Source organism: Bicyclus anynana, chromosome 11, assembly GCF_947172395.1.
Source record: "Bicyclus anynana chromosome 11, ilBicAnyn1.1, whole genome shotgun sequence".
Lineage (NCBI taxonomy): Eukaryota > Metazoa > Arthropoda > Insecta > Lepidoptera > Nymphalidae > Bicyclus > Bicyclus anynana.
The window spans coordinates 7345128-7471882 of NC_069093.1; the positions used below are offsets into that span (position 1 = coordinate 7345128).

The window sequence follows — 126755 nt, forward strand, 5'->3', positions numbered from 1 at the left end:
ACACACAAAATGGCGGTAAATTATAAAAATCAAGTAGGTTTAATAAATTAATGATAAAACGACTAATTTTAGTACAAAATATTCTGTAAATGGTAATGATTACTAGAAGTCACTCTAGACGAGCATCGGAGAGTTTGAGCAGTGAAATATCAGAAAAAAATTTAGTACCGCCATGGTGTTCCTCAAGTTAGTACTTAGATCTAATTAATTTATTATTTGAATAATTAAAAGCAGTCTGTCTAAATACAAGGGATTCCTAGCTCGGTGATCTATATTGAAATTTCATACAATTTTGATTGTTTACTTTCGATTATTAATAAAAAAAGAGATTCGGTACCTATAGCAACTAGCATGATATAGGTATGTAGGTAGGTAAAGCAGCTGAGTAGCATTAACAAATATATTTGCTTGTATTGTTTTGCTCTAGATGTCTTATTCAGAAAATATATCTGTAACCCAAATTATAATTGCATAGGTATAGATATTTTTTTTCCTAAAACCCTTGAATAAGTTTTTTTTTTCAAACCACAAACAAGTTTTCCGGATATAAAAAGTATTCACAAAAACTTTACGGACCTCGTTGAATAAGTATTACAAAATCATTATAAAGTTTTTGGTACAATTTTTTCGAAAAGATAAACGTTGAAGGCTCTATTTTATGAGAGTTAAATTCCGCTAAACTTCGTAACTAGGTAGGTATGTATCTACTGTTGTAAATCTATTATATTAAAAAATACTACTTATTCGCTATAATAAAAATATAGCGGACAGCGGTGACTTGATAGCCCAGTGGATATGACCACTGCCTTCGATTCAGAGGGCGTAGGTTCAAATCCGGATATTCTTTCGAATATAGATATATATTGATATTGACAGGTCACGTGATCAAGTTATCGATGTGATCTGTCATTCCCATATTTTTTTGGAACGAAGTTCTTTATCGCGCGTCGCGAAAGAAGACTAGTAAAAATGAAGACCAAAAATTGTAACAACACTTTTTACCCGACTGCGTAAGAAGGAGGGTAATGTTTTTGCTATAGGTTGGGATGAGATGGGATGGTATGGGATGGGATGGGATGCGATATCGATAACGATAGCGATGATAGCTATAGCGAACTTCGTTCCATCCGGGTGTCCCTTGACACCTCTCAAGTTTTTTTTAATTTTCGAAGCGTTAGAGTTTGCAGAAAGAGACTCGAGATGCCATGTGGCTATAGGCCCAGGTTCGACCCAGGATTCGAACCCAAGACCGCGTGACCACATGCGCTAACAACTGGGCAAAACATTAATTCATTATTTATTACGGCTACACAAATCTCGTGCTTATTTTGCTGACACGCACTTGACAAGGAACTTTGAAGTACGTAGCTTACAATATATTAAATTATGAAATAATTTGGCGCCCGGTCAGCAACTGCCGAGTGCTGACCCACTCCCGTGTTTGCTAGTACTGAATAAACTAAAGCTGAGAATATTACATGAGCCGGTCGAATTCTAAACTAGATTTCGGACATATTTTATGCTCTATGGCTATGGTATCATAGTTCAGCGATTTATTTCTAAATAATGTTGTGAGAACTGTTAGTCCAGTGGATAGACTATGTGACTTCGGATGACGAAGTCCTGGATTTGAGTCCTATAGGTATCGGAAAAATGAGATACCTAAAGACTACCACAGCGGGCGATGGAACGAGTTACGCTCACAGTGATCGAGTCACAGACGAGGAGATCCGCAGTAGAACCACCGTCACCGACATAGCTCAACGAGTCGTGAAGCTGAAGTGGTCTTAAGGTGCTGGAATGGCGACCCCGCACTGGAAACACAGTGTTAGCGGACTCCCCACCAGGTGAACTGACTTCATCAAGCGAGTCATGCATTGTTATTGAAATTTTCCGCATCCAACGAATACCTGCGACTCGCTTGATGTCGTCAGTCCACCTGGTGGGAGTTCGACCAACAATGCGCTTTCTGGTGCGAGGCCGTTATTCCAGCATCTTGGGAACTCATGTCAAGTCACAAAGAAGGGTTAGGCCATGAAATTATTGATTGATTTTCCAAGAGCCTGTTTCCTGTTGGTCCAAGTCATAAAAGCTGATGATAGTTATCTAATATCTGCCTCAGATATTATCGCCCTCAGCTCGCAAATCCGCATTAGAACCTACAAGGTGGTAAATAACTGAGCTAAGCTTAAAATCCCCTCCTATTATAAGAAAGCCTTTTGCCACCTTTAAAATTTGGCTGATGATAATGATAATTAATTAATGACGGTAGCTTTCACTGTATTATATGCAAATTTATACTAATATTATAAACCTGAAGAGTTTGTTTGTTTGGTTGAACGCGCTAATCTCAGGAACTACTAGTACGATTTGTAAAAATTTTTCAGTGATAAATAGCCCATTTATCGAGAAAGGCTTCGGTCTATATATTATCCTCGAATTTCTAAGGGAACGGGAACCACACGGGTAAAACAGCGTCAGCTGGTCTTTAATATTATAGAGGTAAAGTTTGTGATAATATTGTAGGGGGTAATCTCTAGATTCACTGAATCAATTTTGAAAATTCTTTCACCACTAGAAAGCCACGTTATTTGTGAGTGTCATAGGCTATATTTTATTCCCCATATTCTCACGGGAACGGGAATTACGCGGATGAAACTAGATTAGTATCAGATATTTTGGTTTAGTACCACTGCATTGATTAGGGACATACTTGTTAATCAAGACAAGGGCTATAGGTAAATCTATACATTCTCTTACCAGTGTAGATTTATTGTGTACATCGTTTACACACATTAATATGCATTAATAATGTCTAATTAGGTACATATCCAGCTTACGTTTAGCGATCTATCTATAGAAAACTATATCTTCAATCGAATCGACGGGAATTAATAGAGCGTGTTACCTAGCTTGACTCAATTATGTGCTTGTATTAATTTATCTACTAACAAAATAGGACACTAATAAAGCATGTATCTCATTAATGAGAAGATAGGCTTTCTAGATAAATTTATTTAATTAACCCTTACATAATCAATTTTGTCGGTCTGTCGAGTTGAAATTAAAGTCCGACTTATATTTGTCTGACCGCTTATTAGTATTACCTAAATACGGGAGCTGCTTTTGGAAGTCGTCCGCTATGTTTTGCTGACGTAGGTGCTAAAAATCCTTTAAGCAATATAATTTTTTGATCGACAAAATGACTTGAGAGGTAACTCGAGATAAGACGGATGCGTGGCATTGTGGACCCTGCTGTCTGTATACGAGTAAATGGCCGTGGGTTCGATTTTTACATCTTCAAGGGGCGGTGGACCTAAGCATAAAGGCGGATTTACATTTGTCTGACGTGTCGTGTTGTGACGCATCAGAACAGAATCGGTATCAAACATTTTGTATGACAACGTTTACACTTATGTGTTGTGTCATGTCGTGATGGCTTCTGATGCGTCGCATACAAAATGTATGAAACCGATTCTGTTCTGATGCGTCACAATATGACACGTCAGACAAATGTAAATCCACCTATATACTTAGGTCTACAGTCCCTTGAAGATGTCAAAATCTAACCCATGGCCATGTATACAGACAGCCGGGTCCACTATGCCACGCATCCATCTTATCTCGGGTTACTTCCCAAGTTATTTTGTCGATCAAAAATTATATTGCTTAAAGGATTTTTGGTACCTACGTCAGCAAAACTTAGCGGACGACTTCGAAAAGCAGCTCCCGTATTTAGGTGATACTCGTATATAATGAACCTGATGATCCTATTTGGACGGGATTTTCGTTATAAATGGTTTTTATGGAAGATTTTGTATTTATACTAGTATTATAAAGCTGAAGAGTTTGTTTGTTTGTTTGAACGCGCTAATCTCAGGAGCTACAGGTCCGATTTGAAAAATTCTTTCAGTGTTAGATAGCCCATTTATCGAGGAAGGCTATAGGCTATATATTATCCCCATATTCCTACGGGAACGGGAACCACGCGAGTGAAACCGCGCGGCGTCTGCTAGTTTATGGATATAACAATAAGAAAGAATTTATAGCACCTACAGCGCTCAAACTAAACAACTAAACAGTTTAACATAGTAGTCAGTGACAATCTCAGACCAATTATAGAAGGACCTGTATCGCACTCATAGTCACAAACAAAATAGTCTGTCATTTTCTGAGGAAAACGAGCTTAAATTTGGTATATATCTTATACTGAACTAAAAGTTTTTGTCCGTTTTTTACACCATTCAACTACACAAAAAGGTATTTTTACGGAGCTCTTTAACCGATGAACACGATTACAACTATAAAACATCGATTCTATAGAGACAGCTTTTATAATCGCATTAGATCGTTGATCATATACTTTGACAGAAAAGTAACATCTAGCGAGACAGGTCCTATACAATAGTTGGTCTGAGGTGACAATGGTCTCAAATAGAAAGTTAAAGCATAAATCAGGTCGTTCGCTAGGCGTTTAAATACTTTTGATGGATATTATAGCCCAGGCCGTCCCTAATTCGAGCGACCCAAAAACCGAACAGCTTGCATAATGCAATTGGAGCGTGCCACCTGCAGTGACGGGCAAAATATTAAATGAACTCCATTGCCATGTTAAAACTGCAATGACATCATTCCTAATTAAACTAGGATGCTACGGGTTAGAATACGCTTGATTTTAGTATTTTTGACGCCGCTCCAAACTAATTTTCAAGTAAACATGATTTGAATACAAAATTTTACCCGTTTTTTTACACACAGTGAATGTTTAATTTTTCTCCTTTCTGTTGCATGTTGCCTTAAATTTATCTTTTAACGTTGTTTTACTTTTATACGAAATATAAATAGTAGTTTTTTAAACATTGCTTTCAATATTTTTATAATAATTATCATTAGCTAACCTCTTTTCTAAGCGAAGCTAAGCCTCTCTAGTGCAACGTCTGTAAGTCTAAGCTGATGATGATTATAAAATAATGATAATAATGATAATGATCATAAAATACTCTCTCCTATAAGGAGAGTCCTGGCCCTGTCATCATAATCATTGACAACACATATTCGGCTCACTGTTGAGCACGAGTCTCCTCTCAGAATCAGAGGGGTTAGGCTAATATAGTCCACTACTCTAGACCAATGCGGATATGCAGATTTCACACACGTACAAAATTCAGAAAATCTTCTCAGGTATGCAGGTTTCCTCGCGATGTTTTTCCTTCAGCGTTTGAGACACGTGATATTTAATTTCTTAAAATGCACATAACTATAAAGTTGGAGGTGCATACTGCATTCGACCGAATTCACCTACGACCGTGATCGAACCTAACGCCCTCCGAATCGAAGGCAAAGGTCATATCGACTGGGCTATCAAGTCTCTCGCCCTGTAGTATATTAAATAGGCTATTAAAATAGGCTGTTAATGATGTTGTATATTACGACGAAGGTAGTTACTAAATTATTTATAGTCTAGATTTATCTAACCGGGATAGCGTAGGTATATTAATGTAAACGGGAGCGCTATCATAAATGAACATTGTAAAGTCAACGTCTTCAGATGCTACGGTTCGGGTCTCTGAGTAACACGTCTGAGTACTAGCTGACGCCGCGCGGTTTCACTCGCGTGGTTCTCGTTCACGTAGGAATACGGGGATAATATATAGCCTATAGCCTTCCTCAATAGATGGGCTATCTAACACTAAAAAAATTTTTCAAATCATAAAGGTAGTTCCTGAGATTAGCGCGTTCAATCAAACAAACAAACTCTTCAGCTTTATAATATTAGTCAACTAGCAGAATCCCACGACTCCGTTCACGCAAAATTCTGTTTTTGACGCAAAAAAGAGGTATTATAAGTTTGACGTGTCTGTCTCTCTGTCCGTCTGTCTGAGGCTCCATAGCTCCCGAACAAAACAAACTAAATTGAAGCGATTTCAATTTAGTTTCTTTTGTATGAAAGGTGACTTATTTGCGAGTGTTCTTAGACATGTTAAATGAAAATCGGTTGAGTCGTTTAAAAGTTCTGGGGGCTGAAAGTGGCCAAGAATAACCGAATGTCTGCAAATATACTCGAGGGGGGTCTCAAATGAAAGAGCACTGAAAGAGAATATTGATGACTTGATCTACAGTGTAATTAAAAATTTCATAACCTTCGGTTTTCAAAATTTTCAATTTTATCTATTACAAATCTGATGCGGGAACTATCCATGTGAAAAAAAGAAAAACCTTTGTGTTTATCCAGGTTATATTCTATCTCTATTCCAAATATCAACCAAATCGTTTTAGTATTTGCGGCGTACATATGCAAACACACTTACATATTTACACACAATGTGTGAGTGTGTGAGTTACCCCCTGGTGACGCCGCTGAGGTCCCATTATAAGGAGCCTACGGCACTTACGCTATCGGAAAAAAAGTGTGATGGTGTGATAGGATTTTCTGCCGGGTCAGCCATGACAGACTGTTGGTATTCCTCATTTTGCGGAGAATAGCAAAAAATGTGCATTCTTCATAATAAACTTCTAAAAAAGTAACTATAAACGATTGTATAAAAATTAATTCATAACAAAGAGTGGAGCTTCAAAACATTCTCCCTTGTCTACTAGTTAAGCTCACTATGTCTTTGACGTCGAGTACGTGCTAAATAACTGGCACGAAGTTAAAACTTTCGGGCATTCATTATGCAAAATCCCACAGACGCTAAGTAAATTACAGCTCTCAGGTAAACGTAGTACATTTTGCCGAAATTTTCACAGGAAGAGTTTACGAAAGGAAAAAACCACGGAAAGTTTCGCTCTGCATGAAATCGTTCCACCCTTTACGTGAAAATATATTTGAGTTTCTCCACGATGACAAACCTGGAAACTTTTTGAAAGCGAAGGATAACAAGAAATTAAAAACAAACAAAAAAGTAAATCATTTCAAAAGCGGAAATGCTAAGTTACTTGTATTTTTGTTTCTTGCCTTAGGATTAATGGGTAAGTGAAATATGTATACAATTTTCAAACGATACTAGATTTTAAAAAAATGACGAAAAAAGATGACGTCATGCGTCGTTCCCTCACTCTAGGGTTGCCAACTTATTTTGCAAGAAATAAAGTATATTCTGGTCTATGAAAATTATTAAACAGTATTTTAGAAAAATTAACATTTTCTTTTGAAAAATGCAACCATTCCATCAGTATTTTCTTATGCCTTTGTCACGTGCAACTATCGTCAGAAAACCGTTTTTTTTTGTGTTGTTTTATTTAGCTGGGTATGACTTTGTGAAAATGTATCGAAAAGTATTTAATAAATTAACTTTATTACGATTTAACTCAAAACTACTCGACCATTAGCTATATCTTAACCGAGTACCATTAGCGTAGCTTAACTGAGTAACATAGGCTATATTTTATCCCCGTACACCCACGGGAACTTGAACTACGCGAGTGAAAACGCGGGGCTTGGATTTATAAATAAACAATCAATGTAAAAAATATTCGACATTTTGTTATTCTAACCCGTTTCGTCAACTGATAACGTACCTAACGAAAAGGTTTAGTATAATACATAATATACAAGGTTGGCTTTAGAAAGGTAGATAGTTCATTCTAAATAGGTCGAGTAGGTCAGATGGTACTCTCAATATAAAAAGATCTAGGTAGCTAGTCTGACAAATGCTTTTGGTTGAATTATAGAATAGAAATATGTGATAGCCAGACCTGATTTTAAAAAATTTAAATGAGATTTCCGAATTAGGCCCACTTTTCAGAACGATACAGAAATAAAAATGCCTCATGAGTTATCCTGATTTGTCCTAATTTATGGTAAATTTTCAGCTCCGTATCATTCGTATAATTTGGACCCAATTTTATATAAAGGAGACTGGGTTTCTCCTTTCAGATTTTATAAAATGTGGAAGATCTGGGCAACACAAACTCTTAATCCATTGGACAAAACGCGCAATTTCTGTTTATATTACTAGCAAATTTATTTTTTTTCGTAGAAACAAAACTAATATTCAAAAGTCGAGAAAACCGAATTCCACGAAGGGTAGGTCTAGGTACCTGACAAATGTGTGATATTTATTTTTGTTCTTTGTAATTCCAGTTACATATTTAACGCCACATTCTCAATTGGATTCAATAGCGAAAATTCTTCCTAAATATAACTTCATCGCTTTATGTAAGTATACTATCTATACTGTAATTCCTATGTATTAATTAGGTGATTATTTTAAATTAATTATTAAAAATATTCCTAACTATCAAACTTTTCAGTAAAATTTACTACGAGTAGATATATAGCTTTCCGCGATTCCTTGCTTAGGAGTACGATTTGAATTGGCTATAAACAATAATTTCAAATAGAGTGTAGTTGCCAAGGAGTTTCTTACAAAAACTAGTTCTGGAATTTTAATGAACCGAGTTGCAAAAAGGGTTGACCAATCCCTTGGGATTAAAGCCAAAGTCAAAGTCTTGTTACGTTTTAACACCGTCTTTATCCATGTCAATTTTTCCCTTAATAAGTTTTCCAAATTTTTCCTGTTTTACTTGCGCACAGAAAAAAATTAAATATTTATGACGAAAATTTTCTACGACAATGAACGTAAAAAGCCGTAATTTAGTTTGTACGATTGTCTTGTTGATTAGGTTCGGTTATTAATGAACATGAAATCCCGGGTTCGATTTCGGATCTCAATAAGAAAAAATACATAGGTATTACTTGTATTGCATATTATAAATTCTATGGTTCAGTTGAACAATAAACGGCGATGGATAAACACATATTTCTTTTGCCAACACCATTATCCACGCACCGCAAAAGTTAATGCACGCCATTGACGATCAATTATTCTCACGTTTCTGCAGTACCCACGACTAATAGCTGATCGTGTATTGGTCACTGCGTGCATGACGGCTCGACTTATGAAACGTCTTCGCTGCCGTTCGTGCTGCAGATACGTGAGAATAATTGACCGTCAATAGCGCTATCCTAGACAACAATAAAATGAGTGTGCTTTAAAAACATACGACTGAAGTAAAACTTCTTTAGCTGTTCCTCTTAAAGTCCGTTCGCCTCGCCCGATTACACTTTTCGTAACGCTTTTATCAGCTTACCAAAGAGCCTCAACAACACAACGGTAGGAGCGGTCGGACTCACCACCGAGGGGTGGTGGTTCGCTCCCCACCCCGTTGGTCTATTGTCGTACCCACTCCTAATATATTTCCCGTCTAGTTGGAGGAGAATGTGAATATAAATAAAAAGGCTCAAAGTCACTCAGCAGGCGATGGAGCGAGATATGCTTGGGGTTTCTCTGCGTGATCGAAACAGAAGAACCAAAGTCACTGACATAGCTCAGCGAGTCGCCAAGCTGAAGTGGCAATGGGCAGGCCACATAGTTCGAAGAGCCGATGGACGTTGGGGTCCCAAGGTGCTGGAATGGCGACCCTGCACCGGAAAGCGCAGTGTTGGACCCCCCACTAGATGGACCGAAGACATCAAGCGGGTTGCAGGAAGCAGCTGCCGGGCTAGCATGGGCAAGGGATAAAATTTTTATCCACCCATTATAACCACTGACTAAGGATATAAATCCACCCGTCATAGCATGGCCACAAGGGAAAGACAAATTAATCCCCGATTGACATTACGCGTGGAGATCTTTTCCTCGACTATGGCATATGGAGTGGATAAAATGATATACTTTGGGACTTTTGACATTTAAACGCGATAAATTTATCCCTGTGAAGTTGATGTGGGGATAAAACTTTACTTAAAAAAACAATTATGTCTCGCATGTTTTGGTCTTTAACAATTGCTTCGCAATATGGGGTGGGGTAGGGGTAGGGTAGGGGTAGGGTAGGGGTAGGGTAGGGTGGGGTAGAGGTGGGGTAGGGGTGGGGTAGGGGTTGTGTAGGGGTGGGGTAGGGGTGGGGTAGGGTAGGGGTAGGGTAGAGGTAGGGTAGGGGTGGGGTAGGGGTGGGGTAGGGGTGGGGTAGGGGTGGGGTAGTGGTGGGGTAGGGTAGGGGTAGGGGGGTAGGGTAGAGGTAGGGTAGGGGGGTAGTGGTGGGGAAGGGGGTGGGGGGAAGGGGAAGGGGGTAGGGGAAGGGGGGGTAGGGGGTAGGGGGTAGGGGTGGGGTAGGGGGGGTAGGGTAGGGGTGGGGTAGGGGTGGGGTAGTGGTGAGGTAGGGTAGGGGTAGGGTAGGGGTAGGGTAGGGCAGGGGTAGGGCAGGGGTAGGGCAGGGGTAGGGCAGGGGTAGGGCAGGGGTAGGGTAGGGGTAGAGGTAAAGAAGGGTAGAGTAGGGATAGAGAATAAGTGCACTTATGTCACAACGAAGCTTGACCGGGTCCGCTAGTATGATAGATACTATAGATACCTACTACAAACCACCGCAAAAAACAATCACCAAACAAAACAATGCCAACAGAAAACAGATAAATAATATGCACAAAATAACCAAATATTATCAAATTTACGTTTATTTCGGACTATTAATATACCTAATGCCAATTTATAAGATATATACAAATGGGTTGACAAGTCTTTCCCTCCGTTTATCCACCGGGGATATTATATCCACCGGCGTGCCCATGCGCGGTGAGTGGATAAAACGAGTGTGGGGGATAAACGTTTTATCCTCTCCCCGTGGATAAATTTCTCCCTTGCCCGTGCTAGCCCTGCTGGATGCTCGCGGCTCGAGACCGTTTTGTTTGGAAGTCCATGCAAGAGGCCTATGTCCAGCAGTGGACGTCCATCGGAAGTTTCACTTCAAATATTATTGTTAATACATACCTACATAATCATCATCATCATCATCATCATCATCATCATCATCATCATATCAGCCGATGGACATCCACTGCAGGACATAAGCCTTTTGTAGGGACTTCCAAACAACACGATACTGAGCCGCCTGCATCCAGCGAATTCCTGCTGCGACTCGCTTGATGTCGTCAGTCCACCTGGTGGGGGGTTTACCAACACTGCGCTTTGTAGTGCGGGGTCGCCATTCCAGAACCTTGAGATCCCAACGTCCATCGGCTCTTCGAACTACGTGCCCCGCCCATTGCCACTTAAGCTTCGCGACTCGTTGAGCTATGTCGGTGACTTTGGTTCTTCTGTGGATCTCCTCATTTCTGATTCGATCACGCAGAGATACTCCGAGCATAGCTCGTTCCATCGCCCGCTGTACCTACCTAATAGCTACAAAGAAAGTAACATTTAACGTTTCAGTGGGCATGGATTCACCGTCAGGGGGCGAGGAGTGCTGTCACCGCATGAGGCATTTAGCGCTGGCACTGACGCGAGCCGAGCAGGCATTGAGGTATTCAGTGGAAATAATCTTATGCACGCTTTTGTTTAGCTTCGAATAACATCAATAGGCACTTTTCCACCGTGACGCTTTCGCTACAGATGATAATGGGATTAGCACAAACCGACTCATTGATAATATGCAGGCGACGGGGGGAAAGACTGCGTGGGTGTGAAATCGTGGGTGCGGGGAAGTGAGGTGCATCAGTCGTGGGTTTTTCATTCATCGCTACACGCCCCCCGGTCCGCGCGGAACATCGGGAGTGTTACGAACGAAATTGCCAAGCTATAGATTTTATATATGCTATAAATGACTTTTTTTAATTTATTTAATTTCCTCCTCATTGGTTAATTAAAATAACCATAAGAATTGAAAAAGTAAACTCGAAAATATGTATAATTAAGTATACATATTATTAACATTCTTATTTAAAAGGTATATTGCAATTCAATGTTTTTTTTTAATCTACATAATATTATATTTCAGCAAAGCCCTGAAAATTCGGAAAAAGGTGTTTATATCACAAAACTTGGATGCAGGTTCGTAATTTTATTTTTTATTCGACTTTTTTTTTCAATATACAAATAGCTTTCATATTCATAGCCAGTTAAACAGTATTGAATCCTGTTTTCTATCAAGGAATCCAACAAAGCATGCCAAGTAACACAGCGCGTATAGAAGGCGCTAGAGCGTTCAGGGGGTCTCACACGGTCGAGTGGGGCTCGCAGGCCGCTCTGTGGGGGGTCGTGCCCCTCATGCGGACCGCTCCCCCGCCCGACATTGTCCTGTCGCTAAGAAGACCTGTGCCTTCCGACTGCTGGCCTATTAGGTACCTACATATAACGTAAATTCAATCCTTTTCACTATCAAGGAATCTAACAAAGTATGAATATTAACACACTTCCATGATATGCGGGCGACAGGGGGAAAGACTGCGCTGGTGTGATATTGTGCGTGCGGGGAAGTGAGGTGCATCAGTCGTCGGTTTTTCATTCATCGCTACACGCCCCCCTGTCCGCGCGCAACATCGGGAGTGTAACGAACAAAGTTGCCGAGCTATAAGTCACTAGCTAACCAGGACTAATGAGAGAGCAGGACTAAAAGAAGACAATGAACTAAAAGAACAATAACAAGTGAACGCATCTAATAAGCCGTACAGACTACTAGTATGTACGGCTTATTAGATGCGTTACTACTACTATACTAAAATACTATAATAGTCTGAGACTACTATAGTATTTTAGTCGAGTACGAACAATTTTTAGGCGGTAAATCCAAAAATTATTCGTACTATAATCCGAACTAGACCTAAGGCATATTTCGGTTTCAGTATTAGTGTATGGTATTACCATTACCATTATAGATTAAAGAGTAGTCTTTAATCTATGGTTCGGACTACTTTTCGATACTTGGGCGGTATATCCAAAAATTGCTCGTACTCGACTAAAATACTAAAGTAGTAGTAGTAGTAGTAGTATGAGTAGGTAGTAAGTAGTACAGCGCTGTCATAAAATATATAAATATAACACTATGTAACACAGAATAAGTATTATTTCATAAAATGAAATAAGCAATATTATTTATTTCGTAGAGGATCAAGCGGAGAAGTAATCATCGAACTACCTCGGCAACTGCAAGTGGATGTTTTAAGCTTAGAACACATCCGTCCAGACACTGCTCACAGTGCACCTAAGAACTTTACGGTTTATGTGAGTATAGATCAAAAAGAACCTCTTCCAAATAAGATAATAAACAAATAAATAAAAAATATTTTAATACTGACCTCTTTAATCCAGCTCTAACAGTAGTACCGCTGTAAAAATGGAGTAACTTCTCCCGTTTTCCCAACATTTCCCTTCACTGCTCTGCTCCTATTGATCGTAGCGTGATGAAAAGTATACTATAGCCTGCCCAGGAGTATAAAGAATAATTGTACCAAGTTTCGTTAAAATCCGTCGAGTAGTTTTTGTTTCTATAACAAACATATACATATGAAAATTTTACCGATTGCATTTTTGACATCAGTATCGATCACTAACTTACTAATCACCACCTGATAATTACTTTGGAAATATATTTCATGTACAGAATTGACCTCTCTACAGATTTAATAAATAGATTTATTTTTCTAGTCAGGCCAGGCTCTATCTTAGATTTAATTAATGCTTTATGTATATTGTGCTTTTAAAATAAAAATAAATCCTACTAATATTAAAAACGCGAAAGTTTGTATAGATGTTTGGATGTTTGTTACTCTTTAACGCCGCTACTACTGAAGCGATTTAGCTGAAATTTTAAATGGAAATAGATTTTACTCTGGATTAACACATGGGCTACTTTTATCCCGAAAAAAATCCATGGTTTCCGGAGATTTGCGAAAACTGATGATTTTGATGATATAAATGTTTGTTACTCTTTCACGCTTCGACTACTGTGAACCGAATTATCTAAAATTTGGTATTGATATATTAAAGCCTGGATTAACACATAGGCTACTTTTTATTGCGGAAAAAGCCATGGTTTCCGAGGGATTTGTGAAAAACTAAATTCCATGCTGACGAAGTCGCGGGCGTCCGCTAGTTAAAATACATATTTTATTGTAGTCGATATCCTTTGGTGACAACACTAGTGTTTCGTATTATTTTTTAGGGTATCCTGGTAAATGGTACATGGATAAAAGCTGCCGATGGAATGTATCAACATTACAAAGGGGCTAAACAATACTACCGCTTGGACCATAGAAACAGCCCATTGCATCAAGTTGTTTTCAGAATATTGTCAAACCAGGGCAACCCGAATTACACCTGTATATATAGGATACATCTTTATTATAACCTGTAATGTATAATTATTACATAAATAAAATATACGATGATGGTCTTTTAATATAATTTACTTAGGAATTTGTAGTAGGTATAGTCAAAGAAAGTTCTCCGTCTCCTATGAAAATAGTTGAGGTGTCATTCGATTCGGAATTGATAGTTTTTGAAAAAATTGGAGTCCCGATCGCAATAGTTGCAAAAGTTATAAACAATTAACTAAAATTAAAAAAATGGGTTTGGCTTTTGACTTATAATTCAAAAACTATTTAAGATATTTCTAATCTGACAAAAGATTCAAAAAGAGGTAATTTCCTAACAAAAACTGTAACCTGTGACGGCCTCCGTGGCGCAGTGGTATGCGCGGTGGATTTACAAAACGGAGGTTCTGGGTTCGATCCCGGCTGGGCAATTGAGATTTTCTTAATTGGTCCAGGTCTGGCTTTTGGGAGGCTTCAGCCGTGGCTAGTTACCACCCTACCGACGACGTACCAAGCGATTTAGCGTTCCGGTACGATGTCGTGTAGAAACCGAAAAGGGGTGTGGATTTTCATCATCTTCTTAACAAGTTAGCCCGCTTCCATCTTAGACTGCATCATCACTTACCACCAGGTGAGATAGTAGTCAAGGGCTAACTTGAAAAGAAAAAAAACTTTTTTTTGCATAAAAGGCGTACCCAGTGTTGCAAATAATAAGTCAATATAATTTTTTTAGGTATTTATTTGTTAACGATGTTAACCGATATAGGCACACGGCTTAGGAGGCGGTCCAGTCCTGCGCCGAGCCTCCCCACGAGGGTGCCGCGGCGGGGGCGGCGGGCTGCGCGGGCGTGCCCCACTCCTCTTGTACCTTATAACAAAGTGCATAACAATTAAAATTCAAGAACACCTTTTTTTATTTATTTAATAAGGACAACCAACAGCTGATACAATGTCACATGTCAATAATTTACATTAATATACTAAGTTATTGCACAGCTAATTAATTAAGTAATTTTAATGTTAATAGTATGGTTACATAAGGCCCTATCAGGGCATTGCTAATGCTGTATAATATAATGTCTATTCACACAATAAACCTTATAAAGCTTATGCATATTGAATAGCAAAGCTTACTGTAATTATAGCAATGATCAGCAGGGTTATTATGTAACTCAGTGTAACATTCAATTAATTAGTCACTATATCGTTCATCATCGTTATTTTCGTTTTAATGATCATCTAAAATTATTATAACGAAATAACCTTGACTGCACATCAAATAATTGCTTTTTAGTTTTTCGTTAAAATAACAATACTTTCAGCTACTACCACGACTCTAATGTTACTTAACGTAAAATGACGATAATTATGTCATTTCGTTGTCACAATGTTAGATGATTGCAAAAACGGAAATACGATGAAAAACGATATAGTGACTGACTGTTTGTTTGGTACACTGAGTAACATAATAACCCTGCAGAATCATCAAACAACTCTGCATTAAATGCATAAGTGGTCTTTTACTCGTAGTTGTCATAGTACCAACATTTTTGAAGTGAAAACTTTATTAGCCACTCTGGGCACTTTTTGCATTGGTGAAATCAGTGGCGTGCACTTCATACATGCAATAAAGCACAGCATACCCTAACAAATGCTTTGTTAATACTTATCCAACACACATTTTCACAGTTTGGTTAAATTGTCTTAGTAGAGCATACCCTGATTAACCACTTGTCAGGTTTTAGTCTTTCTTTGTACCAGTTTAGTAATAATTACCTGAGCAGCCCAATCTTCCTGTGCAGCAGCAGCGGGTGCGCCAAACGCGGCAGCGGGCGCGGCCGCTGGCGTATCCTCAGTCCACGTGCTGACCGGCTCCGGAGGCTCGATCCAGTCTTCGTGTACTGGTGGTGGTGGCACTTCAGCCTTAGCCGGAATAACAGCCTATAAAAAATATATGCCTATGAGATGTCATGCCGAAAATTTAACCTACATTTTGTAAATAAAATATACCCTTGAGATGTAATTCTAAACATTTAGCCTACAATTCCTAAACAAGTCTGTTTACACAGAGAACAGCTTGGGGATAAGTAGAAATCTATCTTCATAACAATGCTTGCATATTTAGTCTACATTTTGTAAATAAAATATACCCTTGAGATGTAATTCTAAACATTTAGCCTACAATTCCTAAACAAGTCCGTTTACACAGAGAACAGCTTGGGGATAAGTAGAAATCTATCTTCATAACAATGCTTGCATATTTAGTACCCAATAGTTGTCAGTTTCTGTTCATATTTGCTTGAAAGAACCTGAACTACAAAATTAACACTGTTAAATATTAAAATATTTGTAACTTATAAAAGCCATGCCTGGTAATAATGCCTGTTTTTATGCAAGGGACATTGACTAAGTCAAGACAATATGAAAACAATTTAATTTATTTTTCTGGTGGCTCCACATGGAACACTACAGCAACATGAGTTTGAGCAAGCGCAGCATTGCCTACATTAGGCTGAAATAAAGACAGAGGACAGAACAACTGTTTAACGGTGTCTCCCGTGAGACTCCGAACTCAGTTTAGAGGGCCATTCAGGAAAGGTGTCTTGAATATAACATTACTCATTATCTTAGTAGACAAAAAATGCAAAATAAAAAATGTTACCTGTTCTTTGGCTTGTTGTTCCTCCTTTTCACTCTCTTCTGGGTCTCTGTAGAAGAACAAGTCAACCACCACATCCCATCTCTGGTCGCGGGCGAGGACTCCCCTCAGACGCAGCACCTCGCGAGCCAGGAGCCACCACATGAGACCGATAGAGTGGGATGACTGCAAGGAAAAGTTAGAAATATGTTAGTCTTTATTTTTATCAGTCGTTACTTTATTATTATACAAGGTGGCCGGGGAGATGACGTTTAAAGCTAAAATTTGGAGCAAATACTCTCGAACTAGACTCGCGTAGTGACATGGCGCGCCGACGATTTAGAATATCATTGTTCTTCGTAACTCTAGCTTCATGTCTTCCAGTAAAATTGGCAGATCTTGTTCTAAAAATCTTTTATACATGTCACCATTAAGTCTAGCTGGCAGTTCAAATGGCCCAATAAGTTTACCATCCAAAATGAGCATGTGACCATGTGGCCAGTGAGGCCATTTGTAATAAAAAACTCAGGACTCAGTTATATAATTGCACTTAAATCTCATCATTTAAAATTTTAACTGTCTAAAAATCTACTGAGTTTAAAATACAATTGCAATAAAATAATTTATCTTTAATTACAGAAAATAAATGCCAGTTATCACCAGCCTTTGGGCGTGTTTTGGTGATTAGTAACCTAGAAAGTTTTTAACAATACTAACAATACTATGAATTCATAGGTAAACCCACTTTTTTTAATGATACTGATTTAACCTGTGCAAGTGTTGAGTTAGAACCGTAATTTTGACATTGAGACTAAATTAAGAAGTTCCACAATCCATAGTTAAGTCTTATTTTGTAGGGATACCACCCTTAACATTACGACTTTACTAGGCATCTAGTTCTAGGTTTCTGAGTATGGCTCTTGATTATTATAAACAAAGCCTACAAAAAGTATAATGAGAAAAAATTATAAACCAGAATTGCAGAAAATATCATACAAAAATCTCCTAAACTGAGTATAAATGTAAAATAAACATGGGGTGATTCAGATACTCCTCATTACAAGGCATCCAAATTTTAGCTTTGAACAACAACTTCATAATACTAAAAATAATTAATCTTTAACTGAAGAATATATCAAATAATTACCTTAGTGTTGCAAGGAATGGCAATGTCAACAAATCTCAGTGGTGAATCAGTATTGCAGAATGCGATAACTGGTATATTGACATATGAGGCTTCAGTGATGGGCTGGTGGTCTTGCGCAGGGTCCAAAACTATCAAGAGGCGAGGCTCTCTGAATGCAGCTTGGATCTGAAATATAATTAAAACTTTTTATAATGAATATATCCAACAATATCATAGAAATATTTTAAGTAATTAATAAATTAATGATCAGAATGTTTTGTAATCATTTCTGCATTAAATGCAGTCAGTGGTTCCTTAGTTAAATTGTCATCACTTAAAAATAATTGTACATATTTCAATAAATTAACTGACCACAGTGTGTTACATTTACATTTCCAATTTTTCCAATTGATTTCAGAATTAAGTTCAACCAACAAATTTCAGTTACAATACAACATTCTTGAAATTACAACTAACAAAACAAATAGATTTTCTGAATGTAATTAAAATAGCAATCCTAGACATTTGAACTGAGCATTGCTGCTTGGCAGCTTAATGAAATTGGTGATAATAAGACAAGATAAATAGCCTATAGCCTTCCTCAATAAATAAGCAATCTAATACTAGAAGATTTTTTCAAAACAGACCAGTAGTTGCTGAGATTAGCATGTTCAAACAAACAAACTCTTCAGATTTGTAATATTGACATTGACAATGTATTTTTCTCATCATGAGATATATAGTGGTGTGCATTTTAAGGCTTCAGAATGAATTCACAAAACTTAGCTACGATAAGTTATGATGATAATACAAACCTGATTAGTGAATGCACCGGGTGTGAAACGTCCAGCAATGGGAGTGGCGCCAGTGTGCGCTGCGAACTTGAGCACGGCGCGCTGGCCGAACGGACGCGACGAGATCACGAAGATGTCAGCCGGGTTCTCGATAGCGACCACTGCACGGGCCGCCAGCACCAGCTTCTCCCACGTGCGGCGCAAGTTGATGACGTGTGTGCCGTCCGCGCGGCGCTTGTACACGTATGTCCCCATCTGTCACCATAACCAACCTTAGAACATTCGTTGTTTGAGAAATGTTTGCTTCTAATACGAGACTTGTCAGTTGGGAGAATTGATCTTCAATGTTATCAGAACAACTTTATGGAACGGATTCTCTTATCATCATTGAGTATTACATTATAGAGTTCTTTGCAAATATGCAAAGTTGCATACTAACCTGGAAGTGTACATTCTCCGCACCAAGATGGGTTGTGGCCGCAAGCATCTTGGTCACATCTTCCTCACTGAGAGTCAATATATCTAATCCTCCCGACATCGTTGCGTTTATTAGAGTTACGACTAAACCTGAAATATAAACAGATATGTGGTTAATGTCATGTGTACAGGCCGCACATACCCGACAAAAACAAACATAGTAACGGAATATATGAACAAATAAATACATTTTTAATCGTAAACATGACCGATGCACAGATTCCATCGTCCCTAAACAATAAACTCCTATGATTATTTAGATAATTCAAGATTTTAATTTAAATTAAACTTACGCGTATAATGCCACTGGGAGACACTTCGACTTAAAAGAACTGTCAAACGTGACAGTGAGCGATAGTAAACTTTTAATTTTTTTTTTCAGTGTCAGATCTTCGGATTCTATACATTTTAAGTTAAGATCGTAGCGCCAAAAAGGACATGTCCCAAAATGGGCCTTTATTATTTATAATTTATAAGCAGGTTGATAGTATTTTTACGGATAGCAGACACAAATTGCTGTTGACAAAATAACTTTCAGAATTTTTGTCAACCCACGATATTTAGATAAATATTTCTTTTTCGTTTCGCTCCCTTGTCTACAAAGGACATGTCCCAAAATGGGCCTTTATTATTTATAATTTCTAAGCAGGTCGATAGTATTTTTTAAAGGCAGAAGATACAAATTGTTGTTGGGAAAATAATTTTCAGAATTTTTGGAACCCGCATAATTAATTTTTTTTTTGTTTCGCTCCCTTGTTCACAAATTAACATTATTTACATTAACATAGACAATACAATAAAAGTGTTAAAAACAGCCAATAAAAACACCTGAAATTTAATTCTTAACCGATGTAAGCTGTCAATGTCATGTTATATTGTCAAATGTCAAGACACAAGTTAAAAAGAAATATTAAATCGTAGACAGAGAAGCATTAAACAAAAAAATCCTTAAATTGCTTTAAAAACGCGATACACTAGCGCTACTACACGAAAATCACTGAAAATCTGACAGGGTGTGAGTTACAATTGTGAGTGGCATGTTGCCATGATAAAAATTCTTAATTAATTTTGTCAGGTAATGAAAAAAATACATTTTACTTAATTATTTTAAAACAAATACGGGATAAAATTTTGTTATTTTGGGTTTAAAGCCCTATTTTTTAGGTATATAGGTAAGTTGTTTGATAGAAACTTGAAATTGGAACGAAATGCAGCATTCTTGTATATGGAATGCGTTAATTTTATTTATTTATTTTTTATTGAGCTGCGAATTTAAAAAGCGAGATTTGAAGACATGGCTGTACGGTGTGTACCTTTGCCTAGAATAAGGAAAAATAAAATTAAAGAACGAGAATTTAAAAAACAATTGGCCTGATTAATTCATACTTGATTTTTTAAGATGTTCATTGTGAACATTGTCAACATATTTCGCAAAATTAATAATTGTTATGTCTTCGTCTAGTGAGAATGGTGACCCTAATTTGGAGATACCTAGTACAAAAAGGAAAATAAATTTAGAAATTTTCAACCTGTTACCATCAAAGTCGAGACGCATTTACTTAATTACCTACCTAAGAAAAAAATATTAGGTGGAGATAAGAACAACGAGTGGATTCACTTACGGAAGGAGGTTTTTAATGATAATCCAACGTTTACCCCACATAATCAATTTTATTAATCTTCACAGAAATCAGAAATTAAGTTGCCGGGTAAAATCATCCAAAATTGTAGCATTTTGTACATATAGTTTTTATTCAAAATGAAACGTGGAATACTGTACTTACTACTGGATTATTTTATTTTCTCGCAATCGCAGTGAAAAGTATAATGTAACATGCGGGGCTAAACCCATTATAAACTCCGTTTCTAAGTAGCGGCCCTCGCCTTACGGCTCGTGCCTATAAATACCTCATATATTTTCTTTTTTTGCCCCTTGTATAACAATCTACTATTATCTAATTAATGTGGGTTCCGAAAATTCTGAAAATAATTTTATCAACAGCTATTTTTATCTTCTATCCGTATAAAATACTATCGACCTGCTTTTATCTTATGAATAATAAAGGCCCATTTTGGGACATGTCCTTTGGAATAAAAATAGAATATTTTACTCTGGAGATTAACACATAGGCTACTTTTTATTCCGAAAAAATCCATGCATTTCCGACATTTGCGAAAACCTTATGATTTTGATGGTATGAATGTTGTTACTCTTTCACTCCTCGGCTAACGAACCGAATCACCTGGAATTTGAAGTAGAGATAGATTATATATAGTCTGGATTAACACCTTGAGGGATTTGTGAAAAACTAAATTCCACGCTGACGAAGTCGCGTTCGTCCGCTAGTAGATAAATATTTTTAAGTGAGTTTACTTCGTCCCGTACATAAAATGACAGACAATTTTGTTGGTGAAATTGAATACGATCCAGAAAAGTCCATAGGTATTTAGTCTGAGCTCTGAGTGAAATACTTACCAGGTTTAAAAAAAATGAATTTCTGACATTCATTTGAGTGTATTTTTAGGTATTTTTCGATCTATCTGTACCGATATGTAGTTTTTATTGAATGTGAAAAACATAGTACAAAATATTTTTTTATTTTTCATTCTGAACCGGTATTCATTTTAAGACTTTTTTCAGCTAGCAACATTTACATATCATTGTAAAAAAATATGGATACTGAATGACTGATGTGTACTAGCCCTAGTTTAGGATCGGATAAAATTGTATCGCATAATTGCGCTTAGCAGTTAAAATATTATATTTTAGTGTCATTAAATACATGCATTATGATTACTTTAATGCCCTGACCCCAAGTGATGTTATAAAATTGTATACTTTGTGAGTTATTTCGGTATTCAGTGACATTAGAGTGAAGTGCCTAATTTGAACATGGAGGCTATAGCAAAACACGATTTCACTGCCACTGCTGATGATGAACTCAGTTTTAAGAAGAACCAAGTTCTTAAAGTAAGTTTACAGTTCGCTTACTTCTGTATAGATGACTGTGGTTCTTGTACATGACAAGTTCCTTCTGGAATTTTTTGTTTTTCCAGATACTTAACATGGAGGACGATATGAATTGGTATAGAGCTGAATTAGACGGAAAAGAAGGACTTATTCCTAGTAATTACATTCAAATGAAAAGTCATAGGTGAGTTAAACGTCTTCCGCAAACGCCCAATGTTTGCCCATGATTGTTATTACTAAAATAAACATTGACAGAAGTTTTAAAAGTAAACTTTGTTGTAAGTAACAAAACTAAACTTAGTTCGATCATTGTTGTGATTACTGATTTGATAATTTTTTTGTTTCGATTATTAATATAATAACACTGATAAATTTAATTTGTATACTTCATATTCGCATTATACCTAGGATTTCCTCTTTAAAATGTAAATGAATAACAAAAATTATAGTTATTTTAGATGAAATTAGTAAGTATTTGGTCAGCAGAAGTTTAAAGTGATTATTTTCTTACAGTTGGTATTATGGCAGAATCACAAGAGCTGATGCCGAAAAACTGTTAGCAAATAAACCTGAAGGGGGGTTCCTTATAAGGATCAGTGAATCAAGCCCTGGGGACTTCTCATTATCAGTCAAGTAAGTATGTTTTTTCTTTGCCCAATTAGATCTAAATCTTACAGGCCTATAACTCATCTTATCATCAAGGGTGTTGATTAAACCGAGTAACAAGTATTTTCTATTATTCATTAAAAAGTAAAAAAATGTTTAGCTATAATATTTTGAGCAGATTTTTGAACATAGAGGTGTATTTATATGTTTTGTTAGGTATTCTAATAAGATATATTTCAGTGAGTGTTCTTGGGACTGTTTGATCTTGTTTACTTCACCTTTATACCATATGACTGCTAGACTAAGATAATTGGTTCCTCTTTCCTTCTGAAAAGATGTGGAAAATCTTACCAGCTTCTCTTTTCCTCACCACCTTCATATCTCACCAAGAGTAAATAAGCATCTTCTAGGCAAGAGCATTCCATAATAGGCTGCATTGTCACTTATTCATCATTATCAACCCATGTTTGTCTCACTGCTGAGCTCGATTCTCCTCTTAGAATGAGAGGGGTTAGGCCAATAGTCCACCACGCTAGCGGATTGGCAGACTTCTGACACGCAGAGAATTAAGAAAATTCTCTGGTATGCAGGTTTCCTTTCAATGTTTTATACAATTTACGTTAACAAATCTATATACAATTAACGTTAACAAATCTGATATACAATTAACATTAACCATGTAATTTTTGGCTATTACAAGCTTAATCCTATTTTGGTGATACTTACGCTTAATACCAAATTGGTGTGAATGTTATTTTAAATGTTGTTTGGTTTCATTTTGTTCTACTTTAAAAGGCATTTACCGACCGACCATTTTGGGCCCAGCATGTTACAGAAAAAAATTTAATAATAAATCAAAATCATCAAAAATAATTAGAATTGATAATATTTTTTGAAATGTGTGTGTTTTTGAAATTGTACATTTTGTAATGTAAATAATAAATGCAACTTTCAATAAAACTGAAATTTAACCAGTCTAAAACTGTTATGAAATGATACTAATTTGACCATTGTAACGGTTCATTCGTTAAGTTAATGTATGAAAAATGGTTGATTGCCGTGTTATTGTTATATACAATTGTACTTGAACAATTATTATGCTTATGGTGAAAGCAATCAGAATTCAAGAGAAACTGTTATCATAATAATTTAGCTAATAGTAACTAGTAATGACTAATTTGTGATAAACAAACACAATTTATTAATTTCTTAGAAATATGAACAATACCAAATCAAATTGTGTTTATAGTCTATAGATCTATGACTATGGGCACAATTATCCGCCCACTTTAATATACTCGCGTCATATCAAAGAGGGCGGATAATTGTGCCTCTAAGTATATTACATTCTAATATTTTTTTTTTTACACAAAGTATGAAATTATACGTAAAGAAATTTAATTATTACACATGACTTTCCATTTGCATCCTATCATAATTATTTATTACTCGTGTATATTGCTTACACTAATTCAAAAGAGGAACAGAAATATTTCCTCTTAAATATAAAACAGTATTTTTCCTTTCATGACACATTAAAAATTAGAAATGGTCATTGGTCACAAATAATAAAATGATTTGTCATTTCAGATGAAACAGTATTTTTTCTTTCATGACACATTAAAATGAAAAATTATCATGATATCAAAAATGATTTTGTCATTTCATTTGTCAATATTAAAATTATTTTGTGAAATGAGGGTTGGTTGGACTAATGATGGTCTAAAAATCGGTAGTGGTTAGATCTTCGTTGTTTAATAAAAGCTCAACGAAAAAGCTTATCAGCTTTAGGCAAATCTATACATTCATACTATAGCTAAGTACGGTAGGTACATTTATGGATACAACTTATTACACCCCCATCAATGTTCAGCATATGTGGACCTATAGCTATCTGAGCTTTTTAATAGGTCCTTGAGCAACGAAATGGTCAAGCCAAACATTGTGAAAGTGTAAGCTTTAGCTAAAGTATGAAAAACAGTAAGTTACAAAAAGTTGGGTTAACGTAGGCGTCCACAGATCCTATCGGATGTATTGCGTCGAACGGATTTTAGTATTCTTTGTATAGAAAGTCATAAAAGTGCGTCCACTGATTCGCATCGTACGAATCGCACCGAACGAATTTTATTTTCCGTAAAATTAGAAAAAGAAAGAAAAAGCTTTATAAGAGAATTATGCCACACAACAAAATTTGTTCTATTAATCGTCAGGACAATATCCTGCGATGTGCGGCATAACCCAGTAAAGGGACCGAAGTCAGCATAATGCTACATACTCTTTAAATAAAAAGAGCATGCAGTGCAGGTTTTCAGTTGGAACCGTTGACCAGATGCCGCCACAAACTCAGCACACAACAACCTTATTGACTAAAAATCCATTTGATGCAATGCATCCGATACCTACGATGCAGATATGTGGTCGCCTACCATAAAGATGCGTTGGCTCTGAACCCACCTTTCTCACAGTGCAAGTAATATGCATTTTCATTAGCATTACTTTACATAGAAATGGTTTTTTGTGGAATATTATCTTTGGGCTAATTAATGGAATGTAAGTAGGTACATAATTTGCATGGTGTCTGTCCTTCACAGTCTTTCAATCTAAAGGATGATGTCAAAATAATTATTATTAATTAATTTAGTTTGAAATGATGTACTAGGAATAAAATAATCAATTACTAAAATGATATGACTATAGTTTATAACAATGCAAGAGCATTTCGTTTTTAGTAGACCTTCACTTATAATATATGGGTGCAAATACAGACAGTCTTATGTAACTGACTATGTTCCCACGTTTTTACTTTGCTTAGCATTGTTATTTCAACTTCATAAACCATTGTATTGTTTAATACATTACCTTTATTATAAGATTTTCTCTAAAAACGCTTGATGGGTATACTTTCGCCCGAAAAATGATATAATTTTTAATTATAAATTATCATTATTTACTACTAATAAGGCAGCGATTATAATTTATACATGTCTGAATGCCTAATAACCAAAAAAATATAAAGTCGGCATATGTTTCGTCGATATTGAAGGGGAAGGGAAATCCATCCAGAATCATAAGCTGCATTCTTTTCTGAGTTGAAAACGGTGAACAGAATGCGGTCCTCATATTACGCACACTCAATTCCTCACATCGCCTAATCTAATGTGATTCATTATAATATCGAAATTATCGGACGCCCGTTTCTTCGTCCGCGTTGAAACCCTTGACAAAAGTCTACCTTAAGATATAGACACTTAAAAGATAGACATGCTGACACTGACTTTTTCTAGAACTCTTAAAGGTGAACAATTCTGTGATACATATTTTTTGCCTAATTTAAACCGTTTAAACAGCGCATGCCTCTAAATCTCTCAAAAAGATTTTTCCGTTTTAGCCACTTTTTTAGATGTTATATTCTCGTACCTAGCCTAGCTTTCCTCGATAAATAATCTAATATATTTTTTTTTTTCAATTCGATCTAGAAGTTTCAGACATTAGCGCGTTCAACCAATCAAACAAACTTATTAGCTTTATAATATTAGATTTCAAAATTTAACACAAAAAATAATTTTCTTCTTACTTTTTTTACTTATTTTTGATATTTTCTCTTCTAATTTTTAATATTACGCATCTTTCTAACACAATTTTTGTTTCTCTTTAACATCGATTCTGTTAAGCAAGCAGTTTTAATTGAACTGTCGAACGATTCAGTTAAATCGTCCGTGTGTAGTGTCCGTCAGTTTTAACTGGACTGTTTTTTTCTATTTTGATTTAAATTTCGATTAAATAAAACTGTACAGTGAAAACTAAAGGTCTGGTGTAGCCCGCATTAAGTATTAGGTATACCATACAATAAAAATCATTGGTTTTCAAGTACGATCTACCAATTACAAACTGAAAACGTAAGTATCGTGAAAATCATGGACGCTTGCAAAGCGTATACTTTACAATACAAGGGTGACTAAACTTTTTCTTCCCTCGTCATTCGCCAGCTCGCAGACAATTCTATTGGTCATTAAATTAGCGGATAAAAAGTTGACATTCGTTCCGATGTGTGAGTCACACGAATTTGCCGCAGTAGGTATTATTTCTTACTGATGATAACATCCAGAAAACATCGTAATCGAATCAACGTAAAAACGTCCATCGACGTAATTGAATGCGGCTTATTTTCCGAGTTGATACAACTAAATAATGAATAGGTTTGCCTTTCTATAATATACTTTTACAAGTAAAGCCCGGTTTTGTTCGTCAGTTTATTTACAACTTATAGAATGAGACTGGCGTCATACATGATTTTTGCATAGCTTTAAGGTCCGTTTATATCTGCAGACACAGTGCGTCACAGACAAGTAGTGGGGCAGACACCCACAGACACCATCTATTGACACTGCCCAGCAGGTAGCTATTTCAAGTCCTTTTCATGAAAGAAGTCCCCCAGACGCGGCGCTAAAGTCTTAATGGCGCTCATTGTCATTTGGCAATGGCGGTCTTATTGTCATTTGTGTAAGGCGCTGTCAATTTTAGTTCAGGTTTCTTAAAAAGGACTCAACTGACATGAACCGCACAGACAAAATATTCTTTCCACGAATACCGGGCCGGGCGCGGCTCGTGTCTGTCAACGTCTGCGCGGCCGCGTTACGATAGATATAAATACGTCAATAAACACTGTACAGAAGAATATTATTAAACGCAAGTTTTTAGTAAAGTCTTATTATAGTGTTAGTGAGTATATTAATGATAAAAAAGCTTGGTGTTAAACTGTATTATACGACTGTGTGCTTAGTTTTAAATAAGTTTGTAAAATGGTGGTAAACAAAAAAAATAAACCTTGTCTGAGTTTGTTGTGGGCTCTTCTCGGACCAAGAAGCGGTTGGAACCCTCGTAACTTTAATTTTAAGTTTTAAGTTTATTATTTTGTCTGCTAAGGCACGTGTCTGGCACGCTCAATGTCTGTAGATATAAACGGACCTTTAACCGTTTATGCCGCGCACGCAAACGGAAGCTCCCATTTTCAAGTTTTTGCCACATTTTTCTTTGATACTCCGCTCCAACTATAAAAGTGAAACGGAAATGTTAGGTGTTCAAATAAAATAGTTTGCTGAACCACGTTGCTCCCGAAAATACAGGTCCAGCTATCTGCATCTGCATGACGATCACGTACCAAAAACGTTCGATTCACCCGCGTAGTTCGTGTTCCCGAGGAAGTATAGGGATAAAATAAAGCCTATGTTACTCATTGATAACGTAGCTCTCATTTTTGAAAGAAATATCAAATTCTCGTAGCTTTCACTATAAACAAAAAACGGCCAAGTGCGTGTGGAGCCATTGTATTGTAGGGTTCTAGACTAATGAGCACTTCAAACCCTTATAATGCAAAAATACTGATCGCAATAATTCACACTCGCTAACACAATATGGGACATTATTTTACGACTTCGTCCATATTTTTAATGTTCCTACTCGTATTCAAGCTAAATTACAGCCTTCTAGTAGTAATAGTCTGCGCTAAACTAAAGATGGACGGACGGACGCACAGTCAGGCGGACATGGCGAAACTATAACGGTTCCCTGTGTACTACGGATCCCTAAAAAGATAACAGCATTATCTTTGTCAACATGACGATTGTAAATCACGACGAAAAGTCGAGATACTTTTCTGTTCAGTGAACATTACTTTATAAGAAACCTAGTTACCTCCGTCTACATGACGATCATAAATTAAAGTTTGACACGAAAGTAGTCTATCTGCAAAGTTCTCAAGTCCGCCCAAAATTCTCTATATTTACCGTCCCAAAACTTTTGTTAAAACTTGTAAACTGCAAAACTTTTAATACTCTTCAGGGCTCTTGGCGCTTTAGTTCAGTGAATCATCGTTTGCATTTTTGTGAGCAGTATTTTCTTCATACAATTTTCTCAGTACAGCGTTTAACCCGTTCCGTATCTCGCTACGTGAATCAGCCTACGTGAGAGCTGAAACCAGTTTTCGTCTATTGGTGATTCATACGTAATTTCGCTGTACCAGTATCGATTTATGTATGCTGGGGCCTTGTATTTATATTAAAAAGAGTGCCAGACGTTTTAGAAGGACAAGTTGTAGAACTAAACCGAATTAGAACAACATATGTTGAAGAATTACTTTTAATATAATTAATGTGCTTTAGTTGATCTATGTTTTATTATACAACTAGCGGACGCCCGCGACTTCGTCCGCATGGAATTCAGTTTTTCACAAATCCCGCGGTAACCGTGGATTTTTCCGGGATGAAAAGTAGCCTGTGTTAATCCAGAGTAAAATCTATTTCAATTCCAAATTCCAGCCAAATCGCCTCAGTAGCCGCAGACCAAACATACATACACACACAAACTTTCGCATTTATAATATTAGTGTGAAAGTGTGATTTGTAATTTTTTTCAACCATAAGTTTTTGTTAGTATCAATTCTTGCTTTATCATTAACTAGCCAACACCACGCGATTTCACTTGCGTAGTTTCCGTTCCCATAAGGCTTCGGGGATAAAATATAGACTATGACACTCGCACATAACGTGGCTTTCTAGTGGTAAAAGAATTTCCGAAATCGGTTCAGCCCCACAAACGTTACCTTTAAAATATTTGTATAGAGTATATACAAATATTTTAAAGGTATTTATTTGTATAGAGTATATAGAGTATATACGACAAATCCGTCATTATTTTTATAGTAATGCCTTTGCTAGTTACTTTCGCCTTTGCTACTAAGTTTTGATACCATTTATAGAACTGTTAAGGTTAATACGTCATATTCGTGTTTTAGATTGTAGGCGGAAAGGTTGTATATGTCTAAACTAATATTATAAAGATGTATAATTTTATTTTTGTTTTTTTGTTTTTTTTTTTTTAAAACTAATAGACCTTTTTGAAAATTATTTTACTTACTTTATTATATAAGAAATCGGTTGCTTCATTGAGTAACATAGTATGTTACCATATTCCCTTGCCTACGCAAGTGAGTCTGCGGGGCGTCTGCTTATAAGTTTGTTTCTTCATTTATTATATTGAAAAAAAATACGTTATTTGCATATTATTATTTATTTTGAAAATATTTCAACACGATCGTGTCGATCAGCCGTTGACCGTTTTCGAAAAGCGGTCTTTAGGCGGTGTCAGGAATCTTACTGAGCTATAAAAACACTTTTACAGTTAAGTACTTAGAAAATAAAACTTTAGAACTTTGTGTTTTTGACGTGACAACGTCTTAAAATTCGATGAAACCGGCTGCACACTCGAAAAAAGATGACGTCATGCGTCGTTCCCTCGCTCTAGGGTTGCCAACTTTTTACAAGAAATAAAGTATATTCTGGTCTATGAAGATTATTAAACAGTATTTTAAAAAAACAAACATTTTCTTTTGAAAAATGCAACCATTACTACGGTTTCTTATGACGTTGTCACGTTCAACTATCGTCAGTAAAACGACTTTACAGACAACCGATTTTTTTTTGGAACTACTTTGGTCAATATGTCAAACAAAAGGTCGTTATAATGAACAGCCAATCCGAGTAGATAAACGGAAATGAATATTGAACAATCATTCTTTGAAGACATTTTTTCGATGACTTGTACCTTTTTTGTGATTTACAAGTAGTTAACTAGTCAGCGGCGCTCATCATTATCAACCCATATTCGGCTCACTGCTGAGCTCGAGTCTCCTCTCAGAATGTGAGGGGTTAGGCCAATGGTCCACCACGCTGGCCCAATGCGGATTGGCAGATTTCACACACGCAGAGAATTATAAAAATTCTGTGGCATGCAGGTTTTCTCACGATGTTTTACATCACCGTCTGAGACACGTCATAATTAATTTCTTAAAATGCACACAACTGTAAAGTTGAAGGTGCATGCTCCGGACCGGATTCGAACCCACATCCTCCGGAATTGGAAGCAGAGCTCATATCCACTGGGTTGTGACGGCTCAAGTGTTATTATTTAACTTCTGCAGGTTATTCTGTGACGATGTTTTGTATAACTCCTATGATACTATGGAAACAGAAAGAGAGAGGTAATTTCTCTTATTAATCTTCCTAATATTATAAACGCTAAAATTTGTATGGACGTTTGTTTGGATGTACATTTGGATGTTTGTGTGAATCTTTGTTACTCCTTAACACTGCGACTACTGAAGCGATTTGGCTGAAATTTGGAATGGAAATAGATTTTACTCTGGATTAACATATAGGCTTTTTATCCCGGTAAAATCCATGGATCCCGCGGTATTTGTGAAAAACTGAATTCCGCTAGTTTAAGAATAATCTCGCACTTGCGAGTTATACAGAACATCGTTACAGAATAGCCTTCCAGCACCCAAACAAATCAAGCTGGATAATCTATTCTCGTTCAACGATCTACACATACCAAATGTCTTCAGTTAAAAACACGATGATTGTTTACTTGGTACTCTTTTTGTTTGACTCATTTTATTTGCTCCATTCGCATTTCATTAGTAACTAGTCACCGCGCGTAGTTCCCGTTCTTGTGAAAATACGGGGATAAATATATAAGGGCCTACGATAATGTGAGTTTCTAGTGGTGATAGGTTCAGTAGATCGAAAGATTTAGCCCCTACAACCACACAAACTTTCATCATCATTAACAACCCATATTCGGCTCATTGTTGAGCACGAGTCTCCTATTAGAATGAGAGGGGTTAGACCTTAGTCCACTTAGCTGGTCAAATGCGAAAAGGCAGACTTCACACACGTAGAGAATTAAGAAAATTCTCAGGTATGCCGGTTTCCTCGCGATGGTTTTCCTTTTCCGTTTGAGACACGTGATATTTAATTTCTTAAAATGCACACAACTGAAAAGTTATGCATGAAGATGCGTAGGATGTGCATGCCCGGACCGTATTTGAACTTATGTCCTCCGAATCGAAGACAGAGGTCATATCCACTAGACTGTTACGTCTCTCACAGACTTTACCTATTTATAATTGTAAAAGAATTTTCAAAATCGGTTCAGTACATCCTGAAATTACCTCGTTCAACACCTCTTTATAATATTAGTATAGATAGGGTAGGAGTGATAGAAAGTGGGATAAATAGTACATACACATAGACAGGTACCATTGGAATTGAGGAACTTTTTATTCCGTAAGCGCTTATTCGCACGAGAGATTTTTAAAGGACGTTAAAAAAGCGTTCAAAAATATTATGAAGTTAAATTAAGGTCAATTTAAATATTGTATAGAAGCAGGCGGTTCTTTGCGAAAGTTCATCATGAATATATATTGCACATTGTAGAATCAACATCTCCTGAGAATGCACCGGTTTCGGGGTGAAATGTACGTAGAGAGTATTTTGTCGGAACTGGGTGACGTTGTAGTATGGGTTCGTCGAAGGCATAGCAGAATAAATAAATTATTATATATTTAAGGTCTATTTCCCAAAATTGAAAATTTAATACTGCTCGAAAAAAAATCGTCGTGCTTTAAATACGCTTTCGTGTGAACTTGGGAATGCATTTGTCGTATTTGAACGCTTTTTTAACGTCCGTTCAAAAAAACTTTCGTGCGAATGAGGGCTAAAAGCCGTCATTCGTAATGTTGATTCCCTGTACATAGTGTAACAAGTAATAAATCTCAACTGTAGTAAAACAACGTCGAGTATGTTTTATTTTAATTCCACTTGTTACTTTGCGGTTGTGGTTACCGTAGGTAGGTACAGGGAACAAATACATCCCAGTCGCTGGACAGACAGTTTATCATTACGTTAATACTTACAACGCAGTCATATTTCTTTACTTAAGGTGTACTTATGTTTATGAACTAGCAGACGCCCGCGACTTCGTCCGCGTGAGTTTTTAAATAAAAAGTAGCCATTGCTCAATAATCTCCTCTATTTTCAATGAAAGTATTTTTAAAATTGATTCAGCTGTCCAAGAGATTAGCCCGTCTACGTACGTTTCACTCCGAAACCGGAGCATCCTCAGGAGATGATGACTCTACAACGTGTAATAGCAAAGTGTCGTTTTCGACCTTTGCTTCGCCTTATATAGACCAAAAGTCTTTTGGTATTGCACTTTGCAATAGGGATGATGACAGTTTTTTAAATTGTATATAAATTAATAGTATACTAATGGTAAATCAATTTTGTAAAAGGAACAGGGTATCTGCGATCATTACTTTCGGAGCTACAGGGATTTAAAGAGTCAGATTTGCGGCGTTGCCGCGGATCCCTGAAAAACGCCCCATACAAAATGGCTCGAAATAATAACGTCATAGGCAATGTAATGATCGTTAGATTTGTATGCGCGTTCAAACTAAATTACTAATATCTTTGTTATTTGTGCGTTTATGCTTATAGTTCATATATTAAAAAATGTCACATTTAACGTAAGGAAGCTAAAACTGTATGAATTTTCATCTAATTACGATAATATATTTTTAATAGTTTTTGAAATTTTATAATCTCATTTATTTTGCAAATATCCAGACAATCTTTGCTTTTTATGTATAAATTAGTTAACATTGACCCTATTTACCCGAATGTATCATAAAAATCAATATATTCAAACCTAGCCATCATCCCCATTACACGTTGTAGAGTTAATATCTCCCGAGGATGCTTCGATTTCGGGGTGAAACGTACGTAGGGAGTGCTTTGTCGGATCTGGGTGACGTTGTCGCATGGGTTCGTCGGATTTTCCCGGATGATATCAAAATAAATAAATTGTTATCTAAATTGAAATCGCTTCATATAAGCTATATGCCACAGGCATACAGACAGATACGTCAAACTTAAAACACCCCTTCTTTCCGTCGGGGGTTAAAAACAGCCAAAGCTGACGTTTTGGTTTTATTTACGTAGAACTACTTGTTGTCTCCAGATGCCCAGACGGCGTCCAGCACTTCAAGGTGCTCCGCGACGCGTCCAGCAAGTTCTTCCTGTGGGTGGTGAAGTTCAACTCGCTAAACGAGCTCGTGGACTACCACCGCACGGCCTCCGTCAGCCGCCTACAGGATGTCAAACTCAGAGATGTGGTGCCTGAAGAAGTAAGTTGTACCTACCTACTAGGTTATTATTCCTCATTATTATCATAAAAGAATGATCGACATAATCGTGATCATTTATTTTAAGAGATCAAATTTTTCGAATTATAAGACGTGACAACGTCTTATAAATTGATGGAGCCGGCTGCACACTCGAAAAAAGATGACGTCATGCGTCGTTCCCTCGCTCTAGAGTTGTCAACTTTTTTTACAAAAAATAAAGTATATTGTGGTGTATGAAGATTATTTATTATACAGTATTTTAGAAAAGCGAACATTTTCTTTTGAACAATGCAACCATTCCATCAGTATGTTCTTATGACGTTGTCACGTTCAACAATCGTCAGTAAACCGACTTTACAGACAACCGATTTTTTTAAGTTTCTTTTTTTATTTTTTACAAGTTAGCCCTTGACTACAATATCACCTAATGTTATGTGATGATGCAATCTAAGATGAAAGCGGGCTAACTTGTTAAGTAAGAAGAGGATAAAAATCCTATACCCCTTTCGGTTTCTACACGACATCGTACCGGAACCAGGACCTCCGTCTTGTAAATCCACCGCTCATACCACTGCGCCACGGAGATCAGTAGATCTAACATGCGACCAACAACATAATTATCTTGTTTAGAGAAATAGCCAAATGTTAACTAACAGTTGCACAACCTTAAATTTCTCCTTCATTGCGCTGTGACAAAAGTGAAGGGACTGGGACAACTCCGCCGCCAGTGGTCGGCATTTGTCTATTTCTCTTTATGAGATACGAGTATGTCGTACGAGTATTAGTACAAACCAACTTTCTTTGAACACGGTTTAAATTATCAGGGTGTCCACAGCCTCGAAAGTCAGAGAAGCTCATAATGTCAAAAGCCAGGGAGGGAGTTTGGGAAAAAATTAGATTCTACAGTTTGCGATGCATAATTAGATTATATTAATAAATTGTATTTTCGAATTTAAATAAAGTACGGAGAAACGATTGATTAAATGTGTACAGTTTAGGTTATAATTGACAATGGTCAGACAACTCCTTAATTATTACGTTTGAAGCAGGCTAATAGCGCACTATTTTATTGAAACGCAGATTAAAGAATAACAGGCAGATAGAGCGCACGGAACACGACGGTGTCGTAGCCGCTGCAAATACAAAATTCAAAATGAATACATCAGTAACTTTCAATATTATTCAAGAAAAATGGCGTCTTATGTTTTTAAAATATTTTAAAAACTGTTTACAAAAAAAAAATAAGTAATGGAGTATTTTCTTTATTGGTAATTATTGATTATTATTTATTATATTAATTTTCGTATTTGTTGTTAGTGTTAAATTTTGAAATACAAATAATGAAAAACGTTTGTATATGCGGATGTCAAGGAGACGTGTGACGTTTGGTTTTTTATTGGTTTCATCGGCTGCTTGTAAAGACTCATTCTGGATCATCTTTATTCTGTGTATTGAAAATGAAAATTACTTATTCGAAAGTAACCCAATTCCTTGCGGACGGAGTCGCGGGCGTCTGTTTAATTATAAGTTAGTGTGACCTCCGTCGGGTTGCGAATCATCTCAGCTGCTGGCACGACTAATTATATTTGATGAAAGCCGTTGATTCATTATCTCAGCCCCGTCTATTCAGTTAGTCTAATCTGAAACGCCTCTACTATAATTGCATCCGTTTATAGCGCGAATTTTGTATTTTATAATACTAAAGTTGCAAGCTAAAGCCGTGATATGACCTCTGCCTCCGATTCCGGAGGGCGTGGGTTCGAATCCGGTCCGGGGCATGCACCTCCAACTTTTCAGTTTTGTGTATTTTAAGAAATTAAATATCACGTGTCTCAAAAAACGGTGAAGGAAAACATCGTGAGGAAACCGGCATACCAGATAATTTTCTTAATTCTCTGCGTGTGTGACGTCTGCCAATTCTTCATTCGAGCGAGGCAGCGGAGCCGAGAAACGGAGAAATATTAACCAATAGGATTGCACAAAATCTCCGCTCCTTTTAAGTGGACAGGGACTTGCGAGCTAGTCCAAAAATTCATATAAAACCGGTAAGCGGAGCTGGGAATCACGTCTGCAACTCGGCTCCTCATTACTGTCTCACTTCGCTCCGCAGCCTCGCTTCTCTCCGGTGGACAGACACAGTACGCAACTCCGCTCCGCATTAGTCCGTTTCTCCGCTTCGCTTTGGTGGACAGGCTGCCTAATAGCCTTATTAACAAACTGATTCAGTCTAAAATCGACTTTATGTTCTTAGATTCAAGTTGGGTTTTAGTTTAAAAAAATCAGGAGTTTCCTCGTGATTAATGATTAAGGATAAAACACAAAATTCCTGGACATGAAACCGTCTTTCAATAATAAGCGCGTTCCATTTTTGTATAATTAGTTTTGATAGCATTATATGCTAGCAGACGCCCCGCGGTTTCACTCGCGTAGTTCCCGTTCTGGTGGGAATATGAGGATAAATTATACCCTATGACACTCACAAATAATGGAGCTTTCTATTGGTAAAAGAATTTTCAAAATTGGTTCAGTAGGTAGGTTTGAGATTACCACCTACAACTTAACTTAACAAACTGCCTCTTTATAATATTAATATAAATTATAATGGATTTTGATAAGTGTTGTGTAATAAAACATTTTATTAGAAACAATGCCGAGCTGCAAACGTGTGTCTTCAATTTTTTTTTTATTAAATAAAGGTTTTATGCAGAACAATTATTAAATAACACGATAGATGTTTCAGAAGTCTGTTCAAATCAATTTGTTATAAAATTCAAGCATTTGTTTTCGAACGTTTTATCTCATATTTTCCGCCAGATCAGGTAAAACTCCTGTAATTTCATTACAATTTACAAATCATCAATCATACGTGGTTTTTACTCAATTATTTTTGTTACGTCTGTACTTTGAATAATTAATTATTAATTAGATAAAATTATCTGTTACTGCCACTGCAATCATTTCAATTTCTGCTCTATAATATAGTTGAACGAAATAATCATTTATAATAATAATAATTATTATTTATTAACCGACTTCAAAAAGGAGGAGGTCCTCAATTCGGTCGGTATTTTTTTTTTAATGTATGTACACCGATTACTCAAAGACGCCTGGACCGATTTCAAAAATTCTTTTTTTGTTTGAAACGGTATAGTCCCCATTTGGTCCCATTGTAGTAGGTACATCACCGGCTTCATACTGATTAGCAGGTAGAACATATTATGATGTTATTTTTAGCTTTTTAGTTTAGTGGGTACGTTTTTAGGTTTTGAAGTCGGTTGTATTTTTTTTATTAAAATTTTTTACGAGTAATAATAATAATATCTGTAGTTCTGCATTTTTATTCATACCTATAAGCGGGCGCCCTGCGGTTTCACTCGTGTAGTTCCTGTGGGAATATGGGGATAAAAAGCCCATGTTCCTCGCTGATAATGTTGGTTTCTATTGATGAAAGAATTATTAAAATCGGTCCAGGAGCTCGGCGCTTATTGGCGGCGAAGCGAAAAGTGCAAGAAGAGTGTCTTGGAATCAGTAGCTTGGTAAAAATATGTTTTTCTTTTGTTTAAAGTATAGTGGTAGTATATCTACTACTGTGCTTATTCTTTTCGCTAATAGCATCCCTATTTCGATCCGACTATGGGTTTGGTTTTGCCGGCCAGCGAGTAAACACAATATTTCAGAATGACGTAGGGCGGCGCGTTGTAAGGAGTGTTCCTAGAACAAATATATAAATACTATACTGTATATATACTAATTTTATAAAGAGGAAAGATTTGATTGTTTGTTTGTATGTTTTGAATAGGCTCTGAAACTACTGAACCGATTTGATAAATTCCGTCATTGTTGGGAAGCTACACTATCCCCGAGTGCTATAGGCTATATTTTATGCCCGTATTCCTACGGGAACGGGAACCACGCGGGTGAAACCGGTGTCTGCTAGTGGCTAAATAAGTCAACATATATAAATAAAATTGAAGTTTCTGTCGGTTATTACAAAATTAACTGTGTTGTCTCAAGTCTTTTTAGTTTATTTTTGTGATTTTGAAGTCGGTTCACTATTTTTGTTAAAAAGATTTTAGTTTTCTGTGTTAAGTGTGTCCTAGCATATTGCAAGAAAGCGCCTCATTACGGGCAGTTTCGTCAGAAAAAAAAACATACGCGTCGAATTGAGAACCCCCTTCTCCTCCTTTTTTTTGAAGTCGGTAAAAAATGGGGTCTAAAAATAACGAATTAAGAAAATATTATAGGTACAGATTGAAATAGAGAAATCCTTACTAGGTACAAAAAAACATACGCGTCGAATTGAGAAACCCCTCCTCCTCCTTTTTTTTAAGTCGGTAAAAAATGGGGTCTAAAAGAACGAAACAAGAAAATATTATAGGTACAGATTGAAATAGAGAAATGCTTACTTACATTACAGCCGTTCTTGAGGAATACTGTTTACCAACAAACAAATTTAAAGTAAGGGTACAAATCACTAGTCATTTCACACCTAATAATAATTATAATTAACTTGTTCTAAAATTAATGAAAATAAATTTAACCACGGGAAAGAACTGTCTGTAAATCCTAAGACTTTAATTTAATAGGCTTTCGTTAATGCATCACTGTGTTGGCATCGCCTTCAAAGTGATCAGAATGTAGCACATACGATGTTATTTTTCGCTTTTTAGTTTATTTGTGTGATTTTGAAGTCTGTTAAATTTTTTTGTTAAAAATAGTTTATTTTTCTGTTTTTAGTGTGTCCTAGCATTCACTTTCATAAAAATCGGTTCAGTAATTTTGTGTTAAAATGAAAATAACGAAATGACCCGTACTGTGAACGAAAGAGCCACAGTACGGGCAATTTCATTATTTTTATTTTAACACAAAATCACTCAACCGATTCTCATAAAAATTAAATGGGACCAATCTGGAAGTCTACTCTCTCAAACAAAAAAAGAATTAAGACATAAAAAAACACGCGTCGAATTGAGACCTCCTCCTTTTTAAATCGGTTAAATAGGAGAGTAAAATGTTGCGACTTGATTTAGACAAGTTTTACCACATTTCTATCAAACGATACCATTATTTGTATGAGTTGCGGTCAAATACCGACCACGGCTCGATCTAATTACACAAACAATCAACATTTTTTATTAGTGCAAAGTACCCTATTGTGGCGACGTGATAAATTGCTTTGGAGTCAATTGCGGACAAATTGGGGTGCAGTCCAACGTCCCTCCCGACCAATTCCCGCCGCGTCAAACGTTCAGGTTCAATACGTCCACGATAACCGCACCGCTGTGTAAATACCGTGTGACCGTGATAAAGAAACCTAAAATAACTCGATCAGTATGTGTTTCTATAATCTCTGGTTACCGAGCAAATATACGCAGCCGTACGCGGCTATCGAATACAAATTTGTTTGTATCTTGTATAGTAAGTTCTATTTATAACCATTGTAGGAAAGATTCAACGAATCACCCAGCATTTCTAGATCATCGCATTCTGTTGATCACACTCTGTGGAGGTTAGGTATTGTGTACAGATATTAAAGGCATATTTAAACTCTTAAATATTTACGAAATGCATTGTATGAAAAGTAATATACCTACCTCGTCTTGTAGTTATTTAGGTAATTCTTCTGCGGATTCCGTAATGCTGAGATACTCGAGCACAGCTCGCTCCATGGAATACTGAGTGACTTTGAGCCTTCTTTTGAGGCCGATAGTGAATGACCAAGTCTCTGATCAGTAGACCATCACTGGCAACACGCAACACGCAATGTTCTTAGAATTTAGTTTTCAGTTTGCCAAGCGACTCACTGAGAAATTTTTGAGGTAAAAAGATGTTGTGGAGTTTACCGAACTGTGTCTATCTTCGGCGTTTCATCTTTTTCTCGATATTGGACCTACTCAACTGGACTAAGTGTCCGATATGTATATACACTTTTGTACAATTTTTAGTGCACAGTTTACAACAATAACTGGAAGGCGATACATGATCATTACATAAAATCTTAGTCTTGTTGATATTTGTTTTCTGACCCATTTGTTGAGAAACTCTGTTGACCATAATGCTAATACATCCAGAGTCTGCCATGACGACGTTATAGTCAGCAACCTTAATTGAGTGATGCAAATCATCATTCATCATTATCAACCCATATTCAGCTTACTACTGAGCTCGAGTCTCAACTCAGAATGACAAGGGTTAGGCCAATAGTCCACCACGCTGGCCCAATGCGGATTGGGACACGCAGAGAATTAAGAAAATTCTCTGGTATACAGATTTCCCCACGATATTTTTCTTCACCGTTAGAGACACGTGATAATATTTAATTTCTTAAAATGCACACAACTGAAAAGTTGGAGGTGCATGCCCCGGACCGGATTCGAATTCACACGGTCCGAAATCGGAGGCAGAGGTCATATCCACTGGGCTATCACGGCTGGATGTACATAATATGTCATAATAGTAAAATCCAACTTTGTTCCATTTCCAGATGCTCGTGCAAGCGCTCTACGACTTCACGCCGCAAGAGGCCGGCGAGCTGGAGTTCAGGCGCGGTGACGTAATCACCGTCACCGACCGCTCCGACCAGCATTGGTGGCAGGTGAGTCCTACTAAAGATATACTAAAGGGACAATTTGGACCCGTATGATTTATAAAACTTCTATACGCTCGCTTGACTTGGGGAGTAAGTTTAACGGCCTACGTCGCGCAGTGGTACGCGCGGTGAATTTACATGACGGAGGTCCTGGGTTCGATCCCCGGCTGGGCTGAGTGAGGTTTTCTTAATTGGTCTACGTCTGGCTGATGGGCGGGCGGCTTCGGCCGAAGCTGGTTACCACCCTACCGACAAAGACGTACCGCCAAGCGATTTAGCGTTCCGGTACAATGTCGTGTAGAAAACGAAAGGGGTGTGGATGGAAGAGGGCTAACTTGTTAGGGAAGATGAGACTCCCTAACAAGTTAGCCCGCTTCCATCTCAGTCTGCATCATCACGTACCATCAGGTGAGATTGTAGTCAAGGGCTAACTTGTAAAGAATATTAAAAAAAAAAAATAGCGTCGACGGCATCTCGGATTAACGAGCAATCAGTCGCACGGTCAGTTACGTACTGACTGGCAGGGACGTGTATAGAGTAGTAGCCAATTTCATCCCTATCACTACCGTCCCGATATCGCCACTGATTTTAGGGCCGTGTGTAGGATCTTTTACCATTGGACCATTGGGACCTATATGTTTTATTGAAGTAGGTAATACTTTACGCTCGCTTGATTTAGGGAGTAAGTACAAGCTATATACAGCAGTAGTGGAGAGTGTCGGGTGGAGATACGGGCCTCGAGGTTTGGTCTCCTTGCCCCAGTAAGATGCTGGGGATCTTGCTCCCCAGTGATATCTTCCAGTCTGTGAGATAGGCTAGGCTAGGCCTATGAGTCAAGTTTTTTTTATTTGTTGAGTGCCGAGTCCGGTAGTTTGTCCCACGCTGGTAGTGATTCGATGGACACCCTACGGAGGGACGGTGTCTTGTGCAGTATTTCGCCCAGCGCGAACTGCTACCGTATCGCTGTTCTGCAGCGGGGCGGTGCATAGTAAAAGACTGTTTGTTATTGCATTTGTATTGGCGTTTTTAGATAACTTTGAATAGAACTAGGTAGATAACTTTGTTATTGTACTGAAAGTGGGGCGCTGTAAATATTCAACTAAGTGATTGTAATGGTTGTTCCAGGGGGAGATAGCGCACCGCCGCGGGCTGTTCCCGGCGTCGTACGTGACCGCGTACCACTCATAGTGCCCGCGCGCGCGCCGCGACGCTCCTCCGACTCCCCCCCGCCCCGCCCGCCCCGCCCGCTCCTGACACCCACCCCTAGCCACCCCTATATACAACCCGGTAACCCTGTATTCACATATTATCACATTATGACGATAAAGTAATAAACATATAGCAATAATTATAAAATATTGGATCGAGTCGAAGCATCGCTGAGACAGTATAATTTTTTATGTGGTGATGTTCGACGTACACGTGTTTTATGGTGCTTCAGCTTTTTGATATTATTGTTAAGCGGCCGCGTCTCCCGCCTTAGCTCGTCGCGAGTGCGAACACCGAGTTTATCAGTACAAAAAAAAAAACAAAAAAAGAAAAACAAAATGCTCGTGAAGCGTCGCCTGTCTCGATCGCTTGAAATTTGTGACGAATTTATTTTTAATTGTAATTGTGACAACTCGACGGACGAACGGTTTTTTAACGTCCGCTTATACGTGCCAGAATAATATTTTAGAGTTTTTTTTTTTTAATATAATATATTTAGTGATTAAATATGAAAGGGGGTCATTCGGTATATCGATATTGTTGATATTGCCTGAAACAGATTTCAAAATGATGTGATTTTTTTTTTTTTAGTTTATTTGACGAATATTTATCCCTTATTAGTGTATAATGCTCATTTTTTAAATATTTACCATTTTATTTGTTAGTTAAGTGATAGTTTTAAGTTCGGTTTGATCACTATTCATATATGCTATACGAGTATATAATCTGGTACGACAGTCATACCCATATCAATCGTAGCGTCCTCATGAAGCTAAGCTCTCCTTAGTCATAGACGAAACGATTTGTGTTGCGCACAAGGCGATAGAGAAACGCGTTTATATTGTAATATTATTATATATTTTATAATCGGTGATCGTTTTTATATTGGCAAAGTTTTGATAGAACGAGTGTACAGCGGCGTATTTCCAACAATATTTACGGTTAATGTATTAATGTCGTAAAACAATGTGCTTTTAATGGCTTTTGATCAGCGCCGGATTAGCCATAGCGGTAGGTAGCATTTGCTACAGGAGAAAAAAATATGAAAGTAAATTTGGTGGTCATTATGGACGAATTTTTTTTTTGAAAACTGCATAAATTGATTCTTCAAATGATGTGATCAAATTACCTCTTGTGAGGATCATTTTAAAATGAATAGCTTTTGAGTTATTCAAGGATATATACGCGTACTGTTCAAGCTTGAATGTCCGAAGTAATAAACCTAAAATTTTAATAATTAAAATACAGAATATAGCTTCTTACTTGTGGATTTCAGAAAAAATTTGAACCTTCAAATTTTTAAATATCAAGGTCGCTTTTGGAAAAAAAAAAACAAATTAGAATTAGTTTTTTTTTAACCTAAAGGGGCCTCCTGTTTAAATTTGCTACAGGCCGCGCGCTAGCTCAATCCGGCACTGCTTTTGATGTGTTTATTTGAATGGAATTTGTTACCCGTTTTAGTGTTTTACAAATATGAAAATTGGAGTGTCGTGCATAATATCAATTTATTGGTTGACGTGAACATTGACGGCGTAGTCTTTATTACGCGGAATAAGTGTTCATTTGTACGAACGGCAACTGCTACCGATTGCGGCGACTCTCGGCGGCAGCCAACGGCAGTCGGCGATGTCTCGGCGGCAGCCAACGGCAAGTCGACTGCAGTCGGCGACACTCGGCGGCAGGCGACGGCGCTCGCCGACTGCAGTCAGCGACGTCTCGGCGGCAGCCAACGGCAGTCGACTGCAGTCGTCGATAGAGTTGCCGCTCGTGTAAATGACCGTAAAGGGAATCATTAGGTACCTTGTAAGCGACCGCACCGTGGCACCCGAGTGCCAGTGTACTTAGTTAGCGTTTAACAATTATAGTCAAGACTTTGGAATTAATAACTTTGAGTGCTCGTTAATCCAATGTAGATATTTATTTTTGTTATTGTAATGTACCCGAAAATTGCTATATTTATCGAAGCGTAATAGAAATTTTTAATCGTAATTGAAAACTTAATGAATAATAATAAAATTCGTAGGGCGTCAATAATAATATAATTAATGAATAATAATTATTATTATGTAATTGGAAAACGTAATTTTTAAAGAGAATCGTTCCCTTTCAGCGAAGCATTTAACTGTGTGTATTATAGGAAATAAGTTGGTATCGCAATGCACATGTAATGTTCACGATCTGTGAAGTATCTGACGGTCTGTGAGGTCGTTCACGATCTATGAATATGTTGACGGTCTGTGAGTTCATTCACGATCTGTGAAGTATTTGACGGTCCGTGAGGTCGTTCACGGTCTGTGAAGACGTTCACGATCTATGAATTTGTTGACGGTCTGTGAGTTCATTCACTATCTGTGAAGTATTTGACGGTCTGTGAGGTCGTTCACGGTCTGTGAAGACGTTCACGATCTATGAATATGTTGACGGTCTGTGAGTTCATTCACGATCTGTGAAGTATTTGACGGTCTGTGAGGTCATTCACGATAAGTGAAGTATTTGACGGTCTGCGAAGACGTTCAGAATCTGTGAAGTTGTTGCTCGATGACGGTCTGTGAAGACGTTCACAATCTGTGAAGTCGGTTCGAGCAATGCGCCCGCACGCTTCCCGCTGGCATTTGCGTTTGTCGGCAGATAGGTACACGAGATAACCATACATGAAATAAGTGCTATAATCTATAATAATCAAATATTTAAATAGTTAAGTTATGATTCTCCAATATTGTGGAAGATGTATAATATTTTTTACTAATAAATTTAATATTGTATTTTATGAGTTTCACTTGTAACCCCTGAAAGCGTTAATTAATCTATCAACTACCGGGAAACCTCGCCTATAAAATGTTCTGTGAAACTTCGCCAGCTTCGAAAAGCTCCGCGTTGAGTAAGTTTTTTTAGATGATCTAAAGAGATTATTATCGTTCTACTAGATTGAAAAACGTTTTTTTCATATTTATTTGAGACGTGATTACATGAAAATTTTAGTTTTTAAGTATGTTTTTGACAATACGAGCCAAAACGCCTGTCGGCCATAATTATGATATTTCAACTGTTTTATGACGTCACTATAACAAACGGATTGTTTGACAAAAATATTAGTTAGCTACTAGTTTGAATTTTAGTGCTTCAAGTGTATTAGTGACGTCACAAAATGAACGACAGCGTTTTTACGTTTGGAAATTTTGCAAAAAATACGTGATATTTAAATTAAGTTTTAAAAGAAATCCTTAAGTTTTATCAATTGATATCGATATATTTCGGAAAGTGTATTAGTGACGTCACAAAATGAACGACAGCGTTTTTACGTTTAGAAATTTTGCAAAAAATACGTGATATTGAAATTAAGTTTTAAAAGAAATCCTTAACTTTTATCAATTAATATCGATATATTTCGGACCCTTATACCCTTATTCCATGTATTATGCGAAATTAATATTGTTTTTATTAAATTTGATTCATTTTACATTACTTTCTAAGCTTCTTTGATGTTCTTTAATCGTATTTTCATTTCTCATGATTTTGCAACGCCATCTTGTAGAGTTTTGAGGTAACAGTTGCTATATCAATTTTTATCTCACACATATAAGAGGTGGCGTTTCCATGTAAACGTTTAAAATGATTCGACTTTCTCCTTTAAGTTATCTTTTTTTGGAGCGTATTTACCCCTATTAACCAACTAATTTACGTCATCAAATTCAAGTTGCTATTAAAACATTTTGTATTGCCATAAAAGTAGAAAAGGAGAGTGGAAATTCTAAATAATTTGGCGATGATGTATTTAAAATCATTATTTAATCCAACAATAAATTATATTTAATATATCTATAAAATACTACAATAACATCACATTTTTTTATTTATACTTAGCAACCTCAACATTTGCAACGACCTACACAACTTGCATAACAACTAAAGCTAATAAAATATATATATAGATATAAAATAAGTACAATTTTATATTTTAAGTCACTAAATTTGCTATAACCCAAACAATTTTTGCAGATCTCTACAATTTTGTTTCACTTATACATTGTGTCAGTGGCGTGCATAAGGTATTTAACTAGGGTATGCACTGTACATACAAATTGTGCAAATTGGAAAATTTCTTAACAGTACAGACAGACAGTACAGTAACAGAGTAGGCAGTGCATTTTTGCATCTATGAAATGTACGCCACTGCATTGTGTATATAGATATACATTAAATTGTGCTTATAAGTATTTTGTAAATCCGAATACAATTGTACTAAATTGAAATAAGTATTAATATTATTACAGGAAAAGCATATTTTGTGCCTAATGTTCCTAACATTAAAGCAAACACCGTATGTACTTTTTTCATTTCAAACTTAATGTATACACCAAAGTCACCATAAAGAGGGCCTTTAAAGTCACATCATCAGGCTATTTTAATGGCCAACCACATGGTCAGGCTTCTCAGGGAATTTTACCCACCACGCTTCTGCAATGCGGCTTGGCGGGCTTAGGATAATGTTTTGAATCTGTAACGATCACTATAAATGTTGATAGTAATTGAGACCAATCCGATGCTCTGGGGTGTCATCATCATCATTATCAACCCTTATTCGACTCACTGCTGAGCTCGAGTCTCTGTTTAGAGGTGTTAGGCCAATAGTCCACCACGCTAGCCCAATGCGGATTGGCAATTGCTCTGGGGTGTAAAACCATCAAATTCCAAATCTGCTCTGATATTGAGAACCCTTCGAACAGATGAGCAACTTTGAAAATGATTTGTCAAATCTTTCAAAAGCAGAATAGAGAATATGTGTAATTATATCCTTACTTCAATACTTTTATTGATTAGTCATTCATTCAATATTCATAATAACAAAATGTATCAACCTTAAGGTTATCTGTTTGTTCTGTATTATTTTTGTATACCGGTACATGAAAATATTAAAAAATGTTATCTACAGTATTGTCATCTTTATACCCATCTATTTAATAATCACATAGTAATATGTCATTTATATCATCTAGTTAATTTTTAGTGCCATATAATTCAGCTCTTTCTAATCTAAATATGCCCGTTCTACATTCTCGTGCGAATCGTGTGCAAATCTGTCAACACAACATGATTGTAGAAGAGTTTCACATATTGCTTTGCGCTGTAATCACGCCAGTTCACGCTTAGTTTTCCAATTTTTGTCTGTCTTTTATCTTAGTGATTCGCGAACTAGGAATATGTTACCGTCTGCGAAATTTTGCGCGTGTGCATTGGCGTATCTAGGATTATTTCCCGGGGTGGGCCTACATATCACTGAACAGAGTCGACACTCAATATTAAAATTTCATTAGTAATATTTGTGGACGCTGACCTCTGAAACGGCTCGACTTATTTATTATTTTTTCTTGGTATCTATGGAAGGTATCAGAAAAGGTCTTAATATATTTTTTTAAATCTTTACTTACAGGTTTTTCTTTATTTTAAGTTGTAATTGTTATTATTTGATATTTTAAATGATACTTTGTGTAAAATTATTAGTATTTCGGCGTCCATCATAGAATTTCATATTGGTAGCTCAGTATCCTAGGCCCGGCCCACCCGCTATATACGCCTATGCGTGTGTGGATGACATTCGTCGCGTTGGTAACGTAACATTACATTGTTCGCCGGGATTCGCGACGTGATTGCCAGCGTAAATTCGCACAAGAATATAGAGCGACCTTAACGTTAATGCAGAGTATATAATTATACCTATAACACTGATAAAGCAATGTCAGAAAAGTTTATATGGTCCAATACAGAGGAATAGGTACACCTATTATTTGAACAGCTTGTGTCGGTTTCGCGCTAATACATTTCCTTAACCAACCAGACACATCTACCAATTCAGTAGGACTAGGATGCTTCAACAACATTTAATTTATATAGGTACGACAAAAATACACAATATAGTCGTGCCATAGCGACGAAATCGACAATACCGCTCTCTGTTTTGTCCCATACCAACGAAAGAGATAGAGCGATATTTTCGATTTTGCTGGCATTGATCGACAATATGTCTCTGTTGTCACGAGTAATGTCTATATCATCGTAGGTCTACATTTACAAAAATTCTTGATCAGCGATCACTATTGAAAAAGCATACAATGTTGACAAACAATTTGGAAAATTCTTTTGATCAATGTGCATTGGAAAAATCTGTAAAGATGTCAATAACATTATTTTAGTGTTTAATAAATGCATTTTCAATCAAAGCATTTCACACTTGCTTACTGTTCAGTTAGAGCACTCCATAAATTACGTCACAAGTTAAGTTTGGAAAAGAGCATTGACGAAGTGTGACATAGTGTGACAAGGGGACGTCCTTAGATTGGTGACGTCACATTTTCAAACACCATCTGTCATTCATGATATTATGTAACTTATTTTTTTCTTTATTCTTAGTTATTATTATTCGTATTTTGTAATATTTATTATTAGTAGGTATTCATTTTGATTTTATTCAAATCTGTAAATGAAAATAAACTAATTTTGGAGCAGTTTCTGTTTTAATTTAACAATTTCTAGATGTGATGTCATGTTAGGAAGCCGAGTCTCACAAATGTGAGGGTTTGTGATAAGAATGCTCCCCCATACTTGTCACAAACCCTGTAGCCATCAAGTTGTGTGACATAATTTATGGATGACCCCTGACCGTAATATATGTATTTCAAATAATGTCAACCAACTAAGGCAGACGCTACTTTCTCAAACTGATCTTACCATTAATATTTGTTTTATAAATTCGCTAACTGGTGTATAGTTATTTATATTATAGAAATACGGTAATCAGAATGTATGTCCTCCGATAGCTAGCATGATGTTTTCAAAAGCTATCCAGTTGATCAAAGCCCACGGGCCCAGTCTCATCCACAGTGGGAGGAAGCCTTTGTACAGTGAGAATATGCCCTCGTTCTTCACGGATTGTTGGACGCAGTCGATCATGCCGCGGTACAGAGTTCCCCTGAAAAGTAAAGTAAGTTATACTTGGTCAATTTATTCCGTGAAGTCTGTTTGATTTTGGTTGGCAGTAAGATAAAATACCAAGTGTGTTTCTGCGCTTAAATGTAGGTTCGTTTTAAAACGTTTCTTCAGTTTTAAACACCAACGTGCTGTCAATTGCGATGTGGCCAATTTTTGGAGAATTCCCCAAATTGCGGGGATTTTAACTCAATTTTGGAAGTTTCTCTACTTGCGGGGATTGGATCTATGCTTGGAGATTTTATTGAATCTGCATCTGTTGTTGACACGTCTCTAATTAATGGCCAATTTTGCAGACTCAATAAAAAAATCTCTATTAAAAGGATAATAATTACTTAAGTTATAGCAAAAGCTCTGAAAAATATATCAAACTACATTAATTTTACTTTTTTTCTTATACAAGTGGGGAATCGGGATATATTTCTTTCCACAATTTAGTGAATTGTTCACTTCGATTTGTGAGGAATTAGAAAAAAATGGAAATAACCACAATGCTACCCAAACCTGTAAAAAAACGTATCACTCCGATACGAGTAAACTAATCGCAGATGGCAAAGTGTTACGTCCCGTTACAGAATACCTAATAATGTCTTACGCAAGTAACTATTTATAGTACCAACATATTATTATTATCTAATATAGGATATAGTTTCAGTAGGTATTGAAAAAATATTCATTATTCAAAATATTAGGATAGATTTGAAACCTATACTACGGCTACTACTACGCTTTTTTTTAAATTATTAGTTGTTGCTTTGATAAAATGAGGGTAAATATAAACATCAAAGAGGACATCTTAATTCTAGCTTTGTAGTACCCGTCTGGAATATTTGTATCGAAAGGGAAAGGATTCATTACAGTGAGCGTGCGCGGGTCCCGACTTTGACCCCGTTCTTTGACCTCGACCGCACTTTGAACATACAACCTACTTTGGGTACGTATGCTGACGGGGCGTTGCTAGCTCTTACGTCAAAACATTTCCCTACCACTTTGCTTATCGATTGCAGTGTAACGTTATTAAAGGGAATCGTAATAATTTTTAGAAAAACGCAAGTAAAGTATTTATTATTATTATTTATACTTAATTAAAACTAGGTAATCAATCTTTTTCACTGTCCCTTATAATGCTATTTTGAAAAAAACACAATATTGAAAAAACAGTAATAAAAAAATTCAACCGCACAACAATTCAAGCACAAAGGTAGATGTTATCTTTTGCTTTTTAGTTTAGGTTAGTTTTTGTGTTGGAAGCAATGCTAAGCAATGAATATGTGCTACCTTCTGATCAGTTTGAAGGCGGTTCCAAGCCAGTGATGTTTCAATTCAAGCCGTTTACATATAGCCGAACGTAGAACCTCCTTTTTGGAAGTCGGTTAAAAAGCATAGCTTGTGAGGTATTATAATGAGGAATTCCTATTAAATTGCTGAAACTGGAATTTCAAAAATTTCACTGAAAAAGTATTTCTCATATGCTTAACTGTAAACTAAACCAAGAAAGACTATAAAAATTAAAACCCTTCAAGTCCAAAGGTTTTGTTTTATTGGGGTCAATCAACAGTAGTAGGTACTATGAAGAAGTAATTACAAAAACATCAATTATGCAATTAAACTAAATCATTGATCAGCACCGTTAACCACAAATTTCTTGCATATAAAAATGAAATTTTGAATGTGGCAATGAAAAGTTAGTTATATACTTAGTACTAAAGCTTCACCTTCACTTTGATCCCAAAAGTTGACTCTTATAGCACAGCTTATAGCGAGTGTTCAACACGTCAGAGGGTTTACTGATAACTGAGGTCACGAACCCGGCGGCGAAGGCGACCATCGCATTCACTAACAGTGTGTCCAACATGCCGAACTCTTAGACCATTGGTCTAAGGCCGAACTCGTAAGTCTAAACGTATAATCCTAAAGCTGTACCTTCCATCTGGTCCGACGGGTTGGTTCATAAGCCGAGGCTTCAACACGTCAACGGGTGTGCCCACAACTGCGGCCACGAACCCGGCGGCGAAGGCGACCATCGCATTCATTAACATTGTGTCCAACATGACGAACTCGTAAGTCTAAACGTACAATCCTAAAGCTGTACCTTCCATCCGACGGGTTGGTTCATAAGCCGAGTCTTCAACACGTCAGAGGGTGTACTGATAACTGCGGCCACGAACCTGGCGGCGAAGGCGACCATCGCATTCACTAATAGTGTGTCCAACATGCTGAACTCGTAAGTTTAAACGTATAACCCTAAAGCTTTACCTTCCATCTGGTCCGACGGGTTGGTTCATAAGCCGAGTCTTCAACACGTCAGCGGGTGTGCCCACAACTGCGGCCACGAACCCGGCGGCGAAGGCAGCCATAGCATGCACTAGCATTGTGTCCGCCATGCCGAATTCGCGAATCAGGAATTGTTTGCTATAGTCATATGCCGCTAGATCTCCCATGTTCACCAATGCCGCGCGCTGAACGTTAGGGATGGCACCTGAAAACAATTTATTGCAGATGTCAGACAAAAAAAAAATCGGTTGTCTGTAAAGTCGGTTTACTGACGATAGTTGAACGTGACAACGTCATAAAAAAATACTGATGGAATGCTTGCATTGTTCAAAAGAAATATCGTTCGTTTTTCTAAAGTACTGTTTAATAATCTTCATAGACCAGAATAAACTTTATTTCTTGTAAAAAACGTTGGCAACCTTTGAGCGAAGGAACGACGCATGACGTCATCTTTTTTCGTAGAGCCGGCTTCATCGAAATATAAAACGATGTCACGTCAAAAGATATTGATTTTTTAGTTAAGATTAGTTATACTAGCGGACTTTTTTTGAAGTTTTCAAAAAATAGGATTATTTTTTGAAAACTTCAAAAAAAGTCCGCTTAAATAATTTTCAGAGCTCAGCAGTGAGCCAAATATGGGTTGACAATGATGATAATGTAGCTCACCTCTCCAAAAGCCCAGTATGCCGGCTTCAGTATAAAGTAGCCTATAGGCCTGTCGGCAGTTGGTGAAGCGCGGCGGTTTGCCCTGCAGCACGCGGCGACCCTCAGCTTGCATCTGCACCTTGACGAGGTCGGTGGGGGACGCCACCAGCTGCGCTAGCGACCCCGCCGCCAGCCCGCCTGGAGATTCCTTTAAATTACTCTCTCGTTCTAAGTATGTAGAGTTTTGTTTTGAAAACGTAAGGTTAAGAGTACCTAGGAGGAATTGACGTTTACGATATTTAAAAAAATTTAATAAAAAAATTCAACCGACTTCCAACTCAAAAATTAACCTAAACTAAAAAGCAAAAAATAACATCTTACCTATGTGCTACCTTCTGATCAGTTTGAAGGCGGTGCCAAGCCAGTGATTTTTTAATTCAAGCCGGAAGTCAGAAACGACTTTAATTAAAACATGACACTGGATTGGCCTCCTTTTTGGAAGTCGGTTAAAAATGTTTAAAAACGTGGTAAAATGAGGGATTCTTAAACAGGTAAAATTATTTTTCTGTAATCAGGAGTAAATTGCAACGCGCCGTCGCGCGTTGCCTAATTTAAGTTGAACAACGACAAGATATCATTACTCGAAAGGGTTTTCCATGGCAGACCAGAAACCAACTTTTAAATATATAGTTATCGTGACAACGTTATATATATATTAGATTGTAAACCGCAGTCAATATAATGTAAAATTGTGTGAGTCAACTCAAATAAATCACAAAATAGAAACATCAACAACAAATGGCTGACATCATGATTTTAAACAAGGTCGCAAGACTGTCTCGAAACAATTTTTTATATACCTAAAGTTATTTTTAAATTTGGTAGATAAAGCAGTTTGGCATTCTATATTTGACGATAAATTATGTAAGAACCTATATGGAAGACCTTTACGTAATAATAGTTCTATTTCTAACCGAACTCTGCATTGTCACGTGTTACATTCCCGTGTCTAATGTAAAGTGTCCTTCTCAATACTATAGAGGTGAACAAACTTGTTTATCTTATCGTTTAGTATCTGAGAGCAATAAATTCGAAACACCACTCGTTTTGTCTCCTGATATAGAACGCGAAACGTACTTTGTTTACAAAATACTACAGTGCTATGTTTGTTATAAATAATATTTTTCTTTTTGACGTCACAACGTCTTATAATTCAATGGAGCCGGCTGTACACTCGAAAAAAGATGACATGCGTCGTTCCCTCGCTCTAGGGTTGCCAACTTTTTTACAAGAAATAAAGTATATTCTGGTCTATGAAGATTATTAAACAGTATTTTAGAAAAACTAACTTTTCTTTTGGAAAATTCAACCATTCCATCAGTTTTTTTTTAAGATTTTATTTGAAACAAGACATTCGTAATTAATATTTCGTTTTAGTAAGTATAAAGTCAGTACAAAACAGGGATGTTAAGGATATTGGCATCCGCACATACGGACGCATGTGCGGATGCGTTATATGCATTTACTCGAATATCATGATGCGATTCATTCATCTGCATTCTCCTTTCTTATCAACCAATGGTAAATTTTCCGAATGCAGATTCATAAGTGCAAGTAACTTAACGACACCACTGCGAGAGCTGCCAATGCTCTTCCCAGAAAACTACTACAGACCAGATTTAATTACAGTTTCATCTAGTCGAAATTTTAGTCAAAATCGTTAGAAAAAAAAATTATAGTTCTCATTTGCTTACACACGGACAATTTAACTAAATAGTTCGACAGAAAAACCAAGTAGCCAAGTGGCACGTCGATTTTCTTTCTACGATCGCAAACGCTTCGAAAACTAAAAAAATTTATGCGAATGACAGATCTTGATAACCTGACCTGTCGATAGCAATCATTCCCATACATTTTTCTAGTTTTCGAAGTGTTTGCTACAGGGGTTGGGATATGTTGGCGAGCGATCACTGTCAGTGTCAGATATTATTGATGGAGTTCGTGACCTTGATCATGGTGCGAGTGCGATGATGACTTAACACTTAATTTGTCCTTTTAACACCATCAAAAACTCCAGGTGGCAAGTAATACTCAGTACTTGGAATCAATATTTCATACCCTAGACTAAGTGGGCCATATGATTTATAGCCGCACAGCCTAACTACAGGAACAAGGAAACTAATTTACTGTAATAGGTAGTATGCAAATGTATTTAAGGTAACCAGCTGTCTTTCCGTTTTCTGTCTCGCAAAACCGTTGCCTTTTGTTTTACAAGTCAAGCAGGTGTGATCAAGACTTACTAAATGACTTACTTTCGATATACCTACCTATTTATACAGGTTGCTCGGGAGTATTTCCCATAACATCAAGGTGTTGACAAGTTCACTTATAGGAACCGAACTGTACAACAAAGTTTTTAACTAAAAAAAAAAACCAGTTGTCGGTGGGTTGATAGTTAAACGTGACGACGTCATAAGAAAATACTGATGGAATGGTTGCATTTTTCAAAAGAAAATGTTCGTCTTTCTAAAATACTGTTTAATAATCTTCATAGATTAGAATATACTTTATTTCTTGTAAAAAAGTTGACAACCCTAGAGCGAGGGAACGACGTCGTGAGTGTGGTTTGCGTAAACAGCCAAAAACGCGAGGTTGTTGAAAAAAGAAAAAGAACAAGAAAGAGGGTAGATCGATTCTGCCCCTAACAGCTGATTTCAACTTTTCATCTCGCAACTTCAGTCAAAATATCGACATTAAAAAATCTCGTTCTGTCGTGGTATGTACCCGTTTAAATAATATTGCAATTAATTTTTTATAATATTTTCACACTAAGTTTTTTTAAGATTTTTTTTGTAATTTGTCGGGCGATAGTCTCCACTTTCAGTATCCAACTTTATTAAAGTTTATTGTTTTCCAATGTTTTAATATTAATTGATTACCTATAGATGCGGCAGCTAACGACACCTTCCCGTCATCGTCTTTCAAGGCGTCCCGGAAGCGCTCGTACAAGATGAGCCGGCAGCCCGAGTAGATGGCGTGACGTTGGAACATTGGCATGAGACCGGTCCACAGCTTCAGCACCCCTTCCTGCTTCGCGATGCCAACTGCCGTTTTTATCATCCCGTGGTTCTCCATCTGTGAGAATTTAAGAGTTTCATTCAAATTTTTAACAGTTCTGACAATATTATTACTACTACGCCCGCTATATTCGTCCGCCATGAGACCTCTTTAATCCGGCCCTATCCAGATTTCGTGATGAATGATCATTCGCATTTATATATTAAGCTTATTGTAGGCGTCCACAGATCCGCACCATACGCATCGGACGCATCGCATCAAGCGGATTTTAGTATTCTTTGTAAGTATATTAGTTCAGTCAATCTGTAATTTAGGGTCAGGATAATTTCAAGAAAAAGTTTGACTTTATATAACGTTAGGGATTTAAAGATGTTAACTGTAGATTGGCGGGGTCCCCCTCCTGCTGTTTTTGAGAAAATCCAAAAAAATTTTTGCCGAATCTATGGGTTTTAGGGAAAATTTTATTGAACAAAAAATGTAGAGGACAATGTGAACTACATTTTATGTCATTGGAGCAACATCATACGACTAAAAATACGAACAGTAGGTGGCGTTGAAGTATCAAAAAAGGCTTTTTCGTTATTTTTGTTAATAAAAAATGATTTTTCAGCTGTACTGTGAATGAGAAAGTTATTTGTCATGAAAAAAACTACAAATTTTATTTAAACAATTTTTTCATATAACTTACCGGTAGGTATTCGTAGGTAATCTGGACTTTAGTTTTATATTATTGACGGCAAAAAGCGATTGACTTCAATCTCACCTGTCGTTAAGTGAGGATGCAATTTAAGATGGCGGCGCTCTGACTTGACAGATGTTCAGTTTATTCAACCCCAAGTTACCCTTGACTATGCTACATTGTATCTTACCGCTTAATCTCTCTGTGGCACGTCTTTGCTGTAAGTTGATGTCTGCATATATAATAGGGATGATGACTAGGTTTGAATATATTGATTTTTATGATACATTTGGGTAAATAAGGTCAATGTTAACTAATTTATACATAAAAAGCAAAGATTGACTGGATATTTGCAAAATAAATAAGATTATAAAATTTAAATATCTATTAAAAATCTTTTATTGTAATTAGATGAAAATTCACACAGCTTTAGCTTCCTTACATCAAATGTGACATTTTTCAATATGTGAACTATAAACATAAACGCTCAAATAACAAAGATATTTGTAATTTTGTTTAAACGCCCATACAAACCTAACGATCAGCGATCCAACGACGTCACTAAATCGTGCCATTTTGTATGGAGCGTTTTTCAGGGATCCGCGACAGCGCCGCAAATCGGACCCTTTAAATCCCTGTAGCTCCGAAAGAAATGTTCGCAGATACCTACTTACTTTTACAAAATTGCTTTACACTAGCATACTCCTAATCTATATACAATTTAAAAAACTGTCATCATCCCTATTACCTACCTACTAATTGTGTACCGCGGTTTTGCCCATGTAAATTATATTCCTGTGATATTAAGCGTTATTCCGAATCTATCTAATCTACCTATGTGATTTTCATCCAGACCCATTCAGCTTTCTAGACAATTCAGATTAGTGTAAACTAATCTGATTCGTTAAAAAATATCCAGAAAAGTTAACATTGATTTGTTGCGTCCTAGTTGCCCAGTTGAAATTGGTAAACCTTTCGTGGACCATCTTTGGGCGAAAGTTTATTAAAAGTGTCTTTATAAAGTAATCTACAGGTATCCATACTTATAATAAATCTGTAGAGATGTCAATTCTCTACATGAAATATATTTCAAAATTAACTATCAGGGTGTGATTTGTGATCGATACTGATGCCAAAAATGCAATCAGTAAAATTTTTGTCTGTCTGTCTGTATGTTCGTTATAGAAACAAAAATTACTCTACGGATTTTAACGAAACTTGGTACAATTATTCTTAATGCTCCTGGGCAGGTTACAGTATACTTTTATTACGCTACGATCAATAGAAGCAGAGCAGTGAAGGGAAATGTTGGGAAAACGGCAGAAGTTACTCCATTTTTACAGCGATACTACTGTAAGGGCTGGATAAAAGAGGTCTAAGCGCGGAAGAAGTCGCAGGCGTCCGCTAGTAAAAAATAATTAAGATGTTTATTCTGTTGCTAATGTAAATATGTGGAAATCGCCGCCAGCCAGTCGCGCGATACTAACGTAACAAGAGTAAAGGTCACATAGGAAATGCATACGGCTCCGGTGTTACGAGTACGTATACATTTGCTTTAATACTGTATTCATGAATAAAATATTCAGTTTGTAACGGTCAATGAAATTCAAAAACAATAGACCAGATTATAATAGCGTTAGCACGATCACGTGAACATTACAATGTCGCAAAACAATCGAATGCACATTATTTTTTCAATACATTCTAAAGCAAGTGTTTAATATGTGTATTGAAATTGTAGTCTGAGACGGATATGACGTCAGGTGGCGCGACTTGTTTCCGTAAAGGGTGGGGAGTTAGAGAGGGGTAGCGATTGGTTGGCAGAAACGACTAGCGATTTATGGCATTCGTCTTACGGTTGGCTTCAGTATGCTCGTGGCGTTCGAGCCGTCCACATTTCTTGGTGTGTAATTTTTTATGGGTTGCTTGGGATATGCGGGGAACTTGAGTGGAAAAGGGGAGTGTTGGTTAAGTGTCAAAGGCGCCTTTAACCCTACACACAACGTTCACAAGTGCGTGACTCCACTCAAGGTCATTCTCTGCATTCTAGGGTCTTATTTTTGTTACAGTTTGATTTATTAATTAAGCTGTCCTGACAAATATTTTCTTTGTCAGGATTTTGGCCTTTGTTATTGCCCTGACGTCACTTTACCATCGCAACGAAAGAGAGAGCGATACGTAGACAAACGTAGACTAACTTCTCAAAAATTGCAAAAATATAGAAGCACATAATATCTGAGAAAAAAAATATACGTTGTCCGCATGATTATTTGTTTAAAATTAGTATCTTACATCAAGATCGTATTTGTTTTTACCTTATATCCATGTTTGGCTGCGGCAACTTCTGACTGTATCTGTAGCCTCGTTTTTGTCAGGTCGAACGGATATGTGGCTGGAATAAATTCATTAATTTCAATTAAAATTACAAAAACAACTAAAAATAAACTAACAATCTTGATCTTTAATTAACTAAAGTGTTTTTCAGATAGCATGAGTACAGTGACAGTCGCCTTATGACGTTCGTAATCTATAATAAAAGAATGAATCGCAATATGCGTTGGTAAGCGCATAACTCAACAGCGCCTGGTCTAATTTCCCCAATTCTTTTTTTTTAAATGTTCGTTAAAGGTCTAGGATGGTTTTACGGCGAGAAAAATTCGAATATTTGCCGGAAAAACCATGAAAATAGCCCTTTTCTTTTTCCCATACAAATGTATTTTAACTAAAACGTAGTCGATTTGACTTTATTGTTATTGTATAAAGTTCATATTAATAATAATTATAAAACGGGGTAGAGGTAGGGTAGGGGTAGGGTATTAGTAAGGTAGGGTAGGGGGTAGGGTAGGGGTAGAGTAGGGGTAGTTGAAAGTTTACATCGAGTTTCACGCGGACGAAGTCGCGAGCGTCCGCTAGTACGTACTATAATCATGAAACGTTGCAAACTTTCAAGAATGAGACGAACTGTCACCGTACCCATGTTATCTGAAAAATACTATAGCGGACACACGCAACTTCGTCCGCGAAACAATGCTAAACTATAGTAAGTATACTACCCATAATCCATATACTAAACCTTCCTATCTTATAAAAATTTTGGGATGAACCACCCCAAAATTTTATGATGTTGGCTGGTTCTCAAACCTACCCGATATGCACACAAAATTTCATAAAAATCGGTCCAGAAGTTTGATGGCAAAACGAAAATGTTATATATTATTAGATAATGTTTATTAAAGGTATTTCTATATAGTCTATTTAAAATTTCCTTTATATAGCCCGCGTGTTAAAATGTTACGTCGCGTCAGCTAGAGCCTAGAATTGTAAAAAATCAGCGGTAAAAGTTTTACCATTCTGACAGAATGTCTTTATATTCCAGAATCAGGTCGAGGTAAGTATTTAGCATTTAGGGTTGACATAAGTAGGCACAATCTATTCCAGAGCTCTTGGCCGTATTCGAGTATAAATACGCTTCGACCTCACCTTCCCTCGCATTCCATAAATGTAAAGTTATGTATCAACGAATCATCATCAATCCATATAATCAAAATTTTACTTTTAACGGGACTTTCACTGGATGTTAGAGGAGGTTGTGGAGAAATATACCTACATCTACTATTTTTATCCCGAAAAATACATGGTTCCTGAAACCTGCATACCAGAGAATTTTCTTAATTCTCTGCGTGTGTGAAGTCTGCCAATCAACATTGGGCCAGCGTGGTGGACTAAAGCCTGACCCCTCTCATTCTTAGAGGAGACTCGAGCTCAGCAGTGAGCCGAATATGGGTTAATAACGACACGAATAAAAATTAAAATGTAGATCTTAAACGAAATGAAACAATAATATGGTTAACAGAAAGCGACGTTTTTTGCGAAGCCTTTTATATGTAGGAACAATTTAAAAAATATGGATAATAAAACCAACAAGGCTTCGCGCGACGTTATTGTGAGGGGAACTTATACCGCAGCGATGCCCGGTTCGAAAATAAGCCCGTAATAACAGCCGAGGCATGCATTTTTTAATGAGAACATAATATTATATATTTTGTGTATGACAACACAGTCTTTCCCACCTTGTTGGAGGGGAATGGGAAAATTGGTCATATTTAAAAAGATATGGCAAATATTCTCCTAAAAAAAATACCGGTAAAGAAGATTGAAAAAGTTCGAAAGTACAAAAACAATCCTAAATCGTCAAAACAATACCACAAAAGACTACAGTTCTTAAATAAGTAAAGTAGTTAACGATATATTACAGAAAACCCGCAATTATATAGAAATTCGATGTCTGTCAATGTATAAACAAGTCAATAATTAAAAAAATTAAAAACTCGACTGCCTAACCTAGTCATCCGCCTCGCGTATTTTGTATAGACAACTAATAAATAACGCTTTCTAATTGCAGGTTTTTTTTAATATGGCCATGATATACCATTTTGAAATCCTCTTGATTAGCCCTTGAATTTGATACCCATATTGCAATATTACAAACCAAAATTTTTTTTTCGCCTCGAGTCTATAGCATCTCACAGTCGTCGTTTTGTTTTTTTTTAATTTCACCTATCTAAGACACTTGTGTTAACAAGACGAATCTAACGATATCTTAATTACGTAAATCCATTCAGCGGTTTGGAAGATATGAGGTAATAAAGATTACATACAAACATACATACATACAAGATACGCGCGAAAAACATAACCCTTCTTGCGGTCGGGTAAAAATAACATCATACTTTACAACTCAAGTTCTATATATCATATTATGTTGTAACTGATGATCAGTTTGAAGGCGGTGCTAGCCCGATGATGTATTTATTCAAGCCATGTAAGAATGTCATAAAGATTTAGGTTTTTCAGCCAATGTTCTTTCATGTAGTTCTTCGGCTTAAATTAACACAACTAACACAACACCGGTCTGAAGAACTTAGTATGATGTTATTTTTCGCTCTTTAGTATAGTAGACCCGTAGTAGTAGTAGTCCTTTCAAACAAAAAAAAATATTCATATCGGTCTAGGCATCTTCGAGTAATCAGGTTAGGTACCCTAACATACATACGAAAAAAAAACATGCAGATGAATTGAGAACCTCCTCCTTTTTTGGAAGTCGGTTAAAATGGTTAGCATTAGTAGCAGCCTTAAATACCTGTCTCGGCCGCCCAGGAGCCCAAAACGGCGACGCCGTATCGAGCGGCCACAGAGTCGGTGGCCTTCCCCGCCGGGTGGTCGGCGTTACGGAGAACGGGCATCTTCTTTGTTTATCACCTCACTGTTAGCTTCCGGGTTTCCATAATACCTTGAAAAGAATACAAAATGTATATTAATACTAGCTGACACCGCGCGGTTTTATCCGCGTGGTTCTAGTTCCCGTGGGAATACGGGTATAATATATAGCCTATAGCCTTCCTCGATATATGGGCTATCTAACACTGAAAGAATTTTTCAAATCGGATCGATAGTTCCTGAGATTAGCGCGTTCAATGAAACAAACTCTTCAGCTTTATAATATTAGTATAGATTCTCATTCTCATCTATACTTTTAATAAATCTGTAGATCAATTTTGTATATGAAATATATTTCCAAAATAACTATCAGCGTGTGATTAGTGATCGATACTGATGATAAAAATGCAATCAGTAAAATTTTTGTCTGTCTGTCTGTATGTTCGTTATAGAAACAAAAATTACATGACGGATTTTAACGAAACTTGGTACAATTTTCATACTCCTGGGCAGGTTATAGTATACTTTTCATAACGCTACGATTAATAGGAGCAGAGCAGTGAAGGGAAATGTTGGGAAAACGGGAGAAGTTTCTCCTTTTTTAAAACGATACTACTGTAAAGGCTGGATCAAAGTAGTCCAAAGGCGGACGAAGTCGCGAGCGTCCGCTAGTCGAAAGTAAAATAACAAAAGGTAAACCACAAATAACAAAAGGAAATAAGATTTTTAATTTGGTATGACATTCTTTATAATTCTTGTGTTAAGAGGGCAAAGCCTCATACAAATTAAGGATAAAGTTTCTTCCTTATGCGTTAAGCCTGACTCGTGTAAAATTATAAATACCAAGCCTTCATTGACTTATTATTATTTTTTTTAATAGGAGGAGGGTGCAAGCCTTTATCTTTTCATGGGCAGTCTTTATCTAACATGAAAAGAATTTTCCCAATTCAAATCGAACTAGTAATTCGTGAAATTATTGCCATTCAACCAAATAAACAAACTCTTTGTAATTAGTACCTATTAACCACTTAATTTAAACATCTATTTCCAAAAGTGTTGGACGCATGTTCAAGACAGGTATTTGTGGAATGAATTACCGCTAAAGCATTAACCATGCTAACATGGTCGGAATGTAGAATGCTATTGATTTGTGTTGGGTTGACCACACATCCTATATCGATAACTGAAAGTCAAGGCGACTTGATAAACGATCGATAATTTATCGACCTTTTCGGTGAATTCTCTCGACACGTGAATATTAGATACAGCCAGCTCTATTATAGAGTAGGAGCCCAGAGCGATCCGATATAACTTATTTTCACATAGATTAAACCTTACATTCTAGTAGTGTCTCATGTGCTTTACAATACCTGGGAAATAAATACTGAAATACAGGGATATTAGAAAGGAGGAAATAAAAACAAAGCAATGTATTTGAGTACTTACAGTAAGGAGTAACAAACACAAAGAATAAGCAGAATAACCATAAGCAGTACACATTGCTAGATAAGGCAGTCTTGTCATTAATTAACGATTTCTTCCTAACCGAATGTTATAGCCATATTATGTGTTTTACTTATGGAGATCACGGAACATGAAAAGCTAGCTGTCTTTATGTCTTTATGTCAAATATTTATAACTTGTATTAACTATGAAAATACCTTTATGTAAAGCAACCATTTGTCCTTAATTTAAAAAAATAAAACTTAGTGGATTAATTTAAATTATCCACAGGGTGTCCGCGACTTCTTCCACCTTTAGACTTCCTTAATCCGGCCCTGTCGCAAAATACGTTCTTATCGGACGTCTACTAACTATAAACTACCCCCTGCTAAATCTTTGTATACGTCAAGCGGTATTCGAGATTTCGTAATGAGTGAACTTACGCTTTATATTTAGATTAGATAGATAAATAACAAGCATCTTATGTATATCTATAAAATTGCAGTCGTGTAAAATAATAGTCATTAGGGATCTGATGTATTCGTTTGAGATGAAATTTTACACTAAAAATGGAAAAATAATGAAAATTTTAATAAAAAAAATACAACCGACTTCAAAACCTAAAAACGTACCACTAAACTAAAAAGTGAAAAATAACTTCATAATATGTTCTACCTGCTGATCAGTATGAAGGCGGTGCTAAGCCGGTGGTGAATTCAAGCCATGTGAGAATATCTTATAGATTTAGATTTTGCAGACAGTGTTGTTTCATGTAGTCCTGTCAGAAATGGCTTAAATTAAGACAACACCGGCTAAGCACCGCTAAAAAAAAAATACCGACCGAATTGAGAACCTCCTCCTTTTTGAAGTCGGTTAAAAATAATGAATACTAAAAAGTGAACTTATACATAACCAATGAGCACATCGTACTAGCGCCATGCATGAAATAGATATTATGAGACTGAAAATGCTGACGTTTTCCTTTATACAATTTCTGTAACAATGACTTTCATGAGCTTGCGAACTATTGTGAATGTTGAAAATTTACTATTCAACCCTATTTGGGTTTAACCTGTAATAGACTTAAAGCCTGAGATGGCTACACCTTTCTCATTTTATAAAAGTTGAAAGTTTGTTAGCCCATGCTCAATTTGCATTATCAAGTTTCGGGCAAGTACCTAATTGAATTATAAAATGCACGATTTCAATACAAAATTACATACATACATTTTAAAAACTATACTTCAGCTGGTGGCTTTGGCTGAGACAAGTTACCACTCCACCGGGAAAGATGTACCTACTGCCAAACGATTTAGCGTTCCGATACGATGTCGTGTAGAAAATTTCGTCCGCCTCCTAACAAGTTTGTCCGCTTCCATCTTAGATTACATCATCACTTACTATCAGGTGAGATGGTAGTCAAGGGCTAACTTGTAAAGAATAAATATAAAAATAACGTTTTTTCTGTAACGTGGTTGGTCTCCTTTTTTACCCGACTACGGTGAAGCAAAAAGGAAGGGTAATGATTTTGGTAATCTTTTTATATAGTAGTTGCCTTACAGACGTTCACACCCACAAAACAACGAACAGTTAAAGTATACAGGAAACACACTAACCGCAACTCGCGCCCGTGTATTATCGCAGCTCTATTACCATAATAATTATCTTTTTACTACCATTCTCGTGAAAAATAAACATCTTTTGAAATTACCTACTAAGCAATAAAAATGTAACTTACAAGTCTAATCAAGAATGTAAAAAGAATGTTAAAAGTTTTTTACGAAAATTTTTGTATCGATACCCCTGTTCCTATATATATTTTATCTACCTATGAATGTTATTTGTTATGTAAGTACATAACATACATATATTTAGAAATTAAATAACCCGTGTCGAAAACGGTAAAGAAAAACATCACGAGGAATACCTAAGAATTTTCATGATTATGTACGTGTGTGAAGTCTGCCAATCTGCATTGGGCCCGCGGTGTGGACATATTGGCATAACCCCTCTCATTCTGAGAGGAGATTCGAGCTCAGCAGTGAGCCGAATACGGGTTGATAACGAAACGAAGTACATACACATTAAATCAATTCAAATGATAAATAGCTTCAAGTAACTGTACCAACATATCTAAATGAAAAATATTCTCATTTGTCACCAATAAAAATATGACGTCAATTCTAATAGCGAATTGAAAGCGAAGGACGTATCATTTGAATGTCCAATGTTCAACAGGGTTGATTTTACTCAAAGCTCACAAGTAGTAGGTCCAAATCAGTTAACCTCAATATATAAGTATAATAGATACAATTACTTCGGCTAGTATGATAATTATTATTAGGTACACTTACCTTTATTAAAGTAGGTACTGAAGTTTGAATGATTGAATACGTACAAGCCACTGCCTAACACTGGTGATGGATGGAAAGCAGTGTTACCAACTCTGCAAAATATTTATCTCTAAAGTTTGTGTCAAAACCCCTAAAATCGTCTTAATTATTGAGTTGTCCCCCTAAAAATATAAATTCATAATAATTTAGAAATAATATGTTTCAAAAGTCTATATTTAATACAGACAAAATATTACGTCTTTATCTGAAGATTCATATTTTTTGAAATCATACATGTTGACAATGAATTTAACAATTTTTTTTATTTAATGAAAATTGCCGCCAGTTGCCTCGGAGTGGTTGTAGAATAATGTATTATATATCGTTATAAGTCGCTAGGTCATGAAAGAAATATTAAAATTATCATCAATTTAAAAATATTAAAGAGGCAAAAAATCCCTGAAAATACCCCTAAAAATTTCAGACCCCTAAAAAAATCCCATTTCACTTATTTGCTCCCTAAATCTGGGGGGAAAACCCCAAAGTTGGGAACCCTGATGGAAAGCTTTAAAACAATAAGTGAACTCGGCCGTATAACTACTGACATATATCTATCATACATACGTTATACGATTACACAACATTCATACATTTCATACTTTACGATAGGTAGAATAGCAACGCAAAGGTCACATCGATCCAAACCAAAGTCCAATGCCAATGACACTTTCAACCAAAGTCATGCTAATGTGCTCATATGTATGATAGATATATGTAGATACGTATGTATGATAGATATATGTAGATACGTATTCAGATTCAGAATGAATTTATTTACCCGCAAAATTACGTTCTATAATACCAAGCAGTTTTAACTGCGTAGTTCCCATTTCCCGTGGGAATACGGGGATAAAATATGGCCTATGTTAGTGTTACTCCCTGATAATGTACCTAGCTTTCTGTTAGATGTATTTTTCAAATCAGTCCAGTGGTTTCTGAGTTTTTTCGTTACATACAGAAATACAAATCTTTTCTCTTTATAATATCAGTATAGATAACTAGACCTATTAATACATAATATCATAGAAAGGAAATATTAGATTGTTTGCATTAAATAGGCTCTGAAAGTACTAAACCCATTTGAAAAATTCTTCCTTTATTGGGAAGATACACTAATCTAAGTGATATAGGCTTTATTTTATCCCCGTATTCCTACGGGAACGGGAACCTCGCGGCTGAAACCGCGCGGCGTCTGCTAGTCTAATCATATAATTATTACAATCTCAACATCCAACATCATTATTAATCAGCCTGTTTTAATGGTCCATTATAGGGCCCGGCATCCCTCCTTATAGCATAAACCACCCATACGCTAAGGTGCTAGTATTTCATTAACGACCATTATCAGATGTTAATGATAATGACCGAAACCGAGGGCTCAACGTGCATTCGGCGGTGTAACACCACTAACTTCCAAAACCGTCCCTACCCCTACTCTACCCTACCCCTACCCAACCCCTACCCTACTCCTACCCTACCCATTAAGGCTGCACACGCGACGGAAGCTTAAAAAATGAAGTAACTTCTCCCATTTTCCCAACATTTCCCTTCACTGTTCTGCTCCCATTAATCGTAGCGTGATGAAAAGTATACTATAACCTGCCCAGGAGTATGAAGAGTAGTTGTACCAAGTTAAAATCCGTCGAGTAGTTTTTGTTTCTATAAAGAACAGACAGACAGACAGACAAAAATTTTACTGATTGCATTTTTGGCATCAGTATCGACCACTAATTACCCCCTGATAGTTATTTTGGAAATATATTTCATGTACAGAATTGACCTCTCTACAAATTTATTATAAGTATAGATTTCTTAGAAAAAAGCAAAGCTCAATATCTCAGAACCCGACCCAAAACTCTCAATCCGAAGCCACATAGGCTAACAATGGGGTCAGATCTATCATCTATATTACTCGAAGACCTCTTCAAAAATCAAGGCGGTAGCGGCGAATTGTAGCAGGATGGGCCTTTTCAATCAATACCAGCCACCACAATTACATCATCCCTATTGCCGTTTTAGCCTTGACACCTACTAGTCTTGAAAGATACCTAATAATTATGGCCACTAAACTACAGTAATAGTTACTTTAAATTTTATTGAAAATTATTATATGAATTTTTATTCAAGACACGACTGGATTTTAAAAGTACCTATGTATAGCTGTAAAACTGTTTAACTTTAATTAGTATTATAATTATAAAGATAATCTTATTATTTAGAGCATGTATTGTTAACCTATAAGTGGCCAAACATTTTGCCTTGTTACCTATGTTATTAAAATATTATATAGCTTGTAAGAAATGTAAGGTTGTTGGTTAACCAAATAAATAAAAAAAAAAGCGAGTGTGTAGTATAGCAGCGTTAATACAAACTGAGTTTACTTCAATCTTTTCAATTAAGTTTGTACAAGTTTGTAATTAAGAACCTCTATCTGCTCCGACCAATGAAGATGGGCAAGGCCCTTAATTTATATATCGGTAGTTTATAATTTTAAAACCAACTAAATGGTTGAAAAATTGAGTGTGTTAATATGCTAAAACCTACTGTTAAATTACCAAAGCATTTTATACGTAATCGGATTTTTATTTCGTTATGTTATCGTCAGGATCGTAAAGGACATTAGACGTTAGAAATGTATACAAGCGCGGCCATATTGAGTCGTGCTTGAATAAATAACACATACAAATTTTGACAACACCTGCTTTGTGGTATGTATTATTTATAAGTGGCATCTACCCTACCATAAATACATAATGTATGATGTAGGTGCATTTCATGTTTCTGGATTTCTAGCTTTACAATTACTTTATGTGAGTGTAGATTAAAGTTAATATTACACGACGCCCGCGACTTCGTCTGCGTGAAACCCTACTACTACGCCCTGCGTGAAACCCTACCCTACCCTACCACTACCCTACCCCTACCTTACCCCTACCCTTCCTCTACCCTACCCCTATGGTAGGGACCATGCGACGGCGACGGAAGCTTAAAAATGGAGTAACTTCTCCCGTTTTCTCAACATTTCTCTTCACTGCTCTGCTCCTATTGACGGTAGGGTAATGAAAAGTATACTTTAACCTGCCCAGGAGTATTAAGAATAATTGTACCAAGTTTTGTTAAAATCCGTCGTGCAGTTTTTGTTTCTATAACGAACATACCACGCGACGGAAGTTTAAAAAATTGAGTAACTTCTCCCGTTTTCCCGACATTTCCCTTCACTGCTCTGCTCCTATTGATCGATTTGATGAAAAGTATACTATAACATGCCCAGGAGTATGAAGAATAATTGTACCAAGTTTAGTTAAAATCCGTCGAGTAGTTTTTGTTTCTATAAAGAACATATAGACAGACAGACAGACAGACAAAAATTTTACTGATTGCATTATTGGCATCAGTATAGACCCTAGAATGGCAGAAAGACCTTGAGTGGAGTCACGTACTTGTGAACTTTATGTGTAGGGTTAAAGGCGCCTTTGACAGTTAACAAACACTCCCCCTTTCCACTCAAGTCACTCTCCCGCCTATCTCAAGTAACTCATAAAGAATTACACAACAAGAAATGTGGACGGCTTGAACCCCACGAGCACACTGAAGCCGGCCGTACGTCGAGCGCTCTACATCGCAAGTCGTTCTCGCTAATCGATCGCTACCCCTCTCTAACTCCATACTCTTTACAGAAACAGCCACCTAGCGTCGGCACGAGCCAACACGAGATCGAGCGACGTCATATCCGTCACTGACTACTATTTCCTATTCTAGATATTCATTTATTTACAGTTTTACTGCATTAAGATAAAAGTTAATTGTACAATCTATACGTATATCACAATGTCTGATGTATTTCTATTAGAGGTTTTTAGATAAATGTGAAATATTGATTGATAAAAATGTTGTGTAAATAAAAATTAAGTATCGGAAATGTATTTTTATTTTTCAAGTAACTAGATAAGGTTTATCATAATAAATCACCAAATGCTTATTCATTCAAAAATTGATCGATACTGATGTGAAAAATGCAGTTAGTTAAATTTTTGTCTGTTTATCTATATGCATGTTCGTTATAGAAACAAAAAGTACTCGACGGATTTTAACGAAACTTGGTACAATTATTCTTCATACTCCTGGGCAGGTTATAGTATACGTTTCATCACGCTACGATCAATAGGAGCAGAGCAGTAAAGGGAAATGTTGGGAAAACGGGAGAAGTTACTCCATTTTTACGGCCCATACTACTGTAAGGGCTGGATTAAAGAGGTCTAAAGGGCGGACGAAGTCACGGGCGTCCACTAGTTTATAATATAAGCCTCGTGTTACATATTTCGGATACGTAGTGTTAATTTAACGCTTGTCATCCAGTTCCATAGAGATTTGGCTCGTATATAATAGGTGTCTTGAACCCTGTACAATTTGGAAGGTCGCCAGACGACAGACCACCTACTTTAGCATATTTCATGTAAAAATGTATCAAACTAATTTTTGTAAGAACCCTATTTAATATTAGAATTTATTTTTGACCTTGTCTCTAAATTAATAAACTATTTTTTAATTCTATCGATCTAGAACATGCAAATTTAAAACAAAAGTGAGTGTCACTTATTCACAAAAAAAATTAACGAAGTTTATTAGTCGTTACACATGACCTAAATATCCACAAAGAAAATCGTACAAAGTTAAACGAAAATAATATTATCTATACTAATATTATAAAGCTGAAGAGTTTGTTTGTTTGTTCGATTGAACGCGCTAATCTTATTAACTACTGGTCTGATTTAAAAAATTCTTTCAGTGTTAGATAGCCCATTTATCGAGGAAGGCTATAGGCTATATATTATCTCCGTATTCCTACGGGAACGGGAACCTCGCGGGCAAAACCGCGCGGTGTCAGCTAGTATAGTATAACATCAATCGTATCATCAGTATCATACCTACTCGTATCAGTATCATACGTACTCGTATCTACAAATTGTACAATTATTTTAAATACAAGTTCCAGGGTAGGCAGTGCATCTTTGCATCTACGAAGTGCGCGCCACTATAATATACTCGTAAAACAAATGCAATTTGCCTATAAATGACATTTGTGGAACAAAATATCGTCAGTGATTAGAGACGACACTTTACTAATGCAATTTACCTAGTAACCTAATTGATACAGATATTACGATTAATTTACAGAGATAAATTAGTAACGAGATTACGTACTCCGTAAATCACTAGCACAAAAAATAACTGATAATAGCATATCAATAAGTAGATAGATGATCCAGTATAAGTATTAAGTACTCGTATGGAACCTCAATGCAATCAGTAAAATTTTTGTCTGTCTGTCTGTCTGTATGTTCGTTATAGAAACAAAAACTACTCATCGGATTTTAACGAAACTTGGTATAATTATTCTTCATACTCCTGGGCAGGTTATAGTATACTTTTCATCACGCTACGATCAACAGGAGCAGAGCAGTGAAGGGGAATGTTGGGAAAATGGGAGAATTTACTCCATTTTTAAGCTTACGTCGCGTGTGCAGCCTCAATGGGTAGGGTAGGGTAAGGTAGGGGTAGTTGAAAGTTTACATCATTTCACGCAGACGAAGTGGCGGGCGTCCGCTAGTTGAAAATATGATTCAGTTTATGTAGGTACTATATAACCTAGGAACCTCATTATCGAGAATAGAATGTGGAGTATTATTATTGGTGGTTACATTTGATATGGCACAAATTGATGAAATTTAATAAGTACCTATATTTTGACGATGTGATTCATTAATACATTCTACTGACAGAATTATTTTTTGACGTCCTCCGTGGCGCAGTGGTATAACAAAGCCAACCAGACCTGGACCACATAAGAAAACCTCAATCGACCCAGCCGGGAATCGAACCCAGGGCCTCCGTCTTATAAATCCACAGCGCTACAGAGGCCGTCAAAAAATTGGTGGTGTCTGTCTCGGTTATTTTCATCAACATTTTCATCCCAAGCCCGCCAACCTACATTGGAATAGCGTGGTAGTTCTGAGGTCCATATCCTATACAGGAGCAGTGGCGCGCACAAGGTTTGTAACTGGGGTATGCACTATAAGTAAAAATTGGGTAATTACTTGTCAAACTATGTATTATGTGGTATAGGTTTGTATCGAGTCCTTAAGGTATGCAGTACATTTTCGCATCTATGAAGTGCACGCCACTTATAGATTAAACATATCGAATACTTACTCAGTTATTGAGAGGAGGTGTATTTACACTATCATATCGCGCCTATACGATTAACTTATTGAAGAACTCGAGAGCAACGCAGCAAACAGAAGTGTCTATTATGTCTGGACTAACTTAATCAATCGCGATATTATATGAAACATAGAATTTGTTTTTATTTAAATTTGTTAAACAACAAAATTACGTCTTTTTCCTACAACACCGAAACAATACTGATATTATACAACAGACTAAATAGTTTTAAATTCGTTCAATTGCTAATTGAAACGCGCTAAAAATACTTTTGAACTGTCAGTGAGTGACGAAATACTTTGTACTAAATAGGAACTGTCTGATGTAAATAACCTTGCACGTTCTATTCACGAAATGAAAAGCGTTTTTTTACAATCACACTTAGATATACAGGGTGCTCGGGAGTATTTTCCTTAACTTCAAGGCGTTGACGAGACTACTTATAGGAGCCGAACTGCGTAACTATATTAACTAAAAAAAAAAGTTTCATACAAAATAATTCCGACTATCCATGTAACACACGCCTTTATCTATAGTTGCATTTTAAAATACGTAAAACATGACAATAGGCTACGTCATTATTATAAGGATTCGTTTATAGGACACATTTTAAGGTCTATTTACAAAAGAAATATTATTTACTCCTAAAATATTCATTTTAGAACACATGTTCTTTGAACATTTTGAATATTTTTTTTAAAGAATATAACTCTAGAGTTATGGGAAATACTCCCGAGCATTCTGTATAAGACCAGCAGGACAATTCATTACAGTTTGACATTTGTTAGTGGATATATACGACATTTAATAACTAGCTAATTGTTAATTAATATTTTTGTCAAACGCTCCGTTTGTAAAGGATTTGTTAACGTGACGTCATGAAACAGTTGACATATAGACCATCATGGCCGACAGGCGTTTTGGCTTTTATTGTCAAAAAAATATTTAAAAATTTTCATGTACCTACTTAATTTAGTACGTCTCAAAAAATATGATATTTTTTTATTTAATCTAGTAAAACGACATTGCCATTAAAATTTAAGGTCATTAAAAAAGCGTCAACTAGCCTATTATTATCAAGGATCAAGGTAGTTGCAGTGGAAGTGGATGACAGAACCACAGGATTACCAGAATGACAATAAGTGACTACAGCGCCCTTATTTATTTTCTATTCCTTTGTGTCTCACTATAATATGTCAAGCTTTTAGCCCACTAAATTAAATACAAAATACCTATCTATTGAATTTCAGGAAAACATCCATATTACGTAGTACGTACTATAAAATTCAAGTTACGGAACTAAACTTCCTGTTTCAAAAAGCTTCGCGGAATCGGCGCCACTCTTAGACCAATTATAGAAGGACCTGTATCGCACGAACGTCACGAACAAAATTGTCTGTCATTTTCTAAAGAAAACGAGCTTAGATTTGGTATATATCTTATACTAAAGTAGAAGTTTTTGCCCGTTTTTTACATAATTCAATTACACAAAAAGGTATTTTTACAGAGCTCTTTAACCGACGAACACGATTACAACTATTTAACATCGATACTATAGAGACAGTTTTTATAATCGCATTAGATCGTTGATCATATACTTTGACAGAAAAGTAACGTCTAGCGAGGCAGGTCCTATACAATAATTGGTCTGAGGTGCCACTTTTCAGTTTTCACGCGCAGACGCTGTGAAACCTCGAGTTCGATAATTCAGTCTGAGTCAGACTCAGTCAGACGATGACGAATTAAATAGTTTTAATCAATACATATATATCATCTTTTATATTGTTCATTTTTACTTTTAAATTATTATGTAGTTGTTTGTAATTGTACCTATATATGGTTTTAAGATAGCTCATAAGAGATATGTGGATCAGTGCTCAGAAAAGTCCGTAAATGCTTACTAGCACTAAGAAGTAAATCTTTGTTATAAATTTCTCTAGTAAATAAATAAATAAATAAAAAAGTAAATAAAATTGAAGTGCATGTCAGGATATCTGTGTTTTCTCAAGTCCTTATATTTATGCCAGAACATAAACGAGCTTTTTTAAATTTTGTCTGTCTGTATTTCCGAGCTAATCTTTAGAACGGCTTAACCGTTTTAATGGTTCATTCACTGAAATATAGAGGAGGATATTGACACACAGGCTATATTTTGTTAATTTGTGGAATACTGAATTTAACGTGGGCAAAGTCGCGGGCGTCCGCTACTTTTATATTGACTGACTGATACCTATATTTAAGACTGTTATTCTCATAAATGTCAGAAGTAGGTACTTAGTTATTAAACTTACTGAAATAATTGCCTATTAAAATTAAATGTGTGTGCAATGCAAAGTCATAAACAGAAATCTGATTAGAAATGTTATCAGTTATCAATAATAATAAACTATACCTACAAACTGCAGACGGATATGAATATGATAACAGTGATAACTTGATATATATTTTATTTGCATTCGATTGAATATTGGATATAATATTTGCTTTGTAAGATTCATATTCCAATAAAGACATTTTTATTGATACAGAGCCATGATAACAGTTAAAATAACGCAAGTGTACGAAATAATCAAAATAATTATTTTTATAAAAGTATTCAACTAAGTAAATATTGTAGGTACCTACCTATTTACAGTACCTAATATTATAAGGAAATAGAGTTTGGGGGTGTGTGTTGTAGGGAGTAATCTCTAGATCTACGTACTGAACCGATTTTGACGATTCTTTTAAGCAAGTCACGTTATTTGTGAGTGTCATTATATCTCCATATTCTCACGAGAATGGGTGAAAGTATTTTAAATTACATGGAATTCATATTGTTGTAAAACTAAGTATGACATTGAATATTAAATGAATATAGACAGTAGCTATACGAGACGGGTCGGTAGATAAGAAGATAAGCCGGTAATCTTACAAGTAAACAATTAGCAGCGTCAATTTCAAAGGAAATTTCTGTAGGCATTCATTTTGTGCCTTCTCGGAAAACCGAGGGGATTAAGTACTAACTCTAACTTATAGCAAAACAGTTACTTGATATAACCTACCTACTCGTCCAGGTATTTTCTAAAAAAAATCGCTTCTGTATATCTATACTGTACATGAAATATATTTCCAAAATAACTATCAGGGGGTAATTAATGATCGATGCTGATGCCAAAAATGCAATCAATAAAATTTTTGTCTGTCTGTCTGTATGTTCGTTATAGAAACAAAAACTACTGAACAGATTATAACGAAACTTGGTACATTTATTCTTCATACTCAGGCAGGTTATAGTATACTTTTCATCACGCTACGATCAATAGGAGCAGAGCCCAAGAGAAATGTTGGGAAAACAGGTGAAGTTACTCCATTTTTACAGCGATGCTACTGTAAGGGCTGGATTAAGGAAGTTTAAGGACGGAGGAAATCGCGAGCGTTCGCTAGTAAAAAATAAATATAGCGGTAATTAACAAATATAAAAAGCCTCATTATGATTGATTTATGATCTATAAATAACAAATGGGCGTTAAATTAAAAAAAAAAACATAAATCATGTCACTTCCATATATAAACACGTTACGTTGTTACCAACCTCGTGAAAGCACTATCTCAGCCCGATGCTACCGCTGTACAAACTTGTTATGTATTTTCGCTTGATACCGCAGAATGTAAACATTGAAGTGATTGTATGAACGAGCTGTATTATATCGAAGGAGTGACTGAAGAAGGATAAACGATGCGGTTGAGAGCGAGTTAGAAAGGGTGCAAAGTACGCTCTCGAAATTCGTGGTAACCGCGCGGCGCGAATGAGCGCGGAGACGAGAAACGGAACAACCGTCGTGCGACTCACATCGCTACCGACTTGTGACTATTCTATTCAGCACCGCAGAATATCCGACGCCAAAAGAAAGACCTCAATAATTATCTACATGTACAATCCTATATAGTATGCTCGCGTACTATGCGATGACGTCATCCCATTCAAGAAAACTCGCGCAAAACTTTCATTGATGTCGCTCACCTCTAAACGTGAACGGAAAACATTATTATTAGCGATTCTGTAAACAAGATCTGCGATCTTACGCATATAATGTGTATGTTGAAAATTTTTTTCGTAACAAAATGCAGTTATATGAAAATTATTCAAAAATATGCTCGTGTACGAAACGGACTAAAAATAAATTACTGTCATCAATAATGAAATTTTTTGGCATGCATTTTCATAATAAGTATTTTGCGGTAATGTCTAAAAATTTTAGATCATGATGTCGATTAAAATACTCGTTCAGAATGATATTTTAAATGATTTTGTGTAAAGTTATTAGTATTTCGGCGTCCATCATAGAATTTCTAATCGGTAGCCCAGCCCGGTATAGTATCCCGCTATATGCCTATGGTTCAGATTTATAGAATTTAGATGGAAGACGATAATTTTTAGGACACATATGCCTTGACTGCCTTGTTAGTCTATGTGGTTTCGGACTGCGAGGCCCTGGGTTCGAATCCTGGGTCGGAACATGAGATACTGAGGTTTCTTTCTTGTAAGAAATTTTCAAATAAAATTCTCAGCCCTGTCGTCCAAAGTTGGGAACTCTATGGTGTTACTCCCCCGTGCCTCGGAAAGCACGTTAAGCCGATGCCGATGGTCCGCACGGGCCGGGGGGCGTGTAGCGTTGAAAGAAAACCCCACGACTGATGCACCTCACTTCACACGCACGATTTCACACCCGTGCAGTCTTTCCCCCATTCAACTGCATATCATGGGATGTCATCAACGAACCCAGAATATTTGACGTATGTTGACATACCTATACGAAATTGAGATTCTATGTAACATATGTCATCCGGTGCCTACTGGTGGATATCATACAGTAGATAGATTTTAATATTAATAAAAAATCAATAGAATTTTTAATGAATATTTCTGAGTATAATAAAACTCAGTATTATTAACATACCTCTATAGGTATGTGTATCCTATGTCCCGCAGTGGACGTTCATCGGCTGATAATAAGGGTGAAGAAACCTTTTAATAGCTGGTAAAACATTGCTTGCAATTATTCCATGTTCCATTGAATCCTGTTTTATTACTGTTATTTCATGGCATTACGATTAAAATTGATGGAAATACTCTAAGCTCGTGATACCTAGTGATTTTGACTAAATGTTGCAACCGATTTAGTTCGGTGACATCATCATCATATCAGCCGATGGACGTCCACTGCAGGACATAGGCCTTTTGTAGGGACTTCCAAACATCACGATACTGAGCCACCTGCATCCAGCGAATCCCTGCGACTCGCTTGATGTCGTCAGTCCACCTGGTGAGGGTTTGACCAACACTGCGCTTTGTACTGCGGGGTCGCCACTCCAGCACCTTGGGACGCCAACGTCCATCGGCTCTTCCAACTATGTTCCCCGTGCATTCAGCTTCGCGACTCGTTGAGCAATGGCGGTTACTTTGGGTTTCGTAGATAACGCGTTCACTCTGATACTCACTCAATTAGAATAACTATTTGATTAGTATAAATGATTGTATATTGCACGCAGACAGACCAAAGAAACCTTATCATCATCATTATCAATCCATATTCGGCTCACTGCTGATCTCGAGTCTCCTCTCAGAATGAGAGGGGTTAGGCCAATAGTCCACCACGCTGGCCCAATGCGGATTAGCAGACTTCACACACGCAGAGAATTAAGAAAATTCTCTGGTGTGCAGGTTTCCTCACGATGTTTTTCCGTCACCGTTTGGGACACGTGATAATTAATTTCTTAAAATGCACACAATTGAAAAATTGGAGGTGCATGCCTTGGACCAGATTCGAACCCACACCCTCCGGAATCGGAGGCAGAGGTCATATCAACTGGGCTATCACGGCTCTCATATATGTACCAGAAACCTTATAATATGTACATAATAGGAATACGAATTGGTAATCGAAGCGAATAAGGCTATTATAAGTATAGTTGTGTATCGCGCCGCGTCTGCCAGCACCAGATGGGGCGCTACATGCTACATCCGCTAGCTGCATAACGTAATTAATCGACTTTATCGGCTTTTAGACTGGAGTTCATTTAAAAATTAAAATTCTCAATTTTTTTTCTTAAAAAGATTAATTGACGTATATTTTTAACTGGCTAGCTTTGCTTTTAGTACAGGAAATCTAGAAATAATCGTTTAAGATTTGTTTAATAATCGTTTAAGATTTTTTATTATATGACTCGGGATTTTTTAAACATCGGTAGAGAGTAACCCAACAAGCTTAACTTGAGTACATCGACCCTCATAGAAACTCACATGGCCGGAGATTTTTTTTTATAATTACTTAGTTTACATATTTTTTACATACATTCCTTCCTCAAGAACTTCATTGACGTCTGAACAGGCTGTATGGTCAATAATCTTTGCCTGTCCTCGAATTTAGTTGAGGACAAATTAAAAAAAAATCATAAAACTCTTCACAGCTGACAGCAGTTCTATTTTTAAAGTTCATTCCGGCCCTTGGGTGGGTAGCAGCATTTTCCACCCAATACTCAGATCAAAACAACACTACTTTCCGAGTATGATAAATGAAAAATTACAATGTCAAAGACACTGGTAGCAGGTTCAAGTTATTTTGATCAGTTAACAATAAATTTATAGAGAATACGAAATCACTTGACTTGAGAATTGCTAACAATAGCTATTCGCTAAATTTCGTGTATATCCACTAAAGTTAGTGAATAGATTAGCGGAACACAACAATGCTGCATAATGACAGAAATAAGCATAGCACTTCCCCCGATCAGCTCTGAATACAAACAAACAAACAAATAAACAAAGTTACTTTTGCAAGTAAAATATTAATTTGGTATATTATGAATGTCGCTTCAAACAAACACCGTTATAGTCCAGCCGCTCAAAGATTGCGATTCTGACAGGTCGCGATTGAATGGGCGATGTAACCAACTGCGCTACTTCAAGGTTATGTCACAAAAAATACGTTATGTTAACTGTTTATCTTTGTAGTGATGAGACAAAATAATAAGGCAACTTTAATAAGACAGTTTAAGACTCATTTCATAATCGATGTAAACAATATTGATTTCACATAGTATATGGAATATGGTTCGAAATATATCGATATTAATTAATAAAAAAAGATTTCTTATAAAACTTGTGTTTTTTATGTATTTTTTAAACTTTCCAAACGTAAAAAACGCTGTCGTTCATTTTGTGAAGTCACAGTGTACTAAACGTCGAACCAATTGTTAACTAATATTTTTGTCAAACGCTCAGTTTGTAAGGGACTTGTTACAGTGACGTCATGAAACAGTTAAAATAGCCACAATAGACCATCATGGAAAACAGGCGTTTCGTATTGTGAAAAACATATTTAAAAACTAAAATTGTTATCTATAATGAAGTTTTAAAAAAAAAATTATTCGGCTACTAGAACGAATATGGACTAAGACTAAGACCATTTAAAAAAGTGTCAACTAGCCTATTGAATATGTTTGTCCCATGCGATTACGACCTGTCAGAAACGCAATCTCCGTGCGGCCGGACTTTAGAGCTGGTTTTATGAGACTAACAAGGACATTCAGATGACTGATAATGATAACTTCTTGCTCTTGGCCATCTCTTGCGTCTTATCGGCAAACGACTGGTACATGAGTAACTCGTAAAAGCGGTATTGTGAAGAAGTTTAACAACGTTAACAATATTTTTGAAGCCTCAATAGCTCAACGGTAAGAGCGGTCGGACTCATCACCGAGCGGTGGTAGTTCGATCCCCGCCCCGTTGGTCTATTGTCGTACCCACTGCTAACACAGTCTTTACCGACTAGTTGGTATATTGGTCATATTAAAATAAATAAATTAATTAAACAAATAAAAAACCCGACTGCATAAATCATACAAAAACTGAAAAGAAAAAAAACAAGCTCAGTCCAGAAGTGTAGAAAGCAATTACAAAACAGTCGGGACCTATTATATTGAATAGAATGATTTTCGTCTACATTATTTACAGGTCCCGACTGTTTTCTAATAAGCCGAATATCGGTTGATAACGATGGGCTATCTGACACTGAAATATTTTTTTAAATCGGATCAGTAGTTCCTGAGATTAGCGTGTTGAAATAAACAAACAAACAACTGCTTTATTATATTAGTATAGATTGCAGTCTCTTTCAGTTAGCGACCGGGTTCTGACGAATGCTTACATCACTACTCGCTCATTTATTATGACTTGAGTCATAAACATTATTATTAGGTATTGTAGGAACAGTCACAGATCGCGACTCGCGAGATTATACGAAACATATGGTAGCTACTAGCTAACACGTTTATTAAAACTAAACATTATTTAGTGCAGAACAATATTAAAAAAATATTTTCTGGTTAATAAAAAAAATAGAAATATGAACAATCTATCTTTATAATAAAAGACAAAATTAATTTTAACAAAACCCTCGACAGTTAGAATATAGCTAATTAAAAAAGGATGAAAAAATCTCTAACTTATCTATCTATACCTAAAATAAATCTCTCTCGAAAGGTCAATTCTGTACATATATATCTCCAAAATAACTATCAGGGGGAGCTTAGTGATAGATACTGATGCCAAAAATGCAATCAGTAAAATTTTTGTCTGTCTGTCTGTCTGTATGTTAGTTATAGAAACAAAAACTCGACTCGACGATTTTTAACGAAACTTGGTACAATTATTCTTCATACTCCTGGGCAGGTTATAGTATACTTTTCATAACGTGAAGGGAAATGTTGGGAAAACGGGAGAAGTTACTCCATTTTTACAGCGTTAGGTACTACTGTAAGGGCTGGAATAAAGAGGTCTAAGGGCGAACGAAGTCGCGGGCATCCGCTAGTAAAGAATAAATCCGTCTAAAGGTTTACTGTTGGTTGTAGGTTGCAACGGACAATCAGGGAAAATGATTGTATAATTGCCATCGAAATAGTGTTTCAACCACAAACTAGATGGCGGTGTTGACATTGCGGTGCCAGTCTTAAAATAATGTTATCTTTGTCTCGGTACAGTTAGTTTCAGATATTATGACAGACTCATTATATTTAATGACATGCTAAGCCTCGTTAGGCATGAATCACAAAGCGAAAATATTTGACTACTAAAAATATGTTCTTTTTAGTCCTGTTAAACCTACTCACACGAAACAAAACTATTAATTAAAAGGATAAGATCTTTTGTTATCCTTTTCATTTTTAAAATATCTTTGAAAAATTGGGTAATTCTATATTTGACAAGTCTTTGACTAATGAAAAGCTACTAGCTATGTACCTAGTTATATAGCAGCTGTTAGGTTATGGTAGCGAGTAATATGGGCTTAGCATATCAATACATTTTATGTGGGTAATAAAACCACGGGTCTGCTAGTATTGCATTATGTAGCTACCTTTATCACTGGTTGACTCAAATAATAACATATAACACTACACCTAATTTATTTGTAATTTGGTGGATAAAGACGTGTTCACATTAGTATGCTAGTAATGCAGTAGATAATAATATACTAACACGTTTATTTTTATAATTCGCCCGGACGCGAACAGGCAGACTGTACTTAATCGTCACAGACCGATATCATTGAATGGCATCATTGAATTTTCGACTTTATTCCCAATGAGATAAGGATCCATTTAGCTAATGCGTACAACTTGGAACGCTATCGCATTCGCCTCGCCACGAGTGTAGTATAGCCAGACAACTTGCCGACCTTGGCGCAAGAAGTAGAAACAATCTTAATTCCCAATGCGGCGTTTTTATTAACTAAGAGAATATTAATAAGGCGAGATCAATTCTGAGAACATGATCATTTGAATGTACATGCAAAAGAACGCCAAAACTTATAATTGGTAGTGTTTTAGACATATTTAACAGTACGAATTTACATGTAATATTGCGCAAATTTATAAAAAGAGAACTAAATAGCGACGATGACAGTTTTTAAATTGTATATAAATTAAGAGTATGTTAATAGTAAAGCAATTTTGTAAAAATAACAGGGTATCTGCGATCATTGCTTTCGGAGCTACAGAGATTTAAAGGGTCAGATTTGTGGCACTGCCACGGATCCCTGAAAACCGCCCCATACAAAATGGTACAAATTAATGACGTCGTAGATTTGTATGGGCGTTCAAACAAAATTACTAATATCTTTGTTATTTGTGCGTTTATGTTTATAGTTCACATATTGAAAAATGTCACAATTAATGTAAGGAAGCTACTGTATGAATTTTCTTCTAATTACAATAAAAGATTTTAAATAGATTTTGAAGTTTTATGATGTTATTTTTTTTCCAAATATCCAGACAATCTTTGCTTTATATGTATAAATTAGTTAACAATGACCTTATTTACTCGAATGTATCACAAAAATCAATATATTTAAACCTGGTCATCATCCATTACAAGGTAGATAGTGGACGAATTAATGGTTAATGGAGAAAAGTAATCTAAGAGGTTATAATTTTTTTAAATACTAACATTTAAATATGGAATTTATTTAAAACCATGAATATCAATATAAAGTAATAATATTTTAAAGAATAATAGCTTCAACAAGAAACATATTGCTAACATTAATTTAGTCAGACGCGTTTTCATAATATAAACTGTTTCTCTCAGCAGACGCAGCGTGCAGTCTGTTCCACCACCCAATATTCCAGATTTCAAACTAAAGTCTTAACACTATCAATATAAAGTTCAAAATCCCACAAACATAACACGTTTTCCGTTGCACATGATAGGAATCCATAAAAAATTAAACCCCGAATGTTGAGCCCTTGAGGCGTTCGCTCGTCCCTTCGTACTTTTTGTATAGCAACCCCCGAACGTTCGTTTACTTCTTTTGGGACCCGTTTTTGTATCGCCACATCCGTGCCAGTCTCACCCCTTGCTATAGACACGGCACTTTGTAAAACGTTAAGGGGACAGCAGGGATGATTTGAAATTGTTAACGCCGGAACAATGTTCTCTGCAAGACCATTTTAGTTACGCCGATACATACTAGCTTGTAGTAGAATAGGTAGTACCTCTTTAGTTTAGAGGTTTAGTAGATACTTTAAAGTCAGGTAGAGTTGTAAATAATTCAAAAGAATTGCTTTATGACTTCTAAGACAATAAGCTTTCAACAGAATATTTCGTTGTCTTTATCTTGATTGTATTATTTACACTTTGAATGAAGCTTTGCACTTAGAATTTATTTATGTAAATTTTTGTTTTTGAAATAGCAAATTTTTGAGCAGTATCTAGTTTAAATAATTGTACCTAATAATTATGGTGTCCTCTTTATTATTTTACTACAGTAAAGTAGTACTTACTTAGTAGTAAAGTAGTAGTAGTTACTGCTTACACATTAATTTTAATAATCGACGATGACCTACCATCGGATTTATATGCTTTTTTTAGGTGACGTATTACAGGTATTAACATTTTTAAATTATTTTGAAGGGGTTTTAATATAAAGATTGAAGGTGGCAGTGTATTGTTTAATTTAAAACATTCATTACTATGAATTTTTTGAAGTTTCAATTTTTATGGCGCTTTGAAATAACTGAAAATTTTCAAAGAATTATCATGCATGCATTAGCTATAAGCGATAAGACAGTCATGTGTAATTAAAATTTCAGCTTCAATCAGATACTTATTTTTTAACCAACTTCCAAAAAGAAGGAGGTTCTACGTTCGGCTGTATGTATGGTTTTTTTTTATTTTCTCCAGCGATATTTTATTCGTCTTCAAACAATTTAAATAGATGCGTTTAATTCTATGCTCCTTAAGACTGTCTATTAGGAAATTATTATTTTTATAAGTTTACAAAAAATATCGTTTTTATATATATATTTAAATTGACGTCGTCCGGCTTTAAATTAATTAAAAAAAAAACTGATTTGGCACAAGCGAAGCCACAGAAAAAGATAGTATAACATGATTAAGATACAATTAAAAGCTGTCATTTACAATGTAGCTAAACCAATTTGTCTTGTCTGCCGTGATATACATCGTTGTATCGTGTTAACGTCAGGTTAATGACGTACAATACAAGTTACAATGCAATTTTATAAATAACCCCTCTCTCGAAGTAGACACCTACTTCGAGAAAGAAATAAAGACACCTTACTTTGAAATACATTTATATCATGAGCTAATTTGTCCTTTTTGACCAACTTCAAAAAAAATAGGAGATTCTTGATTTTCAATGTTTTTTTTTTAAGTTTATTATCTCATAACTTCGTCATTTCTTAACCGATGTTGAAAATTGTTTTTTGTTTGAAAAAGTATAGTTCCATATTGGTCCCATTTAATTTTCAATACAGTCGGTTCAGTGATTCTGTATAAGAAATAAAATAACGAAATTTCCCGTACTGTAGCGATATCTTCAAAATCACAAAAATGTACTAAAAAGCGAAAAATAACATCGTATGTGTTACCTTCTGATCACTTTGAAGGCGGTGCCAACACAGTGATGCATTAACTTAAATTGTAATTTATCCAATGTGCAGAAACTCAGTTTGAACACTTCGGTATATTAGGAATATATACCATAAGTATACAATAAATACATAAATATAGAAAATATATAAAAATAGCTAACAAACAATGTTGAAGCAATGAAGCGATTTTAACTTGTTACATGCGGGCAGACGTACGATAACGTCGTTTATGGCAAGTTTATAGATATGATATGATAGCTGCATATCTACCAGTGGCGTGCCTAAGGTTTTTAACTAGGGTAGGTACAATACATAAAATCTCAAGTCGCGATGTTTGTGGTAGCACTTTTCTTAAAGGCTCGACCAATTTTAATGAAATTTTAGTATTTACCTATGTATTATTTAAACAGACGAATACACGTAGAAACCTCTAAACTAAACGAATTTCACACACATCGGCAGCGGATTTATTGAGGTCTAAGTTTTTTTTTTCTGACCTCAGCGGTGTCACCCGGGGGTTTGGGCGAGCGCAGAAGCATCGCCTGATGGGGCAGAAGCAGAGTAGATGGGCGGAACAACTCTCTAAGGGCGTCTCTTCTGAGACTCGGACCTCGGCTTAGAGGGCCGTTCGGGAAGGGTGTTTTGGCCTGAGTGTATCAGTCCGGGCGCCCCCGAGATCGTGAGTTAAAAAGCCCACGTCTGGGTGACGTCAGATATCGGGGACCTCGTCTTGGTCTAAGTCCAGGGGACGCTCTCAGAGAGACATAGGTACCTCTTGTCTCAAGGGGGTGCTGGCTTTGTATGTACGTGACTCGTTAGAAATGTGGCTCTGTATCAGATAGACTGATTTCTACAAGCAAGGTGAGTTACGCGCTTGCCTCGGGCGAGCCGGTTTAGGCTGCCAGTCCACCGGGGAGCGAGGCAGCGGAGCTGAGAAAGGGAGAAATATTAACCGATAGGATTGCACAAAATCTCCGCACCTCTAAGTAAGCATGGACTTGCGAGCTAGTTTAAAAATTCATATAACACCGGTAAGCGGAGCGGGGTTAGTTAAATTAAATTTAACATTTTATTTATTTAACATAGTCTGCAACTAGTCTGCAACAGACTACTGAAAGCGTAGCGGAGAAAAGGATTAATGCGAAGCGAAGTGACTTTCCGAAGAAGCCCCCGCTCCGCTTTCCCGCACGTGATTCTTCGCTCCGTTTCCCTGCTCTGCTTACCGGTTTAATATGATTTATTAAACTAGCTCGCAAGTCCCTGTCCACTTAAGAGGAGCGGAGATTTTGTGCAATCCTATTAGTTAATATTTCTCCGTTTCTCGACTCCACTGCCTCGCCCCGCTTCGGTGGACTGGCAGCCTTAGTCCGTTTCTCCGCTACGCTCCCTCGCTCCGCTCCGCAAAATTATTACATAACTGTAATGGTAGTGATTAAGTAAATCTTAATTATATAAATATAGCTAGGGACGCTCGCGATTTAGTCCGCCCTTATTTCGGCCTTGTCGCCAAATCCGTTCTTAGCGGATACCTACTAACTATAAACTACCTCCCTGCCAAATTCCATCTTTGAATGTCATGCGGTTTTCGAGATTTCATGGTGAGAGTGACCTTTCCCATTTATATTAGGTAAGATGAATGGTCCCTAGCTTTTCTAGGTTTCACTTTTTCATAATCATACTAGTACACGCCCGAGACTTGATCCACGTCATAGGCGGCATTTATTAACCGACTTCCGAAAAGGAGGAGGTTCTGATTCTTCGGAGAAAAATATAATAAAAGAACATAAATATGTTCGGCTGTATGTATGTTCTTTTATTATATTTTTGTTGTTGGTGTTTAGAAATATCAAAGAAACAAACTATATATTTTTGTCCAGCTGAGCATTCTTACTGTAATTGTGAAAATTACATGAAAATTCGTCTAGCCGTTTAGGATATTAGTGAACGCAGAGATGAAAATTAAAAAAAATTGTTTGAGTATGAATTTTGAATTAGGAATATTGAATTGGTTAATAGAAATTGACTAAATTATAGCAATCGTTAGTATTTTATGAAAGTTGTTTTTTTACGTTTATTAGAAGATAATAAAGAATTTTAAACCGAATTTGATGAAACTGCATGCGAAGGCTTCGACAAACACGAATTTAAATTTTATATTAACCCGCATGCTTCAAAAGTTCGTTAATTTCTACTTAAATCGTAATAAAAAAGATGACCTAATATTTCAACTAAGTACTAAATTAAAGAAACTAATTTTAGATTTTCTTACCTTTTATGAGAAGTTATAATAAAGCATTAACCCTAAACCGATTTTGATGAGACTGCATGCAAATCTCTTTCTAAGGCTTTGAGTAACGCGAATTTAATTTTTTTAATAAATAACTTACATGCTTCAGAAGTTTAATATTTACTTATCCTAATAAAATAGATGACCTAATATTTAAACTAGACTAAATTAAAGAAACTATTTTTAGTTTTTTACGTTTATTAGTCGTTATAATAAAGCATTAATCCTAAACCGATTTTGATAAAACTGCATACGAGCCTGAGGCATCGACAAACACGAATTTAAATTTCATATTAAACCTGCATGCTTCAAAAGTTCGATAATTTCTACTTATCCTAATAAAATAGATGACCTAATATTTCAACTAAGTAGACTAAATTAAAGAAACTATTTTTGTGTTTCTTTACGTTTACTAGAAGTTATAATAAAGCATTAATCATAAACCGATTTTGATGAAACTGCTTCCGAGCCTCTTTCTAAGGCTTTGACAAACGCGTATTTAAATTTTATAATAACCTGCATTTTTCTCAAGTTTGGTAATTCTTACTTATCTTAATGAAACAGATGACCTATAAAGTATTATATACGTATACTTATCATATACTTTATATACAAAAGATAAATTGAGAGAAAAAAATAAGTATCATACTCTGAAACTAACCGAACTATTCAAAAGACATTATATAATTGAAAGTAATTACATTGTAGAAAAGTAATTAGCTATTGATTGGGTGACGTGAAACAACAATGGTGTGAAAATATGTAATGAAGTGACAAGTGCGCCTAACAGTAACAATGGCTTAGCGGCTTATCTTGACGAAACGGATATACGAGTATAAGCGAAAATTAAAAAAAGAGGGAGCAAAGCACGTGGCGATCTATCAAAACAACAAAGCCGATTGGTGTGGTGACGTTCCACCCCGGTGATATGTACGTCGTACTACCTAAATGCCTTATGTACACCAATAGTTACTACTTCATGACTACTCCGAGCTCAGTGTGTACTGCATTGCAACGGAAAATATGCGTGTTTACCAAAGTCGTTTCGGTAGAACGGTGTCGTGTGTTGCGTCACGTTTGAGGAAATTGATAGTGCCGAGGTCGACGTGACTAACATATTTGTGAACTTTACACGTTTATTTGTGTCAAATTGTGCAAATATCTCGGTTGTACATCGGTGTGATTGTGCGGTTTTACAAAATGAAATCACATTCTCCCCATCCCGATATCAATTGTGGAGACCTGATTACGGTACAATGCCACGACTCGGAGTGCGTCCGCTATAACCTTGCTACATTACGTGAGTATGCTTTTTATTTCAATCACGTAGCGATACAACTATATCTGTGACTGAAGCGATGTTAGTTATTATTTTAGCTAGTTATTTATTCCTACAAATAACGAATGATCAAACCTAAATGTGAAATAGGCCAAAAAATAACATGGATGTTTGTAGTAATAATATCGAACGTCATAACGAGGCTCAGTGAACAAGATGGCGTCGAGTGGGGAGAGGGCGCCCAGTCGCCCAGGTGCTGCCGCCGCGTCGAGTTCGGCGCTATAGCTAACTAAATAGGTACGCAGAGCACAGTGTTGTACATTTAGAACGTTCACAATGGCTACCGCGAAAGACACGTCTACTTTCTTTCTGGAGGCAGACGCGGAACAATTCGACAGTGTTTTAAAGTTATACCCACAAGCGATCAAACTGAAAGCTGAACAGAAAACAAAGAAACCCGAGGAACTCATAAAATTGGACAACTGGTAAGTGCGAACGTCTTTCTGTGGAGAAAATGCGGCCGTGGCGTGTCAATGAACTTGTATTGTGTGTGTATCCGTGCAAACTGATTTGATAGCTACCTCCCTCGCGGACTGCATCTCTAGTCCGCGGACGGCTCATTAAAATCAGTGCGTCACGTGGGATCGATGTCAAATTGACACTATCGTTTTTCCTGAAGCCAGTGTGGGGGAAAATATCGCCGCGCTTAGGCGTTATAAAATGGTGGCTGTCCTTTGCGTATCATCGCTCGTAAAATGCATTTATTACGTACTAGTTGTGCGTTCTCTAGTCAATGCTTAGATTCTTCACTGAATATTATTCTTTATAATGCTCATAAAACATTATTGTATTTCTAACTGCTTGTGGCTAGATAATACAATGCTTTGTTGAATACAACTCACATCCGTTCAAAATGGTGACTTGCCATTTAGCGTTATAATATTATTTTCCATCGTTGTAAATGTTTTTTATTCTTAGATGGAACGTTAATAGTATCCCTGTAATCCTATATTTATTGTTTTCACCAGAACAGACCTGGCTATTTTCATAATCTTTTTTAAAAAAGAATGAGTCATCAATCAGGTACTTCTGCCTTCTCGCGACTTTGCTAAGTTATAACTGTAGTTTTAATTCCCAGAAGAATTTAGAAATTCTTTAAACTCTTCCATCGATTTCATTTAATTATGTCGTATTTTAAACCAACATTCGATAATAATTTGAAAGTTAAATAATATTTTTGGCAAAACGTTAAAAAACTTTTTTTCATCATTTGTTCCAAGAAATAAATCTGTTAAATCGTGTAAGTCGTTTATCATATTTTAGTAATTTTACCCTTCATGGTTCTAATTCCAAAATAATTCGTTTAAAATTTTATTAGTAATCCAGCTGTAAACCATAGCGTGGAACACGTTTTTTTTCGTGTACTTACCTATCCAATTGCTTTCCTTGATAAGTCTGATTTCAGTTAAATAATAAATAATAATTTAAAAGAAATTTATATTTAAACCAAATTTCTGTAAAATAATATTTATCCGTAAAAGTAGTTTTTTAAACTGATTTAAAATAATAATTTATGAGTTAAATAATATTTTTGCCAAAATGTAAAAAAAAACATCATAAATCTGTTAAGTTGTGTAGATCGGTCGGTTATCCCATTTTAGTAATTTTCCCCTTCACGGTTCAAATTTCAAAATAATCTGTTTAAAATTTTATGAGTAATTCAGCTGTTGACCGCAACTTGAACCACGTTTTTTTCATATACCTAGATACCTAACTATCTAACTTCTTTCCTTAGATAAGTCAGCTTTCAGTTAAATAATAATTCAAGTGAAATTTATCTATAAACCAAATTTCTGTAAAATATTCATTATCCGAAAAGTCAAATTTTAAACTAATTTATGATAATAATTTAAGAGTTAAATAATGTTTTTGCAAAATGTAAAAAAAAGTTTCATATCTGTTTTAAGAAATAAATCTGTTAAGTCGTGTAGGTCGGTTAAGTAATTGTACCCTTCACTGTAGTTCAAATTCAAAAATAATCCGTTTAAAATTTTATAAATAATCCAGCTGTTGACCGGTTGTTGACAGCTTGTAGCATCTATTACCTACCTATATAACTTCTTTCTTTAGATAAGTCTGATTTCAGTTAAATAATAATTCAAATGTAATGTATCTTTAAACATATCTTTTATGTTTTTTTTTTATTTTATATAAAATATTTATTATCCGTCATATTTTGAACAGATACCATTAATTCATATTCATATTTTGAACAGATACCACTGATAATAATTTCAGAGGCAAATAATATTTTAGTCAAAATGTAAAAAAAAAATTCATCATCTGTTTTGTATACCTAGATACCTACCTAACTTCTTTCCTTACTACTTACTTTACTAACTAGCCTAACTTCAGATTATTTACAATATTTAACAAATATTGTCATGTTTCATATCCCTAACACGAGAATTTAGATTATAGATTCAAACTTCACCCACTATTTCACCCACCTAATTAAAATTTAATTTTTTCGACAAATAGTAGGCCATGCCAAAATTAATAAGAATAAATGTTAGTTACTTCCCTATATTTTATACTATACAGGTCTACATAATATTAATATCAATAACCTAATGTAAATTAATTTTGAAAATTATGATTTTAAAAAAATATTCATAATATTTTTTTCGTTTATGATCGAATATTAATATAATTTAAGTAGCGATTTGCGTAAATATTTACCACAGAGGGGTATATTTTTTTATAAAATTTATCTGAAATGGATTTTATAAATCATTTATTAATTACAATTCATTTATTTATTGTCTATACATTGGTACACCAAGTAATGCATTTTTGTTTTTAATGTATTTTTATAAATTTTGTGAATATTAACGTTTTTTTAATGAAATCACCCTATGTTCGTTAATAATATAAAATAACTTGCTCTGTAGGTATAAACGAATCGGAACTGCTGGTTTAAAATAAACGCTATGTCTAGTATTTCAGTAGGTCTGACCTAGAGACCTAAATAAGAATAGAAAAACATTACTGACACATCAAAATTTAAAATACTCAAAAGAATTGTATAAAATTACATATTATGGTTTGTTATAAGTTGCAAGCTTTCTTTTTTCTAAGGAATTTTCAGTAAAATTTCTCAGCCCAAAGTTGACATGATGGTATCGTTTTTAACATTGTCACCCTAAGCCCACCAATCCGCATTCAAGAAGCGTGGGTGGGTCTAAGCTCTATATCCCTATTATAGGGGACTATTAGAGGGGCCTGGCCCTGCAGTGGGCCGTTTTAATATTCTGATACCTAATAATGAAAAAATAATTACTTATGATAAAATGCAGGAAATGGGACTCAAGTAATTACAAGTAAATTAATATAATTTATAATAAAAAAAAATTAATGTAATTACGAGTAAATTAACATATTATTATAATAATTTTAAACTTTTTCGAATAAAATAGACACTATTATAATTAATTCAAAAAAATGTAAATAATTTTTATTGATGGTACGCGTGAAATGTCGTTTTTTTAAAAATACCGCGTAAACTTTATTTTTTATCTTTCAGTGAAAGTCCCATTAAAATTGGTTTAGGTTCCAGATATAAGCCCGGACAAACGACAGACAGACAGACAAAATAAAAAAAAACTTGATTACTTATGTTTTGCCACCGTGTTTTGTAACTTTATCTCTTTAGGGTGAGCTGTAACGACGGCATACAGCTATATTATAGTACCTACTAGCGGACGCCCGCGACTTCGTCCGCCCTTAAACCTCCTTAATCCGGCCCTATCGCGAAATCCTTTCATAGCGGACCTCTCCTAACTATAACCTACGTCCCTGCCAAATTTCATTATTGTACGTCAAGCGGTTTTCGAGTTTTCTTGATGAATGAACTTTCGTATGTATATATATATATTAAGATTTCTATTTATCAATACATTAAATAAAGTTGAAATATCTGACTGTCTGTGATTTCAACAACAGCTTTCAAGTAGGTAGGTACTTATAATTTACTTTTTAAAATTTGGCTTTGTTTCTTCGCACTAACCTAACCTAACCTAACCTTTGGAACGGCTGGGCCGATTTTCGTAGAGCTACTTTTTTACGCATACAAAAGTCGTCACGCATACAAGTTTAAAACCAAATTTCACGCACACAAAGTCACAGATGATCGTTATTAACAAGTACGAGTATTATTCCTACATAAAGTATTTTCCATAACTTTAACGTGTTGACGAGTCGACATATAGTAGCCGAACTGCATAATAATTTTTTTTTAAATAAAAAAAATTATCTTTTCATACAAAGTAATTCAAATAATTCCGACAATCCATGTAACACACGCCTTTATCTATCCTTGCATTTTTAAATACATAATCGTAGTGGTAAGACTGTCAATATCGACGAGATATTTATTTGCAACTGGCACTCCGCACTTCACTTGCTTCATGATATTACTTATCAATGAATAAAGTTTGGCTAGGTCATAATAAGGCTGTGATTTATGGGAAACAATTGAAGATCTATTTACAAAAGGAATTTTTTTAACTCCGAAAATATACATTTTAGAACACATGTTCCTTAGACATTTATAATTAACTAGTAGACGCCACGCGGTTTCACCCGCGTGGTTCCCGTTCTCGTAGGAATACGGGGATAAAATATATCCTATAGCCTTCCTCGATAAGTGGGCTATTTTATTTATATATTTTATTTAAACTGAAAGAATTTTTCAAATCGAATCAGTATTTCCTGAGATTAGCGCGTTCAAACAAACAAACTCATCAGCTTTAGAATATTAATATAGATTTACCATAAAGAATATAACTCTAGAGTTAAGGGAAATATTCCCGAGCACCCAGTATAATTCTTTTTTCTTAAACATTACAGGTATCAGAATGAACTACCAAAGAAAATCAAATCAAGAGGCAAAGAGGCGCACATGGTTCACGAGGAGTTGGTACAACTCATGAAATGGAAACAGGCTGTAAGTTATTTTTACTTTTTAACGTTTTTTTTATTAGATTTAGTTGTATCTATTATTTAATCCGGGGGCACTAAATAATGGATACTAAGGCTAAAAATATTTATTTTCGATTTTTTTGTCTGTCTGTCTGTCCATGGTTTTTTGTTATTCGGGCATCACGCTGAAATTACTGAATGAATTCAAATGAAACTTGGCACGGTTAAAGACCATAATACGGAGAACGTTATGGGACACTTTTTATTGCGTAAATAAAATAAGAAGGAAGTGAAATAGGGGTCATTTTTCATCATTCTCATTTTTAGAGTTTCACTTTTAAAAATTTGTTCACTTTTAAAAATATGGTAAAATAGGGCTTGAAAGTTTACAATGATTTCACGCGGATGAAGTCGCGGGCATCCGCTAGTTCACGATAAAAATAACTAGCGAGCTAAATTTCAATAATTTGGAAAAATATTTATCTATTTTTCAAATACATAGTTGAAATCAGAAACCTTCCTGTCGTGTACACAGCTACCTAACTGTCACCACAACCGCAATCAGTTAACTGGAATGCGTACTAATAAAACATGAAATATCGACATACCAACCTATAGGAAGATATTATATAAATGTAACAAAATCCTATTAAAATCATGTTATCCCACAAGTCAAATTGCGACGAGGTTATGTTGTGTAGTTTGAAAAACTTCTTCGCTACCTTCCAGACCCTTTCATTAATAGCCTTAAAGTCCGACATTTTATTTTTACAAGTAATTGTGATATACCAACTATCACTCGTAATTATGACGAATCTAACGATAATTAACAAACTAAAATGCACCGAGTCGTTTGAACTTTATGACGTATCAAAAAACATTTATTCGATTGATTCTTCTTACAACTCGTGTATTTATCGTAGGCTCCTTAATAGGACTTCAGCGGGACCTTTACCGGTGGTTTTCGGCTAGCGCAAGAATATCGCCAGGTAACCAGAAGGTAGAAGCAGGGATGGGCGGGACGACTCTTTAAGGGCATCCCCTGGAGCTCTCTATTTAGAAGGTTGTTCGAGAAGAGTGTCTTAGACTGAGCGTATCGGTCCTGACGACCCGTGACGCAAGAAATCAGGGGATTTGTCGTTGCCTGCGAAAAAGAAGCGTTGCTTGTATTGGTGTTGTCTGAGAATCGTTGCCAGTTGTTATCTAGTCATCAGAATCATACCATTTTTCGACAAAGAGTTTACCTAATAGATTTGATGTTATTCGGGCCTTTTTCTACAATTGGCGTTAGTCTAACTTTAAAAACATAACCTCTCTTGCGCAGTCCGATCGCAATAAATATATTTGAATAATTTTAAATATTCACTTGTTTCAGAGAGGAAAATTCTACCCGCAACTATCATTCCTCATAAAAGTGAACACACCAAGAGCGGTAATGCAAGTGACAAAGAAGGCGTTCAAGAAGCTGCCCAACATAGAGTCAGCGATGACGGCGCTGAGCAACCTCAAAGGCGTGGGCACCGCGACAGCGTCCGCGCTCCTCGCCGCCGCCTGCCCGGACACCGCGCCCTTCATGGCCGACGAATGCATACAGGCCATCCCGGAAATGGAAGGAAGCGATTACACTGCCAAGGAATACCTCAATTTTGTTAAACATATTAGAAACGTCTGTGATAGATTAAATAAGGTAAGTGCAAACATGTCACTTCCAACAATAGGCTACTTGCCTCTTTTTTAAATAGTATTTAAACTGAATTATGGAAGTATTTGAGCTATATCTTATTTTGTCCTGTCAATAATAACAAATAAAAAATTGAATATAAATGACAAAATATGTACGTAAATTTTTTGCCGCCGAAACACAACACATTAGCAAGTGACGACATTGATAGAGATAACAGCGTGATTGACAAACCGATGCCTTGTAGCGAATGACGTTACAGTTTATGATTGCAATGACGTGATAAAAATACAATTTTGTTTTATAAAAATATTACAATTACGAGATTTTTTTTACAAAGAAAAATGTAATTAGAGTTTCTAGGCATCTAAATTGCCTCTATGCAAAAATCTTCTTAGTTTTGTATAGCAGACAGCATACAATGATCATAATCAAACAACCAAGGATTAGTTTACAAGCACTATTGAAAAGTCTATTGACTATTTGTAAAAACTGCCACCAGCTCAAAAGGCTACTCTAAACTGCGTAGAAGAGACGGCAATAAACCAAAATGCTTTTTAGAAATATTTTTTCATGGTATAACCAAGCCAAACTTCGATTCTGCTCTGAACACGAGGCGTGTAAACGAAAATATCCCAACCGGTAGTAATAGCTGCGAAGTTTTGTCTGGAGCAATATCAGAGCCGACTCTAAGTTTGGCGCGACACAGACTATGGTAGAAGATGGTATCGAACGATAACAATTAGACTTGATTTTAGCAAATCTTGTCAAATCAGAAATTATTTATAACATGTTAATCGCCAAGCCTCAATCTTATATCCTTACAAACGATATCGAATGATCGACTTATCACCGTATCATGATATTCTGTCTTTCAACAAATGTATAGAAGTCGCAATTTTAATACATCGAATTCTGAGTTAAGAAGTTGTCAGATAAAAGCCCCTTCAATATGGGAACCTAAGGGGCGGCATCACCTTCTGGATATGTGTCGGATACTTTAATGAAAATTTTGTCTTTGTCATTTGTCATTAACTAAGAAAGTGACGAAAATTACGTTTAGACTATCCGACAAAGTTTATCAGATGGCGAAACCCTGCCTTGATTTTCTGTTTATAAAATGAAATCATATAAATATCAAGCCCCTTTCATTTTTGATTCCCCAATATTGTTGAAGGCCTTTCATGATTAAATTGTTTTTTTTTAATAACTTATATTCTGCGTAGAATTATTTGGAAATAAAATATAATACAGGGAGAAAATAATACTTTCATAAAAGATATTTACTGAGCTACACCTCTTCATACCAATATGTGTATCACTCATCACATAGCTTTTTATGGTCGGTTTCACCACCGTCTGATTATTCACAACACATAAGCAAAGTGACGAAAGTTATGGTGAAAGCGACCCTTAATCTCCAAATATTCATGTACCCACAAACTTTTATCAACAGGAACAAAACGGCTGTGGTAAAAAATGGTCCCCACACATGGTCGAGCTCACACTATGGACACACAATATAGTCTCCGACCTGCAGCCGGAACTACTCGGCAAGGAGCCCAAGCTGACCACCACCACACCCTCAAACGGAGGATCCCCGTTACCCAGTGATGAGAGCAATTTGGAACCACCGTCGACGAACGGTAACGGTAAGTATTTTCCAAAACATCATTAACAAGTCTCGCTCATTATCAATAACATCTGATGATTTAATCACCCTAAGCTCGCCAAGCCGCACTGAGACAGCGTGGCGGGTCTAACTCTAAGCACCATATTATCCCCTCACCTGATCCATACAATCCCCAAATACAGAACCTCACTCCTATCAGAGGTTAGGGGTAATGGAAGTGGATGATCTAGAACGTTCCAAATTGAAAATTAACAAATGGTCGTTTCTTTTAATGAACTAACGAATGAATCATTCTTTTTGTTTTTCAAGAAACACAATGACAACGTCATTGAAAGATATTTAAGATATTCAACAGAGTAGTATAGTCAAAGAGACCACGAGTTAAAACAGCATTCTTATTTGTCAAGGTAGGTATATTATGTCAATACTCGTAATATGAAAAAGTACATTATGTGCTAGAATTTAACTTGGTGTTTTGTGTTAATAGTTACGATAATAATAATTTATTGAATTGAAGAAATATAAATAGAAATACCTAAATAATAAAATTACTTTATACATATAATTCATCATCAATATGTAAACTAATTATATGTGTCACCGTAAAGTTGTAAATACCGTTAGATTATAGATAGATAGATATACTTTATCTTCACACCACAAAGACAAAAACAAGTAAAATAAAAACAAATTAGGAAGAGATCAGCATACAAAAGGCGGCCTTATCGCTAAGTAGCGATTTCTTCCAGGCAACCTTCGGTTTAGGAATACTTAAGGACATCAGCAGGTGGCGTAAAACAAAAATAACCATAGTATTAGTAATACACATACATACAAATAATTTAGATCCTAATACATAAACAATTTTACACAAATACCTACGATAATGAATAAAATACATATTAAAATATACTAATAAATACATTATATTGAAGAGAAATAATAAATACAGATCGTCTTTACTGCACCAGATAATGATTATAATATACCAGATTATAATCGATCTTGCGAGATTGCGAACTGTCTATAGATTGTAAACATTCTGATTACAATTTAACGTGTTATTATTCGGCAGATTGTAAGAATTTCTTTTACTTTTTTATATGTACGTTCACAAAAAAAAACCTCACCTAACCATTGGATTCTGAGCTAACCAGTTCCGGTCCTTAGGAGTAGGTATGTAGGTACGGAGTTCGCAATCTATCGATAGTTAACAATCTCGCGAGATAGATAAATAGAGTGATATAAACTAACGTTATTTACAATTTTACGGTAACATATACAACATATTGGTAGATTATACCTATGACGCTTTGACAAATATAAGTATTAAACATTGCCTTATATTGCAAAATAGTTTCGTATATTGCTGTAAGCAAATCTGTAAAATCAGTAGCATATAGGGTCATTCCACGTCAAATCGACCAATAGTTGGACTCGACCCCTTTCGATTTGGATAAATTTTGGTCAGAAGTTTTCTTTTATCCTATAACGAAGTTCTGCCGAAGAAAAAAAATTAAAATTTTTTTTTCAAAAGTTATGCAAAATCCAAAATTTCACTATTTTCCATATTTTTTAAATTTATGTTTTAAAAATCTCGAAAACTATTGCAATTAAAAAAATCGCTTATGGTAAACTTCAAAGGGGATACTTGGGGCTATTAAAAAAAAAAAATCCAAAAAAAAATTTTGAAAAATCTCCAATTTGTGAAATTTTGAATTTTTGAAAATTGTCAAAATTGACCGTCGACAATAAATTTTTGGCTCAAATTTTTTTGTGTACTACCTTGTACCAATCTTAAAAGATCCTGAAATTTTTGGAACTGTGTTTTTTGTTTTTTCAAAAATATGAATTTTTGAAATTTGTTAAAAAAAAATTTTTTCTTAAATTTTTTTTTTTTTAATCAGTTTGGCGAATCGCGTAATTTTGATATTTTGAACAGTTGAAATTTCATTAAAAAAAAAAAATATTTAAGAAATTTTTTTTTAACAAATTTCAAAAATTCATATTTTTGAAAAAACAAAAAACACAGTTCCAAAAATTTCAGGATCTTTTAAGATTGGTACAAGGTAGTACACAAAAAAAATTGAGCCAAAAATTTATTGTCGACGGTCTATTTTGACAATTTTCAAAAATTCAAAATTTCACAAATTGGAGATTTTTCAAAATTTTTTTTTGGAAATTTTTTTTTTTAATAGCCCCAAGTATCCCCTTTGAAGTTTACCATAATCGATTTTTTTAATTGCAATAGTTTTCGAGATTTTTAAAACATAAATTTAAAAAATATGGAAAATAGTGAAATTTTGGATTTTGCATAACTTTTGAAAAAAAATTTTTTAATTTTTTTTCTTCGGCAGAACTTCGTTATAGGATAAAAGAAAACTTCTGACCAAAATTTATCCAAATCGAAAGGGGTCGAGTCCAACTATTGGTCGATTTGACGTGGAATGACCCTATATTATTTCGTACTAGTTTCGTATTCATAAGCCCAATGCCAATAAACAATTTGGTTACATAAACGTATAATATAATGTCTAGCCTAAATTCCATGCGCGTAAGCACACTCAGTATGAGTGTCGTACATAGGTACCTAGTTATTTTGAATACTTATGTAGGTAAGTATATACTTTAGAGGTGTATAATATGTCACCGTTAAATTGTAAAATACGTTAGTCTATAATCTCACTCGCGATGTTGTATTCTGTCGACGTATTATGAACTGAACATACTGATTACAATTTAATGTGTTATTTTCCGGTATATTATAATCTATCGAAATCAATACTGGCAGACGCCTCGCGTAATCACACACGTGGTCCCCGTTCCCGTGAGAATACGGGGTTAAGATATAACCTATGACACTCACAAATAACGTTTTATTGGTAATTGAATTTTCTAAATCGTTTCAGTACATCCAGAAGTATCCTCTACAACCTCACAATATTTCCTCTTTATAATATAATATTAGAAGTATAGATAATAATACAACGACTGCTTAAAATATTCTGTATATTATTATACGTATATTATTTCTGTACGTATATTTATTACTGTACGAATATTTATTATTATTTCTGTATATTATTATATAGTTACGAAATTGTTTAGGTACATAAAGTGACATTAATTACCTTTCAACATTCAGAGCAATTTTAAGAGAGAGCATTCATAAATAAAACATTCACATTTCTGACACCGCCTGTACACAATATATTTACAAGTGTCACATGATCGCTTTCCAAAATGCAGCCGTTAATCTTACACCGTCTCTCATACACCCACATATTTATTTTTTGCACACGCTCACAACGGTTTATAAATAAATATTCATTTTTATGACAATTCACAAGTTTATGATAAAAAAATTTAGACTCGAAACTCGAATTAATAATAATAATTACTTAGCCCATTTTAAATGCCCATTACAGGGTTAGACCAGGCCTCATTATGTGCTTAGATTAACCACGCCACGCAGTTTCAATGCGGGTGGGCTGACTCAAGTGATAATTTTTATTTGTCACGATCACTATTAGTATTATTAATCGGGAACCAGGGGCCGATCCAGCAATTTTGCTACTCCGGGCAAACGTAAATTTTGCCACCCTTTACTTTAATTAAAAATACTTTTTTTAATACCATATTGTTAATAAAATAAATAATAAAATAAGTTTGCTGGGGAAATAGTAAATTTTGTGGCACTTCATTTTCACCACCCCTCATTTTTGCCGCTGTGGGCAAATGCCCTGCTTTGCTATAAACTGAAAAGTTGGAGCCTGGAGATACAAGCTCCAGACCGGATTCGAACCCACACCCTTCGGAATCGGAGGCAGAGGTCATATCCACTAGGCTACCACGGGTCTACAATATACTAGTGTCGAATAGGCACGGTTGCTTGTAATCCTTCGCTAGAATAACCTTACCATTTAGGCTACGGTTTAATTAATTATTGTCGGTAGCGGTATTTACGCTGTAGCGCCATCTAGTATTGTACTAGCGAGTTACGATATACTGTACTGAAGGCACACGTTACGTATGTAGCTCAGTTGAGAGATGACACATACATGCTTTTACAGTTTATGAGTTATGTCTTTGACCTATGTATCCATTTACCATGCAACTAAGTAAAGTTTGTGCTATAGCTTTGAAACTTCGTTTGTAACACTCCCGATGTTCGGCGCGGGCAGGAAGCGTGTAGCGATGAATGAAAAACCACACCGTCACTTCCCCGCACGCACGATTTTACACCCGTGAAGTGTTATCTACGAACTTGCCAGACTATAAGAGTGACACGAGAATTATTCAGCAGGGAACTTTTTAAAGTCTCCACCTGGAACTCTTAATTGATTTCAAAATAAAAAAAATATTTTATTACTAGTTTATTTAGTTAACAATTTGAAACGTAACTTTTTGAAAATATTTCAAAGTTTGACTATTTGTAAAAACTACCACGGTTCGGAAATGCCAAGAATAGGCAATGTTTGGAACTCTTACTCTATAAATAATTTTTGACATCCTCATCTCATCATCATCATCAATGTTTTAAATATGCTTAATACCTCCTTTCCCTTTCAACTAGTCGTAAATACTGATAAGGGTAGGCACGACATTGGTCCACCCGACAGGTCTCGAAACCATGGTTCCCTCACCCATGGAACTGTTAAGGCAAATAAATTAAAAAAAAAACAAATGATTTGGTTGCAGGTAAACTAGGCGTGGAATCAGTGAACGACGACACGACGTCGTGCACGGAAGACTCGATGGACGCGAAAGGAACGTCGCCCGCCACGCCCGCCACCCCCGCCTCACCCTCCGACAACTCCGACTCCGCTCTCAGCACGCCGCGCGCCAAACGGTGAGCTTGTGTTAAGGCCCCCATTCATAGGTGCACCCGTCCACCGAACCGGAGCGAGGCAGCGGAGCCGAGGAACGGAGAAATATTAGCCAATAGGATTGCACAAAATGTCCGCTACTCTTAAATGGACAGGGACTTGCGAGCTATACTACAGCCTTTCTTAATGAGTACTGTTTACCAACAAATCACTAGTTATTTCACACATTTAATTATAACTAGCGGACGCCCGCGACTTCGTCCGCGTGAAAGTCGTTGTAAACTTTCAACTACCCCTATCCTACCCCTGCCCTACCCCTACCCTACCCCTACCCTACACTACCCCTACCCTACCCTATCCTACCCCTACCCTACTCATTAAGGCTGCACTTCTTTATTTATTCCCCACCCCCCGCGAGTCGCGTCGAGCGCGGCAACCTTTACACAAAAATAATCCATATAGCATGAATTAGTATTCACGCGCGATGCTTTAGCGTATTTCTTGTATAACTTTGGTGTTTCTTTACCGATTTTTATGATTCTTTTTTTATTGAATAGGTAATAATGTTAACTTTTTTAGTTAGGGATGAATGATGAGTGTTATAAGCATAAGAGTAGACAAATATAATTAGAAAGCTCCGAACTGCTAAGCTATCGGGAGTTACACGTGTTATTGTGAGTCAACCATAAAAGATAGACATAGATATGCTGTTGTGTTTTTATAGATAATTTTAAGGAGAATATTTCCGTCATACATGATTTCTATGTAGCTTTAACCATTAAGGCTGTACACGCCACGGAAGCTTAAAAAATTGAGTAACTTCTCCCGTTTTCTCAACATTTCTCTTCACTGCTCTGCTCCTATTGATTGTAGCGTAATGAAAAGTATACTATAACCTGCCCAGGAGTATGTAGAATAATCGTACCAAGTTTCGTTAAAATCCGTCAAGTAGTTTTTGTTTCTATAAAGAACATACAGACAGACAGACAGACAGACAGACAGACAAAAATTTTACTGATTGCATTTTTGGCATCAGTATCGATCACTAATTACTCCCTGATAGTTATTTTGGAAATATATTTCATGTACAGAATTGAGCTCTCTACAGATTTATTATAAGTATAGATTAACTTGTTCTTATATTAATGAAAATAAATTTGATTAATAAGCTTAGAACAGATAGATATAGTTAATATATTTTATATAACATTTTACAAACAAACCGTACATAATTAAAAATAAATAAGTTATGAAATGACATGCGTTTTCTACCCTCATGTCTAATTTCTTTGTTGGTAAACAGTACTTATGAAGAAAGGATGTACTAGTTTAAAAATTCATATAAAACCGGTATGCGGAGCGGGGAAAGGGAGCGGGGTTAAATTAATTAAACTTAACATTTATTTATTTAACATAGTCTGCAACTCCGCTCCGCAACCTCGCTTCGCTCCGGTGGACAGACACAGTACGCAACTCCGCTCAGCATTAGTCCGTTACTCCGCTACGCCTCCTCGCTCCGCTTTGGTGGAAAGACAGCCTAAACCTATAACATGCGTTAACAACATATCTCGTTAAAAGAAAAAGACATTATTGTCGATGGGAATACAATAGCGGCGGAGTTGAAATATCGCTCTCTCATTCGCCCCAACGCATTGAAATAGATTAGCGATATTTTTGTGTCCGCAGGTCGATATAATTTGTCTTTCTTCCGTATCGAGATATGTCGTGGTGCACATACGACAAGTCTGTGGACTAATCTCCGTGTGAATACTACGATTCGCGGTTCGGAATGCGACTCCCGAATGTGTCTGTGAATTTGTGCATACCATCGATTGTTCTTAACGTGAACTTGTTATTAATTAGCACCGGTATTATGTAGGCCTAAGATGCGCGCCATGAGATAAGTAGGTATCTCTATGACGCATCTCAGGACTAAACGGTGTTAGCAACCAATAAAGATACATGCAAGATTGCACGGCTCATCAAAGTACACAAGTGACTGGACTGCAACTTTTACTACACAAGAGCACAGTTGCAAACCAGGCGATTGTGTGGGCGATGATGGATTTGACTACCGAGGGCCTAGTGACAGTTTGATACTGTTACTATCGCGTTAACGTAAACGCGAATTTCTAAGGAATTGAAACAGAGCCATCTAGTGGCACTACTGCACAACTGTTTCAATTCCATATAAATTCGCGTTTACGTCAACGCGATAGTATCAGTATGAAAATATTGAAAACTAATACCTTGAATGGCGCGAGGCTCGGGTAGTGAATGGCCGGCTTTAGTTTACATTTACACCGTGCAAATGCCCTTGTTTATATTCCAAAACGTGTGAATGTCATTCAAACGACCATGTGTAAAATTTTACATTTGAATTTCAAACATTCGAATTCATTTGACAGTGTAATGTAAAAATTAAGAATGTGTGCCGAATTTATTTGTTCACTTTCATTTCTAACATATTGTACTGTAACACACTACTGGAAAACTATAAACAACAATAAGTATATATTTTTGTGTGTGAAATGTCACCATAATTTCTAGAGTAAAATTGAGTTTGTTTTATCGACACTTTAAGAGATATCCATTGCAGCATTAATTTCTTATTGAATATGGGTATAAATAGATGAAATTGGTTCCTACAATTTTGTTAATTCTATAATCAACTCTTCAGTAAACCGATGATGCGCACCACATATTAATTCGAGACGAGAAAAAAAATTCGAGACGAGAAAAAAAATTCGACAAAGGGGAATGCCCATCCCCGGCCCAGGCCTACATTAACCGCCCGGTGGTTTACCTATGTCTAAAACAATCTTGATAAAACTACTTTAATAATGAAATCATTACTTTATCAAAAAAAGTTTGCAACAACGTTTTACGACATTTTCAATTCATGTTTAATTTGTCCACAACGGGCACAAGCTAAGACCGTTGACTATACAGCCTGAATATTACGATATTTAGTGGACTTATGATTGGTTTGTTTGTTCGTTTTCTTGTTTGTTAGGCTTGTTGGGAACAGAAAAAAATAATACAACTTCAATTGTTACTTCGCCGCTTTGGTACATTGGCGAATATTTTGCCCTAGAAGAGTAATTAAAAAATGTATTTATCTTCAAGAAACATACTTTTATTAAGCAAATTATTTAACCAGATCCATATTTGTACATTATATTATCATCTCCATTTACTTGTATACCTGCGTTCCCTGGGTCGACGTTGGATGGGCCGATGAGCATTCCCCTTTAAAGCATCGTTTTTTCGTTCAATCAACGAAAGAGCACAGAATCTATGAGTAGCTAAATATTTAACAGACATGTCCTCAACGAACTTGCCAAGCTATAATTTAGTTTTACATATTATGAATTTGTAAACTGATGGATAAACCGTTTCCCTTGCAGACAAATAGAAGAGGCGAGTTCAGCGGAGGAGAGCTCGCTGGGCGAGGCGCCGCTCGCCAAGAAGCTGCGGGAAGCGACGCACTGACCCCCGCGCACCCCCGCGCCCGTCTCTAGCTCTTAGACTAAAATATTGTACCTAGGTAATTTATTTTTCAATTCCGTTTAATTTTAAATTTTAGCCTTAAGTTTTTAAGACCGGTCGATTTTTGTAAGTTTTATAGGGTATTATTATTAATATTTCGGATGCGTTTCGAATTGGACGGACTCGCCGGGCGTTCGCACGCACGTGCGATACGAGCGCCATCGCGGGGCGGCTCGCGACAGGGCCTAGTGTTAGCTTTCGTTTGTAATGTTTAATGTTTGAACGTTCGCATCCCGCGTGACATTCCAATAATTGTAAAGTTAGAGCGATGACCCATTAGTGCGACGCGTCACGTTGCGTTTTCACATTAAAGCGTTGCAACAACGAACCTCAGACCAATTATAGAAGGACCTGTATCGCACTCATAGTCACTAACAAAATTGTCTGTCATTTTCTGAGGAAAACGAGCTTGGTATATATCTTATACTAAACTAGAAGTTTTTGCCCGTTTTTTACACAATCAATTACACAAAAAGGTATTTTTACGGAGCTCTTTAACCGGCGAACACGATTACAACTGTTTAACGTCGATTCTATACAGACAGTTTTTATAATCGCATTAGATCGTTGATCATATACTTTGACAGAAAAGTAACGTCTAGCGAGGCAGGTCCTATACAATAATTGGTCTGAGCAACGAACCGTGTTTCATTATCGATCCTTTGCGACGACGCGACGCGACGCACTGATGAGGCATCTCCCTGGGCGGCGAGGGGGTAGGGGTAGGGGGAGGTGGGTCACGCCGCAAGCTCCAGACAGATGCCTTGACGTGGCCGAGCAGGCCGTCACTCCATTGCCTTATGACACAGTCTGCCCGCAGAGTTTATATGCAACAAGAGAATACAAAGGTCGTGTTACCCGGGCGCCGGGCACACGGGCCCACAATGTAGTTTTTATTGAACAAATATAAGATATTAATTTTATAATGTCGCATTTTCAATTACCTCACCCAGTCACCCTACCGTCTACCTTAGATAAGTTCCCCAATATGGTTATACAGGCTGCTCGGAAGTATTTCCTATAACTCTGGGGTTGTATTCTTTAATTCTTTGTTATCTATATCTCGTCATCAATCCATATTCGGCTCACTGCTGAGCTCGAGTTTCCTCTCAGAATGAGAGGGGTTAGGCCATAGTCCACCACGCTGGCCCAATGCGGAATGGCCGACTTCACACACGCAGAAAACTAAGAAAATTCTCTGGTATGCAGAATTCCTCACGATGTTTTCCTTCACCGATTGAGACACGTGATATTTAATTTCTTAAAATGCACACAACTGAAAAGTTGGAGGTGGATGCCCAGACCGGATTCGAACCCACCACCCTCCGGAATCGGAGGCAGAGGTCATATCCTCTGGGCTATCACGTATCAATCTTTGTTATCTATATCTATACTTATAAGTCTGTAGAGAGGTCAATTCTGTACATGAAATATATTTCTAGGAGGTATTTAATGATCGATACTGATGCCCAGAATGCACGCATTTACAGCAATACTACTAAGGGCTGGATTAAAGAGTTCTAAGGGCGGACGAAGTCGTGGGCGTCCGCTAGTTATGATCTTAAACTAATATTTTCAGAGTAAATAATACATTTTTGGAAATACATGTTAAATGTGTCCCATAAACGCATCTTTATAATTATGACGTAGCCATTATTTCAATTACTTTGTATGAAAACATAAAAAGTTGTTATTTTTAACCGACTTCAAAAAGGAGGAGGTTCTCAATTCGGTCGGTATTTTTTTTTTTTTTTTTTTATGTATGTACACTGATTACTCAAAGACGCCTGGACCGATTTCAAAAATTCTTTTTTTGTTTGAAACGGTATAGTCCCCATTTGGTCCCATTGCCATCATGTCAAGATCTGATGACGGAATCCTGGAGAAATTGAGGGGAACTTTCGAAAATTATATGGGTGTCTAGTGTGTTCGTATACTTTTCCATTTAGTATTTTTAAGCACTACAATTTCATGAAGGTTTAAAATTGATCTGATGATGGAGCCATAAAACAGACGAGGGAACTCCTCGGCAATTTACAGCAGTTACCTTGTGTTTGGGCTTGATTAATTTGTATTAATGAGAACTTTCCACGTAGATAGGTTGTGACTGTCATTTAGGGGTTTGGTGATGAAGACCAAGGACAATTAAGGGAACTCCTTAACAGTTTACAGTAACTACCTTGTGTTTGGCCTTGATTAATTCGTATTGCTGAGAACTTTCTACCTAGATGAGTTGTGTCTGTTATTAGGGGTCTGTTGATGAAGACCAAGGTCAATTAGGGGACCCCTTAACGGATTACGGTAGCTACTTTGTGCTTGGGCTTGATTAATTTGTATTGCTGAGAATTTTGTACCAAGATGGGTTGTGACTGTCATTAGGGGTCTGATGTATTCGTTTGAGATGAAATTTTACACTAAAAATGGAAAAATAATAAAAATTTTAATAAAAAAAATACAACCGACTTCAAAACCTAAAAACGTACCCACTAAACTAAAAAGTGAAAAATAACATATGTTCTACCTGCTGATCAGTATGAAGGCGGTGCTTAGCCGGTGTTGTCTTAATTTAAGCCATTTCTGACAGCACCACATGAAACAACACTGTCTGCAAAATCTAAATCTATAAGATATTCTCACATGGCTTGAATTAATACATCACCGGCTAAGCACCGCCTTCATACTGATCAGCAGGTAGAACATATGTTATTTTTCACTTTTTAGTTTAGTGGGTACGTGTTTAGGTTTTGAAGTCGGTTGTATTTTTTTTATTAAAATTTTTATTATTTAGTTAAAAAAAATATATTGTCTATGCAGTTTTGCTCCTACAAGTGGACTCGTCAATACCTTGAAATTATGGGAAATACTCTTCAGCACTCTGTATAGAGCTGTACCAAGTTTAATAAGTCGCAGTGGCAAAATTTGTTTACACAGTACAAATACTGACTAAAACTGAATATGAACGTCAATGAAACACAGACTAAGATACGAATTACGCCATATATCGAGACAAGGGAAAGACAAATGTCGACCAATAGCGGCGGAGTCGAAATTATCGCTCTCTCTCATTGTGTTATGACGGAAAAGAGAGCTTTCAACTCTGCCGCTTTTGATTGACGAAGAAAGAAAGATCATTATTTTTAAGTAATGCCACATATCACATTATTAAATTTTAAAATATACATATTATGGCTACCCTGCAGTATGTGGCAAAACCTAACTCTACATGTATATAACAATGTAATAATACATTTTTTTGTTCACGATATATTATAACTTTTCAAATCTGCTCTGGAAAAAATTTCTAGGTGATATCTTAGTGTGATCAATATTGAATTGAACAAATGAATAAACAAAAGAATGTAATAATTAGTAATATATTTATAACAGAGCTATTGTACACCTTATTACAATTTAGTTAAACAGTCTTGTTGTTACGGACGATTCAATGCGTTATGTACTGTATGTAATGTACTACATCTTGTAGGCTTAACATGCGCGTCACGACATCGTTGGTGAAGACAAATCAACCTAAATATCGCTCTCTCGTTTGTCTTAACTCAGATCAAATACCTATGGACTTGTATCATACTCAAATTCACCAAAGAGTGTTGAAAAAATGGTTTTTTGAGGGGACGACGAGCACAGAATAAACAATGATCCAGAATGAGTCTTTACAAGCAGCGTGGTGAAGCCGGTGAAACTCATAAAAAATGTCAGGCGTCTCCTTGACATCCGCATTATACAAACTTTTTTCATAATTTGTATTTTAAGATTTAATACGTAAATTAATATCATAGTAGACTAATAAAATCAATATTTACCTATAAAAAAATACTCCATCTTATTTCATTGGTTTTTGTGGACAGTTTTTAAAATATGTAGATTGTAGGTATTTAAAAACATAAGACGCCATTTTTCTTGAATAATATTGAAACTTACTGATGCGACGCTTCGTGACGTACTGACTCGAGAATGTATTCGTCTTTGAATTTTGTATTTGGAACGGCTACGACACCCGGCGTGTTCCGTGCGCTCTATCTGCCTATTATACTTAATCTGTGGGGACGAGTTAAATATATTCTTTAAACTTAGTTTGTATAAAAACAGTAGATCGTGATCTTATACTTTTGACAGAGGTTACGAGGCAGGTCCTAGGGTAATTAGTCTGAGGTCTCGACGCAGACCAATTACGCAATTGAGCGATGCGACTGTTGGCCGACTGGTCTTCACGAGATAATGTCGTGGGCCGCATGTGAGACCTACTGCTGTAAGTTTTTTTCATTCTTTACAGTTAGCCTTTGACTACAATCTCACCTGATGGTAAATGATGATGTATTCTAAGATGGAAGCGGACTAACTTTCAGTTTCTACACGACATCGTACCGGAACGCTAAATCGCTTGGTGTACGTACGTCTTTACCGACGTACGTACGTTTAGGGAGGAGCCACACGCTGCGGCGGCCTGCATATAAAAATCAATGATATACCACACGGTGCGTTCCGGCGCCGCACCGCATGCACACTTTTTGCTACGGCGCCGCAACAGTGCCGTATTGCGGCGCCGCGTACCACGTGTGTACAGTGATGCAACAAAATATTTCCGGTGCGGCGCCGCGTACAACGTGTATACAGTCATCGATTGTAGATCGTTAGATGGTCTTCAAAGCGTCGGGGAATACTCATTGGTTACATTGAGTACGTCATCACTCGTAACTAGTGATGCGCCGACTAGTCGGTTAAGCCGATTAGTCGGCAAAAAGCGCCGACTGATTGAGTAAGAAAACACATCTTTACTAAAGATTTTCTTATTGTCATGATTAAATTTTAAATCAATCCTTTAACTTCCATGAACAAGAACATTAGTATTTGTACAAAAAAAAATATTTTTCATTTCACTTGCTTGAAAAAATTACTTTTGCTGAGCTATATCAGCAAGCAAAAGTCCATCAAAGCAATAGTAACTTTATTTAAATATGTTTGAGTTGAGGATGGCAATTGAAATATTCATAAGATAGTTATTATTTAAAATTAGGAGGGGCCAATCTAAAGATTTATATCGATGTGTACAGTGATGCAACAAAACGTTTCCGGTGCGGCGCCGCACCGTGTGGCTTCACTGTTACGTAGTTACTACGGTCAATGCGTGGTCTCCTCCTGCTGCAAGTGCTGCTACCTCAGACCAATTATAGAAGGACCTGTATCGCACTCATAGTCACGAACAAAATTGTCTGTCATTTTCTGAAGAAAACGAGCTTAGATTTGGTATATATCTTCTACTAAACTAGAAGTTTTTGCCCGTTTTTTACACAATTCAATTACACAAAAAGGTATTTTTACGGAGCTCTTTAACCGACGAACACGATTACAACTATTTAACATCGATGCTATAGAGACAGTTTTTATAATCGCATTAGATCGTTGATCATATACTTTGACAGAAAAGTAAGGTTTAGCGAGGCAGGTCCTATACAATAATTTGTCTGAGGCTGCTACACAGTCAGTGCGTGGTCTCCTCCTGCTGCAAGTGCTGGTACAGCGTGGCGACGCGGTTGCCGGCCGCCATGCGCCCCGCGAAGTCCTGCCGGCGCGGCGGACGGGGCGCGCCCAGCAGCGCGTCCAGCACGTTGCGCGGCGCCCACACGTCGCTGTTGCTGTTGCCGTTGCCGTTGCCCGCGCCCACCGGCGACAGCGGCGAGTCGGTCGTCGCCCTTATGACGGACGCACGCGATGACTCGCCTACAAATGCATTTAACACTTTCGCTGCGGAACGAGGTCAATTGACCTCGTAACAGCACAGAAAGTTTTAGTACGAGGTCAAAAAACCTCGTTCCACACCATGGGAAAGTACAAAAAACAGTGCCGCAGCGAACGTGTTAACCACAGTATAGCTATGGAGGATTCCACTGGGGAAGGATGCGAATGTGTCGGTTTTTTTATGTTAATAATAATACTTGACACGATTTAAGACCATAATACGGAGAAGGTTATAAGGATACTTTTTATTGCGTAAATAAAATAAGAAGGAGGTGAAATAAGGGGTTGAAAATTTATATGGAGTTATAATTTTAAAAGTTAGGTTATAAATCATAAAACAAATACAAAATATAATGTGATTCAAAAAAAATTTAAAATTCAATCCCTAAAGTGGTGAAATAGGGCTTGAAAGTTTACATTGATTTCCGCGCTGACGAAGTCGCGGGCGTCCGCTAGATTCTAAATAAAGTGAGTCACAATTTATTGGTTCCTTGTGCTTGTGGTAGTTGATGTCGAAAGAAATGATTGGCTGACTTTACTTTTTGACATCCAATCACAGCACAATCTATTTTAATTAATCAACCAATTTTCACTTTGTTTTTGAAAACTTTTAAATTGTGGCTAGAACCGAAATTGCAAATCTTCAAATTTGTCGAGTTTTGGGAAATAGAATTGTAAATTCAGGGACTCTACCGGAAACAGCTAAATTTTGAATACAGTCTATAAAAACAAAACTTGGAAACCTCTACCTGCATACTAATTGAGTATCTTTGACGTATGCTAGTTGAAATAATATACGAAATTGGGATTCAATGTAACAATTGTCATCCGGTGCCTACTGGTGGATATCATACAGTAGGTAGATGACATTTCTCAATGGATTTGATGTTTATTTTAATAAGTTGATAATAAAACCCAAAACAGTAAATAGGCCAGCTGAGAGCATAATATTCACGTGAGTAATCAATGGCATCATATTGGAACGATGTTCCGTAACGTGCGTTGCGAAAGGGGGCTAGCCGGAATAATTAAGACCAAAAGTTGTAACGACACTTTTTGTTATAGTTGTAAGCCGTGTGTGCGCGTTTCTCTGTCTGTCTCTCTCTGTTTCATAGAAAGCAAGCAAGTCCTTTTCGTTTCGTCTTTCTATTTGGAATTGAACAATGTGGGGTCGCGACGATTATTTTTGGGATGGGATGGGACATCTGGGTGTCCCTTGACAACTCTCAGGCTTTTTTTTTAAAATTTCGTAATTGAAGTTTTGTAATATGAAATGCATACCGTCGTTGTGGTTGTTGTGCGAGCGGCACTCGAGCAGCGTGCGCAGCAGCGCGCGGTGCGCGGGCGAGGCGGAGTGCGCGCGCACCAGCGCCTCCAGCTCGCCCCACACCTGCCGCCACTGCTCCTCGCGACGGCCCGACGACTTGCCCCTGTCACCATCAACATCAACATCATCATCATCATCATCATCATCATCATCATCAGCCCATTTGATCGGCTTACTACAAGACCTGTAGGCCTAGCCTTGCATACGTCAACGACGTATATCTTGTGAATGACATTGTCAACCAACAGCGGTTTCAATCCCCCTTTTTCGTTGCTTTGGGATATAGAGAGCGGTATTGCGATACCACACTATTGGTCGACATTTGTCTTATTTTCTTCACAGTGCTCGCATTTTAGGTCTACTTGCATCTTTTGTTATGCAATAGAAGAAGGGATATGATTATGGAGCTCAGATGTAACGCTACTTTAATGTGGTTTGGTGGGCTTAAGGTGATTATAAAGGACTTTATAGCGATCACTATCAGATATGATAATGACCAGGACTAATGACTTAACGTGTTCTCCGAATGAACAAGATCAACTTCCCAAATCTGAACTGAGAATACTTATTGCAAATTTCTTGAAAGAAAAAAGACTCAACACTCAAACCCTCCTCGTGATTCGGAGCTAATTAGGAATTAATACCCCTATCTAATATGTATAACCCCTCTCATTTTGAGAGTAGACTCGAGCTCAGCAGTAAGCCAAATAAGGGTTGATAACGACCCCTATTGCATACAGTTCTACACAGCCATAAAGATAGAGAGCACAGAATTTCTTGAATTTAAACAAAAGCTGAAGCTTGTCAGCTCAAGCTCGTACCAGTATCTATATTGTTTATTTAAACTGCCATCTCTCAGACATTCAAGTGTCATATTATCTGTCTGCAATTCACTATATTTTACAAATATTAATAAACAGATAGTCAAGCAGTGCTTTAATGTGTTTTCTTTTATCTCGCGACTCCAATTCTAACAGTAACTACAGTAGTCACAAAACTCACCTCAAATTCGATGGCAATTGTGAAGTAGGGAATTCGTGCCGCGATTCCATCCCCAGCAGTGATAGCAGCACGCCTCTACACGAGTCCACCTCCTCCTCTGTCAGCGACTCCTGGACTACTAAGCGGGTCAAAGGCTCCATTACCTTGAAAATAGTTTTAAATTAATTATTTTCAAAGTAATGGAATAGAAAAATGGAATTTAAAGAAATTAAATATCTACAAAATGTAACCATCTTGAGCACAAGTCAAGTTAAGAGTCATGTTTTTAATGCATCTACAAGTCAATGTCAGTTAATCAAGATAAAATAATCTTCTATAAAACTAGCCTTCTATAAAACGGAGGAGGTTTTATTCGAAAATAGAATCATTATAGGTTGTTTTATTTTGATTGTTTTGAAAAATAAATAAAAAACTTTATATTGGAATGAAATGCAGCGTTCTTGTCTGTGAAATGCGTTCATTTTTTTATTTAATTTTTATTGAATTGCGAATAGAGCGAGAATTGAAGACATGGGACATCCTGTACCTTTGCCTTTTTCTCATGTGAAAGAAAAATAAAATTAAAAAGCGAGAATCTAAAAAACAATTAGCGTGAATAATTTTGACACTTGATTTTGACAAGAAATTCATTGTAAATTTGTGTCCGTAACTTTCATATTTTTCAACATTAATTGTTATTGTTGTCTTCATCTAGTGAGAACGGTGATCCTAATTTGGAGATCGATGAAATTTTCAATCTGTTTACCATCAAAGTCGAGAGGCATTTACTTAAATACTTACCTACGAAAAATTTAATAAGTGGAGAAAACAATAACGAAAGGATTCAATTACGAAAGGAGTTTTTTAAACTATTATCTCCCACGTTTACCTCACATACTCATTATTCATGTTCACAGTAGTCGGAAATTATGTTACCGGGTAAAAGCATATCCCATATATCCAAGACTTTGTACATTTAATTTTCAATTGAGAAAGAATACAATAAGGAACTTAAGCTAACTTAACCGAATAACTATACAAATCATGCCCACGTGGAATGGTGGCAAGAATACTGTCTGCATTTCCGCGCTGGACAGCCAGGCTGATCCTTAGCGCAAAAAATGAGCCAGCCCTTCTGTCACCAGTCGAGGCAATTAAAATAAATCATTGAATATTGTACTAAACTATTTTATTTTCTGGCAATCGTAGTGAAACTCGGTTTCTATTTAGCGGCTCTCGCCTTACGTCTCGGGCCCTAAAAAATACCTCCTATATAACGGGTCTTATTAGCCCCTTGTATAACGATCTATACTATTTATACAAATCATTAAAGAGCTCTACGGATACAAATAGCAAATAACAAATGTTTACACAAATAAGCATTTTAAAAAAGCTTGTTAGCATTTTGGTATTATGTAAATAACTAAAAGGACTTGATAAAAATATGAAATTTGGCATGGTTTTCGAAATTTCGAAATGTGAGATCTTCCGCTTTTACACAGAGTGCCCCGACTATCCACAATCCATGTAACACACGCCTTTATCTATCTTTGCATTTTAAAATACAAAATCGTAGTGTTTTAAGACTGTCGGTATCGACGACATATTGCAACTGGCACTCCGCACTTTACTAGTAAGCACTTCATGATATTTATCAATGAATAGGTTTGGCTAGGTCATAATATTATAAGGAACACAATTTAAGGTCTATTTACAAAAGAAATATTTTAATTATTTTTACATAAAGAATATAACCCTAGAGTTAAGGGAAATACTCGAGCACCCTGTATATTAAGATGTTCACGATGCGAGTACTCACGGAGCCCAAGTTAAATATGAGTGTGGAGGAGATGGTGAGCGGCCAGTACGTGGTGTGCCGCTGCAGGCGCGAGCGCGCGCGGCTGTTGGCGCCCGCGCCGCGCAGCGGGTGCAGCTTGTTCTGCTGCATCAGGGCGCCGAACTCTTTGATCCTTTGAAACCACAGATTAATCAATTATAGGCAGATGGAGCGCACGGAACACGACGGTGTCGTACCTGTCACAAATACAAAATTCAAAAACGTACGACGAGTCAGTACGACGAAAATGGCGTCTTATGTTTTTTAAAAACTGTTGTAAAGTCAAAAGTCAAAATTTCTTTTATTTCAATTAGGCTTAGTTTACAAGCACTTTTGAAAGGTCAAGATTATGTCATAATTTAATTTATTTTAATGGTGGTAATAATAGTCGAAAACTTAAAACTAAAGTTACGAGGGTTCCAAACGCGCCTTGGTCCGGTCGTATTTTAACATAAAAAGTAAAGAAATAAGATTGAGTATTTTTTTTTTGGTAATTAATGATTAATATATTAATTTACGTAATTGTTGTTAGTGTAAAATTTTGAAATACAAATTTCAATGAAAAAAGTTTGTATATGCGGTTGTCAAGGAGACGCGTGACGTTTGTTTTTTGTCGATGTATGTTGACGAGCTCCGGTGAAAGGTGCGCAGAATAGGTTGCGCACAAAAACGTAACGCTGTCATTCGTTCATCGAATTTTGCTGCCCATTATTTTTTCATACCGGGGGCCATATATGAAAAATCGATTCTTAATGAGTAAACTCCAATGGAAGTATTTTAATACCTGTAGTCGGTGACGCGTCCACCGGCACCCTCAGAGAGCGCGGGCGGGTCCTCGTAGGGGGTGCGACCCCCCAGCGCGCCGATCCACAGCTCGCCGCCCTGCGCCGCCAGCACGTGCGACGCCGAGCGCCCGCCCCCCTTCCTTGAACCACTATTTGTTGTAGCTATTGAGTGTAACTGTCACCGTTAGATTGTAAAGATACCGTGTTAGCCCAGTGGATATGAACTCTGCCACAGATTCCGGAGGGTGTGGGATCGAATCCGGTCCGGGGCATGCACCTCCAACTTTTCAGTTGTGTGCAATTTAAGAATTTTAATATCACGTGTCTCAAACGGTGAAGGAAAACATCGTGAGGAAACCTGCACACCGGAGAATTTTCTTAATTCTCTGCGTGTGTGAAATCTGCCAATCCGCATTGGGCCAGCGTGGTGGACTATTGGCCTAACCCCTCTCATTCTGAGGTGACTCGAGATCAGCAGTGAGCCGAATATGGGTTGATAATGATGATATTATAATCTACCGTCATATTGTGAACTGAAAGTACTGATTACAATTTAACATGTTATTTTTGGTATATTAGGTAGATGATGACTTATAACAAGGGCCCGCAATTTACCTGGGCACTTCCAGCGTGACGGAGCGTCCGTTGAGCAGGAAGTTGACGAGGCAGGCGGAGGGCCGCGACGCGACGTCGGCCGGCGTCACGCGCCACAGCGGCCCGTTGCAGCCCCCCGCGCCGCCCTCCGCGCCCCGCGGCGTCCACCAGCGGAGCACCACCTGCGCACCGTGACGTCATCATCGTCATTCATCAAGCCGCTATATTGGATTTGTAATGACGTTTCTTAGCTAGTCATGTATTGTCATCAGAACTCAGAGCGTGTGCAAAATTTCATCCTCATCGAAAACCGGGAAGTGGTTCTTTTTTTTTTTATTACAAGTTAGCCCTTGACTACAATCTCACCTGATGGTAAGTGATGCAGTCTAAGATGGAAGCGGGCAAACTTGTTAGAAGGATGAAATACCACACCATTTTCGGTTTCTACACGAATCGGAACGCTAATTCGTTTGGCGGTACGTCTTTGTCAGTAGGTATCTAGCCACGGCCGAAGTCTCCCACCAGTCAGACCTGGACCAATTAAGAAAAATTACAAATATTGAATTTAAGTCACGTGACTATTAAAAATCAAAAATCAAAAATCATTTATTCCAAGTAGGCTCAGTTTACAAGCACTTTTGACACGTCAGTTGACTATTTGTAAAGATTCTACCACCGGTTCGGAAGGCAGGTTCTGCTGAGAAGATACCGGCAAGAAACTCAACAGTTGCTCTTTTGAAAAAGTCATACAGTATTATAATTTACAATTAATAACAATTACTGTTTACATTTCTAATAGTTTTACTTTCTGTGTGAAGGTGGAAGCTGATCCAACGGCCTCCAAGCATCTTTATCATTAAGGAACTCATCAATGTTGTAGTACCCTCGACTAAGTAAATGTTTTTTAACACATTGCTTAAAGCTATGCATTGGCAGGTCCATCACAGTCTTGGGGATCTTATTATAGAAGAGTACACCCAAACCTACAAAAGATTTTTTTACTCTTTGGAGACGATATGCAGAAATAACTAACTTATGCCCGTGTCTAGTAAGACGTGGGTTTAAATCTCCTTTTCGTTTGTACAAATTAATATTTTGTCTTACATATACTATACTGTTATATATATATTGACAGGCTACTGTTAGTATACCTATTTCTTTAAACTTTTGACGAAGGGACTCGCGTGATTTTAATTGATATATTGCTCGAATTGCTCTTTTTTGAAGTACAAATATAGATTGTATATCGGCAGCCTTGCCCCACAATAAAATACCGTAAGACATTACGCTGTGAAAGTACGCAAAATAAACAAGCCTAGCTGTATCAACATCAGTAAACTGTCTTATTTTTCTCACGGCAAATGCCGCTGAGCTAAGTTTACCAGACAGTTTTTCTATATGAGCACCCCACTGAAGTTTACAATCCAAGGTCACTCCCAGGAAAACTGTGGAACTCTCCATTTCCAGTGTTTCACCATCGATCGTTATAGACTTATCTAATTTTTTAACATTTGGCAATGAAAACTCAATACATTTAGTTTTCTTGGCATTCAAAAGTAGATTATTTGCAGTGAACCAATGCGACACATGCGATATGGCACGGTTTACGTCGTCAGAGTTATCTTTATTTCTGTCGGACTTAAAAATTAAGGGTGTGTCATCAGCAAACAGTACAATCTCACATATGCCGCTGACATGGTATGGTAAATCGTTTATGTACACTAAAAATAAAAAAGGACCCAGAATTGAACCCTGTGGGACGCCCATTATGGTAGTGGAACCGTGCGACTTTATATCATTTATGCATACCTTTTGTGTTCTATCACTGAGATAAGAGGCAATGAGATCGAGTGCAACACTTTCGATGCCATAGTGGCTTAACTTGAGTAGAAGGGTGTTAAAAATTTATTATTATTTTTTTCGTATTCCTGACAGCAAACCATTTTTGATATCCATATCATGTGGATGGATTTCAAACAGCCAGTCCGCCATCTTAGGGAGGCGGCCATATTGGATTTGTAATGACGTTTCTTAGCTAGTCATGTATTGTCATCAGAACTCAGAGCGTGTGCAAAACTTCATCATAGATCGAAAGGGAAGTGGATCAAATTGTGATTCCAAGATTTTCTTACATACATAGTTACAAGTGAAGCTAATATAAAGCGTGTATGAATAATTAGGTGAAAATAATATTTACAGATTCAACAGATTCGGCGGCGGTTTGCAGCGCTCTGAGGCCGGCGTGCGCTTCCGCGGAATGTATTATTTCTACGTCGTAGTTCGCACTCGAACTTGCGTTTTGTTCTTCCTGTAATTACATTTCAAAATAAGGAAAAGAAAGAAAGAAAGAAAAATGCCACACATCACAATATCTCCAGTACACCAGGACATCCAGGACAATACCCTGCGATGTGTGGCATAACCCAGAAAATGGCCCCAGCTCAGCGTAATGCTACGTGACCATTTGAATTAGGACATGTAGCGCTGAATTTCAGTTGGAACCACAGATTGGGTAACACCACGAACACAGCCAACACAACCTTATAATCTAAACTAATACCTACACTGACATTAAACTGAAAAATAAACTTAATAATAAATAACCAAAAGGAACTAAAATGAGTTAAACTATAGACCTAATAAAAAATATTATACTATTACTTCAATACATAATAAGTACATACTACGTATATGTTTATCCCACTGCTGCCACCATGTATTAATAATGCTTGCCAGTTGGATACTATTTATGACCTACATTAGAAAATTAGCAGACGCCGCGCGGTTTCACCTGCGTGGTTCCCGTTTCCTTAGGAATACGGGGATAATATATAGCCTATAGCCTTCCTCGATAAATGGGCTATCTAACACAGAAAGATTTTTTAAAATTGGACCGGTAGTAACAATTTCTTCAGCTTTATAATATTAGTCTAGATAGTTTAGAAAAATAAAATACCTCGCCATGTTGCAACAAAAAAGGAACCCATTTCTTACATTATTTATTCCATATAAAGCATAGGTCAAGTGCTTCAGCCCTGAACTGAGTTGAAGGAACATTTCCGGAGAGCAACATCCTGATTATCCTGGCAAGAAGATTAGGCCTTAAGGCCCATAACCTCGTCTGGCACATTGGGTAGATGAGCTTACAGTATTACTTGTGGTGTCCGTAATCCAGGAGTTTTTTTATTTCTGGTTTGCCTAACAGACACTTTATCTAAACTAATATTATTAAGAGGTAAGATTTGAAGTTTGTTTGTTTGCTTGTCACAAATAGGGATTGAAACTCTTGGTCCCATAAAAAAAATCCACTATTAGTTTAAGTAAATATGTTTTTAAAAAATAATTGTATTATAAGAAAGTTTGAAGATCACGCGAATAACGTAACCTAAAGACGTAATAGTTAGTGAAAGACTAAGATTAAGTTATTGGACATTATCTTGGTATAATAATAATATATTATACTATAAGTTTAGGTTAAAGTTGAATGACTAATTAGACACATAAGTAGTCTAGATCGTAATTTTATGAAGTACCAAATTGGTACTTTACAACAGAGAGAGAGAGAGAGAAAAAAAAGTTAGTATGTAATTGATTACCTTCATAGGAATACCAGTGACAGTAGTGGTAGCTAGCCGGTAGTGCGGCAGAACCAATCGGCCCAACAGATTCGCTAACACACTCGCACGACACACAATCACCTCCACTCCCATGAGGCCTCCTCCCATCTAAAAGAAAAAATCGGCTGTTTGTAAAGTCGGTTTACTGACGATAGTTGAACGTGACAACGTCATAAGAAAATACTGATGGAATGGTTGCGTTTTTAAAAAAAAATGTTCGTTTTTTTTAAATACTGTGTAATAATCTTCATAGAACAGAATCTATTTTATTTCTTGTAAAAAAAGTTGGCAACCCTAGAGCGAAGAACGACGCATCTTTTTTCGAGTGTGCAGCCGGCTTCATTGAATTTTAAGACGTTGTCACGTCAAAAAATACATACTAATATTATAAAGACGAAAGTTTGTGTGTATGTGTGTGTAAGTATGTATTTTTGTTCTTCCCTTGCGCTGCGGCTACTGAAGCGATTTGGCTGAAATTTCGAATGGAAATTTATTTATTTATTTATTTTATACACATATCTATACTAATATTATAAAGAGGTAAAGTTTGTAAGTTTGTCACATTTTTTAAATGGGGTAATCTTCGGAACTACTGGTCCGATTTTAAAAATTCTTTCACCAGTAGAATGCTACATTATCGGGGAGTGCTATAGGCTATATTTTATATTGGTATCATATATATTAGCCGAGTTATCACAGTTTTTGTCATACAGGTCGGACTGAAAATCCTCTTAAACAGACTTATTCGCATGCGCTGCCTTAATTATTGTGTAAAATTGAAATTAATGTATGGAGACTTTATGTATCTTTAAAAGTTCTACAAAAAAGTCCGCGACACCATATATCTATCTTCTATATATTAGCAGATATAGTACCTTTTGTGTTTTAAAAATTATTAATTTTATATACTTAGGTTTACGTCATTATTTATACAACTAAACTTTAATCCTTATTAAAATAAATTATTTAATAATCACAAGGATATTATGGAGATAAGATTTGCCCTTTACAGTATGTTAATTACTTAAATAGTTTCGGAGATAATACAAAATTTCTAAAAGACGCAGAAATTCCGCTATATGACGTCGGGCGCTTTTATTTACGTAGTTCCCGTTCCCGTGTGAATATGAGGATCAAACATAGTCTATGACACTCGCAAATAACGTAGCTTTCTATTGGTAAAACAATTTTCCAAATCGGTCCAGTAGATCCAGAGATTACTTCCTACAACCACACGAACTTTACCTCTTTATATTATTAGCATAGAAGTCTCTATTTCTCTTGGTCATACCACCACTCTCGAAGGACTGGACCGATTTTGCTAAGGGTAGGAGTAAGATAGAGAAGTTACAGGGTAGGGTAGGGTACGGGTAGGGAAGCGTAGGGGTAGTGTAGGGGTAGGGTAGGTTTAGGGCCGGGTTTAGGGTAGTGGTAGGGTAGGGGTAGAGGTAGGTTAGTGGTAGGGTAGAGGTACGGGTAGGATAGGCGTGAGATAGGGGTACGGGTGGGATAGGGGTAGGAAAGGGATAGGGTACGGGAAGGGTAGGGGTAGGATAGGGGTAGAGTGTAGGTAAGGTAGGGGTAGGGTAGGGGTAGGTTTGGGGAAGGGTAGGGATAGGGTGGGGGTAGGGGTAGGGTAGATGTAGGGGTCGGGTAGGGTAGGGTTGGGATAGTGGGTAGGGTAGGGGTAGTAGTAAAGTTGACATCGAAATTTACGCGGACGAAGTCGCGGGCGTTCGCTAGTGTCATATATAAACATTACAGGCTTAACCTAAAGTGTTTATATAAACTATCTATAATTACTGCATTACTTGTACGTATCTGCTAAAAGTCCTGTGAAATTCAGCAGGCGAGGAGAAAAACAAATCTAAGCCCGGATTCCACTCCAATACTCCGCTTAGCAAAGCCAACGCGCGAACAAGAGGTGACTCGCGGGTCTGCACCAACCTACATGTTGGAATAGTAAATAGCTTCATTTTGCGTGCCCTTTTTTGTATATTGGGTATGTGGAACGGAACTAACTCTAGCACTGAAGGGTTAGACAATTCCCCCCTAATCAGTCGGAAGAAGTAATCCGCTAGAGCTACGCTACGTCTCACCTCTAGTGAATCATACCCCAGCATACCTTGTAAAAACAAAGTGGGATATACGTAAGGATAGCCAACATAATAACCGTACTGTTTGCGGTACAGCCACCTTAGAAATTTTTTTTGAAGTTTCTCCAACATGAGTTTATATTTAACTTCATGTGGACTCCAGATAACTGAGTTACTTTCTAATATACTTCTCACAAAGCTATTGTAAAGTATTTTAATCGCTGCGACACTTTCAAGATCTCTCGATTGTCTTAATACAAAACCGAGGGTTTTGTAGGCTTTAGTCGTGATAGTCCTTATATGGTCAACAAAACTTAGATCGGAACACATCAATACCCCTAAATCCTTCACGATAGATTGTCGTTCCAATACCACGTCTCCCAATCTATAGTGGTATTCATAGTCTGAGCGATCTCGTAAACGATACTACAGAACACTTAGTTTCATTAAACATCAGCCGATTACGGTCACTCCACTCAGCGACATTTTGAATGTCTCTCTGTAAAACGTCGCAGTCCACCAATGTTCGTAAGAATAATTTCAAGTCATCAGCAAACAACAGACAGTGAGCTGAACTAACAACCTCAGGCAAGTCGTTAATGAATATTGTAAATTCGAGAGGACCAGGGCTCGAACCTAAGCCCTGGCTTATTCCGGAAAACGTGTGATATGGGTTCGAAACGTACCCGTTGAAGTGAACGTACTGGCTCCGGTTACGGAGGTAGTCGGAGAAATAGATCTTTTCATCTCGGAAAATTCACGTTTCCCGCGGGATTTGTGAAAAACTGAATTCTACGCGTACGAAGTCGCAAGCGTCCGCTAGTAATTTCATAAATCTAGCGACAGGTCCGGATTAACGAGGTATAAGAGCGGACGAAGTCGAAGGCGTTCGGTATTCTAGTACAAAATAGATAATAATATTATGTTTACAGTAATTTTCACCTCTATAACTGGTTGACTGTTTACTCTTGTGTCTGCTTTCTCTGGAGTTACATTGATTATAACTAAGTGGCAGTAGTGTACAACCAAAGATCTGAAAAAAAAATTAAATACTAAATTATATTATATAGTCTTTCTATATTTCTCAGTGTATTATGAAAAAAACGCGTCAAAATATTTGACAAACATACACTTATACCATTTTTTTCCTTACATGGCAAAAAAGGTAAACAAAGATCCGTCGTCACGACATTCACATATTTCTCACAAACCGTCCGTTTAAACTAAATCATTTATATACACATCACTTCATTTAACGCGCACACCGCGAATTACATAAAAACTGCTTGTAATTAACTATTATATCACATTTATTTCACTAAAAACGAAATCACAACAAGTTTTATTTCTACAGATTAACGAAAATGTTGCGAATTTGACATTTCGTAATGCTAGATTGTCTATGAATTGAAGAGACGGGAAAGATACATGAAATTATAACTCGTCGATAATTATGTACATATTTTTTAATTTTAATATTTGTGTCCTTTGTGGCTTATAAATAAAATAAATGTGTATCTTTATTAACACAGCACCAAAGAATATATTATACTCCATGGAGAAGAAGTAAATCTACATACATGAAAACGTTGGACATAGCAGCGACATTATTTCCGCATACGAATATTTTTTCATAAAGTCAGTGGCAATTTTAAATGGAGATTTTTGATTTTAAAATAGTTGAAGGACCTAATTGAGAAAAAACAAATAATGATTTAAAAAAATATATACAACCGACTTCAAAATATTAACGTACCCACGAAATTAAAAAAGGGAAAAATAATATCATTATATTTTCTGCCAAGCCAGTGTATTCAATCTATTAATTCAAGGTGTACCCTATCGTAAAGATTTTTGTTTCTCAGACATTATTTTTGTCTGTCATGTGTTTTTTTCAGTAACGACTTAAGTCAACGTCAGACGGGCTTGGCAGCGACTTCAAAATGACCCCTTTTGAAACATTTTGAAGTCGGTTGTATTTTTTCATAATATTTTTTTTTTTATTTTTAATATACCTAATAAATAAATCAATCCATATGAAATTCAACCTAAAATCCACCCATCTGAAAGTCGGAATTTTCGGTTAGTTATATTATTGTTAGTCATACACTACTCAGCAATCAGCAATAATATAACAACCAAACAACAAATAAATAACAAGACTAACAATTGCAAACGAAACAAATAAGTAATGATGATATGGAACAAACATTGACACGACCTCACTGTGAGCATGGAAGCGACAATGTGGCACTTTTTGCTCGCAGTTAACTCATCCTAAACCGAGCATAACCGATCGCGGCGCGAGTGCTCCCGAATGTTTGTAATTATATAGCACGATCAAAAATTATTAAAAAACCGATAAACCGATTCTTCAATCACTTGCAAAATTTTTAAATTAAGAATAAAGAAAACAATACACAAATACGACTTGAATATTATGATTGCTGGATCAGAAAAATAAATAAAAGATTTGAAATACTAATGGAAAAAAATTTATTACTTTTGTTTCGCAACATGGTGAGATTTTTATTTTTCTGGTATACGTAAATCGTGATAGTCAGAGTTATTAGGATATTATATAAAGAAGTTTGAGAGATAGTGATGTACAAGGGGCCGAAACTTTAGTACAAAGGTTTTTGAATATATGACATTATGCGGTAATAAATTTAGTAGGTTCTAGAGCTAGAAAAATGTTACGAATTATAATTAGAGACAGACAGTAAGTGTACATTAATTCCAATTATGTTCTACATAGTCATTTGGACTAGTGGTGTATAACCAAGGTAAAAAAAGAAAGAAATAATAATCTTTAATTCAATAGAAAAATATTTTTGTCGCTTTTTTGTTTTTCTCAATTGTTTTCTTCAACAATTTAAAAATTAAAAATTTCCATTATAAATTGCCACTGACTTTATTTCAAAAATATTCGTATGCGGAAATAATGTCGCTACTATATCCAACAAAATGAAATGAAATGTTAATGTTTTTTAACTTTTGTAACTTTTGTATCTTTTGTAATTTTTAAAAATGTAAACTGTAAAATTTTTGTAATTTATTTACTTGGAAATAAAGGCTATATTATTATTATTATTATTACTATATCCAACATTTTCATGTATTTCATGATTCACTTCTTCTCCTTGGAGTATATATTCTTAAAATTATATTTAATTTCCTAAAATGCACACAACTGAAAAGTTGGAAAACGAAACGAATATGGAACGTATTCGTTTTTTAAGATGACGTATAGTAACGGATATTTTAGTTTAGTTATTTCAGATATAACGATACCTACTTGATATCGTTACGATGCCCGCGGTTAACTTCTCAACCCTACTGATTGTCTTTGGTTCATAGTCAGCCATTATTGTTGTTTAAAATTGACATCTAAGAAAATTTCAAGTATACACACTTTTACTTTAAGAGTCATAAGTGATATAATGTGTATATTAGACCCAAACTTAAAGAGCTATGTGACTTCCAATCATGCTTAAAACGGACGATAATAAACTTCAGCAGGTGTTGTTGGATGTCATCTGACCTTTTGAAGATGTCTGATAGCTTATTTACAAGTTTAGTCTTTGTCATCTAAATATGTATATAAAGCCATAATTATATACTAGATCACTTATAACAATATAAAAAACCGCTTGACATACGAAGTTGAAAGGTAGGGAGGTAGTATAGTTGGTAGATTTCTGCTAAGAATGAATTTTGATTACGAGAGAGAGAGGAAGTCCCCAGCGACAGCTGATTTGTGAGTTTTTTATTATTCATTACAAGTTAGTCCTTGACCACAATCTCAACTGATGGGAAATGATGATGCTATCTTGGATGGAAGCAGGCTAATTTATTAGGAATTTTCATCATACGAAAATCCACAACCCGGTACTTCTTTGCCAGTAGGGTGGTAGGCCGAAGACTCCCAGCAAAAGAGTAAGTAAGAGAGTGATAATACATGTGGTTGGACTATCTAACACTGACCAGTTTCACCAAACTGGTCTTTAAAGCATAAATACTGTGTGCTAGTTGAGGTGGTTGGAGTATCCAACGCTTGTCAGGTAGTGAAACTGGTCTTTAAACTAATATACATACTGTGAGCTAGTTGACGCGTCAGTCGTGGTAGCCGGCTGTGGCGAGGACGCCTTCTTGTTCTGTGAGACCAGCGTATTGAGCGCAATCTCAGCGAGACTGCGTATTGAATCGTCATCTCTCGCACTTGTTATGCAAACTATGCGACCACTGCAACAAATATAAGTATAATTACAAAGGATACAAGCAACAAAATATGAAAACTATAACCAGGCCGTAAAGATATAAAATAGTGTAGAAAAGATAACCTTTTAATTAATATTATTAACCTGTAACTTTTTACTACCACAGTAAAAAAATACATAATACTAAAAGTAGGATTTATCAAAATAATTTGGTTTTGTACACAATTTTTCCTGCATAATTATTGACAAATATCAACTGATTATCAAAGGGATGTAGTTGCGGACATCAACTAGTTCATAATATTAGCATTTGTTTACCGATTCTGAAAAGGTACATCAGTAGGTTGTCGAGCTGCTTGTGTAGGGGTTGGCTCAGCCAAGGCTTCTATGGCTGCACACAGACCAACTACATCTCCGCCTGCACCTCGACGGACAGGGCCCACCAGGCATAGTCCATTCAGAACCTACACGATAATTTTTGATTAATCACTAGAAATAAACTAAATTTGATAATTGTTTTTTTTATTTCTGGGCCTTTTCTGAACTTGTGTATATAAATATATAAAAATAAATTTAGTTTACATTAGTAAAATACAACTTTTTTGAATATTTGTTTAATATTTCATTCTAATGATAATCGTAATGATGATTCAGCATGAACTTCTTAAGACTAATATTCCATGTAGTCTATTACTTGTACATAAAATTACTTAGTAAAAATTTCAATGCCAAGAGAAGTGGAAAGCCAAAATTGAAATCACTACTTACACCTTCTATAGTAGACATCTGCTTTCATATCAAAACCCCTAATTATTTTTATTACTCACATAGAACCTTTGTCTTTGGAGATTATTGAACCCTGGAGATTGTTACAGACCTCTTTGGGAATAGCTCTTATGGATAATGCCAAGGCAGCAGTGTAGAATGTCTCATTCTATCCGTTGTTGCGTCATCTAATACACAGAGGGTTGAGCTGGGTTTTAGTGGGTATTTTAGTCCTCTGGCCGGCCCAGATATCCTCCAGAGGTTGCTGTGGTGTGCTCTTTCACAACAACTTGGGGAGGGGTGCATAAATACATTTCCCAAGTGAGAAAAAAAGACACTATGGGAAACACTGCTTTAAACCATAATATACACTACTAATGAGAATAAACCTGATAGTCATACTTCCCTCAAATCTACTTACGTGTGTAAGATTCTGCTGAGCTATCGCCCAAGTATTTAATATGTGAGCTGCTGAGTCACTCACTATAAATCTCACCTGAAACATGAAAATTACCAGATTTTAATCATTTATATATAATAAGACACACTGGCCACAGCACAAATATGCCTAGAAATCAATACTTTTGCTTTGAAAAACATAAATAAAAATTTCAAAAATGAAACCAGTAGAAATAGCCCAAAACATTGGGACTATTTAAAGCTTATTTTAACAGTCCAAGACAGGACCTTAAATCCTTACAGGATTTAGAATTTAAGACAAAGGGAAAAAAAGATTATTTAGAAATTGTGTAATATTCCTATGTACAGAAAAAATGTATGGGTGGTAAAGTTTACAAAAATGGGTTTTTCTAAGCAACAGACATTTTTTTCACAAAATTCTCCACTTTTAGCGTATATAAAAAGTATATGTTTAATGTATTAATGTATATATATTTTCATATAACTTTGAATAAAACTTTATTTAGGTGATGATACTTACCAATTTGCCTTCGGGAAACAAGTCCCAAACTATGCGACAGTACTCAACTGCTGCCTCAACGCTGCACGTCCACAAAGATTTACAAACTGGTGGCAATGGGACATACCCTGGACCCCGGCTTTTTGAAACATCGAAATCTATAGGATTATCGGAAGATATCCCAAAGTATGGAGTATGATCTAACACGAATATGGTTTTATGATTTGTGGGAAACATGTTCACTATGAACAGTCTGTGACATATGAATTGAAGTTTATTACTTGAATTGAACTACTTTAAATTATTAAGATTAAACAAAATATTCAGTTTCATGATTTGAAGCAACGTTTTGTTTTGGTTTCGGTTTGGCATTGGCAAACAGCACAGACTGCAACAAGTATCTAATAATCTGTGGATTGCAAACAGTAGAACACCACAGATTATTACAGTACAGATTAAATAATATGATAGAACAGAACACAGACAAGACAGAGTAGATGAGACGATTTGACAACTTGCCAAGGTCAACCATCGACAATGATGTATTTTTTAACCGACTTCCAAAAAGGAGGAGGTTCTACGTTCGGCTGTATGTATGTTTTTTTTTTTTTTTTTTTTTTTTTATGTATGTCCAGCGATAATTTCGTCAATTATGGACCGATTTTGAAAATTCTTTTTTTGTTTTGAAGGGTTTACTTCCAGGGTGGTCCCATTTTTTTCATGTCAG

At 36.3% G+C, this 126755-nt stretch overlaps 6 protein-coding genes across 8 annotated transcripts; 3 read left to right on the forward strand and 3 right to left on the reverse strand.

Annotated features, from left to right (window-relative positions):
- Positions 1–6321: 6321 nt before the first annotated feature.
- On the forward strand, positions 6322–14675 carry LOC112049675 (uncharacterized). The gene is made up of 7 exons (XM_052884436.1): positions 6322–6325; positions 6697–6969; positions 11208–11298; positions 11773–11825; positions 11926–12115; positions 12878–12995; positions 13936–14675. Exons 1-7 carry the CDS (start codon positions 6322–6324, stop codon positions 14125–14127), a joined length of 921 nt encoding a protein of 306 aa, XP_052740396.1. The 3' UTR covers positions 14128–14675.
- A 132-nt stretch (positions 14676–14807) lies between these two features.
- On the reverse strand, positions 14808–19561 carry LOC112049684 (40S ribosomal protein SA). The gene is made up of 7 exons (XM_024087679.2): positions 19415–19561; positions 19084–19211; positions 18666–18899; positions 17872–18036; positions 16749–16910; positions 15863–16027; positions 14808–14954 (listed from the first exon to the last, which is right to left on the reverse strand). Exons 2-7 carry the CDS (start codon positions 19180–19182, stop codon positions 14862–14864), a joined length of 918 nt encoding a protein of 305 aa, XP_023943447.1. The 5' UTR covers positions 19183–19211; positions 19415–19561; the 3' UTR covers positions 14808–14861.
- Positions 19562–21779: 2218 nt separating this feature from the next.
- LOC112049681 (growth factor receptor-bound protein 2) lies at positions 21780–44284 on the forward strand. Of its 2 annotated transcripts, none has more exons than XM_024087676.2 (7): positions 21780–22092; positions 22179–22276; positions 22606–22725; positions 33559–33724; positions 40209–40319; positions 41439–43726; positions 43803–44284. In XM_024087676.2, the coding sequence occupies exons 1-6, from the start codon at positions 22015–22017 to the stop codon at positions 41499–41501; spliced, it is 636 nt and encodes a 211-aa protein (XP_023943444.1). In that variant the 5' UTR covers positions 21780–22014; the 3' UTR covers positions 41502–43726; positions 43803–44284. The 2 variants fall into 2 exon arrangements, with proteins under 2 accessions (XP_023943444.1, XP_052740159.1); XM_052884199.1 differs by having other exon boundaries at positions 43898–44284.
- A 3202-nt stretch (positions 44285–47486) lies between these two features.
- Positions 47487–74317, reverse strand: LOC112049690 (mitochondrial uncoupling protein 4). The gene is made up of 7 exons (XM_024087687.2): positions 74029–74317; positions 60320–60469; positions 57495–57571; positions 54362–54557; positions 51444–51620; positions 50760–50982; positions 47487–48486 (listed from the first exon to the last, which is right to left on the reverse strand). Exons 2-7 carry the CDS (start codon positions 60420–60422, stop codon positions 48312–48314), a joined length of 951 nt encoding a protein of 316 aa, XP_023943455.1. The 5' UTR covers positions 60423–60469; positions 74029–74317; the 3' UTR covers positions 47487–48311.
- Positions 74318–86758: 12441 nt separating this feature from the next.
- LOC112049682 (uncharacterized) lies at positions 86759–104059 on the forward strand. The gene is made up of 6 exons (XM_024087677.2): positions 86759–86940; positions 91367–91463; positions 92814–93125; positions 94576–94771; positions 99454–99604; positions 102992–104059. The coding sequence occupies exons 1-6, from the start codon at positions 86792–86794 to the stop codon at positions 103074–103076; spliced, it is 990 nt and encodes a 329-aa protein (XP_023943445.1). The 5' UTR covers positions 86759–86791; the 3' UTR covers positions 103077–104059.
- Positions 104060–108623: 4564 nt separating this feature from the next.
- Positions 108624–126423, reverse strand: LOC112049687 (protein asunder). 2 transcript variants are annotated; one of them, XM_052884141.1, is made up of 13 exons: positions 126050–126423; positions 125531–125605; positions 124663–124808; positions 124223–124369; positions 121067–121157; positions 118008–118136; positions 116609–116719; positions 114433–114593; positions 113817–113966; positions 113015–113165; positions 111217–111359; positions 110169–110317; positions 108624–108869 (listed from the first exon to the last, which is right to left on the reverse strand). In XM_052884141.1, exons 1-13 carry the CDS (start codon positions 126263–126265, stop codon positions 108631–108633), a joined length of 1908 nt encoding a protein of 635 aa, XP_052740101.1. In that variant the 5' UTR covers positions 126266–126423; the 3' UTR covers positions 108624–108630. The 2 variants fall into 2 exon arrangements, with proteins under 2 accessions (XP_052740101.1, XP_052740102.1); XM_052884142.1 differs by having other exon boundaries at positions 113817–113957; positions 126050–126422.
- Positions 126424–126755: the final 332 nt, after the last annotated feature.

Bases quoted from the DNA above. Each gene is read 5' to 3' on its own strand.
- LOC112049675 (XM_052884436.1), top strand. The intron at 11,299-11,772 runs GTATTCAGTGGA...ATTATATTTCAG, and splicing joins CGAGCCGAGCAGGCATTGAG to CAAAGCCCTGAAAATTCGGA. The intron at 11,826-11,925 runs GTTCGTAATTTT...TTTTCTATCAAG, and splicing joins ATCACAAAACTTGGATGCAG to GAATCCAACAAAGCATGCCA.
- LOC112049684 (XM_024087679.2), bottom strand. From the start codon at position 19,182: ATGTCGGGAGGATTAGATATATTGACTCTCAGTGAGGAAGATGTGACC. The intron at 18,900-19,083 runs GTTAGTATGCAA...TTATGGTGACAG, and splicing joins CGGAGAATGTACACTTCCAG to ATGGGGACATACGTGTACAA. The intron at 16,911-17,871 runs GTAATTATTTGA...TTTTCCTTGCAG, and splicing joins CCATTCCTTGCAACACTAAG to TCATCCCACTCTATCGGTCT.
- LOC112049681 (XM_024087676.2), top strand. From the start codon at position 22,015: ATGGAGGCTATAGCAAAACACGATTTCACTGCCACTGCTGATGATGAA. The intron at 22,726-33,558 runs GTAAGTATGTTT...TGTTGTCTCCAG, and splicing joins GACTTCTCATTATCAGTCAA to ATGCCCAGACGGCGTCCAGC. The intron at 33,725-40,208 runs GTAAGTTGTACC...TTCCATTTCCAG, and splicing joins GAGATGTGGTGCCTGAAGAA to ATGCTCGTGCAAGCGCTCTA.
- LOC112049690 (XM_024087687.2), bottom strand. From the start codon at position 60,422: ATGCCCGTTCTCCGTAACGCCGACCACCCGGCGGGGAAGGCCACCGAC. The intron at 57,572-60,319 runs GTATTTAAGGCT...AATTTATTCCAG, and splicing joins CTCCTGGGCGGCCGAGACAG to CCACATATCCGTTCGACCTG. The intron at 51,621-54,361 runs GTAATCAATTAA...AGGAATCTCCAG, and splicing joins GTTAGCTGCCGCATCTATAG to GCGGGCTGGCGGCGGGGTCG.
- LOC112049682 (XM_024087677.2), top strand. From the start codon at position 86,792: ATGGCTACCGCGAAAGACACGTCTACTTTCTTTCTGGAGGCAGACGCG. The intron at 86,941-91,366 runs GTAAGTGCGAAC...TAAACATTACAG, and splicing joins CTCATAAAATTGGACAACTG to GTATCAGAATGAACTACCAA. The intron at 94,772-99,453 runs GTAAGTATTTTC...ATTTGGTTGCAG, and splicing joins ACCGTCGACGAACGGTAACG to GTAAACTAGGCGTGGAATCA.
- LOC112049687 (XM_052884141.1), bottom strand. From the start codon at position 126,265: ATGTTTCCCACAAATCATAAAACCATATTCGTGTTAGATCATACTCCA. The intron at 124,809-125,530 runs GTAAGTAGATTT...ATTATCGTGTAG, and splicing joins CTCAGCAGAATCTTACACAC to GTTCTGAATGGACTATGCCT. The intron at 110,318-111,216 runs GTGAGTTTTGTG...TGATGGTGACAG, and splicing joins CAATTGCCATCGAATTTGAG to GGGCAAGTCGTCGGGCCGTC.